Source organism: Colossoma macropomum, unplaced genomic scaffold (assembly GCF_904425465.1).
Source record: "Colossoma macropomum unplaced genomic scaffold, Colossoma_macropomum, whole genome shotgun sequence".
Taxonomy (NCBI): domain Eukaryota; kingdom Metazoa; phylum Chordata; class Actinopteri; order Characiformes; family Serrasalmidae; genus Colossoma; species Colossoma macropomum.
This window is the reverse complement of record NW_023494788.1, coordinates 15,272,601-15,416,779: the sequence shown is the minus strand read 5'-3', so window position 1 is coordinate 15,416,779 and position 144,179 is coordinate 15,272,601. Positions and strand designations below refer to the sequence as shown.

The 144,179-nt window shown below is 39.5% G+C and overlaps 3 protein-coding genes across 5 annotated transcripts; all 3 read right to left on the bottom strand.

Annotated features, from left to right (window-relative positions):
* Positions 1-37,524: 37,524 nt before the first annotated feature.
* On the bottom strand, positions 37,525-47,203 carry fgf24 (fibroblast growth factor 24). 2 transcript variants are annotated; one of them, XM_036568615.1, is made up of 5 exons: positions 46,546-47,203; positions 46,343-46,379; positions 42,148-42,319; positions 39,614-39,720; positions 37,525-38,211 (listed from the first exon to the last, which is right to left on the bottom strand). In XM_036568615.1, the coding sequence occupies exons 1-5, from the start codon at positions 46,575-46,577 to the stop codon at positions 37,933-37,935; spliced, it is 627 nt and encodes a 208-aa protein (XP_036424508.1). In that variant the 5' UTR covers positions 46,578-47,203; the 3' UTR covers positions 37,525-37,932. The 2 variants fall into 2 exon arrangements, with proteins under 2 accessions (XP_036424508.1, XP_036424509.1); XM_036568616.1 differs by having other exon boundaries at positions 42,157-42,319.
* Positions 47,204-63,546: 16,343 nt separating this feature from the next.
* Positions 63,547-92,632, bottom strand: npm1b (nucleophosmin 1b). The gene is made up of 11 exons (XM_036568614.1): positions 92,557-92,632; positions 92,009-92,091; positions 91,512-91,631; positions 88,696-88,789; positions 88,310-88,401; positions 87,324-87,406; positions 87,056-87,110; positions 80,138-80,221; positions 70,393-70,500; positions 67,684-67,758; positions 63,547-65,158 (listed from the first exon to the last, which is right to left on the bottom strand). The coding sequence occupies exons 1-11, from the start codon at positions 92,606-92,608 to the stop codon at positions 65,114-65,116; spliced, it is 891 nt and encodes a 296-aa protein (XP_036424507.1). The 5' UTR covers positions 92,609-92,632; the 3' UTR covers positions 63,547-65,113.
* A 7,042-nt stretch (positions 92,633-99,674) lies between these two features.
* Positions 99,675-117,506, bottom strand: tlx2 (T cell leukemia homeobox 2). Of its 2 annotated transcripts, XM_036567830.1 has the most exons (4): positions 116,744-117,506; positions 116,510-116,704; positions 106,872-107,109; positions 99,675-100,781 (listed from the first exon to the last, which is right to left on the bottom strand). In XM_036567830.1, exons 1-4 carry the CDS (start codon positions 116,994-116,996, stop codon positions 100,565-100,567), a joined length of 903 nt encoding a protein of 300 aa, XP_036423723.1. In that variant the 5' UTR covers positions 116,997-117,506; the 3' UTR covers positions 99,675-100,564. The 2 variants fall into 2 exon arrangements, with proteins under 2 accessions (XP_036423723.1, XP_036423722.1); XM_036567829.1 differs by having other exon boundaries at positions 116,516-117,506.
* Positions 117,507-144,179: the final 26,673 nt, after the last annotated feature.

Genomic DNA, 144,179 nt, shown 5'->3' with positions numbered 1-144,179 from the left:
TGAGGTGAGAAGTTTACATCAGAAGTAGAGATCACCAGGATAACACCAGAACCATTCTCAGAACTGACGCTGCTTCCAATGGAACCAAACTAGAATAGATTCATGACAGCAAGGAGTAAACTAAGCACTCATAACTATTAACAAAAGCCAAAACATCTCACTTCACTGACAGTAATGGCCTGTGTGAGATTTAAACGTAATACAAACCGAACCTCCAAGTTTGAGACTGAAAACATGGGGTGAATCATTGTTTTGGAGGTTTGATGGCAGCTTTTAAGGATGATTGAAGATACCTAGTGGGTGTTCAAACAAACAAAGTCTGGTTACAACCGAATTCCATTCCTGTCGAGGGATTGGAGCACCACCTTAGCTACAGCAACATCCCATTTGTTGCTGGCTCATGGCCCTCCTGAGGTTCATGGAAAGCATAGCTGTTAATTCCGTCATTACAATGTGATTCTTCCTTGTGAATCAGCATTTAAAGGCCAACAAAATACGTCTACCACTGTGTGAGGTGGTTCATAAAGCATGGGGTTTTATTGGCGTTTGTGTAAAGCATACATCATTCTGTGTGGTGATTGTGGCTTTGGTGTGAGGTTTCTGTCCCTGCAGGTGACAGCAGCGCAGTGCACCACTTAACCTCACTGCTCTAATGTTGCCCAGCGAACCGTGAGGCTTCGTCAACTTTATGAGAGAGACAAGCAGAAAGGACGGGCCTTAAAAGCTTGTTTATGAAAAGAGAGTGTTTACCTTCTGCTTCTAAATGGATTTCAGAGGGGCACGGGTAAGAGAGATAGGGGAAAGGTGAACAAGGGGGGAGTGGAGAGAGAAAGAGAGAGAGAGTAGTAAAAAAGCAAGACAATCTAAAAAGAGAGGGGGAAAGGATGGAGCGAGTGAGTGAGTAAGGTTAAAGAGTGGTATAAAGAGAGGCTGATAAAAATGGAGATAGAAAGATAGGGAGAAGGAGGTTTTGGGGGAGGTAGCGCTTATTTGGGAGAGAAGAAGAGAGAGGTGCTGGATTCGTGGGTCTGCCGTTCTCTAAACAGAGAGCAATAATTCCCCTCCCAGTGCTTTTAAACATGAATTAATGTAAATTCCAGGCGTTTTCTCGCGCCGTCTCTGACGCTCCGTCTCACCGGCGCGCTGGAATCTCGTAGGGGTGTGTGAATCGTGCAGTAATGGCATTCCTGCCCTGCTACATTGCTGCTATTTCCCAGCCATCAATCACAGGCTGGAGCAGGGGCGTGAGCAGCGGCCAGCAAGCCGGGGGAGGAGGCTGCAGCCCCGGACGGGGAGGGCAGGCCAGCAGATAGCCGCTGATATTAGCGCCAGGACACTGATAACACAGTGACCGCTCCTTAGCGCTTTCAGCTTGAGCAAGTGAAGGCCCTGAAGTGTCAAGATTAGCAGACTGGAGACTAGATTAGAGGACTATACTGCTGAAAGTACCACACTTTCACTTGATCACTGAGCTGAGCTGAAAGATATTCCAACCAATATGTCAATTCTGAGAAGCTGCAGTGTGTGAAAATGGGCCAGTGGGATGGAGTAGAACATGGGAAAATGTGTCTAATCTCCTGTCTTTGACCATCTTCCACAACCTTGGCTTTGATCTGACCAAGAGTGGAACTGCTGCCATGGTTTCCCCTGCTGTAGAAAGTTTCATCTGAGATTCTAAGATGTGTGAGTTGGCCAACTGGTAGTTAAATCAGACACGACTAGACACCCATCCCTAAAGTTGTCCCCTAAAGAGGGGATCTATCAGTATTTAATTAGGTTTTGTGTGCATCGTTGAAAGTAAGGAAACCTTCAAACCTGCTGAACCCTCAGCCCTCAAATTAAATTTCACCTTTTTACCTTGTTTGTACACATCCCTAGTCATATTAAACACAATTCATTACAACATTTAAAAGACAAAGTCTCATTTTTCCATAATCAGTGAATGGGGAAAAATTATATAAACCTCCTCCTTATCAAGCAAAATGCTGCACTAGTTCATTATACCGTTCCTGGTATAATGATTCACTCAGAAACGTATCACAGTATGGAAGAAAAATGCATTATGATTTTCATGCTGACTTGCAATATTTGGTGTAAAGCTGCAACACACAAAATAAAGAATATGATACTTGGATGCTTTATAACATGTTTGTCCGTACAATACATCTGTATTTAAGCCCCAGCTGCCATATGTGGTAGTATACAATGCACAGGAAAGTGAATGTTCAGTGTTAGCTTAGCAATAACATAACATTGCAAATCCCATTATTAATGATGACAGTCTGATAAACAAAGCCTCAGGAAAGAAAATCACCAGGGGTGCTTTGGTTTATTGCAGTGATGTCCAACCCTGGTCCTGGAGAGCTGCGTTCCTGCAGAGCCTAGTTCCAACCACAATTTGCCATACCTGCTCCAGATAATCAACCTCTTCCCAAGTTCCTGATGGATCAGGTGTACTAGATTTAAGTAAGGGACAGGGCAGCTTTCCACATGATCTTGGAGTGTGTCTGTGGGAAAGTGTTCCCATTCAGTGTTTAGTGGAATTGAGGTCAGGGCTCTGTGCAGGCCACTGGAGTTCCTCCAAACCAAACTTGTCAAACCATATCTTCATGGAACTCACTTTGTGCACAGGGCACAGTCATTCTGCAACAGGAAAGGGCCTTCCCCAAGCTGTTGCCCTGAACCTGAAAGCATAATTGTCTAAAATGTCTTTGTATGCCATAGAATTAACATTACCATTCAGTGGAACTGAGGGGCATAGCTCAAACCCTGAAAAACAGCCCCAGACAATTATTCCTCCTCCACCAAACTTCACTGTTGGCAGTATATATTCCAGTAGGTAGCCAGATAGTGAATCAGATTCATCAGACTACAAGTAAATTGTGATTCATCACTCCAAAGAAGATGTTGCTACTGCTTAAGAGTGCATTCTAGGCGACTCTTGGCATTGTGCATCTTACGCTTGCATGCAGCTGCGCAGCCATTTCATGAAACTCCTGATACACAATTTTTGTGCTGCTGTTTTAGTTTAGAACTTCGTAGTGAATTTTGCAACAGATGACACACAATTTTTACATTCTTCAGCCCTTTGCAGCCTCGCTTTGTCAGTTTGAGTGAGCTACTGCTTTGTGGCTGAGCTGTTGTTGCTCCTAGATGGTTGCATTTCACAATATCACACTTACAGGTGACTCGGCCAGACTTAGCAGGACAGAAATTTTATGAACTGACATGAGCAAAAGTAGCATCCAATGACAGTGCTACTGAGCTCTTCAGTACAGCTCAGTTTACAGGCAGTGTTAATGTATGGAAACTGTTCATCTGTGTGCTGGATTTTATACACCTGTTAGCAATGGGTGTGGCTGAAATACCTGAACTCAGTTATTAGGAGTGGCATTCACATACTTTTGGCCATATAGTGTATTTGACATTGAACTAAATCTGAAACTATCCATTCTGTAATTACTGATTCAGAGCTCTTGAAAAGATGATGGATCTACATGTCAAACAAGTATTAGGAATTCATCTGTGTCTATATCAAAGAAGGACAGTTTTGTGTTCATATTTCATATTGAGTCGCACCGGATTTAGTTTGGACCCTCAGGGGGTTTTACTCTGCTTATTTGTTGCACACCAGGGTTCTTATGGCAGTGTTCTTGTACTAGGGGATCCTTCTAACAGAGCAGTCACACCAGCATTTGTTTTAATCAAATGAAACCTTTCAAATGTGAACACCCTCATCTGAGGATTTTTGGAATTTTTCAGAGTTTCTGTTAACTCTACATATACAGATAGATAAGGTAGGTGAATCTCATTAAATGGCCAGTAGTCTCCTTAAATTAATAATTAATTAATAAAGCTGAGCTAATGTTGTATAAAGATGCACTTTTAATCTATGACAGTCCCAAGAGTCACAACAGATGAAGTCCTTCACCATGCGCTCATGTTGCTGAGAAGCCTTCATAGCCATTGTGGCCTTCGTGTGTTACATCATGCAGTGACATAATTACACGCATGATTGCTGTGATATTGGTGTGTTTGACATCACTGTGCTATCAGACGCTCTGGAAGGGTGCGAACGCCCACTTGGGGACGGCGGGCCCTTGAGGGGTCTCTGTAGCGTGAGAGAGGTGTTTCAAAGGGGGCTCCTCCACTGACAGTGACATTACACACACTCGCAGACGGAGCATGAACGCATACACATACCCAATGGCGTAAACCAAAACAAACGGGTGTGAGCACCGTGCGTGTATGATCTTCGGCATTCGCTTTTAATCAGCCGCTGTTCTGCAAGAGGATCTGAGGTACAGCGCCGGCCCAAGGAACAGTCACAGTCACACACGGGTCTTAAAACGAACTAAAGCTGCGTTCAAAACTCTGAGCCCTCCGCTAATCCATGACCAATAAGATTACAGGGTTTCCTCCCTACACTGGGGAGCCCCCCTGGGAATGACTCTCTGAAGCATGGAAAGCCAGTCATGGCCTATAGCAGCCCATAGTCCAGCATCATTAGCATCGCTATGCCTGAGACAGTAGCTACAAAACTGAAGTGAAAAATGAAATAGTTTAGTACCTTTTCCACAATTCTACACAAACAAGGACCATTATATTTGTAATAGGTCTTGGTCTAGATCAGGGCTGTCCAAACGTTCTGTGATGGGGGGATAAAGTGTCATGTTGTGGTGGGCCTGGGACAAAACAAACCAATAGACAAGGTAAAGAGATGAGTAGGTTTCAAATTGACTTTTTAAAAATGTATTTTAGAACATTATTTTGTTACTAAAAAACTTATGCAATACAAGTTTAAAAGGAACATAAGAATATGAGAGGTTATGTATATAAAGATAATGTTATCATTGCCATACTTGGACAGCCCTGGTCTAGATGAAGTGAGGGAGAAAGGATTCAATTCGGTTGAATTCAATTCAGGGTGCTTTTTTGGCCTTACAAATGGCATTTAATATGGCATCTGCCATGTTAAGTAGTCTGCCAGGTGAGGTATTCTGTAGCACTGAATTGTATACTTTAGCCTCATCAATTTGACAGAATTCATGATTTTCTACTCTTTTTCTGTTCTCATTTATCAGTTTTCTCTCGCAGTATGCAAATATGTCATACAATCATATGTAATCCCCCCCAACTGTGATAGAGAAATCCACTGATGTACCACTGATGTAGAGGCTGACAGATGAGATATTCACCCTCCTAGTGACATTATCTGTCTGGCTTCCTTCTGCATTAGCCAGTTAACATGTAAAAAAAAATCAAACATTTTAAACAGTCTGCCTCTAAAAATTCATCCCAAAGCAATTATAGTTTTTCAGAAGTTCCTCCCACCTTCAAGATGCATCATCTGAAGAGGTTTTCATTGTTTTTAAGCAAGAAAATGACAATCTTGAGACTGGCACCACTGTAGGAAATAAGAAGGCATGTTTACAACAGATGTAACATTGGGTACCTAATTTTTTCATTTTGGCTGGAGTGCCCCTTTAAACTTGAACATTGGACACAGCAAAATTTGCAGTGTTGTAAAACAGTTGGACTCAGAATGGACTCTCTCTCTCATTCTCACTCTGTCTCTCTCCCTCTCTCTCCCACTTGCTCACTTGCTCGCTCGCTCTGCTCTCACCCCTGGCCTGCTCAGTGATCCAGGACAGTGCACACAAAAGCTACTGTGTGTCAGTGTAATGTGGTAATGTGCTGAAGAGCAGCTGCCATAGCATCAGTGCGTTTTATGTAAGGAGAGTACAAACAGCATCAGCCCATGTGTATAACCATTTAAATCAACAGCAGCGCCCTGAAAAAGAGTCTGAACTACAGAATCCTCTACGATTACTCTCTTTTCTTTCTTTGTATGAAAAATGTCTGGGCTCTCCTCTAAGTGCCTTGTTCAGATCAAAGACGCACTCTCAAATTTATGCTAATGGAGGACTGAACGTTACATCAAGAGGTGGCTTTGTTACGGAGTGCCTTTCACCTCAAAGCCTTTTTTTTTCTCTGTCCTTTCCTTTCTCCCCCTTTCCTCCTCTTTCTAGGATTGAAATGAATGCAAACAATCTTTTCTGTTTTTCATTTGAGTTCATGTTTTCACTAACAATTACTTGTATTTAATGACGACATCAGCAGATAATAAATACAAGGATGTAAAATACAGTATTCATAATCATGGGTGTGTAAACCTTTTAGTGGTGAGGGGACTAGGAAGGGTTGAGATGCGCAGGATGTCCTCAAAGCCTTTGATATGAGCAGAGAACTGTTTTCTAATTGAACCGAATGTTCTGGAAAGTTTATGTTGCTTTTAGGGACCCATTACTCTTCTAATCTCAGACCATAATCAGACAGTGTTTACGCTGGACACACAAAATCTTCTCCGCACTTTGAAGGGTGAGGATCTTCTCATCATTCAAAGGTAAGGCTCTCAAAAGCACTGAGAGATTAGTCGCAAGGAGAGGTCAAACCACAACACTAATCCTAAATTATTCCTGACCTTGACCTCAACCCAAAAATCTTTCCACTTTCTTAGAACACCAATCACTTCTTTAATTCTAGGGCCGAGCAACAAATCACATGCCCATGTTCATTAAGCAATCAAAAGTGGAACTGAAGGGAAAATCACAGTGTTTCTCATCCAGCTGACAGTTCAGTATGTTCTATCGTATTGTTGGTAGAGACGGGGTAGCAACTGCTGAATCAAAGGTAAACACTTGTCTGGCTGTGTATCAGAATAATCACATCTCTGAGATGCTTAGCTCCTCCTGAATTCCACAGCTTTTTCAAAATTTCTGCAGGATTCAGTCCTTAAGATGTAAATAAAGTCATTCAGAGTGTAAGCTCTAGGGTAACTGAGTTAAAATTGTTCACAGTGGTGGTGATAGGAACCAGGCGTCAAAAGTGTTTAATACCTCAAAAAGCTGCCTCAAAGAAATCTATTGTGTGAGAAAAGGCTTTGGCTTTAAACTTTTTTTTTTAATCCATTCAAAGCAGAGAGGTACATGTAAGGAATACTAAGGCAAAATATTGCCCAAAGGAAACATATCTTTGCAGATTTGCCACTATTTTACCATTATCAACATATAAATATATATTATCAACATATAAAAACTCAGAAGAGGTTTTTTTTTGGTCATTTTGGATTAAAAAAACTATATTCGCATATAGTAACCCCTGATTCTTATCCCCACCATTGCAAAGAAATCCAAGGCAGTAAGTTTCTTTACAGTTTCACATCAAACCACTCTGAATTACTTAATGTATGAATTATTACCTTTTAAGCTAGAGCAGCACGGTGGGCAGTGCAGGGGGTAGTGCCATCACCTCACAGCAAGAAGGGCCTGGGTTCAGTTCCTCGGCCGGGCAACCAGTGTCCTTTCTGCATGGAGTTTTGTTCACCTTTTGTCTATGTGGGTTTCTTTCCACAGTCCAAAGACATGCAGTCAGGCCAATTGGACATGCTAAATTAATCCTAGGTGTGTGTGTGTGTGTGTGTGTGTGTGTGTGTGTGTGTGAGACTGTATATGTCTGTCTGTCTGCCCTGTGGTGGATTGGTGATCTGTCCAGGGTGTATCCTGCCTTCTGCCCAATGACCACTGGGATAGACTCCAGCACCCACCTGCTGCCCAGAAGGATAAGTGGTTTAGGAAGTGTGTATGTGTGTGTATCCTTTAAGCTTGTTTCCTAAATTATTTTCTGATTAACTTTGCTTATTCTGCTATTTATCCTTAGCATTTTTATTCAAGAACATATTGTCACTGTCCTGTCAAAACCTTTAAAAATACCCTTTACATTGGGTAAACATTTAATAATGAGTATGACCTATAGAAGTGGTGCAAAATGACTTTACAATTACATTAGTGCACTGTCATTAATGCAAAAGGGGAACATAGATATCATGTCTTGTATATTATTCTGATAATATGAGTCACAATTTGAAACATTGTCTTGAATTCGAAAGAAATGCAAAATGGAAACATTTTGTGATCTCAGACTTTGGGACCCTACTGTATATTCATGTTAAGAAGGTTTCCTTCTACTTAAAAGTTTTATAGCATTAAGGTTTCGTTGTGACAATGTGACCAGCACATGTTCTTTACTTGAATATCTCACTCCAATGCAATGTGAAGTTGGGCAGATCAACTTTAGACCAAGATTAAAGTGCACGGGAGGGAACTGCTGCTAGGTGGCAAGGTTTTGTAAGGTTAGATGTGAAATGGAACAAACGGTTCTTTGAACAACTTTTTCTGAGTGAAACCCTAATACAAGTTCCTTTCATTTTTTGTTCAGGTGAGTGAGTTTGCTGTTAGCTCCAACAGCCCACATGAGAGTTTATTTGTAGAGGAGGGATTAGTCTTGTTGATGTGTGGTTTTTCTAAAACCTCTCCAGGACAGAACACTCTGAGCTGTCAGACCTGTGTGGCAAACACCACTTTATTCTGAAACACATAATTTGGCCTTCTTTTTGTGAATGCCACTCAACATCCTGCCATATTCCAAACCAGTTCAGTCAACAAGTTACATGGAGGTCGGTAATTAAAAGCCTGGGTGATATTACCAGTTCTAAGCCTTATCTTTTTACACATCCTCGCATGATGCCCAGAAGGCAGCAGATCCTCTCCACAATGTGCCATTAATTTCATCTTCTGCGGTGTCTTATCAAAATATTTTGCTCCGACTTCCATCAAAATATCTCAGTAACCTTGGAATCTGTCAAAACATTCGGATATTTTGGAGTTTACCTGACGCTGGCCGCCGATTCCCATCAGAAATGGTCTGAAATATTCTCCACGTCACAGATTAGAGAACTATTTGCTTTAAACAAAGACGGGTTTGATTGTGAGCAGAGCAGGCATGCGCTCTGCCTCACAGCGTTACATAAAGCATGAGCTTTCCACTTGGCATGGAGGAGCTGCAGAGGGTTGGGTGAGAACATGACAGAGCAATGCTGGAGCCTCCAAGCAACCCCATGTTTCTGTAAAAAAGCATATCAGATTAAGATATTATAGTAATATCATGTCTGTATGCCATTGAGTGGTACTAGCCTAGTTCCTTGATTTACATACATGATATGGCCAAAAGTGGACTCTAATCATAATTACAACTCAGCCACGAAGAAGTAGATCATGTAAGCAGGGCCATTGAGTACTGAAGTAAAAATTGCCGTCCCCTTGTTGCATCACTCAGTTTCAAACTGCCTCTGGAAGCAACACTAACACAAAACTGTGCATCATGAGCTTTATGATATGAGTTTCCATGGCCAAACAGCTGCACGAAACCCTAAGATCTATGCGCAATGGCAAGTGTCAACTGGAATGTTGTACATCACAACGCCACTGGACTCTGGAGTAGTGGAAACGTCTTCTCTAGATTGATGAATCACACTTCACTATCTGGCAGTCTGGGTTCGGCAGGAGAAGCTACCTACAGAAATGCATAGTGCCAACAGTAAAGTTTGGTGGAGGAGGGATAATGGTCTGGGAATGTTTTTTAGGGTTTGGGCTAGACCCCTTAGTTGAAGTGAGGAGTAATGTTAATGCTACAGCATTCGAAGACATTTTAGACAATTATATGCTTCCAATTTTGTGTAAACAGCTTGGGAAAGCCCCCTTTTCTGTTCTAGCATGACTGTACACCTGTGCACAAAGCCAGGTCCATAAAGGCATGGCTTAACGAATTTAGTGTGCAGGAACTCTGGTGGTCTGCACAGAGCCCTGACATCAACCCCACTGAACACCTTTGGGATGAATTGAAACATCGATTGCAAGCCAGGCCTTCTTGTCCAACATTAGTGCCTGACCTCACAAATGATCTTTTGACTAAATGGGCAGAAATGTCTGCCGACACACTCTAAAATCTCGTAGAAAGCCTTTCCAGAAGAGTGCAGGCTGTTGTAGACACAAAGGAGGGGGCAACTCCATTTTATGGTTTTGGAATGGGATGTCCGACATGCTCGTATAGTTGTCATGGTCAGGTGTCCACCTACTTTAAGCTGTAGAATGTAATTGAGGTGGCTAATGGAGTGAATTAGTTTGAATATTGTATTGTTCAATGGTATTACTGGCATATCATTTGTTTCTGTAATTCAATGTCTTTGAACTAGCATGAAATTCCAATGAGGAATGATTTCAAACTTCTGATTTTCTACATCATGTCACTTTTGTATAGTAGCCTGTCCTGTGCTTTATCAGTTCTCCAGCCACCTCTGTCAGTGAGCTTGCCTTTGCAGGCTTGCGTTTGGCTCCAAAGCAGCTGGTCCATCTTAAACGTTGGAGAGGGATTTTCTTACAGTCCAGATCTCCTGGGGGAACACCTTCGATCAATTTAAGATGGCCACACATCGAGCCAAAGCCACAAGCTCTCGTTTCAGCTTAGGATCTGACCAGGGAGGATTCTGCACTCTCTGCTCTTGAATCGCAGCCAACGCAGCCGTTTCTTAGCTTAGGGCTGGCCAGTTCACTTAGGCCCTAAACCCACCATCTCGCTACCTCCCCACCCTCCCCTGTTGCAGAGCGATCGCTGTCTGCAACGCAACTCAAGCTGCGGGGATTCTTTAGGGATAGAATAACCACAGGTGAGTTAGCAGTCTGACAGCAAAGTGAAATATCCCTATATTGTATAAACATTACATCACTGGCCCTATAAGCTGCGCCTGGCAATAGGCCACGTGTTATTAGTTTTCCTGGTGTGCTAGAGAATGGGAAGCAGCTTTTAACCTTAATATGGACACAATTCTCTTTCCTCCACAACAGCTGGCAATTACAAACAAGCATGTAAATGGTGCACAATTGTGAACAGTGTGGGAAATCCACAGAAATTATGCATATTTTAAAGGAATACTACAGAGGTTTAAACCTAATTTCTATCTGCTACATTTGTATCATGCAACTATCCATAGGCTTCTTTTTAGTTGTAAACTGTTACTATTAGAATCAGACCTAAAGTTTTTTGCCACAAATGTCAAAACTCATACAAAATTGAGGAAAAAACATGTTTACAATAAAGCTAATTTCTAATAGTAAGTCTATGGGATGCTAGTATTATGTTAGCGCTAAGTTAACAGCAATCCACATTTTGGCCATTCTACATTAAATGTGGATATTTAAGGCATCTTATCCCCTTAAAATCCCAGGCTTATTACATACTAAGACTTGTTATTCAGTAACTACAGGGACTTCAATGCAAACAGGCTGAGCAATTCTACCCTGTTCTAGACCACCTGAAAGTCCTAAATAAGTCACTGACTGACTGAGTGTTAGCCTGACTAGTATATTTCAGTCAGATTTTAAAAATGAAAAACAGCAAGAACTGTGCCAGGGTTCTAAAAGAATCACCGTAAAACTGCTATAACAAAAATCGTGTTAATATGTATATTACAAGCTTAAAATAAAACATAGAATGTTTTTAACCCCTCAAACTGTTAATATTTTAGAAGCTGAATTGAGAATCTAGCATATTAGGTTAACCACTAATACAATTAGGAAGTGACAGTGGAATTAACCAATCACAATTAGATTTACAAGGGGAGGGAGCAATTTCATGAGAAAAAAAAATCACCCTAGGCATTTAACCTTAATCTAATACACCTGCCCCATGTATTGAAATAAAGGCCATCAGGAGCATCTGAATATCAGTGTCAGATGGTAGATCTGACTTATAGAACTGTGTAATAAAACTTTGGGCCTGGTGGCAGACCCTGACCAATGGGAAAGCTAGTTTGATTAAATCATTTTCCAGTAGGTATTTAACCCTTTTGTTTCCAACCAAAACTTAACGATGAAATAACAGCATTATGACACTACTTGCAGACTTGAAATACAAACCTAAGTTGGGACAGTAGGCAAAATGCTAAGAAAAACTGAAAGCGCCCTTCCTGGATCGGGGCCTTGTCGAGGCGGAAGGGCTTGTGTGGTCTAGGGATCTTCAGAGCTAAGTCGTCGGGAGCAGTATGCTCCTGGTAGGGTCTCCCAGGGCGAACAGGTCTGGAGTGAAGACCCAGACTAACTTGATCCAAATATCCTCTAAGAAAAATGGACACGGACAACCATGTGCCCTGCCAGGGAGAGGGTCACCGGGACCTACCCCTGGAGCCAGGCCTGGGGGTAGCGTCCCCTGGCGAGCGCCTGGTGGCTGGGCAGCCCACGTAACCCGGCCGGGCTCAGCCTGAAGAGGCAATGTGGGGAGACCATGTGGGCCCACCACCCGCAAGGTCCAGCATGGGGGAGCGGTGCAGTGCCGTATAGGCAGTGGGAGGTTGCGGGGGGGCCCCTGGTGGCCTAGGCTCCTGCGGCAGAAACTGGCTGTTGGTATGTGGAATGTAACCTCACTTGGGGGGAAGGAGCCGGAGCTTGTGCGGGAGGTTGACAGGTACCAACTAGATATAGTTGGGCTCACCTCCACCCACAGTGTTGGCTCTGGAACCAAACTCCTTGATAGGGGTTGGTCGCTCTCCTACTCCAGGGTTGCACAGGGTGAGAGGCGCCGGGCGGGTGTGGGGATACTCACGAGTCCCCGGCTGGCAGCTGTGCAGTTTGAGTTTGTCCCGGTGGACGAGAGGGTTGCCTCACTGTGAATTAAAATCGTAGAGAGGAAAACTCTGACTGTTGTGTGTGCTTATGCACCAAACAGCAGGTCAGAGTATTCAGCCTTCTTGGAGCAAGTGGGCGGGGTTCTGGAAAGGGTCCCGCCTACAGACTCCATAGTCTTACTGGGAGACTTCAATGTTCATGTTTGCAATGACTGGGAGAACTGGAGAGGCGTGATTGGGAAGAACGGCCTGCCTGATCTAAACCCGAATGGTGAATTGTTATTGGACTTCTGTGCCAGGCATGGATTGTCCATAACGAACACCAAGTTCGAACACAAGGATGTTCATAAGTGTACATGATACCAGAGCTCCTTGGGTCATAGGTCAATGATCGACTTTGTTGTCGTTTCATCTGACTTGGGACCATATGTTCTGGACACTCAGGTGAAGAGAGGTGCTGAGCTGTCAACTGATCACCTTCTGGTGGTGAGTTGGATCAGATGGCAGGGAAGACCAATGGTCAGACCCGGTAGGGCCCAAGCGAATAGTGAGGGTGTGCTGGGAACGACTGTTGGAGGCCCCTGTTCGAAAAGATTTTAACTCCCACCTCCGGGAGAGCTTTTCTCATGTCCTGGAGGAGGTAGGGGACATGGAGTCTGAATGGACCCTGTTCGAAACCTCCATTGTGGAAGCTGCCGGGCATAGCTGTGGCCAAAAGCTTGTTGTTCCCCCCCAAGAACCCCCTGGTGGACACCAGGGGTGAGGGAGGCCGTCAAGCTGAAGAAAGAGGCCTTTAGGGACTGGATGGCCCAAAGGACTCCCGACTCAGCAGACAGGTACCGACAGGCAAAAAAGGTGGCAGCCGCAACCGTGGCAGAAGCAAAATCCAGGGCGTGGGAGGAGTTTGGAGAAGCCATGGAAAAAGACTTTTGGTCGGCCTCAAGGAGGTTCTGGATGACTGTCTGGCAACTCAGGAGTGGTCGGGGTGGCTGTGCCCAAGCTGTATTCAGCAGGGGTGGAGAAACTCTGACTTCAAATGAGGATATTGTCGGTTGGTGGAAGGAGCATTTTGAGGAACTCCTTAATTCGGGAGACATGCCTCCCTCACGGGAGTCAGGGCCAGAGGCTTCTGGCATGTCAAGCTCCATTTCCCTGGTGGAGGTCACTGAGGTAGTTGGCAAGCTCTTCAGTGGCAAGGCACCGGGGGTGGATGAGATTTGTCCGAAGATGCTTAAGGCTCTGGATATTGTGGGGCTGTCGTGGCTGGCACGCCTCTGCAATATTGCATGGACCTCGGGAACAGTACCCTTGGACTGGCAGACTGGGGTGGTGGTCCCTATTTTTAAGAAAGGGGACCAGAGGGTGTGTGCCAACTATCGGGGTATCACACTGCTCAGCCTCCCTGGGAAAGTCTATGCCAAGGTGCTAGAAAAGAGACTTCGACCGATAGTTGAACCTCGGATTGAGGAGGAATAATGCGGATTCCGTCCCGGCTGTGGAACAATGGACCAGCTTTTCACCCTCTCACGGATTATTGAGGGGGCATGGGAATTTGCCAACCCAGTGTATATGTGTTTTGTGGATTTGGAGAAGGCATACGACCGTGTTCCCCGAGATATCTTGTGGGAGGTCCTCCGGGAGTATGGGGTGCCGGGGCTGCTACTCCAGGCCATTCAATCTCTGTACTCCCGGAGTGAGAGCTGTGTTCGTATACTCGGCATTAAGTCGGACTCTTTCAGTGTTAGCGTTGGACTCCGCCAGGGTTGTGCCCTGTCTTCACTCCTGTTTGTGATATTCATGGACAGGGTGTCAAGGCGTAGCCATGGTCAGGAGGGCATTATGTGTGGAGGCCGGAGTGTGGCATCTCTGCTATTTACAGATGATTTTGTTCTTTTGGCTGGATCACATGGATGCCTCCAGCGCGCACTGGAGCAGTTTGCAGCTGAGTGTGAAGCGGTTGGTATGCGGATCAGCACCTCCAAGTCTGAGTCCATGGTCTTAGCCTGGAAAAGGATGGCATGCCCACTCCAGGTAAGGGGAAAGGACTTGCCCCAGGTGGAGGAGTTTAAGTATCGGTCTACATCCCGACCCTCACCTATGGTCATGAGCTATGGGTATAGTGGCGGGGTACACTCTATTTGATAGGGTGAGGAGCTCGGCCATTCGGGAGGAGCTCGGAGTAGAGTCGCTACTCCTCCACATTGAGAGGATCCAGCTGAGGTGGTTCAGGCATCTGATCCGGATGCCCCCTGGACGCCTCCCGGTGGGGGTGTACCAGGCACGGCCTACTGGGACAAGACCCCGGGGTCATCCTAGGATGCGCTTTTGATAGGGTGAGGATCTCGGCCATTCGGGAGGCGTTCGGAGTAGAGTCGCTACTCCTCCACATTGAGAGGAGCCAGCTGAGGTGGTTCAGGCATCTGATCCGGATGCCCCCTGGACGCCTCCCGGTGGGGGTGTACCAGGCACAGCCTACTGGGACAAGACCCCGGGGTCATCCTAGGATGCGCTGGAGGGATTATATCTCCAGGTTGGCCTGGGACCAGCTTGGGGTCCCCAGGAATGAGCTGAAGGAAGTTGCGGGGGACAGGTTTGTCTGGGATTCTCTGCTCTCCCAACTGCTACCGTGACCCTAGCTGGACTAAGCGGTTAATGATGATGATGATGATGATGATGAAAACTGAAAGCAGTGATTTTCTAATCCTTTTTGACCTGTATTCAATTAAAACAGTAGTATATTTTTTTATATATTTTTATTTGATGCCTGCAACTTGTTTCAAAAAAGTTGGGTCAGCAGCATGTTTACCACTGTGCTACATCACATCTCTTTTTAACAATGTTCAGTAATCATTGGGAAACTGAGAACACATTGTGATTGTGAAAGTGAATTTTCACAATCAGTTCCAGAAAAAGCATATTTTTACAACAAAATAATGTTCAAAAGGCAATACATTAGCCCCTTAGGACCCACCAGTGGGTGAAAAGTTTTACCACACACTTCTACAACCTAACAATAACTCAGGCAGTTTGCATTGTAGTCCATGTAATTACTGATTGAGAAGCCTTACCATGTAATAGGCCTGGGATTTTAAGTGGTTAAATGTATTGTATTTATACTGTATCTCATTTAAATTCAGGACAATGTGAATTTACAAATCATTGCTTTCGGGCGACCAGGGTCCTTTCTGTGTGGAATTTGCATGTTCTCCCTGTGTCTGTGTGGGTTCTCCCTGTGACTGCTGGGTATCCCAGCAGTCTGCCCAATGATTGCTGGGATAGGCTCCAGCACCCCCCGCAACCCAAAAGGATAAGTGGCTCAGATGGTGTGTGTGTGTGTGTGTGCTTTCGGTTTTTATTTCCATTTTACATACATACATACATACATCATCTAAACCGCTTATCCTTCTGGGTCGCGGTGGGGTGCTGGAGCCTATCCCAGCAGTCATTGGGCAGAAGGCAGGAAACACCCTGGACAGGTCGCCAGTCCATCGCAGGGCAGACAGACAGACATTCACACACACACTCACACCTAGGGGCAGTTTAGTGTGTCTAATTGGCCTGACTGCATGTCAGTCAGTGCATATTTCCATTTTACTGAAATTTAATTTTATTTACCATGAAATTAATACGAACTAAAAATTTCAGATTTTTTTTATTTCACTGAAATAAATTGTCTTTGGTCATAGATCTTATGTTAGAGATGAAAAAATCCCTTTACTTCATGCCAAAATATTCCTTTAAAAAAGACGCAAAGACATTAAATATTATGAGGGGTAGCCCCACCCTTTAACCTCACCCTAAACCATTTTTAACATATGTACACATTCATTTTGCAGCATTGGTAACCTTTGCAAGTGAAAAAAATACAAATTAGGTCATCAGTAAAGCACACATGTACTAGTCTGAGAAAAATTCAGTAGACAGACGACTTAATTTAACAGACAGTCTGGGTGGTGACATTTAGGATCTGTGAAATCAGGCCTGACAAATAACAGTTCAGCTCTGTTCTTTTTTCATAGTCTATGGAAAGGCGGTTTGCTTTTCCTTCTTTTGTTTTCCTTTTTCTCTACTGTATATGTCTCTTCTGTGGCTAAAAAGGATTTTCCAACCCGAAAACACCCAACTTTTTTCATCTTCTTCACTACAAAACCTGATAATACAACTAGAGAGAGAGAGATAGAGTGCAAGAGAGAGAGAGAGAGAGAAAGAGAGAGAGATATGCCAGTGTGCCTTTCAAACTAAGGCTGAAAAAGTGTTTGTGTTTTTTTTGTTTATGGAGTGCACATGAATATAATCTAGACTTTATTAAATTGTGAACTCGGTGGGAAGTGAATCTGGAACAAAAGGCCTCTAGTTTCATGTTATGTCTTGGTTATAAATGACATGGCTTAACCCAGAATGGAAGACAAAGGCATAAATTTCATCTTGCCCCGAGCCCCCCACTCCTTAAGTGAAAGAAGGACACATCTGCAACACTCTTATGACACGGTGAAGTGATACTGCCTTACATTGTTACGGTCAGACTGACGGCCTGAGCCAAGGAACGGCCAAAAATTGATTTCAACTCTCAAGCTTCTCCTGCTTTGTTCATTGCGCTGCCCAAAGGATATTACATCCTTGACTTGTTTTCTATCATCCTTCAAGTCTATTACAACAGGCATCTGTGTTAATGTTTTGGAATGTGCATCATATAATGAAAAGGCATTAATATCATGAGTTCCTCCAGTTCGGTTCCCACGCAAAGAGAAGAGTGATGTAACATATACATCACCTTAAAACACATTCTGTGCCTCTTATCGTTTAATTCATTAATAATTCCACTACGTGTGATCTCATATTGATATAAAATGCATATGATAACAATTCCCAGATGTTGCTTTTAGCACGTCTAACACTCCTATGCAGAACATCTTGCCGGTTCAAAATCTAAGCAGCAACAAACCACAGCCCTGTATAAAATAAACAAACCCCAGAAATGTGTCATCATTAATCACTTCCAGCATAGCTACATGACGAAGCAACACCTACAAATTGGCTTTGGATTTCTAAATAGTGAAATCAGTGTTTTGGTGGGGGCAGGGCATTATTTTTTTTTCTGTTTTTTCTTTCCATAGGGCAAATCTGACGGGAGTCTTTCTGATGATGAGTTTAGCTTTGATTAATGAGTGGTACTGCTAGAGTGGAAAGTCCCGATCACACAGAGGGAAGCAGCCTGCCTTTCAAAACACAATGCGCATCTAATCAAGCTAGAACTGAAAGAATGCCTTCAGTCACTCAGGTTTTGCACAGTTAGTTAGCAAGACACTCTATGACTGCAGAGCAGATCTCTCTTTTTTCTCTTTTGTTGCGTAACTTCACTCTCCTTTGGGCATGTGCACAATTACAGACAAATATATATACGCAGACATAACCAGACACAATGGAAACGATTTGATTGTGTAATTTGTCATGACGCATTGCATTTTTGCCATTGTATGGATATGACATTTCATGTCTGTATTTGTCAGTATTTGTCAGTATGGGTGTAAATGATCTTGAGCCTTAACTGCAAATCTCAGTTCCAAAGAAAAGGGGCGATCTGTGAAAGGCTGATCAAAACAGAAAACAGTGATTAATACATTCTGTTTGACTTGTACTACATTAAAAACAGTACAGAAACACAAAAACACAGTGTTTGATGTTTAGTTTTTTTATATGTGTATACTCTCACCAAGCATTTTATTAGGAAAACCTCCTTGTATCTACACACATTATCCATTTTATCAGCTCCACTCACCATATTTTAGTTCTACAATTACAGACTGTAGTCCATCTGTTTCTCTGCATGCTTTGTTAGCCCCGTTTTACCCTGTTCTTCAGTGATCAGGAACACCTCAGAGCAGATAATATTTGGGAGGTGGATCATTTTCACCACTGCATTGACACTGACATGGTGGTGTGTTAGTGTGTGTTGCGCTGGTATGAGTGGATCTGACACAGCAGTGCTGCTGGAGCTTTTAAATAATGTTTCCACTCACTGTCCACTACCCTGTTGTCCACCTTGTAGATGTAAAGTCAGAGACAGTAGCTCATCTATTGCTGCACAGTTTGTGTTAGTCATCTGCCAGTCCTTCATCAGTGGTCACAGGACGCTGCCCACAGGATGCTGCTGGCTGGATATTTGTGGTTGGTGGACTATTCTCAGTCCAGCAGTGACACTGAGGTGTTTAAAAACTCCAGTAGCACTGCTGTGTCTGATCCACTCGTACCAGCACAACACACACTGACACAGCACCACCACTTCACTGCAGTGCTGAGGATGATCCACCACCAAAATAATACCTGCTCTGAGGTGGTCCTGTAGGGGTCCTGACCACTGAAAAACAGGGTGAAAGGGGGCTAAATAAGTATGCATAAGTATGCAGATGTACTACCGATAAAATTGACAATAATACGAGGAGGTGCTCATGAGTGTTATATATATATACACTTCTTAACAACACTTAATAAATGGGAGAATGTCTAGAAGGCAGCATATGTTGCTCCAAAATGTGTTTCTTTCAGTGTTACAGATGTGCCAAAGGTCAAAATAGATTAAATATTACATATCTTATCTTTATAGTGTTTTCATTTAAATACATTTCAAAATGGAGTCAGAATTCACTGATTTCTGTTTTTTCTGTTTTATGACCATTTCACATACTGTCCTAACTTTTTTGAAATTGAGATTTGCAGTTTCTCATGCATTTAGGTCATAGTGTCTCATAAATATGGAACCCATTTACAGTGTCTTTGTTGCACGAGTACAGTAACTTTAAAACATGCTACTGATGGGTGACTATGCCCAATCACTCAGTACAGGATGAGACAATAGCTTTGATCATCCTGGCCGGTAACACCGACCACTTGATCGTCTGATAAAGATCGGAATTTTATTGTTTGTTATTATTTCACCTGAATCATCCAGAAATCGACTGTTCCTGCTCCAGACCGGGCTCGATCGTGCACGCCTGTGGTCTGATCACTTCAGAGCGTAGAGTGTGATGATATTTGTACAGCAACACCTGTGGGTACTTCCCCAGACAGTAAAAAAATCGTAGCTTTTATTTTAGCTTATGATTAATGGGCCAAATGTAGGTTAGTAAAGGCTGTGGTGGAGACAGTAAAGGCAGTTTTATGCAGGCTTATCTTCTATCAGAAGAGGCTCTCTTGGTGTCCTAGCTGTCCTGATGCAGCAGATTAAACCCAGAAAGAGCACAAAGTGCTTGAATGCTATCTGTGGGCTCTGTTGAGCATCATACTTGGAAAGTGAAGAAGAGGGGGTAATCAGAACCTGGAACGGAATAAATCACTGATGATGGTAGCATAACTAGACATTATTTTGACTTTCTTTGCCTTGGTTTAAGGTCTGGTGCCTTTGTCAATGTCCTTTTGATGACATTTGATCCATATCTCTCTTAGATGTTTCAAAAGAATCTTACTTTTTTTGTGTTGAGAAATAAATAAATAAATAAATAATAAAATGTGTAATCAAATATATGAATTGTTCTTTGAGAACAGCAAATTGGCTTTCTGAAATGCAGAAATGTTGAAAATTAAATATATCGAGTTAAAATAATGTCTAATGAGCAATAATTTTTATGTATAGATTTTAAAACTTTTTGACTTTGAAAGTATAAGAAAAGTTTGTAAGTGGAGGAGTTTTAATTGTATTAATTTTATAACATTTTTATTTCATTTTATTAAATTTTATGAGTCTTGTTTTACAGAAAGACGCACCATCCTTTACATTTTGTCACATTTTGACATCAAAAAAGAATGCAGAGCTTGAACCTGTCAAAACAGAATGGAAATCAAATGTAAATTTAGTTTGTTAGCAACTGACTATGTAATAATGTATCTATTACATTTAAATTACAATGTAATTATGTGAAATGAATAAGAATTGCTGTATAATATATCATATATAAATAATTATGTAATTTTAATCAGATGTAAAGAAAAATTGTAAGAAGTTTAGACTTCTAAGGATAAAACTTATGAAATATACCATATGAAATCTATTCAATCTAACCCTTTTAAGGTTGTTGTGCTCTATCTATAAAGGCTTTGTATTAAAAATACTTTTCTTTGTTATGTTCTGGCTCTGAGTGAAATTTGTCCCTTTTATCACAGATTGTACTATTTTACGCTCTAGCTGTCCCATTGTATTTCTGTACCTCCACTTTTCTTCCTCTCACCCCCCACCCCACAGCCCCCTCACCGTCAACCCTGTAACCCAACCCAGCATTTAAAACAAAAAGAGAGACACTCTTCAACAAGCAAAGGGCCTTTATCGTCCTCCAGAGTGGTTTTGGATATCAGCTTGTTGAGATAGCATCTCCCCTCCACTATTCACCAGTGTCACGGCTTCTTTCATTTGATCTTTATTTACACCGGCCATTGTGTGGCGGCGGCCATTTAAGGGAAGGTGCCCTGAATGGATGGGGAGCTGAGGAGAATGCCTCCATCCTCCATTCACTCTCCTTCATTAGCGAGCTGTCTGCTCGTAGTGACGGATGAGCGAAAAAAGAGTGAGAGAGGAAAGGATGGGACGGAGAGAGGAGGACCCGGAGAGGCAGTGCGAGGCAAGAAGGACGACACACCTCATCGAATACCATTCAAATCAAGACTTGAAGGCAAAGTCAAGCTCTGCTTCCCTCAGACAGAGACGGAGATGGCACAGCTCCATGTGGGGGAATGAAGTGTGTGTGTGTGTGTGTGTGTGTGAGTGCACACTTATGCTGGCCTTTCTACAAATTGCGCTGGCTGTGGGAATTTCCCCCCTACTGTGATCTGTCAATCAAAGCATGTGTGTGTGTGTGTGTGTGTGTGTGTACTGCAGCCGCTCTCTCAGTCTACCGAAGTTCACCCTTTGCAAGTGATCATCATCCATAGATAATCCAGCCTCTCTCTCCAGATTGCTGCTGATTTGTTGGTTTGACTGTTGGAGGTCTGGAGTTTAATGTTATCTTATGCATTGTGCAATCAATAAGCCTGTCAAATGATTATAATCAATAACTGTGAATAATCTTTACTTTTTTGCATAGTTAATTGTGATTTAATGCATTATTTCATGTAGTTATTTGTGTTTAATCACATTTGTTTTATTTGCAAAAGCTGTATAATTGGGCACAATTTACTTTATCCAAATGTATTTATCATTTTCAATAATTCAACAACATCATGTTCATTATGTGAACATGAAGTACAAATCTCCTACAGTAATAAACAAATTGACTGGATGAGTGTAGGAAATAACTATGTTTATCAAGAGAGCTTGATTGGTTTTCTTAATGTGTTAACTGACATCACTAATTATTACATAATAAGATAATTTATTACATAGTTAAAAGCATAATCCATTTGTTTTACACTCTGTACCACTTCAAGACTCCTCTTTTAATTTTTTAGACTTTCCAATTTTTTTTTTTGTTTTGATGTCAAAAGATAACCAAAACAAGGCAAACCAAGGCATGGCAAAGTCAAATTCAAATAATTTAAAAATGTCTCCTCTTCTACTTATAATCACAAATATGGCCAGTGTTTGGGTATCAAAAATAGTAATACATTACTAATTACTTCTCTCAAATTGTAACAGGATCACTTTACTGATCAGTTCTTGTAAAAAGTATTCTCACTATGTATTACTTTAATGCATTACTCTCTAAAATCCAACTACATTTGTACCAGCTAGAAAGTAGGACTACAGGAGAAAACCCAATAGTCCTTTCAGTGCTTTATTTGGAAAGAAATCACAGTGAACATCATCTAAACCATATGTTCTTCTCCCTGCCTTTGCCTACGCTTCATTAAAATAACTAATTTGGCCAATTCTATTTAAAAACGTAGAAAGCAGCCTGTACAGTAATGGTTCAAAACCAGAATAATGATTGATGTAAATGACGTAAATCTTGAAGAGCTGTTTCTGAAAGAAAATCAAGTCTGATCTGTGCAGGTGAGGTTGGGACACTTTCTTCTTCAACATGGGGATCTTTATTCATCAGCTTCATAGTAGCAGGACTAAGTAATTTGACAGTATGCATGTCAAGTTTATGGTGACAAGTTTTTCCCCGTGCTCATGCTGCACTGCCCATGTAAGGCATATAGTTAGCTGATGAAGGTAGCACAGTCATACACAAATCACACATAAGGAACAGCTAAGAAACTATGTAGAGGTAATTTATGTTTTAAATGCATCATGCATAGTTAATATTGCTCTGTTGAAGACAAATGAGTAAAGCAAGTAACAAAACTTGTGTTAAGTCATTAACTGTAATGTGATCACAAGAATGAGTTATCACTGTAATGTGATCACTGTAATGAGTTACACTACTTCATAACTGAAAAAAGTAATTACATTACTGTAAAGTATTACTTTGTACCATTTTACACCCATCACTGTAGATGACACTGATTGAAAGTGTAGAATTTTTGGTTTAAACCAGCTGTATAGAAGAAGTATGCACTCAGAAGAGAAAGCTAATAGAACATGCAGAAGGTTTCTACTGCAGCATTACAAAGCAGCATCTACACACAGTGAAATCCTCAGTGTTGAATTCACTCAAATTTGATGGTTCCCAGTCCTGGAGAAGCTTTGCCCTGCATGCTTTAATGTTTCCCTTCTCTAACTGACCTGATCCAATTGATCAGCTGATTAACAAGTCCTTCCTGAGATGAAATGGCTGAGTTAGGGCAGGGAAAACAATGAAATAGGCAGGCTTCTCCAGGACTGAGCTTGGGAACCACCAAGTGTAGTCTGTATCCAGTAGTAATTCATCACTGGGATTTTGCTGTGTAGAACAGCAGATCGGTAGTTGAGCATCCTAAATTTATTTTCAGACGTAACAATATGACTGTATAAAGCTGTCGTGAAGCTTGACTCTTGACACTGGATGGAAATGACCAAACAGTAGACTTTCTGGTTCATCATAGAGACACCATTCACAGTGAATTACCCCATGATTAAATGGTTCTTTGCATCAGGAAGTAGTTCTTCAGACTGATGGAAAATGTAGCAAATTCATGATGCATTCATGATTCATTTTTTCATGATGCAAAGAACACTTTAATCATGCAAAGGCTTTTTTCAGTGTTTATGGCACTATATAGAACCATTTTCTTTACTAAAGAACCCTTGAAGCATCATCTTTTTAAGAGATGTAGCAAGTACCTGATTGGCTGTCAGTCCATTATTTTATTGTCCTCTTTTAATAATTATTTGTTCTTTTCTTTGAACAGTAAAAATAACTTTTGTTCACAAACCTCAGAAAAACAAAATAACTATTAACACATTGTGAATTGTGAAAATGTATTTAAGTATCATGATGTCGCATTTTTGTCATATTGTCCACCCTTAACAGGCATGTCGGATGAGTATGTGTAGTTTTTGGCTTATCAAAAGTTTGGAAACATTCTCATTTATTAAAGATTATGTCTTTTGATAAATGAGCCTTTGTTAGTTTGTAATAACATAACACGTTTCCTTTGTTAGTTTGTAATAACATAACACATTAAAGACTAAACAGTAACCTAAGTAGCCAAAATGTTAAAACCTTTGCAGATATTTTTTTCTTGTGTAACTGAGAGCGAGAACCTTTGAGAAATTTTATAAAGAAATCGTACTAATAAAAAAAAAACATGGCCCCAAATTGTTGTCAGTTATTGTCCATGTATGTGTGATCAGATCGTGGGATATCGGTTGTGTGCAGTGTGTGGGGGTCTGCTTAAAAGTGCTTTGGGCCTGAGAATGTCACTGTGTGGAATCTCTATCTGACTTGTGTGAAATCTTTAATGTGTGGACTCCGCGATTGTTGGAGCTAGTAGCGTGTAGGGGGTCGAAAGCCGCTTTGGTTGCTGACACATTCCAGCGTAGCAGTTGATAAGAGGCAGGGCAGTGAGCGAGGAAGTCAGCCAGCGGTGGGGTCTACAGCAGGACAATGATTAATCGGGCTGAATCATTAATGGCCCTAAAGCTCCCACAGACACACACACACACACACACATATATGCAGACAGACAGACACAGACACACTTAAATAGATGGACTCCAGCTCTAGTCAACTGCAATGCATATAACTAAAGAGAAACAGACAAAAAAGTTTTCCAGCATCTTTGGTGCTTGGACCCCAAATGGGGTGGGCATTGTAATTGCACCCGATTAGCAAACTAGGATTTATGTACTATTTTGCAAGCATAAATAACACTAATGTCTATATCAGCATTAATCAGTTTTAAGGCTTATTTTTGAGATGTAAGTCATTTTCACATCCATTCACAGAGCATTGAGTATTAAAGGTAAGGCTAAACTGCAGATGAGGTTTGGAGCGTTTCCAGGGTAGTGCCTGCAGGTTTGAGGGAAGGCAGCTGTGGAGGTACAGCAGGTCTCTGGTGGCGTCCTGTGCTGCTCCGGCTGCTGCGCTTTGATTAGTGCATGCTGATCGGTTTCATTAGGAGGAAACCTAATATGAGCTATCGGCGAGTCGCTGATGGATTCCCCCGAGCTAGCCACTGGTGCCCGCAGGGGAAGAGCGAGGGGGGGTCCCGGCTCAACATGAGAGGCCTGGTACCGTTTACTATAAACAGACATGGGCAGGAGTGTTTGTGGGGTCATACAGAGTGTGCGCGTGTGTATACATGTATGTGTGCTGGTGGGTGGGTGGCTGTTCGTGTGCATGCACGCGCTTATGGTATTCCATATGGTCATTTGCAGAGCATGTGATTAGTAGGGCCTATGTGGCATGTGGAGAATTCTTTCTTTCTTTCTTTCTTCCTTTCTTTCTTTGTTCCTTTTTTCTTCGTTATTTTTTTCTTTGAAGATTTCAAATGTGTCTACGATGATGAACAGAGATGTAGATAACTTTATAATGATTAAGAAAGATGTATAATAATAAGAATGGAGTTATAATAAAATATATCCCCAGAAGGTCTTATGCTTGGAAAGATTGGGATTGATATGTTGACAAGAAGTGATTATAAACGAATAATTACAGCATTCCATAACTTTTTGAAATATCTTCCGCTCTCTGGTTTATATTAGTTAAATATCTAGAGAATGAGTAATGTTTTAATATAATTAACAAAAGCTAATAATATGACAAGTGATTGAAGTTTGAGGGACTGTGTGTTTGTCTGTGTATGTATGTGTGTGTGTTCAAAGTTTGACTTCTGTGATCAAAGACAGGATCAAAGAAGCAAATTATTAGTTGGCTATCCAAAAATGGTAATGGTAATCTTGCCGATTCTGAATACAAATACAAAAATGTTTTCCAGATACTGTTCAGCATTCTTGAGCTATAAAATTTCTTGCCAGTGTAAAGCAGAATGTTACTCCTGGTTCAATTGTGTACAGACAGCATTGTGTACAGTGTAACTGGGAAATAATAGATCTTGTAACTCCCTTGCAGTGTAATGTACTGTAATGTTCAGCAGCGGTGCAGATCACTGCTGTCAAGAGAGCTCCATTATAGCTTAATAATGTCAGTGTTTGGTTGAAGTTGATATGATTTGAGAGCAGCAGTTTCAACTTTTGTTCATGTACTCAGTGTGTAAGGTGAAGACTAACACTTTATAAGGCCAGGGCCTGCCAGAGGGCCTAAGTTTTACGACACACCTTTTTTTAAGTTTTTAAGGGGTTAAATTAGGCTACTTTTTATATAAATATAAGATTAGTAAGGCCACTTTTTCTATAATTTTATATGAAATTAATAACCACTTTAATTGAAACAGTCCAGTTGAAGCTCAAAACCATCTTAGGAAAACATTTTGCCCATAAAATCCACTACGTAAAAGCCTATCAGAATATTAATAGCCTGTTAATAACACATGTAATGAGAATATATTGAATGAAGATATATATAATAAAAGATATAATGTGTATATTTAGTGAATTCAGTGTCAGTAGGCTCAGATTTAGGGCTATGTTTTAAGTTCAGTTAAGAATAAGGTGTTCATATTTCATAAAGCTTAGTTGATGTCAAATTAACATTGTCTAGCTGCTATTGATGTCTATTATGGTTAATCTCAGTTGTTTACATTTCATAATGAAACCTCAAAACATGATGACACAGAAAACCTTCACTTATTATTATTATGGTATATTTCATTAGTATGATAGTATGATAAAATGCTGTTGATAAAATTAGAAAAGTGTTGCTTTTACACTTTTGAATCTCTAAGGCTACGTTTACACAGCAGGTAAAAGTGGCCCAAATCCGATCTTTTTCCTCAAATGTGACACAGACAGAGTGTCATCTGTGTGGCTGTTTGAACAGCAAAAAACGCACTGAATCAGACATATTCAATTCCGATTTGAGACGCTTTCATATGTGGTACTGAAATCCGATACGTATCCGATCTGCGGCAATGCGACTCAGTCTGAACAGCCGGATCAGAATTCATGCGACTTTTACGTCAATCCAACTCGACATTCGTCATAATTTCGCGCTGCTGAGACTCATAAACATTTAGGCTGATGTTTTTGTACCAAAACATTAGAAGGGACTCATCAAACCGATCCGTGTTCGAAGAGGTTTCGAACGAACCGGCCGAACGCGGCCGGAGGAGGCCGAGGCTGCAGCGTCAGAGAACAGTTTAAAGAATCCGAGGACACGAACCAAAGAAGTGGCCGCGAACTCGAACACATTCTGGGTGATGAGTCCAGCTGTCAACCACTGGAACTTTATACTCGCTCCTGTGATGCTGGCGAAGACGAAACTGAAAGCTGCAGGAGCGACTGGAGCTCGCTGGCCGTCATGACTGTTTACCTTTGGACGAGCCGCCACGTGAAGCACTGTTCTTTTGCGCATGCGGGTCGGTTTAGGAGGTGATCAGAGTAATGTCGCATACAGGTCACATTTAAAAATTAATGCGAACAGCCAAACAAAAAAATCGGATTTGATGAGAAAATCAGATTTGGGCCACTTTTACCTGCTGTGTAAACGTAGCCTAAGAAATCCAAGAAATTTATGCAGATTTCTAGCAAAATACACTCTGGATTATATCAGCACCAGGAGTAGAATGAGTAGAGAGAGACTATACTAAGGGAAAGGACAACTACTGTGTCAAAATCATACTCAATTAAAAGTGAGAGTATGGAGAACAAAATATACATGATCAAAAGTCAAAAATATTGAGATATAAACCAACTGAAGCATATAAAACACATGTAAAAAGTAATTGGGCAGGGCTTGCTTTATTAACACTGAAGAAAGTTTAACACAGAACATATAAGCTGATGATGCTCTTTGTAATCCACACTAGAAAATGTGGCTTTTTAGCCCTGTTCAACAAATTTTGTGATGACTAATGCACCAACATTACTGTACTATGGGCAGAAGGCAAAATCTCCTGGCCTTTGAGATTTGACAAGTGCTTTGAAAGTCTAAAATAAAATGGAAAAGATGAGAAGTAAAAAAAAGTTTTCCTCTTAGAAATTAAGTATATGTGCAAGTATGAGTACAAATATTCTATTTGAATAAAACTTATGTACAAATGTACAAACTTTCCAAATTGATACTTAAGTATACTAAAGAAGTACAATCATGTAGGTATTTTTCACAGAGCACCAGAAACTGTCATCAGATTGTCTGATTGTGGTTTAAAGCCTGACAAACCATCTTCAGAATGTTTGCATGAGAACAGCTAAGCCAGTCTATCCAGGTACAGAACGGCCTCATGCAGCAGTGGGAAATTCTAGATTATCAAGTAGATGGAGCTGCCCATGTCCAGGAAGATCTGCAGGTGGATCTGCAAAGGCCGTCATGAATCTATAACAGAGTCTATAAATTTTTTGTTCTGGAGATCTGGAGTTCCGACTGTAATCTTGCGCACCTGATCCAGGTAATCAAATTCTTCAGGAACATGTGAAAATCGGAACCAAGTGTGTTGGAACTAAATTTTCCAGGGTACAAGATCTCCAAGAACCTGTGCAAGAAACTGGACTGTATTTGACAGTGAGTATTGGCCCCATAAGCTGGAAGTGGACTGTGCTGGGTAGAATGTGGTAGGTCTGTATAGGAAGACTCAGAGCTGCGTTAGGCTGACCACGCCGGGACTCCCTGCTGGTTTGTGCGGCGTGCTAAGCAGTAGGGGGTTGCGCTGTGTTTGTTTAAAACTTGCAGGAGTCCCATTAAGCCCTGATTCCTCTCATTTAGGACTTCCACTGGGACATGGAGCAGAGCCCCTGGGAAGCGGCACGTTGCAAGGGACACCAATTATCGTCCCAAGGACACTGGCCCGCCTGTTCGTGCTCAGGGCAGCTGTCACGTCGCAGGACAGCCCTCCCTGTCAAACCCATTCAGCCGAGCGGACCAAGAGCCATCCTAATTGGTGTTGGGCAAACAGATTTTGTCACAAAGTTGCAAAGGAAGCTAAGTAGCTGAATGTTCACATTGTCCAACCCCTGACCTGCAGTTAGGGCCTGTTCCGAGACCTTCATTATGCTCCATTACGTTGATTAATCATCTCTGACTCGTCCTTACAGACGCGGGAAATCCAGGGCAGCAATTAAAAGCAATATTCTGGCAATAAGCAGCGGCGTAAATAAAAAGTGAGCTCTTTTCTCCCTGTGGAGTGATATGATAGTGGCAAGGGGTAGGACTTGGCAGAGGTGGGAAATCTGCTAGGGTCTTCGGGGGCACATCAAGTTCAGTTTGTCTTTGGCCTTTGTCTCCCATTTGCGCTCCTCTTTTTTCCTCGGACGCCCACTCACCCGGACCGCCTTGCCCCCTCCCTCCCCTCCACTCTCCTTCCTCCCTCGCCCCCTCTCCCTCCCCACGCTTTCCAGAGCTCTTTCATTCTTCTTTTTAAAAAGGGGATTTTGTTAGGGAATCACTTGACATCATTAGTTTTGGAGAGCGGCCACAATGACTGAATGCTTGTCTTGGCTTACGAAAACATATGTCGGATCAGCAGTCCTGAGGCTGTCTCTCGACCTCAGGTGAAAGGTCTGCCTGCCTTTGCGCTTGCTTCTGTTCTCTCTCTCTCTCTCTCTCTCTCTCTCTCTCTCTCCTTATCCCTGTCTCTCTTTCCTTCCCCTTCTCATATTCGCCAGGCCTTCTTATGTCTTGAATACAGGATATATCTAGACAACACAAGCAAGCCAAATTGACAGGTAAAAGTGAATAAATAAGCAATGCCACAACAGCCTTCTTTTGAGCAATTGTTGGCTTTTTAAACCCGACTCCTGTTTGTCATATTATTTGGAATCATATACAAGCATTCAAGCAATCCTCAGCCACAACCATGCAACCGGACAATGCAGAATGCTTCGAAAATAGGCTAAACGCAGCACTTTCTCTTTAACAATGGGAACTTTAGATGCTCAATAAAACAAGCAGCTCATTGTGGGTCTCTTTAAACCCAGATTGAGATGATGAATGAAGTGTGTGTACTCTGAAAGGGAACCCTGTAATAAGAACTCACTGTAAAAAAACTCCAAGTACCTCATGTTATGCTAGTTCTGAAATTCTAGCTAATGCTGCTGCTACATGATATGGGAAGCTGAATTTTCGGATGAATTGTGTGAAGTGAAGGAAAGAACATCCACGGTGCTCGATGGCAAAATAAATAAGTGCCCACCCATATAACAATAACAGCCATAATGCTGGCTGCAAATGTATAAACAAAGGCAAATTAATGACCTCCATTTTTATTCTGTCATTACCAGGTCAGTTATTACAGATGAATAAGCTCAAATGTTAATTAAGAGTGAGAGAGAGAGCAAGAGAGAGAAAGATAGAGAGAGAGAGAGCATATTTTTGGATCATCTTACTGACATGGAGCAAATTATTGACCTTGATATTATTTATTTTATATTTTTTGCTATTAATGTTTGCCAACCTACTTAATATATACTGTACATTATACCACTTTTATATCATGTCCAGAGTAAGCCGTTTCAAACCTTCAGTGGCCAATTTTTTTAAATTTTCTCTTAAATGTTTTGTTTTGATTAAGCCAGTGATAAACATCTACCACATGCCCCTCATCCAACCCCTTTTAAATGGACCCCACTCATCCAGACCATCCATGAAATGTCAGTCAGTCCCAAATACTGACTGACGCAATGACATTTTTCTTTTTTTTTTTTTTTACAAACAAAAGAAATTCCTTCAAAGGCTGTGTGGCCACTGCAGGGCGGTTATTAGAGGGGGCGGGGATGGGACTGGGCTCCTGAGAGGGGAGAGTCAAGGGGCTTTGGCCATCAGTGGGAAAAGGCTGATTAATTGTGAAGAGGCTCTGTGAGAAAAAACGCCCAGCACACAGTCCACTAATTACAGGCCTGCACAACGCACAACAAAGAACCATCTCATATCTCAAGACAATGAGGAACCCACAGCGAGAGAGACAGAGAGAGAGAGAGAGAGAGAGAGAGAGAGAGAAAGAAAGAAAGAAAGAAAGAAAGAAAGAAAGAAAGAAAGAAAAGAATTTTCAGGCACTGAGGACATAGTGAGAGGCAATAGACACATAAAGAACCTGAGACAATGTAAACAGGTAATAATAGAAAAAAATAAAATGCAAAATGGAGAGATAGAACGAAGAAAGGGATGCTGATAAGCTAAGACATACTCTAATCCAAATGTAGTGAATACACAGTGACAGCGTGAACTTTAACATGCTTGGTTTGAAGTAAAACAACATCTGAGGAAAAAGTACAGCATATTGCTTTTATTTTAAAGGACTTTACATCTGCATTGATGACAGTATTCACTTTGGCTGCTCAGTTGTTTCTTGGGTAACTATGTGTTGTTACATCATTGACTCAAGCTCCGTTTCACCGCTATTGTCTCTCAAGATGAAGACCAAAGAAGCATCAATGCCAATAAACCAGAACATGAAAAAACTGGAAAATTTGGGACAGGACCAAAACAACAGGTGTGTCAAAGGGGAATTCTATAGATTTTTTTGTTTGTTTAATTTCTGCATGATTAAATTGTTATGATGTCAGCAAAGTCATTCAGAGTGGTTTGATTTGAAATGCTCTGTTCTAGAGAAACTAGATAGAAGCACAATAGTTCACAGTGGTGGTGATTGGAACCAGACGGCTGAAGATTAATGCCTAAAGAAAATTTACTCACGAAATGTTGTTTTACATAGTTTTGAGATTTGGATATGAGCTGATTTATTTTTTTAATACATTGATGGTAGAGAGGTACATGCAAGGTGTTGTGAGGCAAAATACTCCCCAAATAAAACTTTTACAATTTTCATTGATTACCATTATTCAACATTACATATAAAACTCAGAAGACACAAAGGTCCACTGGTTGTTTTTTATATTAGTTAAATAAAGCTTTATTTGTTGTGTAGACATGGCATCCTCTGGTTCCTATCACCACCACTGTAAAGAAAGACAGTCATTATGTTTCCTTACAATGAATCAAACCAAATCACATCAAACCACTCTGAGCAACTGTGGGTTCAACCATTGAATTATGCAGTTATTTTGAAACATCAGTGGAATTCCTCTTCAAAATGTTGTGTTCGGTACATTGTTGAGAAACACGAACATGCTGGTGAGCTTAGCAATAGCGAACAATCTGGCAGATCAGACTACAATCAGTCATGATGAAAAACTGTTCAAGAGATTGAAAACATTCTGCAGGATTTAAACAAAGAGAGTGAAAAATATGCCAGCATGATGTCAGAGGGTTTACCACAAGATACAACTGTTGATAATGCTAAAAAGTGCATGAAAATCCTTAGAGCTGTGGAACAAAGTCATACGGAAAGATGAGTCAAATTGCTTAATCCAGAAAAAAGGGAAAAAGTGAAAAAGGAACTGCGGATGATCCAAAGCACCTCACCTGTGAAACATGGTGGCATGAGCATGTGTACCAGTCAGTGGGTGTCCATCTCAAATGTCTTTACTGATGATGTGACTGCAGACTGTAGCAAAAGAATGAATTCTAAAGAACACAGCAGCATCTTAACTGTTCAGTAATGTATGAAACCTTAGTGGACGTCTTCATTGTGAAGCAGGACAATAACTTGAAATATACTATGTGAAACAACGATTAAGTTCAGGGACAACAATGGGGTATTCTTAAATGGCCAAGTCAGGCACCCAACCTAAACTTCACTGAGCAAGCATTTACTTACAGAAAGCAAAAAGCCTCTGAAACAAGTAGGAACGAAACACAGCTACATTACAGGCCTAGTAGAGCATCACCAGTGAAGATACAGCATGGGGTTAAAACCACGAACTGCAGACTTTAAGCAGTGCATAGACACCATGGTGTCTGTGCACTGCTGAGAGTCACCCTGTAAAGCCTGAAATAATGAGTTTTTGGACTACGTCAGCATCACTTGCACAGACTCAAAAAGAGGGTCTGGCTCGACATTTGATTCTCAAATGCAAAATCAACATTATACTAATGATGACAATAGTAGATCACTCATATTCTTTTAAAATGCATCTTTCACCAGGTTTTGAGTTCTCGTAGAATATTCTTTCAATGCACATGTAATCATCAGATTAACTGGTCAGAAGTTCATCCTATGTAACAAAATGTTCTTCTACATTTTGTGTGCAATTGCACATTTCCACCAGAGAGGTCTCCAAATTCCCAAAACTTACATAGTGTAGCTTTATGTTCATTTGTGGAGTTAATCATGGCTCATTTAAATGGGGGAGACTATTTGATTCTCATCTAGCGTAGACTGAAAGAAAGCTGATTATCTTCACTCTAACCTCCTGATCATTCTTTTATTTTAATATGCTGGAGTACAGAGCCAAAACTACAATATTTCTTACTGACTGCACTGTATACAGTTCTCCAGGACTGGAGATATGCATGAAGATTTAGATTCTCTCCTTACAGCGGGGGTAAGGTGCTGGGCTTTTTTTCTCTATCCCTACATTATAGTTATTCACATTTACTGTGGAAAGTATCAGTTTGGTCCATGGTAAATGTTAACCTATGCAAAACCAGGAGGAAATTTAAGGTGCCAATTAACTTAATTGAAACTGCATTCAAAGTTGACATGACAGTAAAACAAGCTAAGCTGGTAACAAAAACAACCAAGCCCATTTCCCCACCATTATTGTCTCCCTATTGTTCATATCTCCTTTCAGTCTCCAAAGATGAACCCAAATCATCTCGCTTTCACATGGGACTTTTAAACTACTTTGTCAAAATAATCGTCTGCTGGAATATAATGTAGTCCTGTAAAAACAGCCCTCAGCTAGATGTCATAAAAAACCAGGCGTGAATCACAAAACAGCCTCTGTGCGTCCCGGAGTAAAAACGGAGCAGCCTGATGCGGTCGCCAGTTTCACTGAGGGAGACGAAAGCTTGCGGCTTGAGGAAAAAAAACACGGTGCACCGAGCTGTGACAGTCAGGATTATATTAGAGGTCAACCATTATTTTGGTTTTGCATGTTTCTTCCCCCTCAGAACCCCGAGGAGAAGTTAAGTAATATTTAAGGAGACAAAGGTTGTTCTGTGTGGGGAACGGCTGGGCCACCAGATTTCTGTTGACACGGCCCTTTCATTAAGTATGTGGTTGCTGAAGAGAGCACTCTGAGGGACTTTTGGGCACGGGTCCCTGGGCCACTCGCTCCGCAGCTGACGGAGCCACCGAACGCTTCAGCAAGACGGCGACCGCCATGCTATTACACGCACCTTATTTTCTGCCTGTCATTCAGAAGAGAAAACAAGTGTCAACTAGTATGCTTTGGACAGGGTCAGTGGAAAACATTGCCTTTTTTTTCTTTCTTTCTTCATGAGCTTTCCCAAAAGCAGTTCTTATTGCGCATTGTTCTAAAAATATACACGATACACAAGAGCGGCCTCCTTAAAGATAGCAAAGCCCGGGGTTCCTGCACAACCTTTCAGTGCTCTAACCTCCCGCCGTGGAGTCAGGGCCTCCTTTGCCTATGAATAGCCGTCCGTCGGCAGCGGTGAGTTCACAGAGGCTCGTCCTGAAAGGGAGGAGTGCCACGGAGGGATTTTATGTTTCATTTCAGCATACTGGGCCCGTTCCAGGGCCATCCTCCACTGATCAAAGGTTAAGCCCAAGGAGAGGAGCTGGCGGGAGCCCCGCGCTAAACGCTCTCTGTTCTTTAATTTTCAGATGTCTGGACTCTTAAAAGTCTGTTTATTCAACTTTTTTAAGAGCTATCATTGTGGAATGGTTCCATCTACGTGGATATCAAACGCTTTCAGGGTAGCTCGTTACTCTTGGGACAAAGAACATTACTCTAAAATTAAGCTTGTTACAAAGTCATTTTTGGTGCAGACTCTTTTTTCTTCAGTCCAATTTCAAAGTAGGAGGTTAATCTGATCCTGATCTTGAATATGCAGTGCCATGAGGTCACACTGATGTGTACATATTTTGTCGAGACGTTAATACATTTTTTCTCTTATCAGCGTTTGCATCGGGCCTCCTTCTCACCCCCTATCGCCAAAAATGTGTTAGAGCCAAAAAAACAAGATCTGCCTGAAAGAACGCTTTGACTTTTTGAGTGTTGCTTTAAAGCTGTAATACCCAGACAGTTGTCTGTGTGAAAATGATAGGATATTTCGTTCTTTCTCAGTCTATTCTGAGTAATGAAGGCTTGGACCCAGACATGGTGTTAGCAGAGACCTCTGTGCCGCTATCCACCACGAAAAGGAAAAGACAGAGAAGTCACCAGACATCTAAATCGAACCACGTCCCATCCTCTGGTCTTTGCCCGCTGTAGGTGGCTGTATAGAGCCGGGCCTGATAACATCAGTGGGAAGTTAAACAAAAGGCATTTTTTCCTCAAAACGGCCATCTTTCAGTCTGACTGCTACTGTAAACACCATTCCTGAACACAACATTATAAGACATGCTACCCTGCATTCCTCATCCTCCTCCTTTAAAGAAGGAGAAACAGCTCAAATCGGGCTGCCAGAAAGAAGTCGCTAAGTGGGAGAGGGAAAAAGAGAGGGAATGAAACAGAGAAAAAGCAAAAAAGCAAAGGCTTGACAACATTCCAGACGTTTGGTCGAGAGCTTTAAGTTTTGCACTTCAGTGGCAACCCAGATGTGTAAAGCGCAGTGAGCATGCATCTGTGCTAATGCGCTAATGTCAGTTATTGACACATTGAAAAGCAGAATAAAGTGTCTCTCGTGGCTAATGCAGTCAGTCTAATGAGGGTACTGTCATCTGCAAAAGTAATGTCTCCCAGAACAAGATTTCATACCAGAAGTTTTGGAAATCCATTTGGAAAAGGAATAGTTCCATTGACCTTAATACCTTTCTGAACATTCTCTTTGAACATTCTTCTACTCCCTCCGGTTCTAATTGATTTCATGAAAGAGGCAATATGTAAAAGCAAGGAGGGAATCTGTTGACATAACCTTGAGTCTAAACGATCCTTGAATTCTCATGTTGTCTGAGAATCTCTTAGCTGTCTTTAAGCGCCTCATAACTTAATGATGACACATTTCCTGGACCTTGTTGCTCATTTCTAAAGTGCAATTCACCTTTTCATAGCCTGTCGGCAGTTCAGATGACAAAAAAGTGTCGGTCCTATCTAAACACGTCCATTCCAGCAGCAGACTCCTCGTAGTATGCGATGCACTTCTAGGTTGAAATTTACCATAGCCGTCTACAAAAAACCCACATTCTTCCTTTTGTCTCTTGACGTATGGAAGATGTGTAGTGGGGAAAATAGTCACGTATGAATCAGGGACGTCTACACATGGGTGCCTGCTAAACTTTTAACTGCTGAGAGAATTTCAGAGCAGGGCTTTTGACATATCTTGCAAATAATCCCTCAAAAAAGCATGGACATGAAGAATGAATAAAGCATTAGACTTCAGACTGGGAGATTGTCAGAGCAAAATGCAAAACCGTTCCATTTAGGAGGAGGACACCTGCGTGCTGAAATCCATTACACAGCTGGTTTTCTTCCTTTTAGTTTTTAATATAGTCCTCATTTTTATTAAGAGGTCAAATAAATTCATCAAGTTGTATTTACAGAGAAAGGCAATAAATATTTTATAATAGTCATAAAATTATTATTACTTTTTGCATACATTTTTTTAAAACCATACATGTGTCATGTTTGTTAGTAGCATCTCATACAAAACCTGTCATGTGAAAAGGAGTATATAGATTTGTTTACACTACAGCTTCACCCATATGAAGAGCAGATCTTGCCATGAGAGAGTGGAGTAGCAGGCCTTCCGCGGGCACTGTAGCTCAGTTCAGAATGGTCCTGTATAAAGCTTTAATGAACATATGTCTTCTACATACTGTATGCACTTGTGTTTAACCCATCAGAGAGAGAAGGAGTTCACAAATGGAAATCTAGAATAGAGCAGAACTTGCTTAGCTGAGCCTATAGGCTGACTGATCTGATTTGGGCATAACATAGGCTTTATTAACCAAGAGAAGTGTTCATAGTACAGGAACTGAGCACAATGCATCAAATCTGTTGGGGACATGGACTGCTAAACTGATTTAGGACAATTCTTCTATGCTGTGAATCCTGTGTCGCTTAGAAAAGAAACAGTTCGCAGCTGTAAAAGTACACTGTGTATGTATCCTAGCGTCTGAGATCAAGCCCGTTGTCATCACAGTGCATTCTCGTAACCTTTGCATCACTTTACAGCAAGAAAGGTCAAAAGGTTCTCATCAAATCAACACGCTTCGCTCTCCCAGTCCCTTCAACTCAAGGCTTCTCTTTGTTTGTTTTAACAAGAACTACCGCCATAGCCGATGCCTGGCTAGTCAAAGCATGTTGTGCTCTGCTGAATCACAGGTTGCACAAAAATGTATAAAGGAACCGTACAGTGCTCCGTGCATTTGCGCACATTTTACCTGCGGAAAGGACTGCAAGGCTCGGAGCAAGGGCTGCCCAGAGGAACACATCCAGCAGATGAAGAAGGGAGAAAAAAGGGGGCCTTCAAAATATTGCACTCGAAGCTTCACGTTTACCTATGGAGGCCTGTAAGGGTCATGTGACTGCTGTTATCACTCTGTCATTGCATCTCCATGACAGCCCATTCCAGTGGAAAATATTGGATCCTAGTTGTCAGGGGCAACTCAATATGAAAATAAGAAGTTTTTTTTCTCAGGTGTAGTCAAATCTCTCTTCCTTTCAACAGGATGCCTGCTGCTGTAAACTTGTCGATGCAGGAGACATTAGTTCCTTTTTTGTCATCCTTAGTTTATCCAATATAAATAAAGTAACAGACACAATATTACATTAATGATAACCCAGAAACATTCAACAGGGAGATACTCAAAGCTCCTGAAATATAAAAATAAAACATCTTTTCTTTTTTGAAGCTTTTTATCTCCTGTAGCCATCGTTCGTTTTCCTGCTGCGTAGTCGCAATAGTCTTTACGCTGCTTTAAGGCAAGAAGCTTGAGATGTTCGCAAAAAAAGGAACAGTGCATGCTAAGTCCGTGCCACCTCAGTTCGTTTTGGGGTTGGGCCTTAAACGCCGCGCCCTACGTGTCCGTTTCGTTACCGTGGTGAAACGGAACTCCTCCTGAGGGTCCACCTTCCCCTTGGGGTCTCTCTTCATGAAATGCACTTCCTGCTGTGTCTGTGTGGTCCGAGAGCCTTTCTTGGGCCGGCCCTTGCGGTTGAAGCCCAGGTACCAGCCTTTGAACTTGGCAGACATTAACGCTGTGTAGTTGTTTTCCAAGAACTCCTCCACGAACACACACTCCGGGTTACTCCCGTTGAGCTGCAGGGGAGAGAAAATAACATGTCAGATGAGGCCCACCTGTTGAGCAATTCTCCCCAGCTCATCGGCTGAGGTACTTATGAGGTACTAAAGCCAACCACAATAGAAAGGTGTTGGGAGTAAAAAAAAAAAAAATCTTCCACAAGATCTAATTTGCTGCTCCTTATTATCAGGCAATTCAAGTGAACAATGGCATACCAGCTGGGTTGCAAAGGGGTGAGAAGGGATCCTCCTCTAACTTGTACATCTCAACAAAATTTTGAAAAACATGGGCTGTAGAGCAGAGCTGCCAAAAAGCATGGAAATCCCTCAAAACAGCTCAAACTATGGTGGCCTCAGCCCCAGCTTACAGTCTGAATGTCTGGAAACTTTTTTTAGTGCTTGAATTGAAATGAAAGTGGACAGTAAACTGTAACCGATGTGCTTTTACGACTGGCTTCTCGCTCTACTGTGCTGTATACACAAATCAGTAATAACCAACCAGCAAATACCATCAAACCAGCAGATCTCTCTGCCAAGAAGAAACTGGAACAGTGCCACAGTTGATGCTTATGGCCGGTATCAAACAAGCCTGAGAAAGATGGAATGTACTATTCCTGGCTAAAAAAGGGGGTGTTGCTCTTTCCATCTCAAATGTGTTTGCGGTATGGCAGCCTTTAGAACATGGAAAGCAAATGACACATTTTCACCTTGAAGCCAGACTCAGGCGTCCGCTTTGATTTGCGCGGACATTGGTGAAACATTGCTGAATTTGAATGGGGTGGCCCAGAAAGCCCTGACTCGTTACTTTGCCAACATTGCAGCTGCAGTGGTTTTGAAAAGCATGTCATCAATTCTACAGTACAGCAAAAAAGGCATGAAAGACATTATCACTATTGTGTTGTTATCATGCTTCCCTCAAGAAACTAACACTTCTACTCACCTGTATAATGAATTTCAGCAGAAATAAGTGAAAATCTGGAGTTTTAAGTTAAAGGCTACAATTACACAGTAAGAAAAAAAACAAGACTGTGTAGTTCAACTGCCTCAAGGACTGGACCATGACATCCACAGTGTACATCATTGAGCTACTGTATGTGATGCCTCCTAGTGATCACACAGCAAAAGTGCTTTTCGGTTGCGTTAATGAGGCCACTAATTGACATCATAATGAGTTGCTACTTCAAGCTATAAATGACAAATGCACCGGTGGTCTGAGTTTCTTATGTAACGGCTTGCAAACAAGAGATCAAAGCCGATCAAAGCATTTTTTTTGCTTTCTTTAAAAAATCTATTTTTGGCAGAATTACTCATTATTTCCTGACCAACAGTTAATCATTTACCCTGTTTTTCAACTGCTAAAGTATTTAGTGGGGCAGAAACATATTTCAGTTAAACTTCTGCCTGTAATTCTTCCTCTTACCTTGCCGATAATTTTGCCATTCTTGTCCATGCAGATATAATAGCCACTCTCTTTTCCTTTTATTCGAACATGACTTCCGAATGTCTCTGTCTCAACCACGAGGAGTGCTGGAATAAAACAGAAGATACACATTCTTATAAGAAAAGAAAAAAAAACAGAATGAAATGAGAATGTCCCTGTTCATACAGATTTCACTTTTTAGAACAGTACAGCAGATTTGGTGCTACAAAACTTCAATATTGAGAAAACATGCTGTGAGGCAAATAAATTCACATAATTCTAAAGATTTTGCAAATTCTACCACACGCAAACAAATGCTGAGAAGGTCCAGCATCACCACCCCCCCTGCACACCTCTCTCTCTCTCCCTCTCTCTCTCTTTAGCCACCTTTGTTTGGGCTCACCCCTCCCAGGGGGAGCTATCTGCCAAACCTCTTGGAGCAGTTAAGATCCCTGGGGATTGGGTTTCCAGTCGCCTTTAGTCCCTGCTCACTCAATCAAAAAGTTAAGATGATCCATTTGCTTAACACACAGAGCTATTCAGTGGAGCTCAAAGGCAGGGGGCTCTGAGGGCAATGCCGAAATTGTCCCCCTTTAAAAACAGCTCCGAGTACAACGAGCGGGGGAACCAGTTCAGGCAGAGCACTTGAGATTTGTGAAGGAGCATGAGAGAAATATCCCTCTCCTTAGCTTAGGCCAGCGGATAAGGAGGTGACGTTTTTAAAAAGGGGGATAGTTGAAAAAGCAGAGCTGAAGAAAATAAGTGAGGGCAGATGGAATGTATGGGGGGTGTAGAGTACACAGAGTACACCTGTTTCCCTTGAACTGAATGCTCTATTTTTTTCCCCCTAAATTGATAGATATAACATATATTCCTAGACTGCTTAAGAAGTTCCTCCTGTATAATAGGCTTATGCTTGCTCAAGGCATTTTTGAAAAGCTGTCTGACATACTTCTTGCTCTGAGGGCCATACATCTGTTGCACATGTTTGCCAGAGCAGAACCAAACAGCAAAGGCTCAGAAGAAAAATCAGTGGTTACATCTGTTACAACTGTGCAATGTGTTCTGTAAACGGCCTGTGCAAACCAGCTGGAATATAAATAAATATATTATATATATATATATATATATATATAGTCAGTAAATAAGATAAATTATTCAGAAACTACTAACTACTATCAAGTATTCAGTAACTACTAATGCATTTTAAGTAATGTAGTTCTGAAGTGTGGTCCTACATATGGACCCTTATCATTTAAAGGGCCCATATCATACAAATTCAATATCTGTAACAGAAGAGGTTATTGTGGTGTGTGAACTTTGTCTTATACATTGCAACATTCATATGTGGCCCAGATATGGAAATTAAGCTGCAAAAATTGCCTGTTTTGAATTGTTTTGTCACAAATGCCAATGATTTTAGACATATCCACTTAGCCTACAGCAGCTTAACTCTGCCCATTCACTTTGAAGTTATTAGGTGTGTTTCAGCCTGGACTGTTTATTGAGTAAAATACATTGTAGCGAAACACAAGAGACGTCATTTAATTTACATATGTGACATTAAGAAAAACAAAATAGTAGGTAAAAATGAACAATGACTGTTTTAGTACATAACGCCACACAAATGTCGTAAGAAAAATGTAGGATATTAACCATTTAAGGGGTTAAGGCTTGTGCTTACTAGAACACAAAGCAGTCGTAGTGAATTAGTGGTGTCTTTGTGTTGCTAAGAGGCAAAAAGTTCCCAGGTGTGGGGATTTACCTGGATCTGCCTCCACTCCTGCTCTCGCAGACATTAAAGAACCTTCACAAGCTCCCCTCACAGCACAGTGCTAACTTTCACTGTAAAGCTAATACCAATTCTATTCTAATTTGCCTAAACATTGCAAAAAGCCCTATTCTGTTCCATTTACAGTCCAACACTAACTCTAGACATTTTCTGCTCAATAACAACCCAACACTAGCACTTAGCACTGCACGCACTCATCAAACCATTTTGGCAATAAAACTCCCCAGCCTGACCCAAAACAGCAATCAGCGTTCACCTGATCATGCAGACCCAGCACAGGCCGGTTCCCCGCCATAATAACACAACAGCGCTCAGGCACAGCTAAGACCACGGATCTGTTGGGGAGTTACGCTTGCACAGAGCAAGACTCTGGCTGACACGGTTGAAAATGAGGTCGGATGTAAACACACTTGTATCACTCAGCGCAGCTCAGTCTTGCGTTTACCGTGCTTATCTCTACCCACAAATCCCTCCTCCTAGACACTTGCTCGCAGTGGATGCTGAACTTTCTCTAGCGATGATTAAGACACAGACTTAACATGGACATATTATACAGGAAAATCAGGAGGTTTGATCTGACTGTATTCCCTCTCTCTCTCTCTCTCTTTCTCTCTCTCTCTCTCTCTCTCTCTCTATATATATATATATATATACACACACATGGCATACATGTTTAGTAATATTCATGTAAGGATATCAGTCTTAGTTAAAGCAGTGGAAAAGCACAGGAACACCCCCGTACCGTACTTGCCCCCATCGTCTCCATTGGCGTTGATCTTCTTGCCGAGAATTTGCACATGCTTCCCCGTGGTCCGGCTGTACAGCTGGTATATCCGCACCTGCTTCCGACTCACGTCGTCCCGAGTGTGGTTCTCAATGTAGAAGCGGAAGTCTGCAGAACTCTGGTGAGACTCCTGGAGGCAGAAGCAGAGCGTTTATCTATGTGTTTGCATAGTAAAGCGTATAAAAGTTGGACATCATTATATTAAATCATATAAAGTTAAAGGAAAGAAATATTCCAGCATTTTTCAACCTATTCTCCATCTATCGTATCTGTAGATTATGGCTAGTTCCCCTAGACAATAACTTCTACACATTTCCCTGTATTTAAAAAAAAAAAAAAAAAAAAAAAAAAAACAGAAGACTTGTTGACTTTACTTATTCACAGTACAAGTCAACAGGCAGATGCTGAAACTACCTGTGTGTGGACATGATGTTGAAAAATGCTGGGAATAAAAAAAGGGAATACAATCATTTTGACAAGGCATGTTGCTAAAAGGTATTTGAACTTGACTATGAATTCAATTTCCTTTGTAAGCACTGTGCGTTTTGTTCAGAACCCATTCTGAAAGCAAACTGAAGAGGAATGTTTAACATGGGAAGCTTACACACTGCTTCAGCTCAGTTTTTGCTAGCCTTCACTAAAACAAAGCATTTTTCCAGATTACTGTTCTGTGTTCATCTCTGTGAGAAAAGTAGCTTAATACTATGTGCCCGGAGCTAAGCTGCAAAAACCAAGTATTCCATTTCCACCAGCAAAGCAAGCCACTAGCAATTATCCACCTGAAGGATCGGGACCTGTTTCCCTGTCATCAAACAAATATCTGCCTGAGGTCAGAATTACTCTCATAAATCACACACACACACATATGCAGACACGCTAACAGACATTCATGCAGACACATCTGCAGCGAGACATGCATACACACACCCATACACACTCACATCATATAAAACAATACAACCTGAGGGATCTTTCAATACAGGGCGTTCATTTTCATTCCCATAGTTTATACGCTCTGCCAGTCACCTGAGGCTTCGAGCTACAAAATACACAGCCATGCACACAATCTTTCCACTCTTCTCCAGCTTTCTCCTCCTATCCTCTTCTGCTCTCATCTCCTGTCATCCGTCCATACGAGGAAAACGTATACTTTCGAAACCCCTGGAATCTCTCTGCCCTAGCCAAGCCTGCTCTCCCCAGCTGTATGAGTGGTAATTACCCAGTAATGGGCTTTTATGTGGCTGCTCTCAGGTGGCTAATTATATACACATTACATACTCCGACTCGCTGTTATTTTAACCTCAGCAAATTAATGACATTTAGAGCGTGCGAGGGGAAATGCACTCATGGCAGAACAAATCTTCAATGCAGAGATGAGAAACAAGGCACTTCCACTGGGCCGCGTGTGCACTCAACTGTGAGAACTGAGTGTACAGAATATACCGAGAAGATGCTAAATTTTTGTCACTTTTAATGCTAGAACACATCTCCACAGCCACACTAAACCATATGTTATATTGTACCAATCATCAAAACAGAAATTCTATTTATTTTTCAAAATGTCTGCATAATTAAATTGTTAAGATGTGAGTAATTCATTTAGAATGGTTCAATGTGAAATGTTTCATTGCACATCGGTGGTGATAGGAACCAGAGGTCACAATGTCTACACATAAACACATAAAGATAGGAAATTTAATTTACTATCAAATTGACCAGTGAACCTACAGTTTTTTGATGATGGTAAAATAGTGCTAAATCTGAAATAATATACTTGCTTTGCTTTGGGTACTATTTTTAGCTAAAAACACCATGCATGTATCTCTCCACAAATGTGTTTTAAAAAATATGTTTTAGGCCAGAAGCTTATCTCAAAACTATCATAAAACAATGTCTCAAGCACCAGGTAGCATATTCATGCTCATTTCATATAACAAGTATCTATGATGTAGCTTTTATAGGCATTAACTGTTTCAGATGTCTAGTTCCTATCACCACCACTGTGAACTAATCTAAATCAGTGAATTTCTCTAGAACACTATATTTTACACCGAACCACTCTAAATGGTTTTGTTTACATCTTAACCCTTTAATTATGCAAAACTTTTGAAACATTGGTGGAATTCCCCTTTAAGTAGCAAATTACTATAGCTTGTCTATAGTATATCATATATAAGTGTATATCAGCTGCACACAAAGGCCTTTTTGTATTTCGCATACAACAAAAAAACAGACATAATGCCTGGCCTGCAAGTACTGCATCTTACATGATAAACCATTACGATAAAAAAATAGAAGTCTTCATCCATGACACTGCAAAACAAGCAAAAAAAAAATCAATGTGTGAAAAATATAATCTACATGAGGTTTCCTGCCCTGATGTTGTATGGGGTTTCTTTTCAGAGTTATATAACCGTAGCATAAATGCACACATACAGGATATGTGTCATAGAGTTTATCGCAGAAACAAGGTCAGATTCTCTTCTAGAGTGGTTCCGTCATGACATAAAGCCCACACGCACTATCCACATGAGGGAAAACACATACATACAGCCTCTCCTTTGAGGGATTTGCTCTGAAATCTCTCCATCTCTAGTCAAACACTGAGGTGTGCTCTGCAGACAGTTGCATCTCAACGCAAGCAGGAAAATGGGGCATGCCTATACAGAGAGCCCGGGCTAAAGCCATGCGAAACATTTTTTTATCACACGACCTGTCTCCCTTCAAAGCCATCCTAGCGAAATGGATATCATTGAGACTTCAAAAGATCGGCACCATCCTTGCTAAGAAGCTGCGCACTCTTGCATGTCCAAAAGGGCCCTATCTGCAGACACCATTCTCCACTGGAAGCTCAGGAAACAACGCATCAATGCACTGCCACTTCAGCCCTGCTCTTATAGACTTATCACAGCATTGATTCTCCAGCATTTCCGTAAAGGAAAGAAAAAGAAAGAGAAAAAGATAAAGACCAAACCCACAAGAAAACACCGCCTGATGGAATTAAAGAAGAAAAAGCAGGAAGCATTTACACACTTGCATGTATCTGACCATAGCCTGGCCTGCAATTAAAGCACTAGTATTGTAATTACTGACACAAAAACACAGAGGAATCAGACAGCCCTACACTATGGCCTTGTTTGCGCCAACTGCTTTGGAACAAAAATGGGCACGTAGAGTTATATAACCCGCTTGAGTTACATCTCCTTCAAATCAGCTGCTTTTGTTCATTATTTGAGGGTTGTCTTTGTAGATGCTTCCTATGATATGCTAATTCAAGGTTTTATAATCAGATTGCACAGGTCAATTTGAAGGTTACAATAAAGGTTTATATGCTGTATTTTCAGAAATATCTGCAGCTATTAATTTCAAGCAGATGTATATTTGTAGAGACATATCAATTGACAGTCATATAATTAGTGCATTCTGAATAAATCTCTAAGCATTTGAAATAGATGGCTTTCAGTTTAGCTCCTAATTTTGGAGATTCAGTAGGCAGGTTTTAGCTTTCTTCTGTCTTTTTGTTAGTTTTATTTGATTTAAGGTGCAAAATTACTCTCACAAATTATGCTGATTTGATCAAAGCAACATAAAAAATGTAAAAGGGGGCTTTTGTAATGTTCAAAATGATGAAATTACTATTATCAATTTTGTGATTTGACATCACTCAAATCAATATATATTTATATACATTATTATCTATTATTAATAACAGTGTTAGTTTATTATTAATGATATATTTATTACATTACTAAATCATTATTTATTATTCATCTACAGGTTCAACATTTGCAAGAGATCTGCAAAGTTTCTCTTAGTTCACTTTCAATGAGTTCTTTCAATGAGAAAAAAGAAGAATTATTATGTTTTGTATAATATTTATTTCACCTTATTATTTTGCATAACATTTACACAGACACTAGTAAATGAATGAATTATTTAAAAAGGGGAATTTTAATTAAACGTAAGGTACACTAATATTTTAAAAGAGGAGTGGCATACCTCCAGCAATCCTAATCCAAACCCCTCTTGTGCGGCCGTGTTTTCCACGCTAATCTCACTTTTCAGACTAAGCTAAATTTGCAAATTCGTGGCAAATCCTTATAATCCCCAATTTAATCCAGATTAACAACCACTGAAACACAATCAGACTTACCTGTAGCTGGAAGTAGAGGACTAGAAAATGTAAACACCTGGAGAGAGAGAGAGAGAGAGAGAGAGAGAGAGAGAGAGAGGGAGAGAGAAAGGGAGAGAGAGAGATAAATCACAAGTAATAACACGAATTAAAAGGTACTGGAGCTCGAGAGGGCCCAGTGTGGCTTTAAGAGACTTCTGTTGGGAAGAAAAAGCGCTCCTTACACGTAGATGAACCTCGAAGGCAGCCCAGACATCTTGGTCAGATCCACCTGTTTCCACCGTTGGCCGCCCCAATAAAGCACGCGCGGAGCCCCCGCCACCTCAGCCAGCGAATCCCGGCGCAGAGCTGCAGTCCCGCTCAGAGAGACAGAGGGAGTGCGCGCGAGCCTCTGCGCGCACCATCAGGCTCAGTGAGAATGGACAGAATGGACAGTGCCGGTTTCTTCCCCCCCAAGAACCCTATGCACCCCTCTCTCTCTCTTTCTCTCTCTCTCTCTGTGTCTCTCTTCAAAGCGCGGAAAGATTCAATTCACACCACGCGCGCCTCACCGGGACTGACGCTTCCTTCCGCACGCTAAAAAAGAGTAAGTAAAGATTGAGAACTCCGCTGGAAGTTGTCCCCCTTAAGCAGCGTCGGTCCAGCACTGAGCAGCAGTTAGATTCCGTTCGCTCATCCTAAACTCTTCGCTCCGCGTGCGCTGAGTGTGGAAAAAAAGACAGAAAGAAAGAAAGCAAAGCTGTTCCGGTCCGTCACGGTGAGAACGATCTGGGACAAAAATGGGAAGACCGAGCTGGAGTTGAGAGTTGACTGTTATCCAGGAGGCGGTGATGGGAAAGGCGGCGGATCCGCGTGCGAGAGGGCTTCGTGTGAGCGCAGCGCGTGGCGCGGAGGCTTTTTTTGCGCTCGCGCTGCTGCGGGGGCTTTTTGCTGGCGGTGGGTGGAAACCTGTCAGCGGTTTGCACCTGATAGGATGAGCTGAAGGGAGCAGGAGCGCGCGGGGGAAAAAAAAGGGGTTTGGCAGCGCGCGCTGCTGCCTGCCTCTCTCAGCTCTGTTCAAGTGTGAGCTACAGTCTGCTGCACGGAAACTCTTCACACTTTCCACAGAAATGTGTGGGAATACAGCGCAGGTGCATTTCTGAACTGAAGAATGGCAGAATGTAGCGTGACGAAGCCATTTATCAGAGAAGTGCAAAAAATAGGGTGATAAAGAAAAAAAACGCACAGTAAACAACATCGACAAATATTATAAAAAAAAAACAATAAAACTTACATCAGCAAACAACAGTAATATTGCACCCATGTTATTCTTTTCTGCGCTCTCTCTATACACATATATATATCTATATATTTTATTATTTTTAATGTTGGGCAAATGTCTTAAATGTCTTGCGTAAAGCTCCATTTGCACCATTCTGAAATCCATCCAATGCGTTTATTCTGCCGTTCACCCATGAGAAGCTGGCCTGGGCTCTTCCCCACTCACTCGTTTTGTGGATTCCGCGCTGCGTTCTCAGACACTATTGACATGCAAGCGGCCGTCGAGCTGCGTTTTCCAATATTGTGCTATGAGTTATGTGGCATTGAAATGCGCGCGAGGTGTGAATGAGTGCAGCAGGCCTGTGAGCGCTGGCCCCCACGCTTATTCCCTCATTACACCGCTGAAGTGCTGACGCTCAACAATAGGAGACGTCTGAAAAGACAAACAGTTTACAGCTACATTTGTTCCTTTGTAAAGCCAGCTTGTGTCCACTGAGTCCTTTTCAAACAGGCTGTAATAACTCCACTAGGCTTTGGCTTTTACTTCTTTTATTTCTCAAATCTATGAGCTTGATCCTGAACTTACAAAGGGGTGGGGGGTGAATGTTGTTGTCTTACATAAATAAACACGGAGACATGCTCCTGACTACTGTGTACTCTCACTCAATGTCTGGGGGCATCAGGCTGGTGTATTTCCAAAATGCTTCTCCTCATCAGTCTAACGCAATTAAAGTGCCTGAAGTGTGGCACTGAGAGAGGCCAGGGAGTGGGCATTAAACATTAATTAAAGCCGTAATGATAGCACTGTGCAGTCTCTCAGCACTCGCAGGTATAAATCTGAGAAATGGAGGTGAAGCGTGCCCGCACACCTTTGATGTGTGCATCACCTGGTGCTTGCGGGTGCATTAAAGAACAGCCAAAACAAAAGCAGTAAAAGGCATGTCCTTCAACACTTGAATGAGATCAGGTCTGGTGTGGGCAATCGGAGAGCAACCACTTCTCCACTGCTGGCAGAGGGGCACACATAACCTGCACCCACTGTACCCATTGTAATCTTCACTTTCTGCAGCATGGCAGTTAACAGATTTACAGTGCATTGATGTGGGGAAAGGGGGGAAAAAAGTACAGAGGAAGAGTACCAAGTCTTTGAGCTAGAAAATAGCAAGGGAGCATCTGTATTATTAGAGCATCTAGTGTATTTATTATTTTCATATTATTATCTTGCATTTGGGGCAAAATTACACATTTTATTCATTTGCATTTTAAAATATTGATATCTATATTGAAGGTGATTAGGGCTCAACTAAATTATGAGCAAGAAATAAAAAAAAAAGTCTCAAGTAGCTATATGCAAATACATTCCTTTTTTGTGCTGTGAATTGGCTGATTTCATTTGCATAAACAGTAGTACTTAGAAGACAAAGCTTTAGGAAGTGATAAGAAGTGCTAGATTCCAAAGATGTTTGTTGGAAAAGTTTTGCAGCTTTTGTTTCTTCTGAATTTCTTATGAATTCTGTCTCAAAACCAAACCAGATTTGGACAGTACCTCAAACTCTGTAAGTGCAATAATGTAGGATCTTATAACATGCTATTTCACACAAAGACAGAAAATATCAAGAACATTTTGAGAAAAATCTCTATGGCAAAAAAGCCACGACTGAAAAATTGAGTAAGCTCATGAGGTAAAGATTTTAACGAACATTTGAAGGTCTCAGTTTCTTCTCCCTTTCTTCAGTGAATCGGTGTGGTGACCATCAGGAATGCTGTGAGATTGCCGCTGCTGAAGTTGAATGAAGGAGGCAAAAAAGGGAGGCAAAAAAAAAGAAGAAATCTTTGAGGGGCGGTCACACACACTTGTTCAAAGGCTTATAAGACCTTTTAAACCTGACAAAAGAACTTCACAGTTCTATAAGTAAAGCCCAATCTACTATGTTAGTGTCAGGGCTCCCCCCACCACACGCATTGCTTCCCCACCTATTTCCTCTTTCATCTCTGACACGAACATATCGACTGTGAGGAGGGGGGGCAGGGAGTGGCATCTGCATCTTATTGAATCGGAAGGTGAGGCAGAGGCCTGGCTGGATGGCCCACATCTAGAAGTCTTTTAGAGGGTCCAAGACACTTCCTTTTTCTCTCCTCATTTTCTCTAGCTCTCATCACACCCACTCCACTGGGGCTGGGGGGATGGACTTCTTAAACTTCTCAGTTGAGCTACAATTACTTACTTTACTGTGCCACAGGCAGTACTGAACACTCAAATCGAGCGTCCATGTAGGTGCAAGAGCTTCAGTTGCACTGGCCTGGGTCAACTGAGGGTCAACCTGGCCCACCGAAGCATGACAGAGAAGGTGTGCAAGAGAGAGGGTCACTGACGTCTGCCACGCTGCTTTTTTCATGTTGCTTTTAAGGGTATGAGTCTACACCTTGACCTATAAAGGCATTATTAAGGATTCCTTTGTGCAATGCCATACAATAACCAATTTTTGGTTTTGGAGCACACCAATCAAACTCTTAGAAACAGGTTGGTTTGCCATACCTGCGTTTGGGAGAATCTCTTCTGCTTTTGCTTCATTCAGGCTTGTCAGTTCTTTTCCTGGACATTCTAAGGAAAACAATATAATGTCGGTGTTTGTCACAAAATGTTTTGTTTGTGTGTTTTGGCTTTAAATGAGATGTGCAAGTCTCTTTTTAAAGAATCACCACATAATGTAAAAGTTCTATACCTATTAAGGGTTTTGCCTAGAACAAGAGCCAATGACAAATTAAGCTTTAATAATGATAATTTACAAAAGTACATAATAAAAATCATATTGTGTGTATTTTTGTATCTCCAACAATTTAATCAAAACTATTAATATATGTTCCATGGCTTTTATAAAGTATGAATTCATTTTTAAACAGGATAATCAATTTCACCACCCAGAAAATGTCAAGCGGCACAACCACACATGAAAAATCAAAATAATTATATTTGAAAGTTATTTAATACTACTGAAAATGTGTGTAAATATTGTGTTAGTACTTCGACACCCATATGAACCTTTGTCCTTGAACTCGAGTTTATACATATATTCTTATTTCTTCGAATAAATGAACATAATAACTCATTTTCATGGTTTCCATGTCACCTGACCTGACCTGGTAAACCAAACCTCCTAACCATTACCCAAAAAGTCATTAAGGGTCTTCTTTATAGTGCAATAACCAGCCTGCTGTTTCTTAAAAGCCTGTCAAAAAAAAAATGTCCTTTATTGTTGGTTGAGCCATGTGACATATGAGGAAATTAGAATTTATGGACAAATGTTTTTCAATTAGTTAAATACTATTTTGCAACATGTTATGATTTTGAAAATCATGGCAAACTATTTTATTTAGAATTTTATTTGAGAACATTTTAATAGTTTAATAGTTCAATTTGACCTGGATATATGGTTGGGCAGTCACACCACCTTTTTAGACTTTGAAAGGCATAAATGCCTAAAATGAATTTTATTTATACCCTGAGAATGTATTCATGTAAAGGAGGTATTGTAGAATTTAGTGATATATGATTGTATATATTAAATTATTTAAAAGGAAAATAATGGACACAAAGAATGCATGCCATGTCATGGACCCACATTCAAACCAAAAGCCATTAAAGACCCTTTATTAGTCTTAATATGTCCCTCATCACATGTCAACTGCATGGAACCATTTAGTGCTACACTGAAGTGTGCTTTTTGGTGTGGGTGATGTTGCTTAGGTGTGTGTGTGGGAACGATAGTGTGTGTGGGGTTTAAGTGTGTGTGAAGGAATAAGTGGGTGCTGGTAGGTCTGAAGTGTTTGCATGGGAGTAGGTGGAAGTGAGTGTGCAAGGGGGTGCAAATATGAGTGAAAATGGGGTTGTCTGTGATCCCGGTGTGCCAGTATCAGTGTGTGTGTGTGTTGGGAAGGTGGGGGTGCTGTTCTGAGACTGCTTTGGCAGCTGAACTTTGATAATTGTCCTGTCAGTCCTGTGCAAATACTGGCGTCCGTATAGAATGCATTAGCAAGTCTGTATGAGCGAGGAGCGCAGCATGCCGCTAATGATGATATTTCCCTCCCGCTCTCCGAACGCGATCCAACATCATAAACACTCGCTACAGCTCCCTGGTCGCTTACCGCTAACATATGTTTTTATTTTTGGGACTGCATCAATTTGCACGCCTCACTGCACCTCTCCTTCCTTAATTATTCCGCAGTCGTTTGGGGAAAGTATTTTGCTACGGAGGTTAATAGATTTTAAAGAGCCTGGCTGTCGGAGCCTGTCACAATAGAGGAAAAGCTTGAAACTGAGGGTGAGTAATTGGTTCGGGAAAGGTTGCTTCCACCCCCCAGCTTTTCTGGCACATTCTGGCCAGTCTGACAGACCATGGCCGAAGAGCCTGGGCAGCAGCGACTAATCACACGCGCTCATTTGTCTCATCAGTCCTGCTGCTGAAAGATGAGGTCTGTGTTACAATTCAGAAGTGGGTGGATATGGCCAGAGGGGGTTAACACGACTGATGTAAGACTCGTGTTGATGTCTTACGAAACACTGCTGTACTTAATTGACCCCCTAAAATTATTCCATTGCCTTAATTGCCTAATTGCGGTCCTTAAGTAGTGTACGCAAAGCAGGCCCAGCACAAGAACTAAATCATGAGTGGGCTATCCGAAAACCACGGGGGGGCGAAGACATGTTAATTGAAGTGGCCTTTTTATACTGGGTGCTGCAGTTTCACTTCAATTTTTTTTTTCTGGTTGCCACTACAAAAGCACGTACAAAATACTGTGTTTTTGCTTAGTGGGGCACGATGATTGGTCGGTGGGGCATGACCCCCTGACGCCAGGCCTCTGCATCACATCTGTGTTGACGATGGTGTATATTACATTTACACTGTCAAAGAATTCCTCTGCCCTGGACTTGACCTTATTTACTGCATCTATATAAAAAGAAAAAAACACAAAGGAGTTTGAAAACTAAAACTAAGCATTTAAAAAAAATGTCTTGACGTACAAAACCGAATTCTCAAATAACAGTAAACACAACACTGCCAAGACATCAGAGCCCATCATGGTTCAGCTAAAGTCATATACTGTAGTTTAACAGACAAGCTTTGTTCCTACAAAAACGACCCAGGATTGAATGGGTCCTGGTTTGCCAGTTGAATTTGATATGCTCTCTCTCTCTCTCTCACACACACACACACACACACACACACACACACACACACACACAGGTAAGCAGCCTTGCTTGCAGGTGGAGTGTGGTCGTGGTGTTAAACGTACCCCTCCAGCTAGTTCCAACTTGTTGGCCAACTCCAGTCCAATGGGCTAATCCACTCCCCCTCTCTAACACCTAATGGGTCGGTCCAATCCATTCCCCTGTCTAACACCTCCTTAGAGCCTGCGCTTCCTTTGTTCTGACAATACACAAACTGCCATTCACATGGCCACTCTGTAATCAGTGAAATACTAGCCTCTGGGCCTTCTGGAGAGAGAGCGAGGGAGTGAGAGAAGGAGCGAGAGAGAGAGAGAGAGATTCAGCCATGACCAATCCACCTTAACTACCTGTCTGGCTTCTGGCTGCAGATGTTATTTGAAAGAGAAAGACTAGAAGTGCCCATACCAGCTGTAAAATTCAAATATCAAAGAAAGAGACGTTGGCACCACCACTTCAACAACTCAAAAGGTTCCATACCTCACACTTTGAGGAACAATCTCCTTTTAAAACTTCCAAAAAATCTATTATACACTTTAGGTTTAAGTATTGCTGGTGTTTTGGTCTCATCAAGCTCCTTACCTTGATTTATGACTTGACAAAAATACATTTAAGATCCACACCTTCAACTTTTTTCACAAATTTTACTAGTATACTGCTTGTATAAGAAAGATCTGAAACACCTTGTCCTTGTTGACCTCTGCCATATCAACCAAATGCTACAACTAGGCCAGACTTCTGCCTTTTGGAAGTACCGTTGAAAAGATGTTTTAAAGAACAAGAACAGTTCTAGCAGTGCCTAAACCAAATATTACATAGTTCTATGATCAGTGCATTTTACAAATCAAAGTCAAATCAAAGTTGGGATTATGGTCAAGATCCACAAATACAGTACAGTAAAAGGTACAGTTAACATGATTGATTTGAACTGGGGTTTAGATCCAAGCCACAATTTGCTAATTTGACAGTACTGCCTAATCCACATTTCTGTGCTCCTTATAGATTGTTACAAGTTTGGACACTTAACAGCACAAACACACATCTGTTGTCTGAATCAGCCTGACCGAGGCCAGACGATAGACAGAGGCGATCGCATTGGCACAAAAACGTTGTAAATCATGCGGCTTGTCACACACCATTTAGCCGCAAATGGGTTCAATTCATCTTGATAAGAAGCTCCAGAACACACTTTTGAGTGCAGAGCACAAAAAAAAAAATATTGCGACCCCCGCCCAATCATTCTCGCAGGGCTACAGGTGCCCCACGCAACCCTGGCCGGAGAATGCGTTTGAAGTGCAATACAGCAGTAAACCTCAGGGGTAACAATCTCCTTGAAAATCCCTTTTTTCTCCACTCAGGAGATGTTTAGAAGTGACAAATTGTGCTTTTTAGCTTCTCCATTTCATAAGAGGTACATTAGCAAAAGGTCTGTGTATGAAACATGACTCCAAAGCTGAGGCCACAATGCAGGGAGAGCTTCAGAGAGGAGGGAGAGAAATGGGGGAACAAAAGGAGATGTTTAGAGGGTAAATGAGTGCTCTTTCTCTCGTTTTCCTACCCCATTACCTCTCATTATAAAGGACGATTGCCCGCCTCTCCTGTGTTCATGAAGACCATCACTAACCCAGTCAGATTATTAGCATGAGAATGTAGCCACTTTGCCATTCAATGGTTGCTGAAGTGAACAACTTCATAGAAGAGCCCCTAAACATACAAACAAGATCAAATAATGAAGAAGAACCTCCATTGTCTAACGGGTTATGGCGTCAGAATTCATATAGTTCAAATGGAGAACCATGAATAAATACACAGCAACCACAAGACTTAAATCTTTAATTAAACATGTTAAGATTTGTCTAAATGGATTAACATGGCCATCTTGTATTTTTTCCCTTGATGTCCGTTAATAACGATTTTGTGGTTATGTACCAAAAACAGTCACGAGTAATTTTTATATGACCATTTCCAACCTCTCTTTATCCCTTAGATCGTTTTTGACTGTTTTTGTTCTTGTGCCTTAAAGACAGATATATGATAATGACCTCCATCATGATCGGCTGCCCTGTATGGCGCTTTATTCAAAAAGCAGTCCAGGCTGAAACACTCCTTATAACTTCTACATGAATTGGGCGGTGCTAAGCTGCTGTAAACTGAATAGGAGCGTTTATGTAAATGTGTGGTTTTTTGTGATGTCAGAACAACACATTTACATAAATCTGTACATTTTGAAACTTACTTGCTTACATACTATTAAAATACATTATTTCACTGAAGCAAGTGAAATTCAGTTTTCCATGATGTGGGCCCTTTAAAGAGGTATTCCACCAATTGTTCAATATTTCTGCACAGTTTCATTGTTTAGATATAAACAAAGTCATTTATAGTGCTTTCATGGGAAATGCTTCATTCTAGAGAAAATTGCAGAGGAAGAATTGTTCAGAGTGGTGATGATAGAAACTAGACAATTTTGGTCTAAAATGTATTTTTTAAAAGCCATTTACGGTGCAGATACGTTCTAAGAAAAAAAAAGTTCTCTTAAGAAAATATCTTTTTAGATTTAGCACTACTTTACCATTATCAACATTACATATAAAACCTCAGAAGACACATCCTACACTAATGTTTATCTCATGATGATGGGATTTTTCTAAATGTATCTTTTAAATCAGTTTTTTTTTCCTTAGGCCCAGGTGCCTTAATGTGACTGAAATCTTGAGCCATGTGACTGAAAGTCCTGTTTGTCTTCCTTACAAATTAGAACAGGTTAGACTGTCAAAGAACTGAGCCATGGAAAAAAGAAGAAATCCCTGACAATGACAGTGATGGCTTCCTCTCCAACTGATATAACACCAGGTCCTCCTTCCACATTCAGTTCGAAGTCCCTCAAACAAACGCTTCTTATAGCTATATCTGCTTTGTAGACATCGGGACCACTCATGCCTATCACCACCGCTGTAACGAAGTCTGTGCTGGTAAGTTTTTCTACAATTAACCATTTGACATCAAACAGCTCTGAGTGACCCTGTTTATGTTTCATTGATTGAATAATGCAGAAATGTTGAAAAATCTGCAGGAGTATCCTTTATGCAATAGTCTGTTTCTTATTTAACAATGGGGATTAAGGCCAGAAGGTTTTAATTTGCATCCAGTAACCTGTTCATTTGGATCTGTCCTGTTCTATAAGTCCTACAGCAGGAATTCTCATGCTGAGCTGGGTGTTGATGTGTGAGCCCAGGGAGTTTTGTGGGTCGTGGAATGCAACTCACATCTTTGCCATAGCCAGTCGCGGAGGTAATGTGCTCGCGTGTTGGCGCATGTCGAGAGAAGCGCGCGTTCTCTCATATTAATAGAGGCAGCAGCTACCAGCACTCAGTGCTTATCTGTTTCAGCAGTGTGAGAGAGGACACTGCACATCGCAACCTGCAATCACCGCACTACAGCTGTCCTACACTGATGTTTAGCTCAGGATGACAGGGGATCTTTCAAAATATATCTTTTAAAATTATGTTTTTTTTCCTCCTTAGGCCCGGCTGCCTTAATGCAACTGAAGTCTTGAGCCATGTGATTGAAAGTCCTGCGTCTTCCTTACAGATTAGAACAGGTTAGACTGTCAAAGAACTGAGCTGTGAAAAAAAGAAGAAATCCCTGACAATGACAATGATGGCTTCCTCTCCAACTAATATAAACATACCAGCATGATCACTTCTTTCCCCCTCGGGCTGCAGTATTGTTCCACTTCCATTTTGAAAGCTCTCCACAAATGCTTGAAATGTTTCCTTACTTTTTTTTTATTGCACTGTATCTAGGCAATGTGTTAACGTGTCACTTTTGATGTACGTGACTGCTAACAGCTATACATACAGAGCACACTGAGTTTGAAGAGAGACTGTGCTCAGACACTCTTCTTGTATGTATGCACAAACACACATGCGAAAACATGCACTTTCCACCTTTAAACTTAAAAACGTGCCAAAAAAGGATGCCAAACAAGAACATTTCAGTGGAATTTTGTAAATAAAATCTATGAGTGTGAAGAGTTTTTTTAAACAAACCTATAAATGTATCTGTACCAGTTAATGTTTTTTTCAAGAACTGTATCAAACGAAGAGCCTTACCGGAACGTTTTAAAGTAAGTTAATCTTGCGTTTGTGGGCACACAATAAGTACAAAGTATGTCCCGTGAAAAACTTTCCAAAGTCCACTAAATGGCCGATGTATTTAAACTCTTTCAATGTAAACTGCGCAGTCTAAATCTTGGGGTACGTGTACGTAAACAGTATCTTTACCAATCAAAAGGCTGATGTGGGATGTCCCGCCCACATAGCTTTAACAAAAACATATGTTTCCCTACAGTCTCTCTGTTTTCAAGTTGGAGAAAATTACCAAGTGAACGCTAACAACCAAGTGAAAGCTTATCCAGCAAGCATAACAGAGCTGGAAATCTAGCTCATCTGTTAGCCTGTCTGTCCATCTGTTCATTCAACTGGTCACACCAGCATTCTTTACCTTCTATATGACTGTATGACACCAACATATAATAGCCAGATAATGTTTAGCAAGCCATAGCGGGGACAGCCTACAACAGCACCTGCATATGTAGGGCCCATTTTATTAATTTCTTCCAGCTTGTACTATTTAGGTCCTGTAGCTCTATTTTGTTTTTGTTTTCAAACTTTGTTGGATGTTTAATTCAACTTTTTTTCAATATTTTTGATATCTTACACAGTGTTCCTCTACTTCTCCCTTGAGATGACACAGAACATTTGCAAATGTATTTCATTCATGCATCTTCACTTATCTCACTCAGATTCTGGTTAAACAGTCAAACCCCAACAATAAGCCCACTAAGACTGAAATCAAATCCACTCCTAGCTCTTGATAGGTCGTGGTAGGGTGGGATGCACACAGACATGAAAGATTTGCTTCAGTGCTTTTGGGGCTGGCTGCCCAGACTGTGAAGAAAAGTCTGAAAGCATATCCTACCTATGCCTCATATGCTGCACGGCCTACTCCAGAAGCAACAAACGGGACCTTCACTGGGTCCATCACTACAACGTTGTGTTAATGTTGTGCAGCTGTTCAGCCAGTACTAGCTTTCCCACAGTCCTCTGCTGTGCATGCGCTGGTGTGAACTCTCTCAGGTAGCGTGGAGCTCTGGAGGAGTGGATTGCATAATCCTTTCTCCGCCAGAAGACAGAAAAAGAAAGCCTGGAGAATGAGACGGATGGACTAATTATTCTGTACATATTGCACTGGAAGCGGCACAGAGGCAAAGTTGGGTCAAGCGTTGAATCAAAAGATTTGGAATCCTTACAAATCACGGCACCAATTCATCAATTCTTAGCCTCTTTAGCTGAGGCACAACTAAAAAATTAGTTCCTGAGTAATTCACATTCATTTCCTTTGGAGTTCACCTGAGTGTAACTAGGCAACTATCTTGTTGTGCATATATCATACCTGCTAATGGACATTCAGTATCATTTGAGAAGGAGTCTCCTTAAAAATCATACAGCTCATGCTGTAGACAAATGAAACTATTCATGTAAGATTTAAGTCTATCAGAAACTTTTTCCAAACATTTCTTGCATGCTAATAGTCTTTTACTTCCATTTCTAGTCAAAACGGCCATTAAGTAGAAGTTATTCTTCTTTCAGAAGATAGATTAGATATTGACAATCCAATTGTAAGGAAGGGGTAAGTCAAAAGAAAATAGGTAAGACAAATAAACTTCCAAAAGTTATTAACATTTTGAGAAAACTGGACTCCTAACAACTGTGCAAGACCTTGTAGACCACCAAAGTTGTCACTATAAACTTTCATTTTTGAGGCAGGAGAATATCAAGCTTCACTCTTACTACAGATCTGAGAAAAATCTATCCTTTCTGCAGGGACACGGAAAGTGTGAGTGCTGAGGGGGCTGCAGCACTCCCTGATTTCAGCACTGCCACTCTTAACAATAACAAAATTAATAAAACGTTCTGAACTTTACAATAATTTGAGCACAGGAAAGACTCATGTGTACTTGCTTTACAGCAGAATTTGTATGTTTACATTTTCTAAATTTGCAGTAGCTGCACTGTTTAAACGAATGCCGTATTTTCATTACAGTGAGCCAAAAACTGGCTGCTTTGGGGCTGCGTCGCTCAAACATACACAGGCTGAGGTTCAAAGAGAGAAAGTCTATGCAGAGTTTAAGCCCCAAAGAGGCCTAACATTGTTTTTTTAACTTAAAAATAATCATCTTTGGTTATAATGTTTTATCAACCGTTATATCTCCATGCTCAGTGTGCATTTCAGTGTTAAATCTCACCATGTGCTTGTTGGTGTAACACAAACGATTACAGCGCCACATATCAACAATCTGATTGCCCGCTAAAGTTCATTCAGAATGAGAGAGCAGAGCGATGATGTGAGTCAGTGGTTTGATGTGTCAGTTGTATTTATATACTGTTATCTCTCGCTTCATTGTAGCACTGCATGACACGCTCTGTTTGGTAAAAAAAATAGCTAAATAAATAAATAAAGGCAAATCATTTTGTGTGATGTCATCGGTCACTTCACATATACGCTGCTCAAAATTTCAGCACCCTCAACTTCCTGTGTCCCTGCCTTTCTGTCCATCCTCTCACTGAAAGAAAACACAGAGTGTGAAAGAATGTGCAAATGTCATAATGCCTTTGCTGAGAAAACAAAATAGACAAAAAAGAATATTTCCAAATCAAACAAAAAAGCTAATGATGTTCTCAGAACAATGGACTGACCACTGGAGTCTAGACCTCAACATCACTGAATGTGTTTGCAATTACTTGGATTAAATATATATTTTCTATTTTTTTCCCTTTCAATGGAAAGTAAAATTAAAAAATAAAACTTCCACTTAATGGCAGTTTTAACTAGAAATAAAATTAATGAAGGTGGTCTCTGACTTTTGCACAGCCCTGTATATCCAATGTCTTTTGCATTATCTCAATGTCAAACTGCTATCAAACTCTTTTCCTCAGACTAAATTCTAAATTCTGTACACTACCACTACTGAGATTATGTTGATTTAGGGAATAACGGGGTCATAACACTACCTACTGAGCCATAATATAGTCGAAGAGAGAGTATCTGCGAAACTAAACTGTATCTAATGCGCTGAAGGCCTCTTGGGCTTTCCAGTCATTTCCGTGCCCAGCTTTTGAGCCTGTCTCTCATTGCTACACATAGCTTGCATTTCACCCATTACCTGTCTGTAGCCAGGCAGTAGGTTAGAGCCCAGGGACTCAATGTCCCTCTTATGCTTCTGTAATACTAGCAGAGATATGGGTCAGTGATGGAAGCCAACTAACCTTAAATTCTTTGCTGTCTGACTTTAATGTGATAGCTCAAGGGAAAACTCAAACATACTTACTTCATATGTAGTCGATAAGCCAAGACTTGTATCAAAGTTTGTTTCTTTAGTTTTGCACTGAAGCCACAATGCTGATGTGGATAACAAATAATGGAGGCTATTTACCATCCATTAACATAATGTAAACAACATGCCTGAGTCAACAAACATTTAACCTCAAACTATGTTGTGTTTCATATAGCATAGTGGGCAAAACCACTCCCTGCCATACAGAAGACTAGGGTTTGATTTTCTGCCCTGGCAAAAACACCACACTATACCAATAAGAGTCCTTAAGTAAGACTCCTAATGCTAAAATTGCCTTCCGGACAAACTTTAAGTCACTCTGGAGCATCTGCCAAATGCATAAATGTGGAGCTATTAAGCAATCTCAAATAGACTTGCTTCATGGCAGTTCATGGTTTCAATTTAAAAGATATGGCATTTCTTGTGGAGTCCCTCAAGGTTCAGTTTTAGGGCCTTTGCTTTTCTCTTTGTACATGCTGCCTCTAGGTGATGTCATTAGGAAACATAATATAAATTCTCATAGCTATGCTGATGACACCCACTTATACATTTCCATTCCTTCTGATGATTCAGACGCTGTGGACAGACTGACCAAATGTGTGTCAGATATTTCTCAGGGATGTCACAAAATTTTCTACAACTAATCAAGAAAAAATGGAAATACTGATCGTTGGTACATAAACTCAGAGAAAGCTGCTTTATAAGAAACTTGGTTCTTTAGCTCCAAACCTGAAGTAGGAAACCTGGGTGTGATCTTAGATTCTAAGCTCTTTTTTATCCGTAATGTAAACACAGACACTAAAGTAGCTTTTTATCATTTGAGAAATATTGCTAAAGTTTGGCCTTTTCTATCTCGGAGTGACGCAGAGAAACTTGTTCACGCATTTGTTACAAGCAGACTTGATTACTGTAGCTCTTCTTACTGGACTTCCTAAGAAAACATTACATCCTTTACAACTTGTACAAAATGCGTCAGCACGCGTCCTAACAAAAACAAAAAAAGAGAGATCTTTTCACTTCCATTTTGAAAGAACTGCACTGGCTACCTGTAATGTTCAGGAAAGATTGTAAAGTTCTGCTACTAGTTTTTAAGGCTCTAAATGACCTAGCACCCGCTTACATCACAGGGTGTTTCTATGTTTATGTTCCAACACGTGATCTTAGATCTGCACATACTGGCTTTCTGCAAACACCTACAGTAAAATACAGAAAACATGGAGAGGCCTTGTTTAGTTATTATGTTTGTAAACTGTGAAACTCAATTACACCTTTTATTAGACAGTCAAGCTCAGTGCTCACTTTTAAGAAGCATCTAAAAACATCTCTTTAACCTAGCCATTAATTAACACTCTACATCTCTTGGTATTTATCTTTTAATTTGATCTGTCATTTTCTTATATGATTCTACATTAATACTTATAATTTCTTGTATTGTTATAACCTGTCTGTAAAGAGCTGCCGACCAGCATGAAAAGTACTAAACAAATGCAATTATTATTATTATTGCTTCTAACACTGTATGAGTGCTTGCTGTACTTGTAGTCTGGAATATGCATCCTTCTTATGTATTTGGTCAGTACAACTGTTGCAGCTTCAAGTGTTCTAAAGTAATGATCTGGTACCACCAATGTCATTTACACAACAGTTACCAGACACATGAACAAGATAGTATGACTTTAGAAAGTACTATAAAGTGCTAACCTGCAGCTTTAGGTGAGTCAGACCTATACCAACTTTGATGTTTCCTGGCACCCTGTTATACAGTCCCTCTGTCCCAGAAAAGAGGGGAAATTCCACACACCTTGCGGCCTCATACAGAGTCATGTCCTCACACACACGAGGGCACCATCTGCTGAGCTCACTTCCTGCACTTTGAGATACAGGAAATGGGTGTGTAGGCCCTGTTAACAGGACATTAGACATATTAGAGAGAGGCAGAAGGTATATTCAGGTAAAAAGGGTGATTAATTGTCCTTAAGCTACATTGGGAGACATAAATCATAGCCCACCACCTTTACAAGCTATTACCGCCACCATGTGGTGACTACCAGATGAGGTATTGCATCTCAATTAGCTAGGCCAAAACAAGTTTTATTTGAGATTCACTTGCAAGCCTCAACAACTTTCAAAATGATCAATTAAAGGTCCCAGACTGTGGATTGTGTTATAAAAGGAGAATTTACCACTTTTTTAAAATACTCACATCATTCTATTGTTAAGGTGTACACGAAGTCATCTGGAGTGATTTTACATGAACTGCACCATTCCAGAGAAACTATTCACAGTGGCAGTGATAGGAACCAAACGTCTTAAGTGTTTGTCACTAAAAGTTAACTGACAAAGTTATTACATGAAATGGTTATGAATATATTGCCTGAGCCTGGACATTGTTTTATGATTGTTTTAAAAAATAGGTTTTGGCCTAAAATGAATGTTCTAAAAGCTATTCATAGTGGAGTCATACATGCAGGGCATTTTAAGGAAATATAGTGCCCAAATAAAACTTTTGTTGGATTTACTACTATTTTACTAACATCAATATAACACATAAAACACAGAAGACTTGTAGGTTCACTGGTCATTTTGGATAGTAAATAAAATGTCTATATTAGCGCTGCAGACCTCCTGACTGCTGGTTCCTATCACCAATATAAAGGCGCTGTGAACATTGTGACCTCCAGTTCTTATCACAACCACTGAAACAGTGTTGTGAACATTGTGACCTCTGGTTCCTATCACCACCACTGTAAAGAAATCTGAGTTGGCTAGTTTCTATACAATTCATTTCACTCCAATCATACCACTCAAATAGACTCTGTTCGTATTTTAACTATTGAATTACACAGAAATTTAGAAACATTGGTAGAACACCCCTTTAAAGAAGCATGTTCACTCACTGCTGAACTGAGTTTTAGGCAGACCATTTTTCCTAAGACCTTCAACAGATGAACAAGAGTTGCTCTCTTCACCTTTGTTTATGAATCTCTGCAAACGCACATGAAAAATTATGCAATAAAAACATACGCCAGCCATAACATAACTCAGGCAGGCTGCATTATAGCATGGTATACACAGCACTTTCATGGCTTCATCTGAGTAATGAAATGTATATTTAGGCAAGTGTAAGTAAAAGGGGTTTTTAGCACATTAAGGAAGTAATCTTCATCCCAATCTGGATCCATCATCGTCATCCTGAAAGAGGGTGTCTGTTGTATGTGATGCACATGGCGCGAGCCAGGTGCCAGTGCAGAGAAAGTCTGCTGTGGTGCAGTAGCTGCGCCTGCCCCATAAAACCCTGCTTTGTGCAAGGTCCACATGGTGAAGACAGGGCATGGCACAGAGTCTGGATCAGTTTCATTTTATTCCTTTCATTCCAGGGAAATACATATGTATATATAAAAAACAGGCATGGATATGTTGAACAGCTTCAGCTGTTGCAAAATACAGTATTTCCAAAGAAATTAACTATCTATCACTCGACAAACTCAAACATGGAGGACTGTAGAAGATTCTGAGAACAGTTTCAAAGTACTGGCATTCATTCAGACAGATCAGAGACAGCAGTCAGTCATGAGTGGAACTTGCTTAGGCCATCTCTTAGGCAACATGCACCTGGACTCAGCCAGAAAGATTCTGTCCAGGTGTTTAGGTGTATGTGTGCATGTGCACATTCGTGAGAGCAATGTGAACTCATCAGGTAATGTATTAGAAATGATCTACCCCACTACATAGCTCCATGATTAGAAACACTAGGCCTGATTCAATAGCTAGACTCAATAGCTACACCTGGGTACTTACTTTTTCTCAAGACGCTTCTGGAGTATATGATATCCCCCCCCTTAAAACACTCAAAGGAAAAGAGCGGTCCTGTTTAAAATCCCTTTTGAAGTTTCACTCACATGAGTAAGTATCACAACATAAAGCAAATACAATTAGGATCTGTAAAAGATTAAGGAATTACAATATATATGTATTAAACGTTTCAATTATAACACAGTTACCAAAAAAAATGTATGAGTGCATTAATAAAATGAAATATTAAAATAACTGACGAAAACACACACATTAGCTATAACGCTGTAAGTCAAAGCATTCTAGGAAAAATTTAAGCCAGTGACCATCTTTCACTGTCATTTTCTGGCAATAGGACCATGGGTAACCACTTAAATGATCACACTATATGACTCCAGTGCCTAGGCAAAGAGAGAGGCCATCATTTCCATTCACTTGCAGCATGTAAAAGACAGAGAGCTATGGTCCTGCAGCCAGACGGCATCCTCATAGCTGCAAGACCTACTGTGAGCCAGACAGAATCCTCGGTCAGACGGAACATTATGAGCCAGACGGAATGCTGACGACCAGACAGAATCTTCAGCAATATTTCAGCTGCCATGTTTGCACATTAAAATGAATAACACTATTTACAGAAAATGAACAGAAATATGGGGTAAAAAAAAAAAAAGCTGTCCAGAAGCAGGTACTGTAGCGCAAAAAGCTAACCTGTTCAGATACAGCGGGACATGCACTTAGAAATACTGTTCCTTAAATAAAACAAACCAGCGCCTGTCAGTCTTAATTTGCTGCTTGTACTAGAACTACCTAAACAGATGCGTTTCCACTATAACATTTCAACTAAAAATTACCCCTACTTCTTTATAGCTGTCTTACCATATTGACCACCTCTGCGCGGTTCTTCAGCTGTAGAGCAGGTTAAATGATGGTCATGATCTCCCTGTCACTACTCTGTGTTTTTCTACTCTAAACTGCCTTATAACACACAGAGCGGAGTGGACGGATTCCATTTGAGTGGAAGAAGCCAGAATTCACAGCTGAAGACAGTCACTGGATATCCTTAGTCTTCTGGTACATGAGGGGACGCAAAAAAGGGGGGAAGCTGCAAATGCTGCCATTACTTTTTCAGTGTTTGTACAAAGTTCCAAAGGTCTTTGATCACCTGCAAGGAGAAAAATGGAGGGAGAAAGGGACAGACAGAAAGAGAGAGAGAGAGAGAGAGAGAGAGAGAGAAACAGAAAAAGGAGAGTTAGTGGGACTGGAAAAGGGGGCCTCTCATGTGGCAACTCATTAAGTTGCTTAATAATTAGACCAGCATGACTCGGTTTTGACTAAAAAGATCCACATTAGCGCGTGCCCGAGGGATAATAGAGGCTGAGAGAGAGAGGAAGGCGGGCGAGCGAGACTTGTACATACCAGAACGTATGACTAGTGCCTCTCTCTGACAGACATGTCTCATATCTCTGCCTGCTGCCTGGACCAAAGTGCTTCCAGAGCTGGTTCTATACACACACACACACACACACACACACACACACACACACACACTCACACTCACACTCACACTCACACACACACACACACACACACACACTAACTCCACCCGGTCTCCATCAGAGAGTACACCTGCTCTGCTCAGAGTTTGGAATGACATGGTTCTGCTGCACTAATGGATGCTCTGTTACACAAAGGCCACAGTGCATCTTCACACGAACCTCATTATAGATGGAGCTGACTCAGTGTGTGCCCCTCCTTGAACATGTGCACAGACATGGATGCAGATGCACGCAAACACTCGCGCATATACACACACACACACACACTGTCAGATGCATCCTGAGTCAATGTATGTATGCATACAAATGCATACTGACTCTAACTCCCAGGATACACTCTGTGAAAGACAGCGTCCAAGCAAGGACTGACACCCCACGGAAACAAAAGCAGCTTTTTAACAGACGTCATGCACACTTGACCTAAACACTGGGCCTGAACAATATGAACATTTTATCAGCAATAAGGAGCTAAAATTTCTAACAGAAAACTTAAACAGGTCAAAACATAAACACAGATTAAACAGTGATTTACTCACTCATGAGATTCTTAATTGTCAGCTGTAAAGTGTTACATTTAACTTTTAGCTCTCAACTGTAAATATCTAGTTAAAACAACCATGAAGTAAAATAAATTTTTAACAGCTTGGAAAAAAGCAGAAAACATACATTTAACAGAAAATTACAAGAAAACTCAACAAATAAACATAACATTTTTATGTATTTAAGGCACCCACACTTTGCTTTTATTACAGATTCTATGCTTTTTAGGAGACTGGCTTTCAGTCTCTCAAAGAAATCTGGAGGAATACTTGTCCAAAACTTTTAAGTTTAGTCTTAGGAGTTAGTTGCATTTTCTGCCTCTCAGAAGTCAAGAAACCCCAAACACATACAATGATTCTGAAGTCTGGGCTATGAGTTGGCCAGTCCATCGTCATAAGAACGCTAGCAGCTTCTTTGTTTAATTTTTACAAAATCTTTTTTTTTTTGTGTGTGTTTCCTTTTCTCAGTAGTGATTTCTTGACAGCTACATATCCTTTCAAACCTACAGCACTGAGTTGGCTTCTCACAACGGAAGGATGGACAGAAATACCTGTGGATTTTTTAAGATCTGAAGCAATTTTCTCTATTCTGTCAAAGGTGAAAGCTTTAAGGACTGTTTATCTGATCTGGTCTACCAGGTCTTAGGAGTTCCATTTCCTCCATTTGGTTTTATTATTTTTTGAAATTCAGGTTTGGAAACTTATCTCCTGAAAATGAATAACTTGTGTTTAATGGTTGTTTTGACTGGAAATCCTTTCTTTTGTATACTGCAAAAAGTGACATAAAAACTATGCATAACCATGCATTATTACTTGTAAATGAGCACTGGGCAACTAACCATCACTTTGCCAAGATATACAATTTTTTGGAGGGAAAAAAAAAAACCTGTGGAAGGTTTTAGTTTAGGTTTAGCTGCTAGCATGATACAGTGCTGCAGTCTGCACTAAAGAAACTCATCTTCATTTTTTTTTTCCTGAAGTGGGAAAGCCCATCCAAATACTGATTATCTCTGATCTAGCAGTAAGTCGGTGAGGCCTTGAAGCTGCTGAAGTGCCTGGTACCAACAGCATACCTCCATCCAATGCCTTCATTAGGGAGCGCAAGAAACACTTTACAGAGAACAGAGAGAGAGAGACAGTGAGGAAGAGAGAAAAAGAGAAAGAGAGAGAGGGGCCACTAAATCATAAGTAGAGATGTTAGCCTTGGCAGTTCCCTCCTCCCTTCTCTCTGTGCTGTGAGAGGGGCAGCCTTGAGCATATTTCATCCACTGCTTCACAGGCAGTGAGCTGCTCTAGAGAAATGAAAAGACAAAAAGGACAGACGGAGGGAGGAACGGGCCCTGTCAGACGCTCTTTAGCGCGTGGCCCCACTGACTGTAAAAAGTCAAGATGCTAATGCACTTGTTGCACTTTTGTGTTTGAGAGCCTACTCATCTTTAGTGTAGAAGTTCGGTCATTTCTTAAATACAGACATCTTTACGACACTGATGAACGATTAATGCCGAAGCTGTAAGAGGCATACATATGTTTTACTTCACTATGTGCTTAGGAACAGGACAATCAGAAGAACGTATGAGGACAATGATACTCACTTGTTTATCTGATATCTTAAAACAGCTTTTGGCGTAGTTCTCAAACTTCTGTTCCGTCTTTGGAAACGGCTTACCCTGTTCAGAAAAAAAAACAACAAAACTAAATGTTTAATTTTCAACACCTCTGTACCTCCGCTGAGCTTTGAGATCTTGCTGAATTTCAGCCAAGTCATCACTCTGCTGATGAATAGGGTCAACTGCAGGGTGTTGGACTGCTTGTACTGAGTTCATATTCTTGCTGTATCTAAGGTCTAATTCAGTTTCCCTTATCTATGACTGCTGACGCAAACGATTTAAAACATCCATATCTACATTCGCTTACATCAACTCAATCTAATGCTGTATTCCTAATCCAAACATCTTCATTGTTTATTGCTGTTATGATGTACAGAAAATGTGCACAGAATAATAGGTAAGGGTTGAATGAGCACATTTTCTAATAATCAGTTCAAGTTCTGATATTCTCCAGAGTAGCGTACTGCTGGTAGATAAAATCAGTGCAGTATTTCAGAGTCAGGATTCTGTAATGCCTAACAAATCAGCCGGACTCTAGAGGATCAAGGTGATGGTGAGGATGATTACCATGATTACAAGGATCTCTGTGCGCAGCTGTCATCGTCACCATCACTTTCATCCTCTATAGAGACCATTTGGCCAGGGGCGTCAATGCCCAGCTCCATGTGAATACTGCATGTGGTAAGTGGTCAGTGGAGGTCAGCGCTGATCAGTGTGTGGTGGGTTGATTGAGGAAGTGAGCTGGCTGACCCACGCTGGCTAATCCCGAAGCAGGCCTGATAAAATGATGCAATCTGAACAGCATGAGCACGAGCCTGGCTCAGGCTAATGAGAAGCTCTATTGACATTAGCTAACACTTCTGGAGAGCTAATCTTTTTCCAGCAAATCCAAATCAGACCCCAGTGCATGGCAAGATGTGTTAGAAATACTGTGGAATATACTGAGATGAAGAAAGGTCTCTACAGTGAGAGAAAACCTTAAAAGATGAGAAGAATGATATATAATAAAGCTTATGCTAAATGTTTTGACGTGTTCAGTCGTATTTCAAGAACGAGTTCTATTTTACTTCGCTGTTATAGCCTCCCTACAGCGACTGACCTTTACGCTCTTGAAAATTAAACATATTATATACAAACTATATATCTCTTACATGTAGGGCCAGCCTGAATAATCTGAATGCTTCAGTACTACTTTGCTAGGTTGGGACTTATTTCTCGATTTAGCATTCTGAAGCTTTGTCTTTTAAAATCAGAAAAGGCATTAGATGTTCATTCATTTATTTATTTATTTATTTATTTATTTATTTATTTTCCTAGTTTAGTTTAGAATTCATCGTAAATTCATGTCAGGCATCTACTTCACCTCACCTCAACAAGAGTTTAAGAGGTGGGAACACCGTGGAGACACAACAAGTTTAATGAATCCTCCCAAATGTAAGCACATTTATCCCGATCCAAGTACTGCAATGCATCAAAGCCATAATTTTTTCTCCCTTTTCTTCTTTAATTTTATAGCCGGTTTAAAACTTGACAGCAGAAACAGCAGATCTGTTTATTTTGACAAAATCGCAATAACAAATCACAAGTTTACAATAACAAATTACAAGTTTTTATTGGTGTATCATAGAAGAACAGCCTCCACAGACCATAAGTACAGCGCAGGAGCTGCTCTGCAACTATAACACCAAAAAGATCATTAGGTTTCAGCAAAATATTTGTTAAATATATTGTATTATGCTTTTCCTTCAGGTGGACAGTTTAAAAACTACTACAAATATAACTGTTTTTAAGGGTTATTTTGAGAGTGAGTACTTGAGTACTCGTTCAGACATATCAACGGTATTCAAAGCCTGTAAAATGCTGTTTGGCCAGCCCTACTTACATAATTACTTTTTCTATTATACTGTTTGTCACCTTGCAAACAAGCATTTTACTCTCCTCTGGCATGAACAGTACTTTGCACTGCCTCTAAACCATTTTGCAACACCCTATTGTGCGAGCACAACTAAGTAAAAGTGAGATGAGTAATGCAATTGGATCAGATGTGTAATGCAATTGGCTGACAAAATGCTTAATTACCAAACCACATGAAAATAGCTGCAACTGCCTGCATGTCCTTGTGACACGTAGCAGCAATTATGCAGATAGTTAAAAATGTCTGATGAGTAAATGTTTTACCAATAACTCATATTTAGGAATACTAATACTAGAACTATGTCTCACTTCCTATTGGCCAGATTTCAAACAGTGTCTCCCTGTAGCAGTTATAAACAAGCTGCAACATCAATTGGCAAGGCTTTAGTTTCTATTCTTTATCTGGATAAATCTACTAAAGTAGAATGGCAAAAAGGGCTTTACAACTCTGCTCTTGACTATTTTAACAGCTGTCCATAAATTGTGGACAACTATGTTACACTATCTGGACATTTTGCTAAGAGGTGGAGTTCCATAAGAACAAGGAGTTGAAAAATCAAGTCAAAACAGTAACACAGTAAAAGCATTCTAAATTTTAAAGGATCTAGTAGCATCTAAAGCTACTATCAGAAAAAACACCAGTTATCTTTGAGTAGCACTTTTTCAGGGGAAATAAACAGCTTCGGGGGAAACAGTCATTGTTAACTTGTCTTAATTACAGGTGAATGCTGCCAGAACAGAGTCAGTGGAAGTGGAGTATGAATGGGTGTATTTGCACACCTCTTTAGCTGCTGTTGCTAGTCTGTTCTTGACCTCACTTATACTGGGTTTGCTGGGAGATTTTCCAGAAGGCCCTGCTCCGGCTTTGTCTTTCTCTTTTGCTGGAACCTGCAAATAAAAATAACAATAGTTCAGTCTCACTGCAGTTCTGATGAAAAGTAAACAATGCAATGATGGTCCATGTCCAGATCGACCTCATTTTGGGAACTGTCTTTGGGTTGCTTTCTTGCTCCGTTGAATAAACACTTAAAAAAGGAGTTTTTTAAGCTAATGAGCCACTTCATCACTTGAAATAACCCTATAACTATGTCAATTCAAATCTTAACTCCAATTTTAGGTTTAATTGCTAATTCAGCAGCTCAGAATGAATTTACCAGTGATAACTAACAGTCACAAAGTTATCATGCACAAAATAGTGATTAAAAATGCTGGCAAAGGAAAAACGCCAATGTGACACCAATTACCAGTCCTGTTCTCAACAACTTGATTCCTGATTTATGTTGAGAAAACCTCCTAGTAGAGATTCTGTGTGTGGCGGTGCCAAGAATCAGTCGCTGAAGCCTAAAAGCACTGTGTCCTATTCAGTTGTATTAACTAATGGCCCAGTCAGACCCAGCAAGGGAACTGGAGTTGGATTAAAGCAAAAAAAGGGGCACCGAATTCTCCACTAATGACATGACAGCACCTTCTGATAAATATGGCGGGGTACAAATTATCCTTTTATTGCTTCCAAGCAGGAGAGGACAAGCCCAAACCGTTCAGTGGCGCAGAGAGGAAGGGACTCTTTGCCAAGAGGAGGAATAAAGAGGTTGTTTTTCAACGTCGACATCCTTGTTTCCCAACGCCCCAGTGTGTGAAAGAGGTCAAGACTCACATAATCAACAGAAATATAACTGGACAGAAACAGAGACCATCAATATTACATATCAGTCTACTGCACTTACTACTACTACCAAGAAAGAAGTAATTCAGAGCATCTGATGGGATCAACGTGTTCAAGTCTATCTGTCAAATGGTGGGCAATATGGGAAAAATATAAGATCACAATACTTGAAGGCATCTTCATGATATATGACACTATAATTTTTTATAATTTTCCTCAGGTTGGAACAGACAAAAAATAGTAAAAATAGTCCAACATTTAAAAAAGGCTAGGGAAAACTATGACAACAGTGAGTATTTTATTTTTGTTATTTACAGGTTCTAAGACTATAATTGGGCTAAATATTTTTAATAATACAATGCTATATTGCCCAGCTTATACAAACAAGCTGACATATAACCTGCATTAAGGGTATAAGAATTTCAATGTGTATTGAAAAAGCAAATTTGAAACAGTGTATCGGAATTTAAAACTATATGTCCAAATTATCCCTCCCCCTTTCAAGCATCTCTCATTCACCAACCTTTGTGGAAACCACTGTCAATGAGGAAACCTAGGCGTCTGGGTGCACCCTATCAGAGTAAAGTGGGTGGCGAGAGGACTTAAAATATGTACACATCCGTGCTCCAACAGTGCTTTTATTCTAAAAAGCTTTTAAATTCTAGGGATTGTGACCTTGTGAAACTGTGTGCAAAATATCATCCGATCGTGCCCCCCTAGCCATTGCCGACTGACAGTATTACTGTGGGTTGTGAGGGGCAAGGGCAGACGGGCTATTTAAAAAATAAAAATAAATAATTAATTAGTTTATAAAACAAACAAACAAAAAAACCCTGCTTTCCTATGTCACCAGCACACCGTCTGAGTGCGTTTTCAGAGTGCTCAGAAAAAAAAAAACTATAAACGGAGACTGCAGGCTGCTCCTTGTGTTCTGACTGAGGATCTTCATAATGGATATCCACACCTTTCTATAGTAACCGGTTTCAGCACAGCAGTTTATGTGATAACATTACCTGCCATGCCTGCTTAAACTGGAGAAAATATACATGCTTTCTGTTAAGAAACTTGTAAGCTAACTTTGTTCTTGCTATGGTTTAGTAGTTCTTGGTATAGCTTTCAAGTTCTTGCTATAAATTTTCTATAATAAAACGACTTACGCTTAACCATGTGAAGTGGCTTAAAGGCTGTTGTTTCTGTGGCTTTGTGTTGTCCTTTTAGTTTTTAGTAACTAATGTAAATATGGCGGGGTACACAAAAATCTTTTAAACCCTCATGCATGATCCCTGTTCATGGCTTTACCAGTTTAACAAGCATGACCATGAGTAAGGAAAAAGATCTACTTTGCACTGCTATAGAATGTTCTAAAGTCAGACAACACATTATGGCTGATTCAGTACACAGACAAGCATTACATGAAAACAGGCTGCGAGACAACTATAATTACTTTTATGCATCTCAAAGCTGTGGGCTTTGTGTTTTTTGACAGTTAAATCGTCCAACTAGATTGACTATCACAACAGGTGCAAACTATTGGTGACTGATGATACTATTGTCAACTGGCTCATGCCTAAATTAAGGCTCTGAAGGGTCAATACATTTTTAAAATAACAAAAATCAAATAACATCTTGACATAAAAAAAATCATATCAAATCTGTACATTTGTGTATTGTTACACATGTGGCAAGGCTGACACACACAAGCATGCGTGCACACACACACACACGCTGTGTATTACACAAGCAATAGCCTGTCCATACATGCTATATAGCCTGGAATCCACTGATTGCAGGGTGATGGACAGAGCCTTGTTTTTCTAACAAGATCAGGGGATTGAAAAAGAAAGAGCATGAGAATCGATTACCGTGAGGCAACTCAAGTCCTAATGCTTTAACTTGTTTTACTAAACCAAAACATTATCCATCTTTTGCACAGAGACATCTTAAACATGCAGGGAAGCAAACCTTTTAACAGACTGTTGGCTGAGGATGGAGGGAGGGAGAAACAAATCATTATCATTGTCTTTCCCTCTTCTGAGAAAGGAATAATCCTCTTTTTCCTCTTTAAAGACTGATGCGTGTGTCGCAGATCAAAAGGTATCAAATTAAAGGACAAATGCACACACATATGCTCTCACAGTGCTGGCTATTGGCCATGGAGGCCCGGTGTGGTGTAGTCATTATAAAGCTTTTTTTTTTCTTGGGAGAGGACAGCTGTGGAGCAGAGACAGCTGATAGGCAGAGTGTGCAGCCAGCTTTTTAATCTGCGCCAGACGCTGATTACAGATGCCACGGGACAACACTTAATCACTAGCACGCCAGCATTTGATGTAATCGTCCATCCTCAACGCACACACACAGCCAAGACACGTCAGTATGTCCTCTTTGACACCGCTGAATGCCAATTCATGTAGGCTTTCTTTTGGAAGTAATAACTGAGAGGACAACTTTCAAGCCTAAGTGACTGTTTATTTCCAAAACCTGAATCATTGACCCAAATCATTACCATCATGCTCAAGCTGATTTATGATTCTTTGCCTGTGTATATCTTGAGAAAATGTTAAAGTCATCATTAATTGGACAATACAAGGCATTTTTCTTCCACGCTGTGCATGTTTCTGAGTAAAACATAGAATTGGGGTGGGTATCTAATATGTTTGATCTGACTGTCGACAGTATTGGGAATTACAGATAGATTGTGTCAACTGCAATGGCTATCCAGGTGAGCGATTTAAATGTCTGAGAAGGCTAGGGATTTGGGTATATATTACATCTCATCAAGGGAAGATATATACACTGATATGCCAAAGATCATGGGACAGGAACTAGTATTGTGCAGGACCCCCTCTAGGCTGGCAAAGTGAAAGAACTCGACATGGCATCAATTCAGGAGGGATGTTGAGCCATACCGTCTAGATAGCCACCCACAGCTCCGTGGTATTTATAGGTGCAGGATCTCAGGTGTGAATGGACCTCTCCACCACATCCCATAAATGCTTGATTGGGCTCATGTTGGGCAAAGTGCAGGCCACACCATTTGTCAGAACTCTCAAGAATGCTCGAAGAACCAGTTCTGGACAACTTGGGCCAGATGGCATGGTGTATTATCCTGCAGAAATATTCCATCATTGTGGGGGTACATGAAGTCCACGAAGGACGGCAAATGGTCACCAAGCAGTGAAACATTGCGGTCACCAGTCAATGACATGTTTAGGTGAACCAGTGGACCCAACCAATGCCATGAGAACACACCTCACACCAGTACGGAACCACCACCAGCCTGCACAGTGCCTTTGGGGTGTACTGGTCCATGGGGTCTGCACCACACATGAACCCTACTATCAGCCCAAAATAATTGGTACCATCACTCACTGCGCTGTCCACTGTGGGTGGTAATGCCTTCTATGATATATTCCCGGCACACACATAACACTGTGGATCGAGGAATGTTAAACGCCCACACAACTTAGAAAATGGAATGTTCCATCCGTCTGGCATCCACTATCATGCCTCGTTCAAACTTCGATAATTCACGTCATCTTGCCATGAGCACGCGAGCCAGTGTTCAACCTCACTCACAAAATAACACCTCACAGCTTATACAGGTGTGAGTGTTCCCAAGCCGTCCGCTGAAGTAACATCACTTCATAATCAATTTACATACTGCGGTCCCATGACTTTTGGCACATCGATGTAGGCCAACAATTCAGTAAAACACCACAATTTTGCTCACATTTGCGACCAAGTATGTTATACTTTGCTACTATGAAACACGAGTGAGAGATAGTGCTAACTGTAAAACTAACTAGGCTAGCTACTCTAACTGATGTTAAATAACATCTTGGCACTTTGTCCACTGAGAAGAAAACACAGTGAGTTGGGTAAGTCATTAACTTACCCAAAGAGGCAGCCTGCGTTACACATCAAATACAAAAACATTACTATTTTGAAGAATTAGTGATGTTTTCAACAGTATTTCTCTGCGCTTGGCCATATTTTGTGCAACACCAGTTCATAAACTAAAAGTGAGTCTATGGCCTTTAGATTATTTTCAGCTAAGGTTATTTATCTATCTATCTCTCAATCCATTTATTTGGCACTGTTTTCTCTTCCCTACAGTTAACTGGATATCCGTTAATGAACTCTCATGAATATTAAAATATCAAATCGGCATGCACATCCCTAGAAAACGCACCATCCACAGCTTTAGGATGCACCAAGAAAAGCATGTGTGTCTTGTAATCTATACCTTTTCTTTTCACGTCTAGTTCTTCTCCTAAAACAGTCCACTGACTGGCTTCAGAACATTCTACAGCAGCGCAAGGCAGCACTATTTTTTACATTGTGGTCATGTTTGCTACACAGATAAAGCTGCGCAGCAGCCTTTCAAGCACTGAATGTTTTTCGTCAGGAAACACACATTGCACACAATCTCAGAAGCCTAGTATCAAAGCTAGCTGAGTGTTTGTTGAATGTTTGTTGAAAAAAAACAAGGTTACTGGTTAATAATATAACAATGACAACAATCATTACCGTTTGATCAAAGATTAAGAAAAAACAAGAATTTTGTGTTTTAAATGGTAAAGCATGCGCAAGGCACATTAACTAACAAGGTTAGGTGGACTTTGAAGTGCAGTGACCAAATACAAAAGTGGAAAAACAGGTCATCTAGGTAAAGTCAATCTTATATGTTTGCAGTAATTGAATGCTACGTTTTGTTGCTAAACTGGTAGTTGTTAAGTAACCTCGGTTAGTTGTTAACCAAGACACCAACAGGAACTACTTGACTTAATCCATTTGTTCAGTCACACACTGAGGCACTATTTTAGACTGCCAAAAACTGTTACTTTAGCTCATTTTAACTAAACAAAAAGAGTCATGAATGCAGTGCAAGTTGTTAATCAAGGAACTTTGCTATTTAAAATGAAGCAGTTTAAATAGTTTAAGCAGTAAGTGCCCAGGACTAGCTGTGAGTTTTTAAGACAAGCCTAAGACAGTATCTTTTAGTGAAGACAATGATGTTGTTTCAAAGTTTTAAAAAAGGCTTGCCAGTTGCACAAACTTCAGAATGTGGCTTTCAATTAGCCCAGAGTGTTGCAACCACCAGACAGCAGATGATATGCATTTTATGAGCCTCCCACCTGTTCAGAAACAGAGACGTCATTCGTCATCTGCTCCGCATCACCCTCACCAAAACCATCCAAACTCAGTCACTGCCACCGCCTTAAAGAGATTCCACTTAGAGAGGGCCCTGTAAACTAAGATTGCTGTTTTAGATCTTTCAAACGTGTTCCACCGGCTGTAGCCCTGCACTACATGTCCAAACTGGTGAGATTACATGTTATGCTTAAATATGGCACCTGCAGGACCCTAAGCTTCACAGTACATTTGCAATTATTTGTGGAACCTTGTCTAACTCTTTTGCAGTGGTCTAAATAGTGATCCTGCTCAGTGGTCCGATAGGTCATGAAGCAGAAGGTGCTGAGTGTTAAGGAAAAGGTCGTCTGTTGCTCTGTAATCACAGAGCACTGCGTTTCCGCTCTCCTCAGGGCCTGCAGCAACATCAAACACCAAACCCTAATGAGGACTAATGGCAGAGGAGTGGCCACCGGAAATAGGGGGGTGTCTAAGTGTGTGGGTGTGTGTGTGGCAGATCAGATATAGATGAAGTTTCTAATCTTCGTAGTCATTTAAAAACCTATCTTGCTAAATATACAGAATTACATTACGGTTAGTGTGGCTGGCTTTAGCATTTACAGGCATTGAACAGTCAGTGTTTCCAAATAAGCACTTAAATACCTGTTCTTAATACTACCATTAAAAACAACATCAATCAATTAACCATAATTAAGTATATGTGTTTGTTTTTTTAAATGAAAATATCCCTGTTTTCCATTTGTAATAAATCTTTTTAACCATTTCTACATCTCAAATTTTACAATGGCTGCCTTAAAGATACAGAGACACAGGTATGCTTTAATGTTATGTCAGATAAGGAGATCTGATGTAACCAGGCCTTTGCAATTTTCAGTTGCAATACTCCTGCACTAGAGTGTTATAGAATTGTGTTGGGTCTAAAAGGTAATAAAATCCTTCCCAATACTAAATTAAGAAACTAATACAAACATAAATGAATACTCAAGTACTAAAATTATTCGGGCCAGTCCAAACAGTCAGCCAAACATTCAACAAATAAGCACACATACGAACACACTCAAACACACACACATATGCACATACACACTGCACACAGACTGCCCCAGGCTGCATCCAGTAATTAGCAATCCTCACGACAAACATCTCCAAAGCTAATAAGGTGCTAACTTGGCCTTTTTTTGTTAGGTCAAGTGAACTGACACCAGGAGTAATGGGAAGTCAGATTAGTTAAGAAGGAGGGGCTGATTGGTGTGTATGTATGGCTGTATGTGTGTGTGTGTGTGTGTGTGTGTGTGTGTGTGTGTGTGTGTGTGTATACACACACATACACATTTAAAGTATTGAAGGTGGTCTGAATGCACCTAAGCAAAGGTCAAATCTGTCCTGAGGGGGTGATTTCCACAGGTCAGATCTGTTTATCTATGAGAGGAACTTATCACTCGTTTTGCATATCATTTGCCAGTTTCTTCCTTTGTAATGACATTAACTTGTAGTTTCAGGTAATTGGTGACGAGGTTAACAGCTTTGGCTTGTTTAACATACAAAACCTGATTGACATTTAGACACCTTTCTACATTTCCGAGGGAATTTCAAAGTCTTTATTATCATCGTGAACATCATCAACCCCATCCTACTGTGTGTACCTGCTAAAAACTAGCAACGTCACCCATTCCATGTAACATCATCAAGCAGCAGTTCATCCACACACCTAAACGTCTACAGGGAAGATGAAGTCTAGCAAATGTATTTCAGATCCAGACAGTCAGTCACTCTGCCAGACCTCTGGGGCTTGCAGACAAGTTTGTTTTTAAGAGCGGACCGCAAACGACCCTTTAAATTGGATGTTTTGGGATCCGAGCCACCAGCAGCTCTTTAGAACGCTTTGCGATTTCCTCGCCTGGGAAAACAGTGCAGGATAGCTCCAGCCTTTTCCATGCACTGAAAGAAGACTCTTTGTGCCTAAATGTCAAGACAGTTTCTGTCTAGTACACCTGATTATTAAAAGTATACTTAGCTATTTTAAACTCACTATCACAAATAGACATGAATAACAGCTCTGAGGATTTGGGACCTCAATGTCCTGGAAAGGTCTGCTTGATGTTCGCTAATCAGTTTGAGAGCTGAATACTGTTATTGTTTGTCAAAGGGGACCATTACTAGTCTCATTTAGCCACAGCTTTTGGTGCATTTTGACTAACACACAGCACAGATGTTCATAACTCACTTCATGTGAGTCTGAGTGGAGTCTCTAGTCGCAAGTCTTTAGTAGAGACTTTCAGTCTTGGTTTTGGCTGCACCTGTCAGGTTTGACACAGATTTAAAAAACAAGCCTTTCACTATGGGAAAACATTCAGTCTGAAGGACAGAACTGAAGCGCTACACTCAGCAACTATGGTGCTTAAAATAAAGGGGCAAAACATTGAAATGTGTGGTTAGCCTGTAGTTTGTAACTATGTTCACTGTGTTCACTAGTCAATAATAGCTAATCCAGCTTATGTTTTAGTAAGCTTTAAAAAAAATGTACTCTGTTGCTTACTAAAACTGAAGCAATATCAGATGACCACTAAAGCTAATTTACCTATTGATAATTTTGCTTCTTTCCTTTAAGCACCACATTTACATGTAGAGCTTTGTTCTGTCTTTCAGACTGAAGTTGTATCTGTAATGAAAAACTTATAGCCGCATTGAACCTGATGCTGCTGCAAGCTGCGAGGAGAACAGTATTATAGTAATTACTGCTGTTTACCTCTCCAGATTTCTGCCTCCAGGCCATGGTCATAACAACTCAGAGGCGCTTTTCCCGTAACTAGCTCTAGGGCCAGAGCGAGTTTAACTTTTCTGTGGCACTTTCCCTTTTACAAAAGGATGAGTTGGACGGAAATGTCATTGAAGTCCTTAGTGTTTATTGCAGATAATTCACTTATTAAAGAAACAAGAAAAAGAAAGTAATATGTACATTAATTACCCATGCCCATAATGTAATTCCGACAACCCCTAACACTGCACATGACCACAGTAAAACTGAAAGGCAAAATCACATGTAAGATTGGAAAAGATTTTAAGTTTTTCCCTTCATTATGATTGGTGGTCCTATTCAATTAGCTTTGTTTTTTCCCCCCTCTGTTTGAAATTTCACAAGACTTAAGTCTTGAGTCTGAGTTTGAGTCTGTAAAGTGTGTCTGAGTCGAGTCGTTAGTCAAGTCAACGAGTGACTCGAGTCCTCATCTCTGCTAGGAAACAAGTGCACTTGTAATAAAAAAATACAACTGTATTTGTCCAATTTTGAGGAACTGAGCCTTGGAGGTGGGCTCTAGAACTTTTGACTAGATCACAGGTTCCCAACCCTGGTCCTGGTCTATCTCCTGTCCGGCACATTTTTTGTATCTTCCTTGCTCTGACACTTCCAATTCAACAATGGAAGGGCTTGTTAATGAGCTAATTAGTTGGATCAGGGAGCAGGGAGAACATTAACATGTGCAGGGTGGGGGATACTCCAGGACCAGGGCTGGGAACCAATGAACTGGATCAGCTAGATGAGTTACATGGTCACAGGTTGGTTGATGAAACTCATTTAACATGTAATCATCATTAAGTCATTAAACAGCACTTAAATGTAGCTTTTAAGGATAATTTTAGATAAAGCAGACACTAGACTATCATCATAATCTGTACTATGGCTCTCTATTACACATACTTTGGTTCACCTACCTGGCTGTGTGGCTTCCCTGGTTTGCTATCCTTTTTCCCTGGCGAGCCATTCTGTTTATCTGCGCCCTTGTTTTTCTCTGGAGCCTGAGTAAAAACAGAGAGCACATCACAATCCCTCTTTCCTGTGCTAAAAGCAGAAAACATGTAACATGAGTCAGACAGGGCTGCAATGATTATTCAACAAAGTCGTTTTGACGTCAATAATGTTTACGGAAAAAAGGCGACATCCTTAAAAACATTGCTATAATGTTTACGATACATTTGGTAATTCCAGCAGATTGTAATATAATAAAGATGATGATGTAAGCAATAGGTCTTCTATGGTTTTGTTGCACCATAAAAATAAGAAATCACTTTGAATGATGGTGCTGTGACAGGTCAAAATGAGAGAAAACTAAAGTAGGCATAATGGTGTGATTAGTCAAACAATCAAATAACAGTTAATAGATTTGTTGGTTATGGTTAAAATAGTTAGCAGTAACCCTTGCTTCAAAACAAAGAAGCCCCTCAGCTGTCAGGCCTATTGTCTGCTGGACAGTGCTTGTGACAGAGGCCCTAATTTCCTTTAGTGCTGACAGACTTGTGCACTATCTATGTAACCGAACACTTTTTTATGATCCTTATAGGGAGGTTGTCCGTGAGGAGTGATAAGAGTGTTCGGTAATTTGTGAAGTGTGTAGCCTGTCGAGTCATGACCTGGAGGGTCTGCACAACACTGTCACTCCTCAGCAATGTGGGGGAAGACGAGGTGAAAGAAAGACGCAGAGAAAAAGAGAAATATGAGATGTAAGACAGTTAGCAGAGAACAGCAAGTAAAGAAAAGGAAAAAAAGCCCATAAAGAGAAGCAAAATTAGACCAAAAGAGAGAAATCAGACAAGAAAAGTGGAAAGAAAGGCAGATTAAACATGGAAGTATCAGAAAGAAAAAGGAGAAAGAATGGGTTAAATGAGTGTGTGTGACAGCAGTGTTCAGCTGTCATCCCCCCTTAGGGCAGGAATCAGCACTCACAAAACTGGTATGCACTTCCAAGGCTTTGATCTCCTCACACACACGCATACACACACAGAAACCCACACAAAAACAATTTCGCCAACATTACGGAACATACTTTTAACTCCTTTACTGTCTTACTCAAACACTACACCTCCTACAGACATATTGATTTACACATACAAGACACATAAATGCACACATACAAACAGACATACACACACACTGTTGTACATAAAGCTTTGAACACCCTCAGTCAAATTATAAGTTTTGTTCATTTTTACAACATATTGTAAATAAAATGTGCCATAACTTTTGCACAGGCCACATTTTTCTTTTCATTCCAATATATTTTCCAGTATTTAGCAAATAAACAGTAATTGTGCATTAAAATGTGAGGAAATGTGTTCTCTGAAGAGGATGCGTATTTATTCTCACTTAGAAAATCAACAAAATGTGTAATTTGCCATAACTTTTGCACACAACTATTCGGCAAAACTCGCTGAAGTCTTAGGAAAATTATATGTGAAGCCATTTATCGACACAATAAATATTTATTTGCTAAATCAAAAAAAAAAACACTGGCATTTGAAAAAACACAACAATAAATAATACATTATGACTGTATGTGTGTGTGTGTTGGCTTAACCATTTCCAAGGCTCAAGCAAAGTATGTACCATTCAATACTAGCTTAGGTGTTCTGCTGATAGAATAAATCCATACAGTAGCTGAACTTCTTAAATTTAATGAATGCAATATATGTCTGTAGGAGGTGTGGTGTTTGTGTAAGACAGTAAAGAAGTTAAAAGTATGTTCCTAACATGTGGAGTTACTTTATTGTTTACTGAGTATGATTTGTGAAGTCGATGTGTTCTCTTATCTTTATTTCAATAAAATCACAACAAATACGCTCAAAATAACACTCTTAACTGTTTCAACAATCTTAAATCACAGTGGAGTTTAGCTATAGATATGAGTTTGTCTGAATCATACTGGGTTTTCAGAATATCAGCAGTGTTATCCTAATTACACTCTACTTATCACCCAAAAAAAAAGTCTTACAAAAGGGAAGTGACATACCAAAAAAAAAATTAACTCTTTCATTAACTCATTAAATAATATTTAGGCAAGGCAATTTTATTTATATAACACATCTCATACACAAAGGCAATTCAACATGCTCTTTTTGATGAATATATTTTATGTTGAATACATTATACACCTGCATACTGTTTCCAGAAGCACACTGTTGAAAACTGTGATATAATTAATACGCAATTTAGTTATCGACAAGCCCCAAAGCATTGGTTCATAGGAGACAGTAACATCCACCATGGGAAAGTCGGAGTGAAGGAAACCATGGGGTTTGACCTTGGCCTGAGTGCACAGGTCCACAGATCACTGATGCAATGTCATCATTCTGTAGGGGACAATATCCAAATTAGAAACTCCAGGCCTAGGCTAGATTTCTCTATAAAAGAATGGAATTTTTAAACAGCATTGCTGTACATCCACATCGGGTCTGAAAGCTTTCTGTTTACAACAGGGCATGATGGTACTGGTTTTCAAAAATCACATTCATTTTAGTCATACAGAAATCATGCATAGGCCTAGAATCCCTGATATGGACATGACAGACTACAGAATGACGCATGATGTCAGACGTCTGATGCAGAGGTAGGGAACTGTGAGTCAAGCACAATTTCATGATTTCTCTGCTCTAATGCTGCTTTCAAGTGGTATCGGCCCTCCAGGACCAGAGCTCCCCAACCCTGGTCTTGCTTTGGCATGGAGTGGAAAGGCGCGGCATGTCCTACTCCCCTTTGCCTTTAATGTCCTGCTCATCCACTACAGCAGCACGGACCCGGAACACAAGATGTAGATCATCATGTTTGCCATTACCCAGAAAAAACAGCGGGAACTTGCTAGTGGAGAGTCACAACAAAACTGTAAGAAAGGAGGCTCATTAATAAATGCTGCATGAACTGCAGTTTTACTGTAGATTTAGTTCATCATCAACTGTATTATAAATAATGTTCTTTTTTGCAGGGGAAGACCCATGTTTTTGTATCTGAGTAAAAGCAGGCAGGTCCTCATTGACCTTCAAAATAACAGTACATCATATTAAAATTAAAAAAAATACTTCTTTTTTTATTGTTTTTGATGCTTAAGTACATCCGCAACCAAGTACATTTGTATGTTTATTTAAGCAGAAATAAAGCTAGAATACTTTTACTTAAGTGTTGTACTTTGTTAACCTCTGCTTTTACGTATTCATCACGTTTAATTATATATTGCATTAGTAATCTTCCCTATTCTTTGCTTTCACACATTCAAATGTGTGTATTGTGCACACACATTGCCACTGTCTGCCCTTAAATGAAAGTCTCCTTGATTAAATAATGGCTTTTGTACTTCAGTTTCAATGCAGACTTTCTCCTTACTTATTTTTTTCAAAAAGCAAATGTATCCAGGGGATGTGGTGTTATATGTATATATGAATATAAATGAGAGTTTCTAACCAAGTCATTGTGATTGACTTAACATTTTCATTACCCCTTTAATAAATACTTTGTTGCTAAGTGTGCATATCCACAAATTGTGTAATCTGTAATTAGGCCTAATTAAAATATTATAAAATGCTCTGTACATTTAAACGTAAAGTGGTACAAGCTTCTGCATCATTACTTACCACAGTCCTGCACCTCCCTAATGGCTGGAATCACCAAATATGTAGACAATATAAATGGTAGGTTCCGCTGTGCTCTTCAGGCGACCATTTCCCTTCAATGAAAACATCACAAAGTTATGGAAAAATCCTTATAACAATTGTTTACTGATATATATAACACACAAAACACTACAATCAAAGTGAGCTTTCTGTACCATCTTGTTTTAGAATTTATTTTTCAAATTTGTTCTACCCAACATCTATATGTATATCAAGATATGGGTCTTATCTCTAAATAAAGTTAACTAGCCTAATAACTGACTTTATTTGACTATTTTATTTAATGTCAGTAGACTTTACACAAAAACAGCAACCAAAGCTAATAAACACATGCATTCATGCAAGATACAATATTAAATACTTATTTAATCTACATTTGTACTAGCTAGTTTCAGAAAACTTCACATAATAAAAGTTAAACACTCCTTGAACCAAATTAACAGGGCGTGTCATTGACACTTTGACTGCCTAGTTGGCTAACATTAGTGAGCATCTAGGTTATCTAAGTATAAAAATGAGCCACTTACCGAAAACAACTTTGAAGAACTTCCAATCGAGGATGTATCAGAACAGTGTACTGTCCAGTCAGAAATCGCTTTGCTTCAAAATGCTCTAAATGAGCAATCACGGTTATCAATACTGATGTCAGACAGAGACGATCACTGTGCTGTGTTCGCCTGTGGTCCAGGCTGTAGAGGAACGAAGAGCGTCTGCTCGTTCATGAAGCTGTCAATCAACTCAGCACATAGCTGTCATTCACCACGTCGCCACAACCTTTTAAATATCACCAGACAACTTCTCTAAAATGAATCTATTGTGGAAAAAAATATTGGGTTATGTTTTAGAGGCATAATAGCTTGTAGACGTGACAACACCTATGGCAAAAACAATTACTAGATCTATATACTTTGTTTGGTTGGTTGGAGTGGGCAGGGTTAAAAGTTGTACTGCAGCCAGACACCAGAGGGCGTCAGAGACGTTTTTGGCTGCACTTTTCGTCCCCCACCCCTTTTCTTGTCCAGTCCACTGTTATACACAGTCTATGGGTTAGACCCTAGAACCATTTGTAGTTCCATGTTGCAATGCCTCTGTGACTGCAGTCTTCTCATTCAAAGTTGCAGTAATGGCTCGTACTACTCGTAGCTACTGCATTGCAATGAACTTGTTTATCACTTGTTTATGTACTTGTATATAAGTACACTGAGTATCTTTTAGCAATGAAGAAACACACTGCTGATGCTGGCAACATTAATAATTTGGCAGATGGCACTGCACAGGACTCATGAAAGAAATATGAACAAATCAACGAGGAGCAAACCAACAAAGGCAATAGCAAACAGGAAAGCTACAACTACCCTTAAAACAAGATTTAACATAGTGGTTGAAACATGCAGCCGCTGCTGCCCTCACTGGACATCAGCGATAAAAACTGGAAACTGCGTTTACTCAAGTTTTTTGTACACCCAGCGTTCACATGATTTTCATGTTTAGTTCATATGAACGTCATATGGACAAAAATGATGTTCCTGAATAACTAACTGTCATGAATACCTACTGATGAAGCTTTTGTCCACTTATACAACTATAATAAAATGCACTTCTTGTAAATGGAAAAAATCTTTGGGGTCGAGCTTGAGCGAATATGATGCAATTCGTCGCAATTAAGTATACAAAAAAGTACTTTGCAAATGTAAAATACAACATAAGAATAAATATATTATAATAAATTCTGGAGAAATTTAATGCGCTGGTTAGAAGAGTACTGTTACAGCGCCACAAGTTTTGTTTCTGACTACTATGTGCACTCCAGTCACTGCATGAATGTTAAATTCCATCAGCAGACCTTGATTTAATTTACTGAAGTACTGACTACCTGAGCTAAGCACTGAATGGTAACTGTAAATAATGGGCTTCCTCAAGGTCTGGAAATGGTTAAACTAACTCACTGACACACAAAATCACAAACCACAATGTACTGTTTATCTGTATTTGTTCTACTGTTAAGTGTTCTTTTTAAGATATAAGGCTTTACATATTTTCACAGATACTTAAGACAGTCAAATGCTTGAGGCTTTTTGTAATCTTAAATCTAACCCTAACCTTAACCTCGGTGAAAAAAATAGAAATGGTTTTGCCCTTTCAGTGTTAATAAATGTGGTTGGTATAGTGTAGTGGGTAACATCTCTGCCTTCCACGCTGTAGGCTGGGGTTCAATCCCCGCCTGGGCAAACACCCTATGCTTTATCAATAAGAGTCCTTGGGCAAGACTCCTAACACTACCTTCGCCTACCTGTGTAAAAATGATGAAATTGTAAGTTGCTCTGGATAAGAGCGTCTGCCAAATGCTGTAAAATGTAAATTAAACACGTAGCTTTCGCAAAAAGACTTTTCAGGACCTGGACCACATACAGGCCACACAAATTCACCTCCCAGACATTACATAAACACATTGTCTAAACACAAATGTCACCAAGTCTCCTTCAGCACCTGACAAGAGAGAAGGAACAAAGAAGAGAGAATGGACAGAGCGAGAGATGAGAGAAGAGAAAAAAAGTGGTGTTGAGTACTCTCATGCCTTGCTGTGTGACTTGCCCTCTTACAGTATAAAGTGCAGATACCTGCTGCTTGTGTCTGGCTGGCCAATAGGCATTTAGCCAGATTACAGAGGACTCCTGTTGTTATGATCCAGACAGCATGCCTCTAAAAACAGATGGGTGCAGGGGCCCCATCAGAAGCACACTACCCCACTAAACACACAGCTCTGACGATGGTCCAAGTGGTTGTAAATTTAAGTGAATTTTCCATAGTGATTTTAAACGCTCAACTCATATCTGACATGAACAAACAGAAAAAATTTCCTAATGTCTGCAGTGCAATTTAACATGTATGACGTACTACGCTGGACACTGCAGTGAGAGCTATCAAATGGGCGTTGGGATCAAATATGGTGTGTTAATGGAACAATTATGAGTTTGTAATGGGCGTGTTTTGAAATGGTAAGAATGTGTGTCTCTCTCTCAGATTCCATTTTTTCCCCCTCTTTTAAACATTCTCACCCTCTCTGTGGTTCAAAGCAGACACTGGCACCTACTGGCCACTCATAATACTCCTTTTCGCACAAGAGGCACAGTGTATGCATTTCTCTTTCTCTCTCTCTCTTTTTTCCTGACAGAGTAAACAAAAATAAACACTTACTTTCTTTGGGGATTTCATGGGGCTCTTTGCAACTGTTTTTTCATCTTCTTCCTCACTAAAATGTACAAAACATAGAGATCAATTTGCAAAAGGTTCAACACACAATTGTGTTCAGGTTAGGATCAGGACAGTAACACTTACAAAGCATAAAACAACAGAAAGCATTAAAACTGGATTTCTCATGCTCCAATATGTTTATTGACCACAAAAGATCTATTCCACTGGGTCTTAAGATCATAGTGCAGTTTAATTCATAAATAAGTCTCACTCATCGTCATCATCATCGTCGTCGTCATCTTCGCTGTTATCCTGCTCCTCCTCCTCTTCATCCGAGTCCATTTTGAGCTTTTTCTGCAGATACAAAGAGAAACAAATCAACACTGAATCCTTAAGAGGAGCAAAAAAAGATTCTTGGAATTCTTAAGCTCAGAAAACATGTAATATTTATGTAACACATATAACATTTAAATATTAACTCAATGATCCAAAAAATACATAACTTTGATTATTAACCTACATCACATTACAAAAATAATATCTAAACCATAAACAAAATGGAATAAGACTCAACTTCTCAGAGTAGGAGTGGTGATCTAGGATCTGTTCCTGGCAGTAAAGGTATAGTAAGTAAGAAAGGAATCTGATCCTAGATCAGCACTCCTACTCTGAGAGCTTTCGTCAATACAAGCCCAGGACTGTGTTGGCATTTCAGACTACGAAGTGATAGAAGTGATAGATCATGTTAAGTTTTCATGATACAAGATGTCACAATACTTAATTTTTTTCTCACATCTGAGAAGTTGGAACAGAAAAAGTAGTGCCAACTCTAAAAATACTATTAAAAAACTATGAATCCAATCATTTTTATTCAACATTTTACACAGAGCTGCACAAAATCCAATTAAACAGGGTTAATTATGCTCTCTCTGCAATTAAACATGCAGTTGTGAAGTGTTTTTCAGCATTGTCAATATGCAAAATATACTCAGAAAAGCTTATTGTGACATAATTATTCATGCTAACAACAAATATTGTCATACTGCACAGCCCTACTGACAGTGATGTAGCCACAACGATGTGAACAACTCCACAGCAGCAGGCTTTTTTCATTTGTTAAGTTTTATTTTCTGGCACAGATCAGAATTTAAATCTGTTTGAGATTTAGGATTACAGAGGTAAAGTTACATTCAGCTGGGAGTGACTACAGAAACCACAGTGATATTAACATGGCAGTAGTAAGCACTACTTGCTTACCTGTGGTACTTTCCCAGGAGCCATGTTGGACGGTCTCTTCACTGGTGATGTGTTATTCTCCTCCTCTTCCTCATCATCAGACTCCTTTACACCTAAGCACAACAGAGATTACATCATCAGAAGAATACTGAGAAAAGACATAGGTTTTAAGCTGAGCTATGAAGGAGGAAAGTGTGGGACAGTCACGAAGAGATTGCAATAGTGTGTTCCATTAACACTTGATCTACGTTTCATTAACATATTGTACATATTTTTGTAATATCATACAGAAATCAAGAGATAATCAAGATAAATTAAGTTAATTAAACATGAAAATCATTAAATAAACATGGAAATGGTTTAATGAAAAATCCTAATAAGAAATTAGTGCAGAGACAACAACTTACTAACAAAATGTTGCCCACTTATGTACACTGGGCCGGCGCCGGATTGCAAACGGAATGAAACTGGAGGAGTGACTTCAAAACCCCCTAAACTCAGCTAGAGAAAACACACAGAAGAGGACTTTGTTACCAAAACACAACAAAAATACTCATACAAGCTGGAACATTTGAAGAGATTTTCAGTCCTATAAAGCAGATATGTGAGATTAATAAAATATAAGTTTTTATTTGTATATTTATAGCAACGGTTTCAATAGATGTCAGACAATCTTATAAATACAAACTTTAAAACACAGTTAACACAGAGCCTTAGAATAGGAACTGATTGTTTTTTATACATGTGAGATAATATATTCATCTAGAAGAGTCCTAGAGACCACTGCATGGCAACAGCAACTGTTTAAATCTTGAATTTTACAACCCAGAACTGTCCGTTTCCCAAAAAAACATAGTGAACATGGTGCATTCTGAACATAACATACCAGCAATTCTCAGATAGGCTTTAAGCTAAACAAACTTTTCCTCAGAACATTGTTGCGCAATTCTGGAATTCCGAGGCGCAGCCAGATTGTGAATGAACATTCCGCAGTGTCAAGTATGAATATTTGCGTCCATAGCAACCGGATGTAAACAGCTGATGGCATGTGAGGATGTTCTGGTTAATGTTTATATGACAGCTGTGTAATTACATTAAATGGCAAGACACCCAGTGCAATCATCCAAAATCAGCACAGAATATCTGTTTCAACACAAAGGAGCTAACTGTTTCCTGAGCGAGGGTTAGACAGAAGCTTGTAATTAAGGTTTATTAAATTCAAGTTTTGATTCTTCCTTTAAAGTACGTCCAACAGACATGTTCACTCATAGAATGAGATGTTCCATGTTCTCACCTTAAATGTACCAAGCACAAAAACTTTACAAGTCATATACTGCAAAATTCAGAAACTCCTTCATTTATTGAATTCCAATTCAAAACGGCCAGTATGTACAAGAAAGTGATTTTCAGGAGACATTTCTGAGAAGATAAAAGATAATCCACCTGCATAAAGAAGGAGAAATTAAAATTAAGTGGAAAAAAACAATTAAAAGCTACACTATTGCTTCAGATCTGTGACAAGACAATGGTAAAGGAACCATTACTGAGAAAAGGAAATAGACAAAAAAAAAAGATAATATGTGCAACTCAACCAAAGAAGTTGCTGGCGCTCTCAGAACAATGGACTCACCACTCCAGACCCTAGACCTCAACACTCAAAGTGTCTGGGATTAATTGGATTGTGACAAGCAGAAAATACAACCAACTTCTAAGACTGAAAAATAAGACGGAAAAATATTGCTGAACGCATATCTCACGAAAAAAATGAGAGCTGTAATAAAGCCAATAGGTTGTCACTTTCCATATTGAAAAATATATTATGCACTATGTTGGAAGCTTTAATATTTTTTTTTAACTGTATATTTTCTGTTTTTAAAAAAATGAATAACTTGTACTTAATAGCCGTTTTGCCCGGAAATAAATAAAGATTGGTCAATATGTCAATATGTTCAATATGTCATTCTTATTACATTCATAAAAGCTCTGTGTGCAAACTAACCAGACACCCATCCACACACACACACAAGTATGTAAACTCTGATTTCTGTTAATACAGGACCATAAAGCATAGCGCCCCTCCCAATTATGGGATCAGATATTTTCCGTAGCCGATGTTGAAAATAAGTGCGATTAATGACGTCATGGAGAGTTTTGTCCTGATGATGCAACTGTCCTGTCCTGGCCCAGCCCTAAAATAACCTGTCAATCATGACTCGACCAGCTTCAGCAAAGCAGGAATTTTTATGAGTCACTCTTTTCCAGGTCTATAAAATGCACATCTCAACAAGCAGACATGGCTTTGTAAAACCTTAGAAGAGCAACCGTTACAGTGTAATAGCAATATGATAAAGCATCAGAGGTGACATTCAACAGTCAATATGTAAACACTGCAAACATGCTAGATTTTGACCATGACCATGTCAAAATCTATGTGAAATACTACTGAACATTTGTTAAATAGTGCACTGTAGGGCTGTTTCAGTTTAGAAAATGCGCAGGCACTAATCACAGGAGAGGAGGTGCGATTATGACAATATTTATCGCTATCATGAAAAACTATGATTTTATGAACATACTGTAGATATAGACAGTAACTAAAGAACACTGACCAACTAGATGTTCCAGTACAAAAAGAGCATAATTAGCCTTGCTTAACTGTATTAAGTGCTGTGCCGTACACCGGATACTAAAGGAAAGTATATTTTTAAACATTGCATCCCCTGGCCCTTTTTAGTCTGTGTCAACATATTAAACACCAAGATGCATATTGTGTGATGAAAAAATGTCAAAAATAACATATTTCTGCCATATCACCACCCCGACAAAAGCAGCACTCTGGGCATACTTCAGAATGATCTTTATTCATCCAGGAGCAGAATTTTCAGTCTGGAGTTTCTTCTAATTTCTTTTTAGTTAAAACAAAAATGATTTTGTAGACCAGTATCAATTTAAACAAAAATATTTAAAGGGTAAAGAGACGTATCTTATGAGACATATAGAAAATAGATGGGTCTGCTTCTGCCCCTCTAGAACTACCAGTAAAAGACCAATTACTGTATAGTGTGTATATGTATATATATATATATATATATATATATATATATATATATCAAACAAAAGGAATAGGCTCAATTACTACCTACGTAGTGACAGACAAACCTAAATCTATAAAGCTTTGTTGAAAACGTACTTAATTGACATTTCAGTAGTCTGAACCACTTACAGAAGGCAGAATAGATGGCTTCAACACAGCGAGAGGGATTTTGGTCGTCTTGCCATCGTACGTCACTCCCTCTATCTCCACTGTATGGAAATTGTCCTCTGCTTCAGCTCCCAGACATACCTGAGATAACAAGTAAGCAAAAGAAATGCATATATTTTTACTTTACAGACATCTCCAAAGCACTAGCTAACAAACATGAAGTAATTACAGAATTTCTGGATCTTGGTTTTTCTTTAAACCTATGATGTGCAAGCCATACATATTCTTTATGGCTTCCATGGCCTATGAAGTAAATAGGCCTGTAAAAATATGCAATAAAATAGCAAGAAATAGTTAACGCTAATTAGATACGCTAGCAGAAAACATTACTAAAAATTGTATCATATTGTATTATGTACATTATAATATCATATGTCTTGCTTGGCTGCAAATTGCCTGTTTATAAAGTTCATAAATATGCTATCTTTAAGATTAGAAAGTGATAAATGTCAAAATACCGCTTTCAGAGACAGCTGATGGTCAGCTTCATCGTCGTCTACCTCGACTTTGTGTTCCTTTTTATCAGACTTCAGCACACACCCTGTGTTACAGGGAAAACACATCAGTGGAAAAGACAATCCCTAAAATAAGGCACAGTCACGAAATCTGGAATGCAGATCTTAGCTTTCTTGCTAATCAATCTTGCTATCAGCTATAGCCCAACCAAACCTGATCATGTCTAAAGCAAGTATGTGTATTAAAAGAAACTGCATCCTGACTTCCCTGAACGCCTCCTAAAAGGTTAAATAATTATAGGGCGTCACAATATTTGGGGACTTAAATAACTGCACTTCACACAGGGCTTTTCCTAGTTGGCCAACTGACTAAAAACAAAGAGACATTTGGTTAGCTAGCTGGCTAACTAGCCTGCGAGCTCGCGGCTAAACTCTGATGTTACCTCGCCAGCGATCCTTACTATGTATCAGCAGGTCGTATAATAGTGGAAGGCAAATGTTTAGTAATCTCATATGGTTATGCAATACAATATTTCATGTGACAGGCTCACCAAATAAAAACATCTGGGGTCTGCTAAGGTCTGGGACGCTGTCCTCTGCCATTTTTGCGCCAGAAATGACTCGGAAATCGTCATTCCTCGCATTGTGATTGACGGCTACGTGAACCAATCAGTTAACAGCACAGGAGCCATATATGAACAATAAGATCGCACCTCCGGCAAAAGACACGCCCCCATGTTTTATTTGTGGTATTGCCTAAATTTTATTTTTTAATGTAGTGTACAAGTTTAATCACACTAGATTACATCAGTGTACAGTTGTTTGGATAACAGCTTGACGAAGCGCAGGAGAACAGTTATAAATAAATGTAAAAATAATAGACAATAGATAAAAAACAGTACATTAAAACAGAAAGGCGTACATTACTATAGCTGTTGTTGTTGTTTTTATTTTTTTTATCTAAAAACAAAAGAAAAGAAAATGATACTGTTCCGAAGAATCTGTCTTTGCTATGATCTAGGATTATAGGATGCCTGTTTTGGACTGGCAAAAAGTATCGTTTGGATTCCACAAGCTGTATCATAACTGTCCACTAGATGGCGTAAGTAAAATGTGAATGTGTGTTTTACTTTTGCTATTTCTAGGTTCTCCATCCCGCTCAACAACGCAAAATAACAAAAGCGCTGAAATCACACCTTTCACTGTTTCGTAGCCTAATTTGTGTGTTTTTTTTTTTGTTTGTTTTTTTTTGTTTTTTTTTAATTCAGTGTTAGGAGATCAGTGCATTATTCTCCAAACATGCCTGGTCCACTATTTACGTACTTTATTTGCGTAATTTGTAAATGTATGCCATTGGGCAATAAGTGTCATTAATGTCAAATGCACTCTTTATATTCATCTTTTGTCAAAACGGAAGACAATAGACCACAGTAGACTAACCCTTAGAGTAAACACAGTGACTGCGTTGTTTACTAGTCAGGTCTGTGAGCGGGTGGTGCTCTCATGCTGGCGCTGGCGATAAAAATATCCATCCTGAGACAGAACACCATCAGACCAGAGAGCCAAGGTGAGTGACCGCTATCAAACACACAGCTTAGCTCAGACACATGCTGGTAGTGTGATATATTCGAAAGAGCTTGTCATGCTTGAGTTACTCAAAGCCTGAGACCTGTTTGTGCAGGTGAAGGACACACATACAACCAAAACAGTCCTGTTTGAATCACGGAAATTTGTGTCGCAGTGTGTGTGTGTGTGTGTGTGTGTTTGTGTGTGTGTGTGTGTGTGTGTAAGAGAGAGAACTTGTACTCGCCTGCCCATGTTATGACATTTCTCTTACCATATTCAGAGCACAACTACGTTGTTGCCTATTTATTAACCCATTCATGTCCAACACATGTATTCGGTACGATAAGAAGAGACACAGTATGTTTGTCCTTTTGTGAAATGTTATAGTTATACCTTGATTAAGTTTTTTTATGCTGTGTGTGTGTGTGTGTGTGTATATATATATATATATATATATATATATATATATATATATATAGATATAGATATAGATAGATAGATATAACTACAACATTTTATATTTTATTTACATTATATATATTGTAACTGGAGTATATATATATATATATATATATATATATATATATATGTATACTCCAGTGTGTTTAAAAGACCAGATTAATATGATAAATATAAATAAAGTGACAAAAATCACTTTTATATGATTTCAACATCGTCTTTTTTTCTTTTGCTTAGAGAAAATATTGGGCAAAGGAAATTTGAACATGAATTAGTTAAACCGATGTAAACAATTCTGTGTCACTTTATTACCACATTATTGAAACAAAGGAAATGCATTTACTAAGGACAAAAAGGGAGTCCTGAGGATGATGATGATGGTGGTGATATTGTTGATGATAGTGGTGGTGATGATGATGCATTTACTCTAATAATACCTCAGAGTCATAAACTCTTCCATTAACAATGATAGTAACTGTAAGAACAGTAATTAAGGTTTATTAAATGTACGTTTTGATTCTTCTTTTAAAGTCCAATAGACATGTTCACTCATAGAATGAGATGTTCCATGTTCTCACCTTAAATGTACCAAGCACAAAAACATTACAAGTCGTATATTGCAAAATTCAGAAACTACTTTATTTATTACAATTAAAATTGAAATGGCCATTATGTACAAGTAAGTCATTTTTTAGGAGATATTCCTGAGAAGACAGAAGACAATCTACCTGTATAAAGAGGGAGAAATGAGAATTAAGTGGGAAAAAACACTTAAAAGCTACACTATTGCTTCAGATCTGTGACAAGACAATGGTAAAGGAACCATTACTGAGAAAAGGAAATAGACAAAAGAAATAAATATAATTTGCAACTCAATCAAAGATCTGTATTTATATATACTTTGTTAGCCCCTATTCAACTTGTTCTTTAATGGCCAGGACCCCCCAGGACCACCACAGGGCAGTTATTATTTGGGTGGTGGATCCTTCTCAGCACTGCAGTGACTGTGATGTGGTGACACAGCAGTGCTGCTGGAGTTTTTAAACACCTCAGTGTCATTGCTGGACTGAGAATAGTACACCAATCAAAAATATCTAGCCAACAGCATCCTGTGACCACTGATGAAGGACTAGAGGATGACCAACACAAACTGTGCAGCAACAGATGAGCTACTGTCTCTAACTTTTCATCTACAAGATGGACCATCAAGGTAGGAGTATCTACTAGAGTGGACAGTGAGTGGACACAGTGTTTAGAAACTCCAGCAGCACTGCTGTGTCTGATCCACTTGTACCGGTGCAACACACACTAACACACCAACATCACCAACACCACATCACAGTCACTGCAGTGCTGAGAAGGATCCACCACCCAAATAATAACTGCCCTGTGGTGGTCCTAGGGGGGTCCTGACCAGTAAAGAACAGAGTGAAAGGGGTCTAATAAAGTATGCAGAGACTACAGTCTGTAATTGAAGTGAAATATATATATATATATATATATATATATATGGGGAGTGGGCTTTACACATACAAGAAACATTAGTACTCTATATTCCCACTATCAAGAGCTGTATGAGTTTTTAGTGATGATGTCATATTATTAGATTAGAATAGATGGATTAATGTATCTTTTTTGAACACTAATAGGAGATTGTTTGCAAAGGCAGAGTAAGACATAACACATCATGCTGGGCATAATATACTCTAAACTATCTGCCTTTTAGGAAAAATCTGAAAACCATCCTCTCACCATGCAAAGTTCAAAACTCCACAATGTACAAACATCAGAAGTCACTTGGGCTGTATTTCACAAAGCAGAATTTCTCAATAAGCTGGATAACTTAAGCCAAAGGTTGAGTTTTGCGCAATGGAAATGTTTCTTATCTCTTCTTCTTAAACCTAAACCTTGGTTTGTGAAATACTCCCCAGGCCTGTCTTTATCATGTGAATGTGTGTGCTTGGCATATGGAGCATGATTTATATAATTTATATATTCTGTTTGACTTAATGGTGTTTTTTTTTTTTATTGGTAGTTGTGCAGGGGTTGTGTTGTGTAGTGGATAACATTGCTGCCCTCCATACAGCACACTAGGGTTCAGTTACCAGGGCAAACACACACCACACTGTACCAATAAGAGTCCTTAAGCAAGACACCAAACATTTACCCACCTCTGTGTCATGATTAACACTGTAGGTCACTTTGGATAAGAATATCTGCCATACGCCATAAATGTAATGTCAAAGAAGAAAAGTTGGTGTAACTCGAAGAGTTTTGAGTAGTTGTACTTATACTGCAGCAAACACTCTTATTTTAGCTCAACAAGATATTTCTTTTAGTGCCAACAACAGAATGCCAGTCAATGTAACTAGAGAGCAAAAAGAGAGTCATTTCACTACAGCCACTGAATTTAAGGATGAATATAAAGCAATTTAATCTCAGTGCAGGAATTCTATTGCGCATAGGCCCTTTTGAGGCCTGTGGTCTGTTGCATTTGTGTTCTTACATATATATCTATAGCCCTTGATCTGAACATTTATGTCTGAGTTTATGTTTCTCCAGATCTTTTTCTGTAGCATTGTTCACTGACCCTTGACAGCCTTGTCTGGGTTTTTTTTTTGTGTATGCAGAGCCCTTACATTCTTTCTGTTTTTCATTGCCTCTCTAGATCATGAAGTCAACAAGGCTACGTTCGGTTAAACACCTGATGAAAGCCACCCCACAGAAGCCCATTAGGAGGAGCACAACAGGTCTGATTTACTCTTGCCGGGCGATAACGCAGGAGTCTGTCTGCAAACATAAAGCGAGATAGGAAGTGTGATACAGGCTTACTTTAAATCTTCAGCTTCTTGTGTGGTGACATTTTATGGGAAAATGGGGAGGCCCTCAGGTAGGCTGTAAAAAAAAAAGAGAGAGAAAAAAAAACAACACATCGCTGGAGAAGCTCATAGCACCTGTAGCCAAACACAATACCAGTTTTGAAAACAGTGGGCGAGAGGAATTTTAGCAAAAGCAGCCAAGTCACGTCCGCGTGGCGGTAGAGACAGTGAGATGAAAGCCGTTCAAGGGCTGGCAGAGGAAATAGGGGTGAAGGAGGTGTCACCGGGGCAACCGGCCCATACTGACAGGATCTAACCCACCGTCAAACCTGACTAAACCAGCGATGAGCAGAGGTAAAGCTAAAGTTAGACTGCTGCTTTGCATCCAACTGCAAAACTGAATCAATGTATAACACTGTGAACTCGCGTGATATGGAAATAGGATGCTTTAGAAAAGGAATTAAGAAAGCTGACATTGTTTCTATTATGCTAGAAGTACTGACCCTAAAACAGGTGTACTTGAAAACAATGAAAACACTTCTGCAGAGAGTCTAGTTTCTGCATACACGCAGCACTGTTATGACAGGCCTTTGATGCACTAAGCAGCCGTTATAAAACACAGTTTTCAGCACCTGGTAGTCCTGTGTTTTGGTGTGAAAGAAAGTACTGAGCCTGGTTTTATTAGATGGTGTCAGTGTTAGAAATGAAGGTACTGTGCAGGTACATTTTTCGTTCACCAAGGTACAAACAATGTAAATGTACCCTCAAAGGTACAACAATGGTTTTAAAGTCTAATTGTGCACCTTAAATAAGATTTTCCTGTGGAAAAGTACATATTCGTACCTTTTCATAACGTTATGTTTAAAACAGAACAATAAAATAAACAGCCTGAAGACGAGACGGGGTGTTTGGAGTCAATATAACTTAAAAAATATAATTGCAATGTATTATGGTACAGTTATGTTCCCAGACTAAAGGTACTGAAAATGTCCCCTTGAGGGTACCACCCCAGTGACTGTTCAGTACCTTTTTTCTGAGACTGTAGATACAAACATACTTTCAGATTTTCAATCCCCTGAAGTAATTCTGCTAGAAATCATTTGTCATTGGTGTTTCTGAGAAATAGTTTGAGTGTATTTACTTATTTTTAGTAAATACACTCAATACACTTTAGTATTTACTTCAGTTAAACTCGCAGCACTTCAGTTTACTATTTTTTGGGAATTTTGGCTTTTTTTATTTTGATGTAACTAATATATTATAAATGACCAATGAGAATGACGAAAGATATGTCCAGCTATCAGGATTTAAAAAAAAAAAAAAGATATCTGAATTTAAATACATTTCACCAATGTAAGAGTAACTGACAATATGAAACTTCACAAATGACGCAAGGTCTAATGTCTCATTTGTCTGGAGATAAAAAAGACAACACTAGTTAAGATTTGTCACCACTGAAAGTCAAAACAGGTCAACACACATTGTAAAAATAAATAAATAAATAAAAAAGCTTGTTTAACTTAAAGTTGTTGATGAAAAGGTATTGAATTAATTGCGCCTCTAACAGTAAGTCAACAGAACAAGAAACTGTGATGTTAAATAATGTTATTACATTTTCTAAATTGAAACCCCCTTTTTTTACAGTGCATGCTCATCATTCATTATGAAAACAAAAGAACACTTAGGGACAGTTTCCAGGACATAGATTAAGCCTAGGCATGGACAAAATGGTTATACCAATGATGACTCACCATTAAAAGTTCTTTTTATTCCAGGCTTAGGCTTAATCTACGCCTGAGAATTTGGATCTTAGAAGCAAATGTGACTTAAGAATCAAATGTGACTCAAAATATGTTTCCTAAAACCCATCACATTTTAGCATTTCAAGGAACTTGACATAAAAAAAAACTTTGTTTTCTTTTAACAGTGAGCATACATTAATATATTAGTATTCTTATAAATTATGTTTAATCACAAAAAAAGACTTTTAAAATAGACCAGAAGCTTCAACTCTCATGGGAACTAAGGAAAACTGATTGAAAAAAAGGCTAATAACAAAAAAGTATCAAGACCCATTTGTGTGTGAATCTATACCCCTTAGGACCCTTCATCACTCTCATAACTACATAGCTTTTCACTGGCATAGTAGTTTACTGCATAATTCATAGTACTTAATGGATAATGAGCCTTAAGTTAAGATTAATAACTAAAAATTAAGCCTAGAATTTGAAGAGTTTAGATTAGGAGAAGAACAGAAGGCTGGGTCAGTCTAGTCCTGTGAATATTTCAATTAAAAACTGGCATGTTTTTCAACTCAAACCACAGCCCGTGATTTATGCTGCTGTGGATTCTCTGGTGGGGCCAGGGGCTGCACAACACACACCGCTCTAATCAGTTTACTTCTTCGGCGTTTCCTGGGAGAGGCAGCCATGTGTACTGAGGAGTGTGAAGGCTCATTTAGTGCAGAGAACAGAGCCGTGCATCTACACCCCTGCGCTGGAGATTAACCCTGATAGTGCTGTGCTGCGGCATCCAGAGAGAACATTTTTTTGTTTTGACTCAACTCTATTTTACTGAGATGATAACGCTTGTTTACACGCCTCCAGTGTCTGGATGGGCATAGGTCAAGAGCAACAAAACACCCTGACATATCAGGTTTTTATACCCACCTCATTGAAAGCCTTCTAGCTACAAACAATGCACTGACAAAGGAAACAGCTACAAAAGAACTGTATCGTTGGTCTCCGACGTGTGACTGGACAGATAATGAATGTTCTGACTGGGACACAGTGTTATAAGAAAGCAAGATGCAATATGATTTTTGTTAGAAGTCACAATCATGTTTAATATAAAACGGCTTTAAATGTCATGTCATGAAGGAATACATAGGGAGCGCGTCCGTAATTGCTTGCAAAGTTCAGGTGAAGAAGGAGGACTCCAGCTGGACAAAACCGACAAAAGTCTTCAGTCCCTGTGTACGCGCAGGAGACGCGGTCAACATGCATCACAAACACATCTTACAGAGTTCAAAGCAAAACAACAAGAACAAACGAGTCACTGGCTGCGTCGGTCTGGCCGATGCCAAACAGCACGTAGACAAGCAGCCGTCTTGATGGGTGAAATTCATCATACAGCTCCGCGGGGTTTCGGGTCGGAAGGGACAACGCGGTCCCGCCCTCTGTTAGACAGGCAGCTGAAGGAAGAGGAGTGAAAACGGAGGGTGAGGGATGAAACAAATGACCGGATTCAGGTGGGAACAACAATATTTATCAGCAAAAGGAGTGTGTTTGTTTTGTTTTTTTTTCTGTTACAGTCCATTTGGGAATGAAGAAATGCCCAACATACTCATTTGTCACTGACCTCCCCCACATTTCTTCCCAGCCAGCATTATCTCATTACAAAGAGGAAGCTGAATCCACACCATCATTGAAAATAAAGCCTAAATTCTTTCCATGTATATATATGTGTGTGACTGGAAAAGAACACAAAGATCGGGACTGCATGAGGTGAGATTCTCTGCTAGAGTTTCACAAAATAAATATGTTTTTTTTTAAACTTATGGCTTAGAATAAAGGCTCTTGAAACCAGTCCAAATGAATGTGGCTGAGATCCACCCAAAATGTCCCCCCCTAACTGCTGTCCCATAATCCTATTACACCCTGACTATAAAATCCTTTTTCCTTTCTCATTAACAAACACAAATGGCAGGCGTGGGTCAGACCACAGATGCGACTGAGGTGACGGAGGTCACCTTGTTGTCCTCTGCCCAGGGCTGTAAGTTTTGCAGGGCGTAGAGGGACGAGTTGTGGAGGCAGAGAGGGTCCGGCTGGAGGGGTTGGCTCAGGGTCTTCTGGAAAGCCTCCTGCTGGAGCTGAAGCATTAAGCGGTTCGCCTGCTGCCTCTCCGCCTCTCGCTCCTCAGCCGTCTGTCTCCTGAGGGCAGAGAAAAAAGGAAGAAATAAACCAAACTTTATCGCAATGGTTAGTTTAAATACACAAGACGATACTGTCACTTTGCATTTAGTGCAGCATGACTCACTGTCAAGAGAAAATCTCAAGATTTTTGACTATTTTGATGGTTTGCTTTTCATGTTTCTGAATGCTGACAATCCTCATAACTCAACTGCAGCTCTGATATGTCTGAAATATATAGTAAACAGTAAAAAATATTGTAGATCAGTGAGCACATCCCAAAATAGTAGAGTGTACAACACAAAACATTGAAAAAAGGGTAAGTCAGTATATTATTTTTATTAAGCTCCTATGTTGTTCACTGGTGCAACATTTTGATGAAGAAAGCATCTGATAGCTGAAATGGCCAAAATGTTGCACCAAGAAACCCTTTGGGAGCTTTAAAATTTGTGTGCAGACTAATTTTTTTTTAAAGTCATAAACATATACTCATCTGATAGTTAAAGTTTTGTAATTTGTAAAATGTAAAAAAAAAAAGAGAGTTTTATTTCTACATCTGAACATTCATATCAACCACCCAAAATATATAAATGTAATTAGCTGCCTGAATAAAATGGGGTGCTGGGGTGGGCAAAATGTTGATTATTATTGTTACTGTGATAAATTATGACACATTATGTCATAATACGCTTTTCTGAGCATGTTTATATTGTCAGTACTTAAAGGACAATGACCAACTGCATGTTTGATTACAAAGAAAGTAGAATTAGGCCTGTTTAATTGCATTTAGTTCAGTGCAAGATGTGAAATGTTCAATAATAGTATTTGTATTCCTAGTTTTTGATAGCAGCTCTTATAAGTGACACTTTTTGTCTGTTCCAATTATCAAACTTCCAAAAAAACAACAATAATAATATTGTGATACTTGTCATATGTCATAAAAATATAGTGCAGTATCGTGATGTTACATTATTGCCCATCACTATAGAATGCTAATAACTAAAAAGTTTCATTCCAAAATACTGTATATCATTTTGCAACAATTATAAGTTTTTTTTTTAAGTTTTTGAAAGGAGTACCACCTGACATATAATAGAAAACATGTTTTATTTATCTAATAAAGGTGGTTTTAATCAGAATATTACATGGATGTTTCATAAATGTGTAAAGCCCGCTCGTACCAATATATATCATTGAAAAAAAAAGAAATTTAATGAAAATAATTTATTTCGGAGTATAAATAGTCTAGAATGCAAAACTCTTGGCTAAAACTAAATGAACTTGAACAAGGTATATGCAAGTTTCTTTTTATCAATGGCTTTTGTAGAGACAATACTCGCAATTAAAAACAGGGACCACCAACACCTAGAAACTTTCAAACTAAAATGATTTTGAAGAAATAAATGTAAAATAAATTTATTTAAAATGAAATGTTTATACGAGTAGACTTATTGTAGTAGTCGATAATGTCTCCATTTAAGAAAGAAGCAGTCCATTTATAGAGTATTACCCAAACGTCCTCTCTCCATGATGAATGAATCAGTCAATGGAAGGTGTGTACTGAAGGCATTTGCAACGGACCATGTGGCATAATTTTTTTTGCTTGTTTTAAATCCTGTTTGTACAAGTACTGAAGGCAGTCTGTGCCATCTGGTACTTATTTGAGGTTGTTTTTATAGGAACATTTTAACTGGAAATTCATTTATACCAGACCAGGTATGACCATATACTTGACCACTGAAAACATGTTCAGGGTTAAGAGCACACTGACAACATTTCTGATCATTGTCAACAGCTGGAAAGAGCTAACTGAAGGTCTCTCCCAGAAACTACCTGCTGTGAGAGGATACCAAAGAAAAGTGTAATGTAATGTAAATATTGATGCATGTCATGAATAAGTTGTTAGTAAATCTTAGTCAAAGGCGGTCAGCCTTGCTGATCTAAAATACTGTAACGTCCATGCCAGCCTTTTAGCTTCCTTGCCATGCCAGCGCCCATTAACCACCCATTATAGCTAACTGCATCACTGTAATGTGATTGCTCACTGCTCATCTGATGGCAGGCTTGTTGCCCATACGGTACACAAATACATGCTTTGTTCTCACCTGGTTAGATACATATAGCAAAACTAATATGTGCTTAATTACTAGTTTTGCTGTATTTATCGAATTGCTTAATTTCATGTGCAGCTTTTCAGTGTTTCAAACGCACATGAGTATTATTTTATATAAAATGTTTATCAGCTGAGTGTGAGGGCAGCAGCGCCTGCCAGTATGGGGAGGAGACACAGAGGTCATAGTTCTCTAGGCAAATTTGTGGTGCTTCTCATTTGGTCTAAGCATATTTGGCCTTGGCACTGTAACACAATTCATCAGGTAAGCAGCTACGGGCCCTTACAGGGAAAAACACATGCATTTAACATGTGAATAAAGATGTGTTTTTTGCACACATCACTTATTATTTTTCACGTATGTATAATAACGTGCCTTCATTTTCACAAGTACAAGTTAATGTGTATTTTTGCATGCTTCACATGTGACTTCTCTGTAAGGGGGTGAGCAATATGGCAAAAATATACCATCATGATACTTAAGGATATCTTCACAATACATGACATGTATGATGATATTTAGCTTTTTCAGATTTGACAAGTTGGAACCAGTAATGCTGCATTTTTCAAAAGTATAAATTATCAAGTAAAAAATATCAAAAAGTCTGAGTTTGATTTTTATTTAGTATTTCACACAAAGTCCAGTTAACAGGACTAATTATGCTCTCCGTGGAATGCACTGTGCAGCTGTTCAGGGTTCTTTAAGTACTGACGATATCCATAACATGCACAGGAAAACATATTGTGATGTAATTTACCATGATAATGATAAAATATCATTACATTGTCCACCCCATTAAGAGCTTCTGTCCTTTAACTTCTCATATTTCCAGAGGGATATGATAGTTTCAGAATCAAAAAAGCAGAAGCCCTACATTTTGGAATTTACACCAGTAAAGTTCACTTATCTATACAGTTGTATGCAAGTTTGAAGACCATTGTCCAAATTACATGTTCTGTTGATTTACTAAGTGAAAATAAGTTAACACATCCTCTACAGTGAACTCAAATAATGCATTTTCTGCCATATTGACATTAGAATTGTGCAGTAACTTTTGCACAGGCCACATTTTATGCTGTACTTCTCCCCAGTATGTTAAACTCAGTCATTGTGCATTAAAATGTGCATAAGTTTGGTATCTGTAGAGGATGTGTTCACTTAGTTCACTTAGAAAATCAACATAATTTGATCAGTGTTGCCCAAACCTTTGCATACAACTGTATTTCTATTTATTTGCATGTATTTGTATTTGTCATTGTTCTATTAATAACAAAGTATTTCACAGTGAATGTGAATTATGTGGGATGCTTCATGAACACCAGTGAAGAGCGAAGAGACGCAAAATATTTTCAGAAAAACTGTCAACTAATTTCAAGCAGCCAACAGCTTGTCCCGCTCTTGGGTCAATGAAGTACAAAAGGAGATGTTATTGAGTTGACACATCAAAATGACCTTAATCAATTTAAATTCCTTAAAGGCCATGACTCAGCTTCATTATAAATACATCAACTTCAGCAGCAGCTCTCCTGCCCACTGCAGCTCGCTGATAAAAACCAAGGTAAGTAAGCCTGCCCTTAATTAGATTGCACACTCATTTGTTCTGAAAGAGCCAACAGCAACAGGTATATTGGATTAAAGAGAAAGGATGGACATGCACTCAATTATTCAGACCTATGGGCTCCATAATGCACTAGAAAGCAAGTTTCGACACAAGCTTTTAAAAGCGGCGGCACTTCTGCTTGGTCAAGGAAATTGGTGTCCAAAGAAAATGAAGGGGAAAAAAAATATTTAGCAGAGCTAAGCAAAACCAAAGTGTTTGTTTTACCAGGAGGCACACAACGCCCTCTTCAATGAATCTCCCTCTTGGCTGAGTTAGAGGGCTGGCTTGGTGCAAAAATACAAACATTTACTGCCAACAGGAGATCAAGCTGATAGATCCCAAATTTTAACAAATGTCTGCAATCTAAAAGCTCTGGTTCTTTATCGTTCTCACGACAGGCTATATTTGTGTCCTGCAAGCCTGTTTTCATGCATCAAATTAAATTTTAAAACAGCACTTTGGTGATTTTTAGAGTGAATCAACTTTACTGCGTATGGTCAGGGCTGCTCTGAATGGCCTTTCTACCATGGGGAGCCCATGGAGGGGTTTGATTCCAAAGACAGTGTAAACAAAGAAATGACAATTTCATTTACAGATTCATGACCATCACTGGGTCTTGGAGTTGCCCTGCTGATTAACTGGTAATGGACAACATTCCTTTAACTTATTAGTTAGTTAATAGCAAATTAAGTGCAGGGCCACCAGAGTTTACCTTTGCATGGGACTATATGTAATAAAGTGCTATGAGCTCCTTCATTCAAACGTTACTCTACTGGTACTGTTGTAGGAGTTACTTATTTTTGAAAAAAGTGATTGTAAGTTATAATTGCGATAAGCTATGAATTTCTTTTAATATTAAAAATGTAACAGTAATATTAACATACATCACAAAAATGCTTAGTAAGACAAGCCAATAGCAATGCTAACTCTCACACTAGCTGCGATAGGCCACCTGGTGAAGCTAGCTGTGATGTTGCCTCTACAGCCGGGATGTTGATCACTGGCTGTGCATAAAGTCTGTAGTATTTACACCCACACCAGTGTAGTAAGTGTGCATGTATTCATAGCTGATTTAATGATGTAGTAAAATGTAGCAAAATCACATATAATGACTTAATGATCTCCAAGGTGTAATATTCTAACCATGGAACAAGAAGAAAAAAATATTTATGATAATTATTCCATTTAAAGTAAAACTGCATAACCATCTGTTGTGTTTTTTACATAAAAAAACTAAACTTTACATTTGTTCTCTAACTAACCTCACATCACCTCTGTTGTATATTCTAACATGATTTCTCCATTAAAAAATATTTATAAGTACTTATGAATATTGGACAAGCAAGTGGGTTTTCGGATGCTGATAAAATTAGCAGTCATTACTATAAACCCGAACAGCCCTCTACAAATGCAGAGACTTTTCAGTAGAAAAAAAAACTGTAGGAAAACTGCCACTTAAACATATTCAAAATCATTTAAACTGATAGATGTTTATGTATTATATTTATATATTTTCCTTTCACATTATCTTTAATTAAGCTTCGTTTAAAAGGCAGACCACACAGATCTTGTCCATAAAACTAGTTCTAGCCTGCATTAAGACAGAGATATCCAACCACTAAACAGAGGCATAATATTTACACTTTTATTTAGTGCAAAAAACCAATACTCTCTAACAAAAATAAAAACAAAGATATGGAAAAGATTATTTGCATATATTATAATTTACAATTCAAATTTACTATTCAAATTTACAATGTCATCATATCTCTAAATACTCTAGAAATTTGTTTTTATTCTAGTAATAAACCGTACAGTGATTTGAATTGAGGTCACTACATCTACAGTCTTTCGACTTCACACTGTAAACTTAAATTTGTTAACTTTGCTTACAAAATCATACAAACTTATTGTCTTAAAAAATTAAATAAAGTTACGTACGAGGTTTAAGCTTAAGCAACTTTATATATGAGTTATAGATACTTTCTAAAGTTCAGTGGTCCACACACAGGTTAACTCAATCATTCTCAAACAGCTCAATCATTATGAATGTTTTCCCCTGAACTGTCAGTGCTCTACTTTTATGTTGAATTCATCAGGAGATCATGCTATGACACAAAAATAATATTTTGCAAAGATAATTATATTCCTAAATTAGAGAAATAAAGGTAATTAACAGAAACCAGCAAAACTGCTAAGAATGCTGGGAAGATTTTTGGGCAAAAGACTCTTCAGTCTGTAGTATGTGTTAGTACATTTGAATTAGTAATATTAACAAATAAGTAGATAGATAGATAGATAGATAGATAGTAGATAGATAGCAATGTTATGTTTGGGCTGCTGATGCACTAAGCTGCTGTAATGAGTAGAGCCGCGCTGAAGAACAGAAGAGTTTCTAACCTCCATTTTGTCCTCCTGTTCTGGAACCAGGTCTTGACCTGCGCGTCCGTCATCTTCAGCGCTTTTGCGAGTGTCGCGCGCTCCGCCGACGCCAGATACTTCTGCCGGTGGAAGCGCTTCTCCAGCTCGCAGATCTGCACGCGGCTGAAGGAGGTGCGCGGCTTTTTCCGCTTGGGCGGCGTGCGGTTCTGGTACGGGTGACCGATCCGCCGCGTTACGGAGAACGGAGAGAGCGCGGCTGCAGAAACAAGACAGACCCTGTGAGTGACCACTGACCTCATCACATTACTCACACAGTGACACTGAACACATTCATTTACTAACAGTGAAGTCCGAGTTCATACAGATCAAAAACAAAACTGCTATAGTCCTTCACACACTGACACTCCAATAACAAACACATAAATACAGTAATAATATTATGTAACTTCAGTAATGTTCACTTTCAAGCACAACAAATACAGCAACTGGCTTAGTCCTTCCTGGTTTGTAAGTCTTATAAAAGTAACACAAATTATTATATATTATTTTCTTTTTGAAAACAAAGACCTGTTTGTATACAAATATGAAATCATTTACCTGAATATTCCTCTCCTCATTCACCCCATTAGAAAGTCCTGGCATAATATTGTCATTTTGGCACTAATATTATAGAAAACCTGCACAATATGAGTGAAGTTACTAATTAGTTGTATGTTAACAAGCGTAAAAAAACAGATTATTCCTCTGTTAACTTATTATGATCAATGATCTCCAAGTTTTAATGTTAAGCAGGGAACTTACTTTAGGTTAATATGTTGCATTTTTTTTGCAGTTGTTATATAAACCATCTTAAGTGAATTTTTAAACAAATTGTGGTCTTAACGTAAGTGAACTACCTTCTTTATCTTCAAAGAAATGCTCACATAAAAGTGAAAAAAAATCTTAATTGTAAATTGAGTTTTACAGCCTATGTTTAAGCTTGAGCACTTAAGTTATTGGCAGTTTCAAAATATAAAATTAAATCTACCCCTTAAGCATTTGACAAAAGGATAAAGAGGTCTATCGCAGATGTTTTAAGTGGTCACTGGTGTCTTTTGATTTTTTGGCAAGACAAAATAATATACAAATAAAAAAAGATCAACAAAGTTTAAGAATGTTTGATCTTGTTACGAAATACTTCTCTTGAGGGCCAAATCAAATGTCCTCACGGGCTCAGCTTTGGCCCATAGGCCACACTTTTGGCAGCTCTGCTCTACATTGTGTGTTTAAATATGTGTAGTATGTGTAATTATTAATTAATATTAATTAATAGCACAATGCCATTTTTTTCTTTTCTGATATGTATATTGAAATTTTGGGTATCAGCCAAAACTGGGCAGACATTCCTCCTTTAATAACTGTTAAACATGAAGCACTTCACTTAAGATGAGCATCTAAAGGCAGACTATCGTACTGAAACTACTCAAACACCCCACAGGAAGAAACACACAGCTAACAACATCCCATCACACAGTGTGTGTACTATTTCAGGCTAGGTTTATTATAGGATTGGATCAGATTTGTTCCAGTTTTGCCTTCGATATCCAATCTAGCATTTCTGCTGATATTAGCCTGATACCAATACCCATCAACACTGATATGGCATTTCTAGTAATTGTGTGGCATTATTTTGTACCTTCTGCTATTGTAGCACCCAAAATTCTCCACTAGGAAGAAGCAAGTTTCACATAAAGGCACTAATGTTGCTAACAATAAATGAAAATGAACAGACACCAATTAGCCTTAATGTAAATGACATCATGTTATTCAGTGGTCGGCTTCAGTTCACTGTTAGCCACATTAGCATTTTTGGTCAGGCTATTTCTAATGGTACTCAGCTAATAGCTTTGTGGAGCTGGAGGGGGGGCCTAGTCTGTGTTCCCCTCACATGAGGCTGTGAGGCTCTGCAGATACTTCAGCAGATCACCAGGCGTGAGCAGGTCTGCTCTGCTAAAGGCTGATGGAGCACACACAGTCAGTGCTGCTCACTGGAGCAATAGAGGTAACTGATATGAGCTTAAGTACATCTCAGCCTGGAGTCTTGTTCACACCATTCTGCATGTGTGTCAATGTGCATGCATGTTATGTGTATGTGTGTGGGTTTGGTGGGGGGGGGGGGGGGGGGGGGCGAACCTATGCAAAGAAAAGGCTGTTCTTCTTACCTGTGCACTAATATGATATGATCATTTTAGGCAAATACAAATTACTGCTGATTTGGTGAAAACAAATCATATTAAAGGAGAATTCCACTTTAATTCCTACATTATTAAATGGTTAAATTCTAAACGAAGTCATTCAAGGTGGTTTGATGTGAAACATTTCTAGAGAAATTTACTGAGAATTGTTCACAGTGGTGGTGATAGGAACCAGATGCCCAAAAGCATTTAACGGCACAAAAAGCAGCTCCCTCAAGTTATTACAAGAAAATGTTACTAACATGCTGCCTGATGTCTGAGACATTGTTTTACAATAGTTTTGAAATAAGCTTTTGGCCTAAAACATATTTTTGGCAGGGAGGTTTATGCAGGCTAAATACATAAATAAATAAATAAATAAATGAATAAAGTATCCAAAGATTTTTTTTCAGATTTACCACTTTTATGCTTAATAACATTACATATAAAGATCAGAAAATATGTGCAGGTTCTCTGGTCATTTCAGATAAGAAATAAAATGGCTGTATTTGCATAATAGACATTGTGACTCCTGATTTCTATCACTACCATTGCAAAAAACTTTGAGTTGGCATTTTTTATAGTAAACCGTTTCACATCAAACCACATTATTTACATATCAATGGCTGAATTATGCTGAATTTTTGAAAAACTGGCCTTTAAATGGCCTAAACAGTCATATAAAAACAATAGGCAATAATATTTATTTACAAATTGTAAAACAATATCACATGCTTATTTGGAATGAAGACTAATTAATTTGTCGTGGCTGATAAACATATACAGTGCTGTACAAAAGTCTTAAACTGTTTAAAACCATTTTGCCAGTAAAAACATGTTGTAACACTAGTATAAATACAAAAAGACTACAAATACAGCTAGAAGCAACATAAATTCCATGTTTTCGAAAGAGTAGTTGATATCTTGTGAGCTAGTTAAAAGACTGCCGGTTTGGTTCCTGACTTCTCTGTGTGCTCCAGCCATCATATGGATTTTTAAATTCCATCTCCTGCACAGCTGATTTAATTTAATGAAGGACTGACAAGCCAAACAAGGTGTTGGTTGATAACTACAAATAATACTGGGCTTCCTTGAGGAGAGGTCTGGAAATGGTTAAACTAACATGTTGAAATAAAATCACCACTTATAGTAACAATGTTATTGTATTAATTCTAAAAACGAGGGTTTTTCTGAGCAAATAAATGCCTTCTGTCCACTTGAATAGATTTTAAATATAATTTTCTCAGGAACCAAAGACTTTGTGTACAGTTCTGTGGCCTGTATCTCTAGAAGAGTCATTTGTGATTTTTGTAAAAGGTGAAATGGTGATAGACATACTTAACGTTTAAAGAACCTTCACATAATGTAAAAGTTCTGTAGCAATTTTTAAAGCTTTTCCCTTAAACCATAACAGACAAGAACCACTGACGTTCTTGGTAATCTACCATAATGGCTTACTTTTATAATATCTCTATCCACATCAAAACATGTTCCAATATGTTAAACTGTTCCCCAGTACAGACGGACTACATGGTGTTTACTCTGCATGTACCCTTTCAAATTCCTGAATTATCTATTCTAAAAGAAAAGTGAAAGTAAGATGTGATAGATTCTGTACAATTTCCTACAATGCAGGAGCAATGTGAGAAAACTGCCTATTCAAATTAGTGAACAAAATTGTCTACTGATTGCATTTCCATGAAGCAGATTTACAGCATTCAAATATACTGCCACATCTGACACCAGAATCCAACCATTCAACAAAACATCTGCAGAGGAGCCTGCTGAGACTGCAACAACAGGTTAACCATATCGTGAGCCCATTTAATATCGCTAACTGACATATCCAGATGTAGCGTGAAAATGAGAAATATCTTTTGAACAAACCAAGACGATGACCTTCATCCTGAAACAAAGCTCAAAGGTTTAGTAACTTGAGTCCAGCTGACCTGAAAGTGCGAGTTGCCCATGTGGAAAGAGATAGAGTGTCTGGTTTGGTCCCACTGGCAAGCCAGTGTACAAATAATACCGTGTTGGACTTCTGTAAAAGTCTTTTCATGGATACACTAAAGGATCCTCTGCATTCAGACACGCTCCTGTGTAACACAAGTTCAGCATGCACGCCCCTTTAGGCAGCCAGGGATCTTTCACATGTTAATGCTGGTCACACTAAGGAGAAGGACATGAGGGCAGACATTGGATCTGTTTTGGTTATAATGAGAAATTGAGTCAGGTGTCCACTTATTTTCTATCTGGCCTTCTTTCTAAATCTAAAGAGACAAGCAAACAAGAATGAAATCATTCTTTCTTTAATTGCATTATTCACTGGCGCCTACTAGTGCATCTCGACTGCGCATTTACTTCCATCAGAATATTACAGTGTCCTCATTAGTTCACTGTCCACCTTAATGGAAAGGCAAGCCAACAGGCCTGTGATGTGATTAAAGACACAGTCTCTTCATTCCTGTGCATAATTGCGCCTGATTGCTTTTAATTAAAGCATTGAGCTTGAGTGACAGGCTGTCAAGGTCATGACATAATCAATCTGATATGAGAGTAATGCCTTATTAGGCTGAAGGAGGACTCAGATGATAGTGCTGTAGCAGCTGAGGCTGAACTGAAAACAGCAACAGTCTGCAAAAGTAGACAACAGAAAACAGCAAACAAATTTTGATAAACAGCAGAACACAAAGGAAGGTGATAACTTAACTTAATATCTTAACGCTGTAATATTTATTCTGTACTTTTAGCAAACAGAGTTATGTGTAGCACTCAAAATAAAACAAAACGTTATAACATAATAGCAGAACCTGCACTGTATAAAATGCTATATAGAACCATTTTTAAATGTTCCTTAAGGAACCATATACAACAGGTCTTCCATCACAGAGAAGAACAAAGAACAATTTATGCATTCAGGAGGTTCTTTAAGTTGTTACGGGTCTATTTATATAACCATTGCTTTTCTGAACAACTCTTTAAGAAACGTTAGAGTATACAATCAATCCTATAATGTAAATCTGTGCGTAATAGAATGAGAGTACTGTGTTATTATACTGAGGGAAGGTTAAATTTGTGCAGAAAACAGTATATAAAAATAGTCAGCAAAAAAAAAATAATAAAAAGCAGTTTGATCATTCAAAAATAAAACTTTTTAATCTTAATGCTGAATTCCACCGATTTTTCAAAATGTATCCATAATTCAAACACTGACATGAAAACAAAGTCATTCAGAGTGGTTTGACGTAGAGAAACTTACTCACTCTGATTTTTTGACAGTGGTGGTGATAAGAACCAGGGGTCAACAAAAATATAGCCATTTAAATTAGTATTTAAAATGAGGAGTGAATCTACATGAGCCTTCATATATTTTATATGTAATGTTGATGATGGTAAAATAGTCAAAAAAGGACTATTTTGCCTAACAACGCCCTGCGTGTACCTCTCCGCCATAAATGAATAAAAATTATATATATATATATATATATATATCTTTCTGTGAGGGAGCTTTTCAGGCATTCAACGCTTTGGGTGTCTGGTTCCTGTCACCACCGCTGTGAACAATTCTGGTATGTTTATCTAGAGCAGCGCATTTCACATCAATCCGCTCTGAGTGATTTTGCGTTCACATTTACGACATTTAAAAAAAATCGATGGAATTCCCCTTTAAACTTAATGTGTTTGATCTGAACATAATTCCAAAACCTGGAGCCATTTTTACCAAAATTTAAGTCTGGGTGGCAAAGACTTGCTATCAGGTCACCAAGAAGCCCTCACTGGAGCCCTTTCCGCCCGAGCCAGCAGGGACAGTTCTAAATCACATGTCGCTGTAATATAATTTAGCGTGGGCACATCAAAAAATCAGCCCCTGCCTCAGAGAATATGCGGACAGCAATAAAATCATTTATACATGATACCACCTTCATGCGACAGTGGCTGCCTTCCCCGCTGCGAATATTACCTTTGTAGCAATTTAATAAATATACATATAATGGATCCAACGGAGGGGGGATATTGAAATATAACATGGGCATTTGTCGCTATTTATGCTCGGTGAGGCAAAACAGAATGCGCTTTTAAATTTTCCCCCAGACTAGGGAATTGAAATATCGAATCAAATAAAATAATTGTCAGGGAGGGGAAGAAGCATAAAGCGTCCGCGAGCGCTGAGCGTTTCTCCCGTTACAGACGGTGTCACCATGACTACACGGCCTGCTCTCCCCTTCACCAGCATTTGTATTTATGGCTGAGGAAGATTATTATTGTCGTTTCAGACGGAGCGCCGTCCACATGCAATTTCATTTCCCCTCCTGTTCCTCCCTCGCCGCGCTATCTGCTTACGGATATCGCCTCCGCTCTCCGCGCTGCAGCCTCCAGAGCCACGGGGCCATCAGTACAGAGACATTCACCGGGCCCGCTGATGGAAATGTGGCGAGGAGAACCGATGCGTATGAACAAAGCGGAAAGTGATAGCGCAGGTGGCTACGGTGTGAATGCTTGGCCCCCTCGCACTGCGCATTTTCGTGCTGAGTCTATTTTAAAGATGTTTAAAGCTCATCTGATGATCTAGGCTGTTAACACCGTGCGGTAAACGACGGCTGAAAGAATAAAGGACGCTGTGAGGTTAAGACCACCTCTGTTTATTGGCTGGAAAGAGACTGATCTGTTTATGCATTTCTACGCCATAATAAACTCGCAAACTGCCGGGGAGTCAATTAACAAAAAAGGCGCGCGGTGTTGCGTTTCAGCCTCCACAGACCGGGATGGTATGACTGGACTGTGGTGAATATGAGGTCTCAGACTGCAGGCCTTTACTCTAACACCTGATGGGAAATGCAGACGTGAGACTGGAGCAGATGGAGAACACATTGCTGAAAACACACAAACGGTCTACCAAGTTCTGGCATCCTGAAAAACACCCTCTAGGTGTGGTTTAATTGGAGACTGATTGGATGGCAAAGGAAAGATCTGTAGATCTGTAGGAATATTCTAAAATAATATATATATGATATGAACCAAAATGTGTCTAATGAGTTTTTATATGTAGTGTTGATGATGGTACAATATTCAGAAATCTGAAAAATTATGTTTTCTCTATGGACTATTTTGCCCTAACAACGCCCTGTATCTCCTATACACCTCTCCGCCATCAATGAACACACATTTTTAATGTATATGCATATATATATACATATATATATATATATATATATATATATATATATATATACACACACACACATACATATGCGTGTGTGTGTGTGTGTGTGTGTGCATATGGCAGAAGTATTAGGTCTACAGACTATAAGACAGGGCCAGATTATTAGAATATTACACTGAAAAGAAACTGATATACATTTTTATAAAAGTATTATTCAGCACTACAATAATCACATAGTTTCTTAATGTATTACTGCAGTTCTTTTACAAAGACAAAAAGAAAGATAGAAAGAAAGAAAGTATCATTGGGTCTGAATGTGCCTCGCTTATATCAACCTTTAAGAATCCCCACGTTTTGAAATCCACATATAAACGTCGTTGTGTTTATAGGCTGACTGAGAAGCCTAGTAGTGACCAATTACAAAAAAAAAGGACTAAATGAGAAATCTACAAGCCTCAAAAACAATAATCAGCTAATAATAACAATAATCAAAACTATATGATTAACTTGTAGAAAACATTTTCCACAACACACCGCAGTCGAGATAAAAGCCAAAGTGCCATTGCGCAACTGCAGAGCCATTCAAACACACGGCCAAGATAAAACATATTAAACGAGTGGCCCAAAGTGACTATGAGTAAAATTGATAAGCATATTTACAAAAGAGCTTTTCCAGTTGACATATCATTCTCTCATTTTAATAATGAATGAGAATAGAGCGGCTTTGTGAATATTTAATGTGGAGAAATCCATATTGCTCTCCATGTTCATCTTAATATGGGTGACGTCATTGCTGAGGTGAAGTCGTGCTGGCCGAATGCAGACTGTGGCCCACTAAAGAGATACAAATTACTTTTAGCTCTATTGTAAATGTTCTAATCCTGGTGTATTTAGTTTCACTGTTATTTCTAATCAGCATATATTCATAAACAATTATTCTTATCATTACTGTTTTATTTCCACTGCTGGTAGCCTCGTCTTTAGAAATCGAAACCTGTGTTTCAATGTTGTTCTTAAAACCCGAGGCAAAGCTACTAATTCTTCATTGGTATCTCGTTTACATCAGTTATAAATCTTGCTATGCAATATTTAGGCAGATTAATAATCGAGTTAAGATGGCCGGACAAATAGGTAATTTAAAAGTAATGTAAACGAAAAGTGCACGATGTAATTAAATATCATCTCCATCAAAATGAACCTGAGATTTGATTTTCTCATTTTATTATTTACAGTATGATGAGTCTGATATAATGCATTATAAACGCATTATAAATATCCTGTTACTAGGCAGTGTCACTGTGCACTATAACACTGTTTCTGACTGTATTTTTAATTTATTCTTTCAGAAAAAACAAACGTCCTTTGCTCTTATCAGTCGTCTATGTGCTTATAGCCGGTTAGGCTAATTCAGCTGGAGTGTAAACCGTGTGTACTGAAACATTTCAGCTAATCAGCGCGATATTTAAATAAATCTGCAGATAATCTGCAGAGCAAAATCTGCCAGCGCAGCAGGCCTAATTCAGACAGAGTGAAATACTGACCGCTCCAGGCTACAACTCATCAACCACCATGCAGATAATCAGGTAAAAGTCACAGGGAAAAGGATGCTCCGATTTTGAGCAAAGGCCATTTTAAATGGAGGAACAGAATAAGAACATTAACGTTTATGAAAGTGGGCAAAGTGCTGTTCAGTATTTTTAAACAGAAAAAATGACAAAAATTAAACAGAACAGGTTGTGCTGTGAAATCAAATGAGCGCTTTAATTACATGAAACAGACAGAATGGGATAATAATCGTTTTCTTAAATATAACTATAAGTGCATTCAGAACGATTATTTGGGCACAAGTTACACTTTTTCCATTTTTTGAAACCTGTATGAATTTATTTATTTTTCCCCTATTTTGTCTATTATTATTAATATTCTATTATTGTTAGGTTATATAATAATAATAATAATAATAATAATAATAATAATAATACCACTGCTACTACTTCTATTGTCATTATTATTATTATTATTATTATTATTATTATTGGTAGTAGCAGTAGCAGCATTAGAATTATTATAAGTATTGCTGTCCTGTACTGTTGTCTTTGTTGTTACACTTATTACTGCGTTATTATAGTGTCATTATGTTTATTTTAATGTGCTGTTATCCGCTCACATTGTTTAATTCTGCAAGACTCGTGTGAATTACTCCCTCCACCTCTCTGCTGTGTACACCACACTTTGTGTAGCATGACCTCAAAAGAAAAAATAAATAATTCAGTAAAACAAACCCTCACCAGTGAGTCTGTCCTTGGCGAACCTCCTGCTACTCTCCATCCAGGGAAAGGTGAAGCTGGACGGGCTGCCCATGCTGGGCACCGTGGGCACTGTGGGCAGTCCGGCCGCGATGCTCGCTGGATGGGCGGCGGGTGGCTGATGGTGCACGGGGGGCATGGGCCTGTGCGCGGGCACGCGGATAACTCCCCCTGCGTTCCCCGAGCTCACGTTCACGTTCATGTTCATGCTCACGTTCATGTTCATGTTGACGTTATAGGAGCCCGCCAGGCCCGGCGCCATGGAGCAGGCCGGGCTATACACGCCGTTGTAGCCGTTGGCGTACACGCCGGAGGCCAGCGGATAGTCCGGCTCGCTGGCTCTACTCGGCACCATGCAGCTGCTCGGCTGCTCCGTGTTGTTCAGGATCTGGTCGATCCCGAAGCTGATGGGCTCGTGCTGCTGGTGCGTTTGGTTCACCTCTTCGATGCCCGTGTGCTCCATGGTCGCGGCTCTCTGTCCATACAGCGCAACACGAGCGCAGAGCTGTTCTTGTGTTTGTTTGTTTGTTTGTTTACTCCTCTCCTTCAGCCTTCCAGTTAAATCCTCACTGTAGACTAGCAGGCAGTTTTCCGCGGAGTGTTCGCAGCCCTCGAAGTGGGAGTCGCAGCCATTCGACGCCGTATCGGAAAGGAAATCAGCAATCAGAGCAAATCCATAGCGTCCGTCAGACACCCAGGACGAGCTGTGCAGCTGACATTATCCACCACCTTCTTGCATGTCGTCTGAAGCGGCTTTCAAAACCTCGTTAGCACCTGAAAAAAGAGAGAAAAACCCCGGACTCTTCACCGACCGTTAAATCCGTGTGATGAGTTGCTAAGTTGGCGTGAAGAAACCTGGCGGCGTGTTGCGCAGCACCACAGCGGCGAGGCGCATGGCCACTTCAGCACGGCCTGCACGTCTAAAGTGAACTGCTCGCTGTGTCTGCGCGTGTTAATTGCGGAAAGCAGGACTGTCCTGTTCTCGCGCCTCCTGAAGTGATTTTCTGCAGGTGAGACTCGCCTCCTGCCCAAACTGCCTCGCGCGCCAGCTCATTGGCTCCCGCACAGCTCGGCCGCCCGCGCCCTTCTCTTAAAGGGGCCGCTACGGATTTTTTTCCCAGTGTGAAGGTTTTTTTTTTAAACACGTTCTCCATTCAATAACGAATTGGACTGTAGCGACAATACGACACAGAATGGTAAAAATAACGGTTAATTATTGTTATATTTCAGATATACAAAAAAAGGAGCACGTGTTCTTCGTGAATGGGTGAGCTCTATATGCTTATGTACATAAACAAGTGTGCACTAAATGTGACAGCAAAGACCGAAAATAAAGGTTAATCAATAAAGCTAATTTTGACAGTGAGGTTAAAGCGCTGCTATAAAGAAATCATTAAAATATGGGAAACCTTTGCGCTTGGCACGCGACGGTTAAATCAAAGGAAAGTGGATTGCGCTGATCTATGTGCTGGCCCATGGGCTGTAAAGTGAAGGCTAAGGCTGTAGCGCAGCCTCTGTGGCCTTCAGTGATGCACGGGCTGATTGGCACAAATAATTTAACCTTTCTGCGCCTCAAGCAACGCGGAGGATCCTCCGCTTTCAATTCAATAAAAATGAAAAATGACGCATAATAAAACCTCAACACGGGGGAAACGAATTTAATATATCATCGTTTTATTACGCACTTATTTCAGCTTTCGCGCGAATAAAAATATTTCTCCGCAGCACAAACTGGCTAGGGGGAAGCATAAAAATCAATTTTGTGAATTCTAGGCTATATCAATAATAAGCGTTCCTGTGTGTCTCAATAGGAGGAGAACATGTTGGATCCTCAGTAAGACAGAATGGGGGGACATCTGAGGCTGGGCTTTTATCAACACTGAGCCATATTTTGATTTTGTGTATAGCAGGCCAGGCCTCGTGTACAACACGTACGCTTGCCTACAGTCTTCCTCTTGATTGAGATTATTATTATGCGTCTACATGTCCCTGTTCCAGCATTAGCATTAGTTTGGAGGATGGGAGGATCTTCACTGCAAAAGGTTTGGTCAGTTGTGTCCTCCATTATGAACATTGATTCATACCAGAATTATCTCATGTCTTTGATCTTGTCATCCCATGACTGGTTCAAGTCACCATGCTGTTTACCTGAACCTGCTTCACGTGTAGGCTTATAGGCCCCGCACCCAGGCCCGTGCGTAACTGAACACCTAACTCCCTTCACAATTATTATTAACACTCTTTCAGCAGCCACTTCCCTCCTGCGTGCTATGTTTTAACTCAATTATTATCTGACTAAATGAAAAGCAGAAAAAGGAGCTCGAGCCTGTTTAAGCCGCGTTCCTCTCTTGCTCTGTTATTGACTTGAATTCAATTTCAGCAGAACTGTGCACCACGTTCTGGAGATGTTTTCGACATCAGTGGATGCTAAATACAATCCATTTTTTCTCGGGGAGGCAAATGGTATCGACTAATTCGTTTATGTTGCAATTATTTTGAATACTAAGGAGCGCTCGCATTATTGAAACTGACAATTCGCGCCTACCTAACTTGTTTCATTTCATTAGGCGACGCGCTCTGAACAGTCTATTCTAAAATCTAACTAATTACTGCCCTGTTTACACATGAAGCCGAGCGATGCACGAATCGGAATTGTTTTGGATGTGAGTGATGTTACAGGCCTTTTTGAGATGTTAATGCCGTAACCAGGCTCAGTAACCTCCCTCAGAAGTCTTCATGACAGGCCTGGCTGTCTGAGCGGCTGCGTTCTTAGTTAACAGAGCTGCTTGTTTGAGCGCCCTCTCTATTAGCACGATTTTCTCCATAAATATGCAGCACCACTCCCCTTCAGCGTACCCCCAAAAGCTCCATATAAAGCCCTCAGCCGGCCGCCCGCAGGCCGTGTCTTGGCCGGCTAGTGGTGTGTAGAGAGTCTGGTGATGAATCGTTATCTCCAGGCGCTGAGGCTCGTCTGTGTAATAAAGTGTGGGCAAAGCAGAGACAATGCGAATTTGTCATAGTTTTCTTGCCTTCGTTCAGTGACCCGCCGCCCTCAGCCGGCTTTCAGAGACATGTAGGCGCTGTGTTGTTTTCTCGGAGCGGGAGGTTCAGGTCAGAGAAGAAGGCGACACGGACGAATGCCGATTACAACGCCGCGTAAAGGCTGCGATGAATCCGCATGGCGAAGTGCTCAAGAACTGAACTGCGCAACACTAACCTCCAGCGCTGTTAGAATGATACAGCCGGACACCTGCTGGCTCACTTTGCTCCGAACACTCTGAATATGAGGAGCAGCCGCCCCCCCCCAGCTCCATCGACCACGCTGTCAAAAATAAAACTGAATGAACCTACATATTTCAAACAGAAAGACTATAATACGTGGATTATTAGTTTTGATGTTTATTGAAATCTTACAACAAAAATATAAGGAGTTATTATTACTATTATTATTATTATTATTATTATTATTATTATTATTTCCACCACCAACAGTAATAATACTGATACCAATAACACAATAAAACATCAATAACCTGCCTATAACATCTTCATGAATTATATAGCTTTTAATAGCTCTTCAATGCTACTTATTATTATTATTATTATTATTATTATTATTATTATTATTATTACTTATATTATTATTCGCAATTATAGTAATGGTGATCAGCATGAGTGATACTCTTAGATTTTTTTATTAATGATCATTGTTGTATATATAATCTATTAAAATACTATATCATATTTAATACAGTACACTACGTTTTAAAATATACATAACATACAACACACTAAATATACATAAACATAACATCATAAGTATTAGATTCATATTGAATCTTCCTAACGGTTTTAGGCTACTGTCGTTATCATTAATGGCAGCAATACCAATTTAATAGTTAATTATTATTATTATTATTATTATTATTATTATTATTATTATTGCTATTATTATTATTATTATTATTAGTAGTAGTAGTAGTAGTAGTGGTGGTAATAGTAGCAGTAGTAGTATTAATGAATGCTGTCTATTTAGTTTACTGTTTAAGTGCTGTGCCACTGTGGCTTATATGAAGGTTAATAGTGAAAGTGTTCTGTTTAGTGACACCGTTTATTGCCATATTTTAATTGAAGCTATTTTCTCATTGTATAAAACACCCGACAACAGTCATTAGCAGCCGTTAATCACTATTTACTACCAGTAATCCTCCAGAAAGAGACAGTCTGATGTTTTGCATGTCCGAAAGTCTGTGTTCCTCCTCACTCCTCCTCCTCTAGTCCTATTCGTCACCCATCCTCTATCTCCTGCATTTCCTTCTGTGTGTCTGTGAAGGGAACTGCTCGCCCCTCGCATGTGTGTGTGTGTGTGTGTGTGTGTGTCAGTGAGTGAGTGAAAGATGTGGATAACGCTGATGAGCCTGTCAAGCCCCCGCCCCCCTCCCCCAGCCTGTTGTGCTTTCTCCTGTAATTAGGTTGAATTCAGAGCATATTGAATTACTGTATTGTGCAGCGCGCGCTGCAGTCCTTGACTCTGGCGCTCCCTCGGGAGGAGCTGGCGCCTCCTCGGCCGATCCGGCGGACGGTGAGACGGTGAGGAGGAAAAGCGCTGAGGCGGACGCGCAGCACCTCCGATACGTCACCGCGTCATGCGGCCTGAGAGGAAGGTGTTGAGGGTTTGAGAAGAAAGCAGAGCATCCCGAGACTCGAGTGTGACGCTCATAGATAAAGTGTTGGATTAATGAATTGTTTTATTCAGGCTGTCGATATGAATTCCGCGCGCAGAGAGGACTTTGGGGAAAGGAGGAAGGCGGGAAAAAGAGAAGAATGAAAACTGCCACTGATGATGTAGCCTAGTCTGTCAGTCAGGTCTTATCTGATTTATTTTTACATTGTTTCTCTACAGCGTTTATTTCTATTATTATTATTATTATTATTATTATTATTATTATTATGCATTTGTTTGTTTATTCATTTTGTCGGAATATAGCCACCGTTATTCACTCTTGTGGCAGAAATATTGCTGCACATGTTCTTACAAAATTTGAGTTGCTTTTTTATAATATTTCTCGTAGATTGTTTGCTTTTCGTCAAAATATCTTAAAAATATTGAATATATTTGTGTATGTTTGTTTTTGTCAAAGCAGTTCGCAAAGTGAATTTACGGTGAATCTATACGCTGAAACGTAAAAGTAGAGCAATCTCACATCATGTGAAACGTTTATAAATGACAAATTAGATTTAAAAATAAATGTAATTATATTATTGATATCTAATTCGATCAAGCTAAAAATAAGCAATAATAATAATAATAATAATAATAATAATAATAATATATCCTAAAATGGATGTTAAAACAGCTTTTGTTAATACTTTGTCTGAAATTTAGGCTCAAGTACTGCGATGCTTTTGTTTCTCTAACGGTCAATTTAGTGCCATACTGTGAGGATTAGTTTAAAAATTAAATGAAAAAGGATTTTATATTTATAAAATAATAACCCTTTATGTATTATTTAATGTTTTTATTAGTTATTTAATGTTTTTATTTACGTTTCTGTTGAAAAAATGTGGTTATATATATATATATATATATATATATATATATATATATATATATATATATATATATATATCAATGTATTTCATTAATGACAAATAAAAAAACATACTTTGTCAACAGAACCGTAAATAAAACATTAAATAATACATAAAGGGTTATTCTGAACAGAAAGAAATAAGATTAATTTAAGTAAATATAATTAATTAAACATAATAAAAATAATTCTTCAAACATTACTATTAAACGTAAAAATGTTTTAAATGTTTTAAAAAACAATAAAACAAAGGGAGAGGCACAATGTCACTCTGCCTTTGCTATTAAAAAAAAGATGCTGAGCATTCGTCCCTCAAGCGATGTTTTTTTTTTTTTCCTATTTCACTTTTTCTTTTTTTGCATGTTCGACCTTCAGCAGCCGTCTGTTTTTGGGTTGTTCTAAAAACTTCAGTCTGAGCCCTTTGGCGAAGTTCTCCACACAGTCTTTCATCACATATCTGTTGACAGCGTCCTGTCAGCCATGTGCCACAGCCGCACTGCACTGAGCTCGTGTGAGAGCCAGCAGCTCCGCCACGGGCTACATCACCAGCATACAGACACAGAGCCACGAACAAAGAGGCTGAGGTAGAAGGACAGACACTGGGCGTGTTTGTATGGAGGGTGTGATGGATGGACACACAGACGCATGTGTAGTCGTGTGCATAGGCAGAATCATTTGTTTCCCTTTATAATCTTCCTTTATTTCATAATTGCCGTATCCATAAAGCCATTATTCAGAGGTGGCTGTATTATTGTGTCCTTATTGTAATCCATCTTTTCTTTGAGCGTCTCTTTTCTCTGCGCAGCGCTCGTGCTGAAGTGTCAGCAGTGTAATTAAGCGTGTCATTGGCTTTGTGTTGTGTACAAACCGTGCAGCGCGAGCGCTAATTTAATTTCCTCGAGCGCCGTGAGAGGCCACCAGCTTGCTGAGCCAGGGGGGGAGTCCAAACACCTGCAGGGCAGCTCGCGCGGGGCAGGGGGGCAACAGCACCTACACCAGAGGGGGGTGACTTCTATATTATATCTGAGGCCTGCTTAGACTTTACAAAGGAGGAAAAACAGCCCGATCGGAATCAATGAATTAGCTTCAACCTTCAGTTTCTGCAAAGTTTAATCAATAAGATAGATAGATAGATAGATAGATAGATAGATAGATAGATACCAGTGAAAAAGGACTACAATAAATATATAAATATTTATGTATCAATATATGAACTATAAACAGATTTGGTATGGGATGCTTTTTTCTCTGATTGGTCCATTGTTGATGAAAATAGAATATTGTCTATTTGAAGAAACATAAACAAAAGAAAGACAAAACAAATAAATCCAGTCAAGAATCATATGAATCAGGAAGGACTGTTGGAGTCACATTGATAGAGAGAGATTGTAGGGCACTTTAACAAGGTAGTTACTGAACAGACATCCAGTACTGCTTCCCAAAACTATAGTCAGACAGCCATTCTGACCAGAATGCATAACCTGGTGTAGTGAGTATAAAGCTTAGATGGCAAAGTTACATGGATTAGCCGTTAAATTTACCCTCTAAATCTGTATCTCTTCTAAAGGAAGCACACTCAGTGAGTTTCAACATGGGTCTGTTCCAACTAAAGAATGGTGTCTTGTTAATTGTTTTGTTATGTATTTACTTAAAATATTTTTTTTTTCTCTTTTCTTTCTGGTAGATTGTATTAAGTCTCTTTTAATATGTATGTTTTTTTTTCTTCGTTCTGATATTAGAAAATGACATCTTTGACTGACTGTCCACAATAAGGATGTACAATAATAATCCAGCGAATTAATGCTGTTTTAAATGTACAATTTAGCCTAATCCATATATCATTCATATGGCCATTCTGCTTGCTTTCACTGGTTATTACAGGCTTTTACTATGAGAGACAGACAGGCAGAGAGAGAGAGAGAGAGAGAGAGAGAGCTCAGCCTGAGGGCACATTATTATTACCAAAACCCATCTCATGTCTTTGTGCTCTCTCTCTCTCCCTCCCTCTCTCTCTCTCTCTCTCTCTCTCTCTCTGTGTGTCTCTCTCACTCTCTCTCTCACTCACTCACTTTAGCTCTCCTTCTCTGCACAGTCTCAGATTAGACAAACCATTCCAAGGAGGTAGAATGGGGTCTGGGCCAAAATACAGGGAGCACCAGCCTCCTAATTGATGACTCCCTTTGGGTGAGAAACACCAGGCTAGATTGATGGTCTCACAATTTAGAGCTTTTGGAATGGATCCTAGCAGCAGCCATTAACTCAATAAATTGTCTCCCAAACTAAGACTGAACCTGCAAATTACAATAGAACTAAATATGTGATTGTAAACAATCACAAGCAATTTACAATGTTTAATACATAAATGTACAAGTACAAGTACAAAAGTATAATCTCTTTATATACATATAAATAAATATAAAAACTACATTTATAAACAATAAAAATAAACAATGTATATATATTTATGCATGTGTTTATATATATATATATATATATATATATATATATATATATATATATATATATATATAAGCATCATTATTCCGGGGCAACAAGGCTTAATGTTTTTGAGTCAGTTTAAATCACAGATATGGTTTCATGTTTTCATGCTTTTTGATTGTACATGAGTTGCAACGATACTCGGTAATATGTTTTCTATTGATTTTACATGTTAATTATGTTCCATTAAAAGCACATCAGAGCTTTCTTAATTTACATCATAGCATAAAATTATAATCCCTTATGTCAGATGTTCCTGCAATTACATATTTAAAATATGCCTTTAACTTATTCATGTCAAAATTTAGTATGATAAGGAAACTTAATTAAGTACAATATGGAAAATGATGCAGAACGTGTTCTGATTGGCCCAATATTATACATTTTTGCATTGTTATGTTGTGGATGAACATCCCATTTTTAATTATTTTTTTATTTTGGTTACACGAAATGTTCAATTACATTTTCTGTTGTTTTGTCAAATTGTGACTGGATTCCATACGATAAATTAAATGATAAAAACTCACTTTTTAGCCAAGTGGTTTGATTAATTTGAAAAAATTCTTCAAATTTGTGCTCAGAGAAGTGAGAGAACAAATGAACAATATGAAATTTCAAACTTCAATATTAAAGGATTCAAAAGTAGACACCAATATCCTTCATTTACGATAACCGTGTGGCCTACATATCTAAAATGGCACTTTTATATAAGACATTTCATTGCAGCAAGTTTCATTTTATAGGCCATCAAAAAGTACCACCCAGAGGTGCTAATCGAAATTTCTCTATCAGTCCTTTTCATGTATGTTTGATTAAAAAGGTGTGGATCAATAATGTATATTAGCCCAAAGATCTTTAGCAGCATTCTCACAGGAAATTTAGTTATCCAGAGAAATGGACAGCCTGATAACATTTATTACAGCTCACTGCACGACCTCCAGGCTTAGTCTTCTATTTCTGAGAGTAACAAGTTCTTTAGTTGTCTCTACCTTATTTAACTCTATAAAGATACACAGTGCGAGGACTTCATTACAGCCCAGCAAAACATAGCCAAATCGATCTGGTCAGTCTTTCAATGACCACATCCATCTTAGTGCAGGGGAAAAAAACACAATCAAACTCAAGCTGTTTGTGTTCAGGTTGTGTTTTTGCCCTGCAGGAGCAGTTGAGACAGATTCATTTCTGACGAAGGGTCCCCTCAGTAATTAAGAGGGTCCAGATAAACTCTATGGTAGCCCTCCAGTACGACAGTGAGAAAGAAATGAATTAAGGGCTAATGAGAAAATGATTGCTCTTCTCAAGAACACGAAGAATAAATTTAAAGCTGTAGTTGACTTCACATCTTTCTTTACGCTCAGCTACCACAGTCAGGTGTGCGCATGCATGAGTGTTGTTGTGTTCATATGCCTGCGTATGTGCGTACTTGTGAGTGCAACCCTGAATGCGGTATTTATGTGTGTGAATGTGTGTGTGCGTGTCTGTATGTGTGTGTAAAGTGGCCATCAGTCAGGCAAAAGGTGTCAGCATAAATATCTAGCTGCAGGTGAACCTTGAAAAACTGTAGCTGTGTCGCAAGCCACTGATGAGTGATGATCAAGAGACATTTCAACAGAGCCCAGAATCAAATGCAGTTAAAAGATGAGCCTGAGTCATCCAGCTCAACGCTTCACTTCTCAACACAAATATTCATTACACAGAAATGTGCAGTGCCAGAAGATCTCAAGTCAACACACTGGCCTGCGTCAACCTGAGAAGAAACTAATGCAATGGCATGCTCCAACTTTAGTCTTGTCTCTGAAGGCAATCAGTTGCTACAATAGTGTTTTCCAATGATAGTAATGAGTACATAATTAAGATACTAATAATAGTGTAGTAAGGGGCCTACAGGCACTGTGTGGAAGCCATATATTATCAAGTGAGCACCAGATACTATTTACTGAGCGCCAAATACTACCAAATGAGCACCAGACACTATTTGGTGAGCACTAGATATTATCTAATGAGCATCAAATGAGCACAAGATACTACCTACTGCGCAGCAAACGATAACTGGTTCTCACTAAACAGTATCTGGAGAGTTTATGATAGTATATGGTGTGCACTGGATTTTTACATAAAAAAATAAATAAATACTATCTCAGTCAATCTCTTTAACAAAAGCTTAAGTTAAAGCTGCACTATGTAAGATTTGGTGATTTGGAGACCTCTCTGATGGAAATGTGCAATTGCAAACAATTAACAAAAAAAAAGTTTTACATAATAACAACATTAACAAAAAAAAAAACACTGACCAACGTAATGAAACTAATGCTGACAAAACAGGAATCAGTACTGAATGGGGGGAGAAGGAAGTGTTCCACATCCATTTTCTGTTCCCTTAAATAGGCTACAGCCCTAGCACTGCCAGCCCCACCTCACCCCTGATAAAGAAAAGCACCAGATGCTGGTTAGCCCATTAAGCATTACCTTGGTTCACATCATAGATGGATCAACACCTTAAACACACTGGTGAGCCCAAAGTTTTATTATACACTTCTATAAGGTTAGGATAGCTAAGCCAGTTTGTACTTAAGTCCCTGTAGTTACTGAATAATAAACCTTAGAATGTAATAAGCCTGGGATGTTTGAGGGGTTGAACAGGTATGTGTTACAAACATTTCTAATTTTTAAAGTCAAATAAAGGCAAATAAAGAAACACAATGAATACTGTACTTAAATCAATAAAACAAGCAATAATTTAAAAAGTAAACTTTAGAGATGAGGACGGGACATGGCTGTCAAGGGTTGACATTGACAAGAGATGACGCTGAATGATGTCTTTATGAATACTGACATATTCAATAATTGGCTTATCTGACACATATCAGCCATCAAATCCACATACTGCCTCAAAACCTACTGTGCCATAACATATAAGCTTAGCATCTTGCTTATTTGTGAAGGAAGATAGTTTGATACAATGATTTAAGTACTAAAAGAATGAGACCTGAGAATGATATTCAATGAGAATGATATTTTTCTTCCACATGGGGGCCTGAAGGCCAAACGGATATAGCAAGCCTTATCAGCACATAGCAGGACTCAAAGGCAGGAGAGAACCCCTGGAGACCCTGTATGCCCATCATGACCTCACTGCAGTGGTAGGCTTTCTTGCCCTTGGTCTCAGAGGGTACAAAATAGCCTGCTCGCACCAGGTGAATATCCTCAGAGTCAGCAATAGCCTACACCCATGGCTCCAAACTCTAGTCCTAGTGTACCCTCTGACCTGCACATTTTCATGCTTTCCCAGCTCCCAACACACCTGATCCAACTGAGCTCATTAACAATCTTTTCCTAAGTAGAAGTGGTTGTGTGCAAGAAAACACTAAAGCCTAGTCTCAAATGGCACACTCATGGACTCACAGTCCATGCACAAGCACTACAAGGCTGCAGGGCGTCCCATTTCTCATTTTGCCGTTCAAATGGGTGCTCTGGAGTGCCATCTATGTGCCTGTACTGAGGCGCTTTTTAAGTCTACAGCGACCTATTACCTAAAATTCCATGAGATGGTGGATGATTTTGTTTACAGCTGTCAAACAGGATGGCAAACAGGAAGATATTCAGATGTGAGTGAAAATGCATTTGTTTAATAATTTAACTTCATTAAACTGCATTATGCTTGTAATCAGTATGCTTGTAAAAGGTATGACAATGTGCCATGTGTGGTAAATGCTGCACATCACAAAAGTCTGTCCTAAATGCTCATGTTTAAGCCCAGCACTCTTTGATGTCTCTTGCCCTACAGGTCTGCACATTGTTGACATCACCAGAGTGTGGACTTTGAGGAGGACTGCAGGGCTTAGGGTGCAATTTGGGACTGGACTGGGAGCATTCTAGGACCAGTGTTGGAAGCCTGTGGCTTAGATTGCAGAATTTTAACCTGATATGCCCAGTGTAGAAAGATAGACCAGAAACTTTCACCAGGGGCAATGAGTACATGAATTAACAAATGTCTTAGAAATGAATCAAGCCTTTAAATATCTGGGGCGAAACTCACACAGCAAGATTTGTATACAATTTTGCTGCCAGTGGGACTAACATGCAAACATCCTGTGCCTTTTTAGCCACTGCATTGAACAATTGCTTGTTTACCAGATGTAGAAATTTTAAGGTGCCACTACAGGCCATATGCACAGTCATATACAACATAGCTTAATGTTTGAAGGGAGGCATCAAGAGATCTCTGGTCTGTGCTCTAAATGTCTCCAGCTCCACATGAGAATATTACAGGAAAAAGTTAATGTGACTAGCAATGAGAAAGGAGCCTGCCGTGTGTCCCTCTGTGTACCGTAATATCATATGAGGTCCGATAAAAGCATCTGCACTCTGTATTCAAAGTGAGATGTCTTAATAGGGTGAATCCCAAGATAAGTGACACAGGCATTCACAGAGGGGGCATGCTGTCCATTGTATAATGGCCTGGTTCTTCCATAGCACTCTAGCTGCTGCAGCTGAGTGCAAGCATGAGAATAAGGACTCACAAGCACCAGTGAGCTCTTTCACGAAATAATTGTAGACTGGCATATCAGGGACCATTGGAAACCTATTGAAAGATCACTCAGGCACAGTAGGAGGAGAAGGATTAGTAGTTATACCTAAATTAGAAAGTCAGTTGAAGCAAGGTCAGTCTGGCATAGTCAAGCGCTAGCTTTAGGTAGCTTCCACTGGGTGCATAGAGCCATGCAGAAAGGCAGAAGGCACAGGTGAGTAGTCTTAAAAAGCAATTTCTCAGCTAGTTTTTGCAGGCCCTTGCTTGCTACTGGTGATGTGCCTTTCCAAAAAAGCAATACTAAATCAAAACACTATGAGTCTGTTTATTCCTTGCATCAACATGCATTTTCATTGATTGGATCACATTCAGATTTCAATTGATGTATGAAAGCCAGGTGTAAACGTACTGAGGACGCATTGTAATCGGATAACGATCAGATCAATAAAAGCGCATTGAGAGGGGTCAAAGACCCCACCTAAACCTCTTTGCAGACCAGTTCAGGCTGGTCGTCAAGTTTGGATATTGAGCACTTTGGCGGGGACAAAAGATTTGAAGTGCCTAAGGGGGCATGGAGTCCATAGCATCCATAACAGTTCCCATGTATCCCATGCTGGTCTATGTTGGTTTATTCTGGCCTGGTGCTGGTTTAGCTGGTTACATAGGTGATGATCATCCTTGTTGACCAGCAAATATATGGTGATCAGCAAAACAGCTTCCATTGCTGTTGACAGCAAACCAGCATCCAAAACACAACATATTGTTGCTGTCGGAACAAAACCTTGTATTTCCATTTTTGTCTTTATCATTTTTTGACATAATTTGAGAAAGGCAGTTGCCCTTTATGTTGTGTCAAAATTTCATTATGAAAGGACCAACACAAACGGTCCAAAATTACTTGGGAAGAAATATTTCTCCATTTACTTTCATTAAAAGTTAAGAACGTTTTCCTTGTCCTGTAAAGCTGCCATTCTCACTGCAGGTTGGTTCTGAGGTGTTTTGTTAGAGTTTTCCCTTCATTTGATGGAGAAAGTAGCACTCAGAGACAGTTGATAAGCAGAGATTGTTTGATATAGTTAATGTCTTCAATGATTATTTTGCGAAGTCAATTGGCTTAATATTGTTAAACAGTGCTTAAAATAGGCAGGTCTAAGGTGTCAACTGTCCAGTCAAGTCTTCAAAATGTACTACTAAAAGGTATCATTTATGCAGGACACAGCTGTTCTTACTGCAGTTATACATTGTTGAAAAATGTATGAATGAGTTACAAGTCTGATATAAATTTGATTAGATTTTTTTTTCCTTTGTATCGTGTAACGGTGCTTAGGTTGCTTAAATGGATGAGTCATCCTTGCAGCCTCCATCCTTGTTGCTCTTAACATAGAGCCATCCACTGTGCTTTACACAAACTTTGGCTGTCAGTAGGCATGAAATAAGATGAACTAGATTAAAATGAATGAATAAATTAGGAATCTGCAAAACTGCAGTCACCATATTGTGCAAACAATTTGTTCTTTTTATCATTATGAAAAGTGTCCACACATATAAATACATAAATCTCATAAGCTGATGGCAGTCCAAACAAATTTAATTACTGGTATGAATTGGCCAGTGTTTATACCTGCACTTTCCCTCAGCAAATGAATGATGCCCGATGAACACTTTGAGTTGCTTGTGCTGAAAGGTTTTGACTACGGAGATGAAAGTTTGTGAATTCCACACTACAACACCATCTCACATTACAAAAAGAGGTCAATCCACTTGTCTTGACTACACTGGAGTGGCGAGACCCAGACTGTGAGATCACACTGGCCAAAGGGATTGTCAGCTTGCTCTGCTGTGGTTTTCAGCAGCCATGTTTAAACCCATAGAATTGAAAGGGGCCACAGTGTAATCCTCAGAATCCATAACCAGTCTTTGTGATTAACCATTGGCAGTGTTACCCATACTGCAGTCAGATGAGTATGTGTCATCATGGCCCATTGTGGCATTTGGCTCATGGAAAGTTTCGGTGCCTTCTTCCACACAGAACATTTGTAGAGACTTGCAGTCAGGGTAGCGTCAGCTTCACCTGAAACTCGATCTGCCACATCTGTGCTTTTACTCCATGCTCAGATTCCTGGCTACTGTAGCGAGGGGTCTGTTTTGTTCCACTGTAATGCAACTTCAATACTCTTCTGCCCGGCCCTTCCATAAAAATGTCAAGGAAGAAATATCTGGATTAAGCCCGAGCGCAGTGGCGTCCGTTTTCAACAGGTTTGCGTGAAGGTGCCCGGTCCGCCAGCCATAGTTTGGCCCAGGAGGAAAATGCATTAGTTGTGAAAAGCAGAAAGGCTTGGAGCATGCTTCAGTAACCAGATACAGAATAAAGGCAGCGACTTCGATATAAAGCTGCTAGATTTATGTGCGGGTTTAAATTTGGCAAGTTCATTAGTCTCATGTTGTTGAAAGAGATGTCACAAATCCTCACAGGTGTTGTTGGACACTACCAGCATTCTTCTGCTAGAGCCCTTTCTCCTCTACAGCTGCCACAAAACCCCACTGAGGGGGGATTAGACCTTTAAATCTTCTAACATGAGCCCTGATTCTTTTGACTGAAACACATCAGAAGGTCCTAATATAGCAAATTCTCCATAACTGAACAAGTAATACCACCATTAATATTTTATCAGAATGACCACAGGTACTAGCCTGGTTTTCTCAGAGGTTTACTATTCAGTATTTATTTATTATTTATTTTATTTATTTAGTATTTTTGACCAACTTGAATGTAATACAAAGTTTCAAAATGTGCTTTTCAATAAGCTGTATAATGCAGGGATGTGTCTTCTTTTTGTCATTACATTTGATATTAAAATTGGTCTTAATAAGCTATGACCAGTATGATTAGTATGAAGCTCTTGAAATGGACAGTTAATCATACAAATGGACAGTTAATCATACAAACAACTACATAGGTTCATAATCCTATGACGAAAACTAGCAGAAAACCCTCAGGGCCTTCTAGGCCTTCAGAGAGGCCTAATGGTTTTAAACACATTTTGATTTGCAAAATAGGGAGGCCAATTTTATGGGAAAAACATAATTCCTGGCTTTATGGAAGGCTGAGATACGTCACTGACTGCTGTAGTCTAACCAGGTTTCAGTCACTTGTTAGAAATGGAGAACAGGAGCAGCTCTATGCCAACGCTCTTTACTGAAAGAATCACTAGTGAACTGCAACATAAGGTAAAATACATGTGAAACCCCTTTGCAAGTACAGTCCCACTGGTGGGATTCGAATGTTCAGTTTCACACACTGATGCAACACTCAGCTTTAGTTTTGCTCATTCATTAAATCTTTCTGCAGATTTGTCTTCCTATAACAGACAGAATGATGCAAGCATTTTTGCTCCAAGTATATTTTAGAGGCATGAACTAAATACATGCCTGCAACGTGTTTCACTTGTTCCACTCATGTTGTTTTGTCAGTCATCCCAGGCACTTAAAACAAGCTTGGCTGATTTGTCCTGTTTACATTGTGTGCTCCATGGTTTGCGTCATACACAGAGTGCAGCCTTAGAGTTTAACCCAGTTAACCTAAAGGAAATGACCACTAGAGCCACCAACTCAAACTCAGCCTTGGAATGAGTTAGTTATGGTAATGCTGCCTCAGTGAGATTCATCTATTATTAAATACTTTATTTGTCAGTTCCAATGCACACTAGAATAAGAAGTTATGATGTGTCACCACATATGCAAAAACTGGCTAATAAAAGCATCACAAGATCCATGATCTGATCTTGTTTATTATGTAACTTAGCCTGCTGCTTCATGGACCCAGTGTTGCATAATAATCACATTCTAGAACTGCAGCTATGCACAAGCATAGAAAAGAACTTACTCTGGGCAGAGTGTTGGAGATCAGAACTTACTTGTGAAAGGGTTATTGTCTGTTAGAAGCTTCAGATATAACACTTAGAATGTCTTCAAATGTCACTGTTTAATCTAGGACTGCCAAAAAAGGTTCATGTGCACAAGCTTTAGCCTAGCGATAGCATACTGTTCGAAATCCCATAGGAGAGATGGCAGAAATTAACATTTTCACAGAGGTTTTTTTTTGAGTTTCATTCCCTGAACTAAAGAAGAAGTCAGTCTACACGAAGGTCGCTATTTTCTTGACCTTTGCAGTACACACTGTTCTGTCTGCCTTGAATGAACCCTTCAGTTAGAATGGCCTGCATAGTGTCCAGTGTCACATGCTCGATTCTCTCGGCCTTGAACTCACTACTCGAATTGTTTCGTTGCCATGCAGCCTCAGCTGCACCATTTTGCTTCCATCCCTCCAACCTCTTTGCATCTCTCCTTCCACCTGCCATGCGCAGTGTCCCCCAGGCTTTACTGATGACTACACAAAAACATGACTGCTTTCCAGCCATTTTTGTGTGTGTGTGTGTGTGTGTGTGTATGTGTGTGTGTCTGTGTGGACCAGGTCTATGCCACATTGTAGGGAAACAAAAACCTGTTTATATATTCACATTGTGGGGAACTTACTTAGGGTTAGGCTAGTAGTAGTTCTGGTTAAGGTTTGGGTAAGTCTCCAGGAAACAAATGGAAGTCTATGTATTGGCCTCACAATTCACAGGAACAAGATTTGTGTGTGTGTGTGTGTGTGTGTGTGTGTGTGTGTGTGTGTGTGTGTTTGGTGTGAAGGACTAGCTTCTTTCTTTGTGATGGCTAAATAAAGTAAAAGTGACAATCAGTAGCAGAGTAATGAATTCATATGTACTTTGAAACAATTTTATTGACAAAATAATGGAAACACCAACTGAAAAAGATTAGAAAAGAAATCAGATGTTGATGTGACTCAACCATCACACTTTCTTAATGTGTCAGCTGTAAAAGCCATTTTACTATTGATACCTTTATCAAAAGCATCATGAGTCATCTAACAGATTGAGAGTGGTTAGTTGAACATTCAGCTGGCAAGTTGCAGGTGCATCAGTAATAAATGTTTCTTTTTTCCAGGGGGATGTGCCAAAACAAGCATATACTGACACAGGAATGAAGATGTGGAACAATGATGTCAAGCTGATGCCCAGGCTGAAGAACTAACAGAGTGGAATTTATGGTGCCATCTGGTATCAACTTGAAACCAAAGTCAAGGAGAGAAAATAGACCTTGATGGACCTTGAAGGGCATATTCATTGGGTTTTTGCTGTTTTTATTTTTCTTTTTTTTTTTTGCTCTTTTGTTTTTTTGTTTGTACTCTTGTGGTTCAGTGATACTCACATTTAGGTCAGAGCGCTAGCAGAGATGTTCAGAAATTGCTAAGAATGACTGAGTTACTGAATAACTGAATGAATTTTAGCAACATAATTTGAAAAAAGTTGGAACAGTATGTGAAATGATAAAAACATATTAAATTGAAAATGGTATAAAAACACAATATTTGATGTTTTATCTTATGAACAACATTGTTTTTTGTAAACATACGCTCATTCCAAATTTGATGCCTGCACCACATTCCAAAAAAGTTGGCACAGGAACATGTTTACTCCTCTGTTACATCACCTTTTCTGTTAATAATGCTTACTAAACGTAAACACCAACTGATCCAGTTTGTAAAGAGTAATTATTTGCCATTTTTCTGTTTACAAGTCTTCAGCTGTGCAACCGTACAGGCACAGAAACATGCTTTCGATCAGAAACAGGTCTGGACTGCAGATAGGCTAGTCATGCACCCGCACTCTCTGATTACAAAGCCATGCTGTTGTAACACATACAAAATGAAACTTGGTGTTATGTTGAAATAAGCATGGACGTCCCTGAAAAAGCAGCCACTTAGAAGGCAGCGTATGTTGCTCCCAAATGTGTTCAGCATCAATGGTGCTTCACACACTAATGCTCCCCTATACCATGACAGACCCTGGCATTCGAAGTTTATGCTAGTGACAATCTGGATGATCCCAGAGAACACAATGTCCATTATTTCCATAAACAATCGAAAAAGTTGACTCATCAGAGCACAGCACACATTTCCACTGTGCATCAGTTCATTTCAGATGAGCTCATATCCAAAGAAGACAGTAGCATTGCTGAATGCTGTTGGTATATGGCTTTCACTGTGCATCATACAGTCTTAACTTGCATTTGTGGATGAATTGATGACCAATGTTAATTGACCATGGTTTGTCAAAGTATTTTTGGCCTTTTCCTTTATACACAGATTCCTCTGCATTCCCTCAATCTTTCGATGATGTTATACACTGTAGAGGGTAAAATATCTAAAACTACTGGAATCCCCGGCTGTGGAATGGTATTATTAAACTGTTGGATTTTCTGTTGATGCATTTTTGGCAAAGTGGTGATCCTCAACCATGCCTGCTTTTAAAGGACCAGGCTTTTCCTGGTCCATGTTGGAATGCATTAGCTGTGTGAGGCTCAATGTTCATGGATATGAACGTTCAAAAGGCCAAATATCAGTGTTTATTTATTCTACCTCATGAGACAAGAGCTTGCATGTCCAGTTTTTCTTTGAAGTTGTAAATCTGCTTTTATAGGGAGTCACAAACATCCTCACTCAGTCATACATATATGCACACACTCTGCTTTTGAGTCATTTAAGCAGTTAATATGTGCCATCTGCAAGAATGTAAACATGCTTTAATGTTTGACAGTGATTTAAAAGCCTCAGAATATGTCAGTTACAGTTTTTCACTCCAGACTTGGCTTTTCATTGATGTGTAACCTGAGATACTGTAACAAATACCTTGTTTTAGGACGAACACAGAGAACTATCTCTGAAAGTGTGGTCTCTTCTTGAAGTGAGCAATCACCATAGACCTTAAATCAAGGACATTGTTGTGTGACAGGAGAAGGTCACTATCTCACAGTGTTTAGTCACTCAACCATGAAGCCTTTCCTCACAGGTTTAATCAGGTCTCACCCCGATTGTGCTCATGCCAAACCATTAAGCAATAATGAATTCAAAGACATTTCAACACAAGAGAGTGAGACATGACCAGTGTGCTGCAGTTCCACTAAAGTGAGAATCTTTGTCCGTCCCTCATTAGTTACTTAGGAAATGGCTCGATACACATCTCCACATCATCTCACAGGATGTGAGCAACCCTCATCCACCATCAGGACTTAGCTGATAGATGAGGCCTCACTTGGGCGGTGTTTTTGAACTCTACACATAACTTCACACGGCTGAGCCTGAGGGCGGTTAAGAGACATCTAAACACTACCATCATGGCTCCGTTTCACTGTGCTGGTTCTTAGCCACTCCAGTGTTGTTGTATCTCCGTGCCATCTTCAGCTGTTTGCTAAGGTTGAGTTAGATTACCTGCACCCCTTTTGATGCTATTAAAGATATCACGTTTAAACAGATCGTTCCCGCTGATCCATTATGATCCTCTTTCCTGTTCATTAATCCCAGGTAACGCCCTGAAAAAGAGGAAAAAACAAGTATGCTACACGAGTTCTGGGCAGAAAGGGGGCTCTCAAAGCAAGGATAGGAAATGAAATAAGCCATGCCTCAAAACAATGTCTATTGATTTTCCTCAGTTTAATTAAATCCCACTCATAGTTAAATGTTTTTTTTTAAATGGATAGTCCTGGTTTCAAAATCTGATTAGCTGAGCTACGTTCGAAGCCACTGTAAAATACTTAATAAAACAAACACATTTAAAAACACATCCATCGAATTCTGAATTAATGCATCGAGTTGATAAAAACCATGAATATTCTGTAAAAGTCATGTCCTACATTTTTCTTGTCTTTTATTCTTTACCCTGGGGTCAAGTTATTTCCTTTGTGTGAGTTTATGCACCAAAAACAGCTATTCGAAGGGATAAAAAGATATTGGAAAAATGTTGGAATAATAGCTGGTTTTGGTGCATAAACCCACACAAAGGTTATAAGTTGACCCCAGGGAAAAAAATCAAGTGCAAGAAAAATATAGGCTATGCACCAAAACAGTCATAATTCACTTTACCTGACCTTTTTCCAAATTCTTTTTATCCCTTTGAATAACTGTGCCTTTAAGACTGTGAATAAACTCTGTTCTGACTGGCCATCCTGCATTGTGCTTCATTCAAAAAGCAGTTCGGGCTTGAATCACTCCTTAACTTCAATATGAATGAGCTGAACTGCTGTAAACAGAAGAGCTGATATATGTTAATAAATACATTGGTTTTTATGACATCACAGCATTCAAAACAGGCTGTTTTTGCAGCTTAACTTCTACATATTGACTGTATGGACTAGCGAATGAATGATATATTGAGTAACTTTAGCTGTGTTTATGTGTTATATCAAACTCTGTTATTTCAAAAAATGAGGGAAATTTGTTTTTCCGTGATGTGAGCCCTTTAATTGTTATATTGCCTGGCAACCACAGCCTGCTGTTAATAAACCACACTGACACTAGATGTAGTTGCAGAACATTGACAAAAATACAATTATACCTCAAGCAAAAATGTAAAGCACAACTAAGCACCTCTAAATTTAAAATGTGTTTTTTGCATGCATTTGAGAAGTCAGACTATTTAGAGAGATCATGTGTGGTGTTTTGTTGTGTGAGGATTTTAGTGATAACATCTGGTTGGTAAGCCAGACAGGCTAAACAGAGAGTGTGATGTCAACTCTAATCATATAGATTTAATGGAATACAACTTTCAACACAATTTACTGAACTGATCACCAACTTCCTCTTCCAGCAAAAAAAAGGTACAAGGTGAAGTTATGATGTGAATAGGATCATTGTCACACATGCGTATAGCACATTACTTCTACCAGCACCACCCAATCTGTATCACGCATGTGTAAGGATTTTATGGCAGTAGTTGAGCTGTAACAAATCACATTCCCTAGTAGTAGTGATCTATTTTTCACTCCTTCTGCTCAGTTGGTAAGCTGTCCTACTTGTTTAGCTGTGAAATCACCTAACTTTAAACTGTGATTTTGAAAAACTGCTTTGTGTAAGACAGCATTTTTAACCTATTTGGGCACTATAATAACTATAACATGAACAAAGGTGCGCAAAATGTAGGCTCAGTCTCAAATGGCTTCATGCTCCCTGTGTAGTGTGCACTACGTAGGTCGTTATAATGCATTATATTCGGTCAAAGCGGCACAACATCCTATCTAACATTTAGTGCACTCTTTGGGTGTAGAAGCCAGAGAATCATGACTTATGCAGCATAGCTTGTTCATTGTGTGGTAGCCTTAAGTGATCTGATGACAACATTTTTTGCTTGCCATACTGGAATTACAGAAAGAAAAGAAAGCTGCTTTGAGATCAGTGAAGTAATGCTACTGGGTAACAGTGACAAAGACAGACAACCAGAGGCAGAAATTTTAATATTGCAACTAAAAACTGATAAGATACACAAAGTCTGTAGCCATGAAGTTTGGGAAGGCTTCATAGATATTCATTGTACCACTGAGAGGTTTCAGGACAAATACTGCACTTTATCTATCCTAATAGTATAACCTTTCACACACATTCAAAATATAGCCTGTGGAAATCCATAGCACACTCTAAATTCAAAATAAAAATGAAGAGGCATGGGATTAATAGGATCTGTAAAGCTTATCAGACTTTGCAACAGTTTTGTGGGTGGAGCATTGCTAAGTTAACAGTTGGGATTACTAACTAAAACTATTGCTTGAACATTGGTGTGTTTTATCACACTGTATTTTTGCCCAACAACACCCCTGACCAGTAACATCACTGTAGCACATGGCCTCTCGTGGCTTATTGTTTTATTTAGTACTTTGAGGATGCAGCATTTTATGGAGTTATATCTTGTTCCATACTCGCTCATATGCGTGAGCATGCTGTGTTGGGATTGTGAAAGGGAGCAGCTGACTGAAGCTGGGTAATGACGTTGATTTAATGCTGTAGTGTTTGGGAGTAGATTTGCGCTAATTTGTCTGAAACATGATAGTGCTGCAGCTGCAGTTTTCCTGCACCTAAACACACGGCCCCATGACACACTCAGAAATGGGCATACACACACACACACGCACACACACACACACACACACACACACACACACACACACACACACACACACCCAAACACATACTCTCTCTTTCTTTCTCTCTCTCTCTCTCTCTCTCTCTCTCTCTCTACCTCTTCTTCTGTTCCTACAGCAGTCTTACACATGACAGACATAGATAAATTACATACTATTCGTGGCATTCACTATTTACTAGAGATGCACAATATTGTGGGACAATATTTAATGTTTTACATGTATACATACCGCTGCATGTATACAATGCATTTATAAAATTGGGACTACATCTACCTGAAGTGGTATTACAGAGAAACAACATACTTTTGTTGATTTTCTAAGTAAAAATACATACACATCCTCTACAAAGAACACAATTCTGCACATTTGAATGCACAATCCCTGTTTATTTGCTGGATTTAACACATCGGGGTCAAAATAAAACATAAAATGTGGGCTGTGCAAAAGTTGTGGCACATTTTAGATTTTATGTTGTATTTTTCCTGAAAGGTTGAACTCAGACAGTGAGTGTTTACTTATTTACACTTAGAAAATCAACTAAATGTGTTTTTTGATGCAGATTGTTCAATGTTTTTGAATACAACTGCAACGTATATTTATTTGGTTTGCAAATGCAGCAAAACGAACGAATTGCAGACACTTTAGTGTAGCACCCCAACATATTCTTCAGCAAAATTCTGCTCTTTTGGAATAGAAAAAGTTCATCATCAAATATCTGTTTCAAATATCGAACCTAAACATCTGTCTGATGTTTTGTTATAAGCAAATTTCTTCCAATACCCATGTGATTCTGATATCATTGCGCATCTCTTGTATTTATAATTGCTACTACTTTTTGGACTTTATACGTAGCTTTAGCTACCTTATGTTCTCAAGCTAAAGTAAGAGCACTTAATCTACTTTGTTGTGACAAAACTCACCAGCTTAAGACCGAAGACACGTTCCAAAGACTTGGAAGACCCTCTCTCTCTCTCTCTCTCTCTCTCTCTCTCTCTCTCTCTCTCTCTCTCTCTCTCTCTCTTTCTCAGTGCTCCTCTCATCTGCCAGCTTCTGTTCATTAAAACCTGTCAGTCATCTTGTTCATGCTGGGGTTTTTGATTGTGGTTCAGCTGTCAGAAATGAAACACCTTGGCTGAGTGCTAAACGCTTCATCTCACAACACTGCAGCCAAAGTGACAGAGCTCCAATAGCGTTAAGCTATTCTCTCCGACCTGAAATGCATTTTCGAGAGGTTAAGCTGTGGCTCAGTGTTGTGGCAGTGCCTGTCAGAGATGTGTTTTGTCTTCTCCTCTTACAGTGAGCGCCTGATATTTAATCACCTCATATATGGTCAGAGAAGGCCTCCCTCCAGAACCAGACCATTTTGTCACTGACATTTTGCTGATGTCAAACAGATTACTTTGGTAGGGTCCTTGGATGGCATATTCTTTTCTGTATGTCTAGAATTAAAAAAGAAATAAGATATTGAGTAGGAGCGCCACTGAAGTCAACAAAAAATATAAATCCAGATCAATACCCTATACTGATAGCTGTTCGTTCACTGTGTCCATGACAATAGCGTGCTGTTTTTTGGTGTGTCTGCTGCGAGTGGGTTTAAATATAGCACTCTAATTGCTAAATGCAGCCAGAGGATGCAGTGCAAGCCTTGCGTGCAGCAGGACTGGGCTAATGAGGCAGCAGGTATGTGCAGCGGGAGCTAACGCGATTTAGCCCTAGCGCTCAGCGGATCCTATGGCGCGTAAGTGGCTATGATGGATGAGCTGGTCCTCTCACCCTTCTGATACACCATCCACACACGCACACACACACAAACACACACACACACACACACAAACACACATACACACACATTACCCAGAACCTCTAGACCCAGGCCCGTCTGAGTGGTGCCGACCCTGGTGTGACATCACCCCGCACTGTGGATTGTTTCTGTTGCCTGTAAGTGCTACCCTTGTCTCCAGCATGAATAATGCAGCGGGCCTGAGCTGTTGGGGCTGGCCGGTTGGGCTAGCATGAGTGCTGCAATTAAGGCAGCACGGCCTCCTAATCGTCTGCAGCTACACTCCCCGGGCCTTGGGGCAATGGATACTCTAGAGTCTGTCCTCTCAAGGGCAAGACAGAATGTGGTTTTTAAACAGAGAGACCAAGGACCATCTGGCAGGGGGGAGGTCGACTGTGGTAACTTGACCAAACATTGGTGAAGAGGAGATGGTTCCACGCGCCCTGTTGTCCATTAGTACAGGGATGTTTTCAGAAAGCAGTACAGCTTTATCCCACTGTAGGATCTCTAACAGGGCTGCTGAAACCTTAGCATGGTGTAAAGGAGGACAATAGACAGAGATGTAGCATGTGGTCTAAAGGTTCTTTAAAGCTTAAGCTCAGAAAGACATCTATGAACTAAATCCAGGCCTAATTTTGATCTCAGAAATCTAACACTAAAAAAAGTGATGCATTGAATTTACATACATGCTGAAATTTCCATATGAATAAAATATATTACATCAGTACAATTATTGCCAAAAGTAAAGCAGAAGACACAATCATGTCAACCCCATAAACTTTATTCATTTAAAAAAAAGATGTACGCAACTAAACCAAGAAAATTTGAAAATAATTCAACTCTGACTATCTTTTTATGTGCCTCCTTTTGTTATACCTTAAGAAAAAAATATCATTTTTGTCCCTTGTTTGTTGTTGTCAACTGTGCTGCTGATTTAAAATGGAAATTACCCAAGTGTAATGATTTGCATTGGAACAATTTTGTGTTTCAAATTTCAACACGCTGTCGTGAGATAGATACAGTGAAGCCTTGTCAAACAAGGTGTTGTGTCCCTCTGTGGAATTCTGCAGAAGGAACTGGGGCGTTTGAGCAGGTGTCTCTTTTGCAGAACATGTCAACAGCAGCGTTTGTCAGTTACGCACCGCTTACATTTTGGAGAGAGCATGTACAGGACGTGTCAATCATTACTGTGGGTATAAAACAGGATACTAAACTTTGGCATAGTCATCAGTTGTTGCAGTTAGAAATATATTCTCTGACGTCAGTGATGATGTCCTTTATGTCACATATGTTTCTCACTGTTGATACATTTTCATTTTGTATATGATGTCATTTTGTGACTCAGATGCAGATAAACAGTGTTAACACATTGTGTTAACTGGCTGTGCATAGCCTGATTTCAAGAAGGAGATTCCAGATTTTATTCTTTGGTGAAAGGTGTTTGAATGGTCACATTAGCCCATTCATATCTAACGATTAAATTTAGTATGACGTAAAATAGGTAATAGTAGAGGAAAAATGACACTGAAGGTGTTCTGATTGGTTTAAAATGAATTTTTTTATAGTTATACATTGGTTGAATATCTAATAGTACCCTGATTTTTTGTGTTTACAAGTAATTTGAATACCTTTATTTATAGTCATATTTGGATTTCCTAGTGGTCTTTTTTTTATCTGTAGTCATGTGATTAAAAGAATGAAATTTGCATAATCAATCAAGTAATAACTCACATTTTGTCCGTATGGTTTGATCAATTTTAATACTTTCTTCAGATTTGGGCTCAGGCAAGCACAGAGAATATATGTACCAAAGGAAATGTAACATTTCATTTATGGATATTAATAGGTTAAGCACCATGTATTATTTTATACAATTTAGAGGAGAAAATTCTTGTTTTCCTATAATACAGTTTGAATATGCTTGAGTTTTGATTACATCACTGTGCACAAAAGAGTGGGGAAAATAATGTTTACCAATCATATCATGTTTCCCCTCTCATTTCTTAATTTCCACCTGTCATTGAGTGAAATATTTAGCTAGCTTAGCTTTTATCCTCCAAATGCTGTGTTTCATTTGAAAAAACATCATGCAACAGAAGGAAAATGCGTTATGATTTCTGTCTACTGTATTTCAAAAGTGACAGTTTCCCATCAATATTTCTTCTTGAGGCCATGCTCTGCCACCATCTGGTCAATGTATCACTAAACTTGACCTGCACTGTCCAGGGGCCTGACCTTTGGGATTGGCAAATGACCCATGCAGCGTGGTGAAGTTCAGTAGAGGAAAAGTTGTGATATAAATCCCACTATGAGCTGATTAGATACTGTGATTTTGTTTACATTTTCTTTTACAACGATTATAAATAGATTACAGTGATTATACATTATTTTTTACAATGGTCATAATCTGGAAATGTCATCCTCTGGGGTAGATCAGTTTAAGAGATTGAATTTCTGTCCCAGATCAGTTTAAGAGAGCTGCAATATCCACTGTAGCTACATCTGCAGGATTTATTTAGAGTCTTCTAGAGCTTGGAGGCTCATTATGGCCCTGCTTTGGTTTCCATTTCAGATAATCCAGTTTCTCCAAAACAACAACAAAAAGACTTCATCTCCTCACCAAAAGTGGTGCCATTAGGTGTCAGCATATCTCAGAAAAGTCAGTGCAGTCCCTGTCTTTCAGCATATTGGATGTGATTGATGTGAAGTTTAGTCTATGCAGTGGATGGACCAGCCTAAATCGTGTTCATAGAAAAGTGTTGTTACCTCAGTAATATAATGATTCCAATAATGAAAAGGAGAATTAAAGCAGTCTAGCACAAAACAAACCTGGGAAGAAGTAAAAAAAGTCAATGTTCAGTGTTATTGTTGTTGATCTGTGGATCCTTCTGGTCTAAAATAAAATGCTAAAGTTCAGAAATGCAAGTGTGAGGAACAGCAAAGCAGTCCAGCTGCTGCAACTTAGCAGAATGAAATTAGACATAAAAAAACAGAATTAGTAACTAGAATTAGTAAAATGTAAATCATTATAATGTAACTTACTTATATGCCTATATATGTATACTGATATGTGTATATAAACATTTTGAAAATACTCAGAAAAGAACCAATCCATGAATATTTTACTTTAGTTCATACAGGGGTGGGTGGTAACTAGTTATATTTACTAAGTTACATGTCTTTAAGTAACATTTTGATGGATTTGTATTTTCTTGA

Coding starts and splice junctions, on each gene's coding strand:
- fgf24 (XM_036568615.1), bottom strand. CDS start 46,577: ATGTCTGGGCTGCCTTCGAGGTTCATCTACGT. Junction 46,380..46,545: donor CCTTCGAGGTTCATCTACGT/GTAAGGAGCGCT, acceptor CTCTCTCTCCAG/GTGTTTACATTTTCTAGTCC. Junction 38,212..39,613: donor ATGGCAAAATTATCGGCAAG/GTAAGAGGAAGA, acceptor TCTCCCCTGCAG/CTCAACGGGAGTAACCCGGA.
- npm1b (XM_036568614.1), bottom strand. CDS start 92,608: ATGGCAGAGGACAGCGTCCCAGACCTTAGCAGACCCCAGATGTTTTTA. Junction 91,632..92,008: donor ATCAGCTGTCTCTGAAAGCG/GTATTTTGACAT, acceptor TTGTTATCTCAG/GTATGTCTGGGAGCTGAAGC. Junction 65,159..67,683: donor TTAAGATATCAGATAAACAA/GTGAGTATCATT, acceptor TTCTCCTTGCAG/GTGATCAAAGACCTTTGGAA.
- tlx2 (XM_036567829.1), bottom strand. CDS start 116,996: ATGGAGCACACGGGCATCGAAGAGGTGAACCAAACGCACCAGCAGCAC. Junction 107,110..116,515: donor CGCCAAGGACAGACTCACTG/GTGAGGGTTTGT, acceptor TTGTTTCTGCAG/CCGCGCTCTCTCCGTTCTCC. Junction 100,782..106,871: donor AACAGGAGGACAAAATGGAG/GTTAGAAACTCT, acceptor CTCTGCCCTCAG/GAGACAGACGGCTGAGGAGC.